The following is a 128,044-nucleotide window of genomic DNA, read 5'->3' as shown; positions in this document are numbered from 1 at the left end:
TTCATCCCCTCCTTCATATAGAAAAGGAGAAGACACACCCAGACTTGTGAACGTAATAAATGAACTTACCTGCATTTCACTTGTGTAGTATTTATCGGTGACAGTGTGGCCTAGAAGACGGAGCGGCCCCCAAGGTCTCACCCACAAGGCGGTCATTCTCATTCATTCAAGTATAAAACCCGGAGCTTAGGAGACCAGTTCCTTGGAGATAAATCCACTCCACTCTGTCATGTGGATGAGGGAATACAAACAGAGGCCCCGCAAATTTGCTAGTTGATTGACTTTGCGAAGGCAGTTTGTGGCAATTTGAGAGTGCAGCCCGTTCTCTCATAGTTTAATCATTTGCCAACATTAACGCTCAAAAGAACAACCACGAACACTATTGATCGGTTGCTATAATTAGCTTTGTTCCCCTTGGTAATTTGTTTAGTAATACATTTCTGAACGGCATTGCATGTAACAGACTCAATAGCAGGAGGTTATTAAAAAGTAAAGTTTTCCCCCAAAAAAATTGGATCACGTTCGGTTTCTCACTAGCTCTGCGAGTTCAGCTAGGGATCAAGATGTCAGCTGAAGACATATGCCAGTGGGGTGGCTTCCATGCATTGTTGGACTACAAATGGGATCCTCATAACAGAGGGTCCTGGTTGCACGCGGGAACCAAGAGCTCACCTGATAGGGTTAAAATGGAGGAGCAAGAAGTCCTGGCCATTCTCCTGGGATCACACTAGGCGATTTTAGCCAATAGCCAGTGGGTAGCGTGATCCCAGGGGCTTTAAAAATGGCAGTGTGACACAAGGAGGGGCACTTGCTTCACACTATTGAACACCCGCCCACCCTCCCTAGTTTAGGTAGAGTCGCTTGGCTTGGCTTTTGTTTGGGTCGCCTGTTTTGGAACAGGGGTTGGGTAGGAATTTTTCCATTTGGCAGATTGGCTTTAGCCATTTGGTTTTCGCCTACCCCTTAGCAAATCATCACAACTTGTAAGGTGGCAGTTAGGCATTGGCTCAGTTGGATTGTGGGGAGGGAAGGTGCGGCCAATCACCTGCCCCTCCAGGAACTGGGTATTCCATTAAAGGAATCTGGGGGTCCTGGATCTTGTCCGAAGTCCGCTTGAGGGGCTAGGGCCATGCCAGGACCCCAGGAACCCCAGGGTGAGCTTAGGTTGGTCCTCATCGACCTAGCTCCCTCGTTTGGTTTACCCCATTTGATGATCACTCTGAGATATGGAGCCAGTTATAGTGGGGAGTCAATGCCTAAGCCGATACCGCTCACATGATTGTATTTCAATAAAGTTGTGGCCAAAAATTTTGCCCCCAAACCTAAACTAATATAAGTGTCTGTGTGTATTTATTTTGGGGGTGGGTCTTGGGGCCTCGAGACACAACTCCCAGAAGCCCCAACCAGTATGGCCAATGACCAACCCTAGGATTAAGATTCTCACACACTCTACTAAAGAAGCTACTGAGCCTCAATATTCTGCCTGCTTCACAGCATAGAAACCAATCCCTTTTGTGTTCTGGTGGGTGGGGGGCTGTCTTCACAAGACAATATGATAAACTGCAAGCTGAAAATTACTCACTTGTGGCTCTTTTAACTGTCTGTTTCAGAGGAAGAATTAATGCTTGCAAAACCTCACGGTAGGAATCGCAGCATCAAAATCCGCATCGATTTACACTTCAGCAAAACAAGTTGCCTCTCAGCAGGCAGCAAATGCATAATTTCAATATGCACAATAACCAGTGATTTATGGTTGTTTTTGCCAGCTGTCACAATGCTGGCTCTGGGATTTTGAGGCCCTTGAGGAACCTCCAGGTGGTTCCCTTAAACTGGAGGGAGGTAGGATGTATGTATGCGCCAAGGACGATTTCATAAGCCCTGGTCAGATGCAACTGGAAACTACATGAATGAGCATCATAGAATCATAGAATCATAGAGTTGGAAGAGACTACAAGGGCCATTGAGTCCAACCCCCTGCCAAGCAGGAAACAGACTCATCCATTTCCCATTCTTCATGTTGTTGTTGTTGTTTAGTCATTTAGTCGTGTCCGACTCTTCGTGACCCCATGGACCAGAGCATGCCAGGCACTCCTGTCTTCCACTGCCTCCCGCAGTTTGTTCAAACTCAAGCTGGTAGCTTCGAGAACACTGTCCAACCATCTCGTCCTCTGTCATCCCCTTCTCCTTGTGCCCTCAATCTTTCCCAACATCAGGGTCTTTTCCAGGGAGTCTTCTCTTCTCATGAGGTGGCCAAAGTATTGGAGTCTCAGCTTCAGGATCTGTCTTTCCAGTGAGCACTCAGGGTTGATTTCCTTCAGAATGCATAGGTTTGATCTTCTTGCAGTCCATGGGACTCTCAAGAGTCTCCTCCAGCACCATAATTCAAAAGCATCAATTCTTCGGTGATCAGCCTTCTTTATGGTCCAGCTCTCACTTCCATACATCACTACTGGGAAACCATAGCTTTAACTATATGGACCTTTGTTGGCAAGGTGATGTCTCTGCTTTTTAAGATGCTGTCTAGCATCTTAAAAAGCATTCTTCATATTTTCCCATTAAGAGAAGACTGAATGCTCTCACTTTCTTCTTGCAAACCAACCACAGTTCCCTGTGACATTGGAACTCGGGGAACTGTGGCTTAAGCTGCCCTTCTTTACAGAGGGCAGTCTTCTATCTATGTGAAGGGCTGTCTGGTCCAACCCAGTTTTTAGATAAAGGATTGTAAGAAGGCAAGTGCCACACTGGAAGTTCATACCCCCAGCTCAGGGCTCAGAGCCAGTGTCTTGAGATGGAAGGCAGAGGTGTTCATGTGTCCTAATTTACAGAGGATAGTCCTCTGTTTGAAGGAGACCTCCCTTTGAAGACCCTAAGAATACAGAACAGGGTCCTTGATATTGCCCACCTGGACAGAAAACCATGCAACGAGACAAGCTACCTGGTCATGGTCTTCCCCACAGTAGTTAGATGTATTGCATTTCTATTTAAACGGCACCTTACTGTGATTTGTTTAAACCACAGCTGGTGAGAACAAGCCAGGATCTGAAACCCTTTCTTAACCTTCTACCTCTTCTTCCACAACCCCCCACCGGCTTCCCTGCCTCTCTAGCACCACAAAACTTTAACCAGTGACAGCCTGAGATCCTCCTGCTTGCTCTGCTCCTCTGTGACATCACAGCAGCTCAGCCAATCACTGCCAGAGGTTCTGCCACTATGGACCCCCACAGAATCCTTCACTTTGTTGCAAAATTCATGGGGCATTTGGTTTTTCCACACAAAACATTCTTCCCAGCCTCTTAAATAACTGGAAAAACAGAACAACATTGTGAGAGGCTAAAAGTGTTCCCCATTCCTCCCCCCTAATTGTTCCCAATGTCTGTTAGGCTGTTTTGTCATCAGGAAATGTGAGTGGCAGCAAGATGCTTCACATTGTCTCATTGGTGACAAAGGGATTTGACACAACAGATTGTTACATCTCCTTGCGGTGTATTTACCATCTCTTTCTTCTGTCCGGGCAGACATTTAGGCTCTTGCAAATGTAGGTTTTGGCATTCTGTGAGGTCCTATTTAGCTGATGGAACATAACGAAGCCCAAGGTGTCAGTACCCATCATGTACACAGTTGGCGGAGCAGCCTTGTTTTGCAGAAGATTTTTCAGTGGCTCCATGGCATTGGTTTCAAGTCATTTTCAAGCTTTTTCCCTTTAGCTTTGTATGATGTTTTAACAGAGCTGTTGTTCTTATCTTTTTCTTTTTCAGTTGTAAAGTGGTTTGCAGGAGAAATTGGAAGGATCTCAAAAGAGAAGATAGACAGGGATTGGAAGGTGTTTAAAGGATACTTGCAAAACCATATTGAAAAATCAGAACTCCTATTAGAATAAACAAGTTCTGTTTTAAATACTGAAATACTAAATAAGATGGATAACAATGTGTAATAGAAAAAGAAGCATGAAATTAGGTTAAAAGTGTGTGAAAGAAAGTAATAGAAGTGGAAAGAAATTGCAATTGAGTAGATTGGAAGTCTAACACAAAGGTGGAGTGAGGGGCGGTGGATGGTGATGGGAAAATGAATTATCTGTGGGACTGAATGTAGGTATGTTTGTATATATTTGAGGACTGTATGAAATGTATGTTTGTATGCTTGTATATTCGCAATATGTGTGTATTAATGCTGAATTATTTTAACAATAAAAACTTATTATTAAAAAAAAAAGTAAAGTGGTTTGCAGACCTTTGTCTGGAAAACCAGCATATAAACACCAAAATATAATGAATGAATAAAGGAATCCAAATCTGATACAGCAGACGACTAATAACAGAACTCATTGTTCTTTGTTTTGGTGAACATTCCATGGCTTCACAGCAGTTCGGCCAATCAGTAGCAGAGGCGGCGGCGTCACCAACATCACAAGTGCAATAGAGACCATGCAGAAAAATCCTTTGGCGATGCTGCTAGCAACTAAATGCACTATGTAATTGCCTATTCTTACCTGGCTAATAGCAGAAAGGGCTTCTGTTGAATCTGCTGCATGGTGCAAACATTTCCCTTGTGGGAAGAATAAATTGATTGCCGCATTCAAGTAAACCCATAACTGCTGTTGAAACTGTGCAGGGTGTATATAACTTAATTGTTCAGCATACGAGACAATAAAATCAGAAAGGGCTACAAGACAAAAGAAAAAAGCTGCAGAGGAAATAACAGGTAGGTAGGGAGGAATGAATTTCTAGGTCCTTAGAGACACAGCCAAATCAGCTCCATTCATTCATTCAATACATTTGTTCAGAACACGTTCAATACAATATGCAGAACGTTCATACAACAACAAGCATAGTTCAGAAGTGTCAGAAAGGGGTAGGGTATGACTAAAGTGGGAAGAAGCCAGTGAGGGAAATATGAGCAAAGAAGATTAGACAGGAGAGAACTAGAGTATGAAAGGCAATTACAGTGGTGCCCCACAAGACGAATGCCTCGCAAGACAGAAAACTCGCTAGACGAAAGAGTTTTCCGTTTTGGAGGTGCTTCGCAAAACGAATTTCCTATGGGCTTGCTTCGCAAGACGACAATGTCTTGTGAGTTCCTGCTGTTTTTTCCCCCTTCCCCCTCCTTTTTCTAAGCCGCTAAGCCGCTTATCAGCTGATCCGATCAGCAGATAAGCCGCTAAAAGCCGCTAATAGCGCTAATAGTGCTAATAGCTAATCCGCTAATCCGTCAATGGGCTTGCTTCGCAAGACGAAAAAACCGCTAGACGAAAAGAATCACAGAACGGATTCTTTTCGTCTTGCGAGGCACCACTGTATGTCAAAGCATCTGTAACAGAAACGTAGAATGTTGGTGTGTGTTTTAATCTGTGTTTAGTTTATCACTCATTTCAATTACTTTTTCAGTTCTTTAGAAGCATTTTTACAGATAATTTCATTCTTTCTCTAAACTGCTTCGGGGTTTTCTTTTAAACCATCAAGCAACATATAAATTCTATGGGATAAATTAATAAAGGAAGAAAATGATGGTTGTTTAGCACAGAATTGCAAGCTAACCGTGTTGAGAAAATCAAATTAGAAAAACTAGACTTTCAAGAGAAATGAACATGAATTCTTTGGGATCCTGATACTTGTCACATGCCATTTCATGACAGGGTGAGGGATCTCATTCTTCTGTGTGCAGGGTGTTATAGAGGACAAATGGACAAACAGACAGACAAGCAAACCCCTTTTCCAAAATATATAGTAGATTATCCTTCTAGAAACCCTCAAATCTCAATATCTGATGGCCCAAGTCTGCCCCAAAAGGAAGATAAAATGCCATTGGGACCACTGGTGATAATGCAAGAACAAGAACCACACTCTGTTTTCCCATGCCTGGAACATCACCAAAGTAAACTAATTTTGTACCCAATCAATTCTAACAGGCCTGTGATGCCCTTTCAAGGCTGTGGAAGGAATCTTGTAGCCAGGGATGAGTGAATCTGTATTTTTCTGGCCCATGTCATTCCAGACGTTTTTACACACCAAGTGATTCCATTCCGTTTCCACATTAACTGTGGGATTTCTGTACACAAATTATTTTTTTAGTGTGTTTTCTCTCTGAATTCAATTGAAATGTGAGTTTCCTTTCAAGATACATATTTGGTTTAATGTTTTCGATCAATCGAAACTGCCAAGAACTGGATCGTAACAAATGAAGCACAGGATCCAGGAGTCGGCTGCAGGATCAGACCATTTCACTGAGGGATTTTCAACAACCAGATCCTTCAAGCAGCCCAAATCTTAACATTAATGGTATGTGCTGCTTCTCTCAGCCCAAGGGAAGAGAATTATAGCAGTGCATCCCTCCCTCCTGTTCTCATTGCAAGAGAAAATAATTGGTCCTTGTTCTCCATACAGCAGTGGTTTGGAGTTTTGGAAAAAGCTAATGCTTGCCCCTGTTGCTCTTCAGGTCACAGGGAATGTGTTTTTCTACTCCCTCAATGGAACCCATATTGTATGGATTATGTTCTATTTGCTAATTATCTTCCCATTCTCTGTGCTCTCTCCCGCCTCCAAAAGAATCCAAGTTTACAGATTGAATGAAGCACTTAAACATTCCGGGTGATTCAGGACCAAGGATAGAAACCCACCATCTCCCTTGTTTTATTCATGATTTTCCAACCAATAACAACACAACCTCCAATCTGCATTTGTCTCCGTATGACATCCTTGCCTTGACATTCACGTTGCCATCTCCCCTCTTACGATCGGTTTCTAATATGCAGCTTCTTTTGTTCTCCAAGCAGCACACGGCAACATGTGTTTTCAAAGAGATGACAAAATTGCGGCAATTAAGAGTATCGGATCGATGTGTACGTGCAGCTGGTCTCATTTGCAATTCTCTGCCGGGTTTGCACGAAGGCTGCCTCAGGTGTGCAAATCGGAATGGTTGCATTTACATTGCTTTGCCCCAGCCCCATTAGGTGCCTGGCTCACACCCCTTTAACCACAGTGCCCCTTTTAAAAAAAGTTACCTCCCCAATGAGACTCTCCAAGCTATGGGAGGGCGCTGCAGGCCAGTGTCACATAATGCCACTACAAATAGTTCCAGTTTCAATCCTTGAGAGCCAGTGTGGTGTAGTGGTTAAGAGCAGTGGACTCGTAATCTGGGGAACTGGGTTCGCTTCCCCGCTCCTCCACATGCAGCTGCTGGGTGACCTTGGGCTAGTCACACTTCTTTGAAGTCTCTCAGCCCCACTCACCTCACAGAGTGTTTGTTGTGGGGGAAGAAGGGAAAGGAGAATGTTAGCCGCTTTGAGACTCCTTCAGGTAGTGATAAAGCGGGATATCAAATCTAAACTACTCTTCTTCTTCTTCTTCTTCTTCTTCTTCTTCTTCTTCTTTTGCATTTCCAGATAGCACTGGGCGTGGGAAGGAGGCAGTAACCCTGTCTAAAGCTCTGAAGAGCTGCTGCCAGCCTGAGCTCTACTGTGATGGCCTGGGACTTGGGCTCGGACTCGGAACCAGAGGAGTCTCAGTCTGCACCGGATCCTTCGCCTCAGGCATCACCTGAACCAAGTCTGGGGCCTGATCCTGAAGAGCCCCAGTCTGCACAGGTTCCCCTGCAACAAGCACCAACTGGGCCAAGTCAGGGGCCTGAGGCTGCCCTGGCTCCAGATGCAGGGATTAGCTCGTTGCCTTCAGCTGGGCCATCATTTACAGCTGCTCCACTACTGGTTTGGTCAGGGGAGGCTGAGGCGGCCCCCGGGTCTAGTAACCCACTGACGTCTCCCTAGCTGCAGAAACTAAGGTCTGAGAGAAGGAGAGACCTGAGTACTCGCAGGAGGAATGCTCATTTTCGGGTGAAACAGGGAGATGAGTTGCCGGGGGATCAGGACCGGCCGTTACCCTGACAAAAGGCTGTCTGACGCCGCCCCATGTTGCAGGAGCAACACTGCTGTATGCCAGATCCTGCCTGTGATCCTGTACCTGTCCTTGCCTTGTTTCCTGCCTCGTGTCTTGCCTTGACCCTGTCGGACTGACTCCTAGCAGAACCTTCAGATTCTGGACTGGACCTGGACTGCATTTCTCGGGTTACCCCCGGGCCCAGCACATCTACTCTACACAGGCTGGAAGCTACTCTTTGGGGGTTCAGGAACATTTTCTTCCTGTCTGAACAAGCCTTTGAGACAATGAGTTAAATGAAGACTTTCTTAATGCAACAGGCTTTGGGGAACTTGCTGCTTTTAATGAAAGGGCTGGTGCCATGCTGTTTTTCTTGTAATTATCTGTATGCTTTAATAGATCATTTATACAGAGAGTGTGTGTTGTTGGCATCCCCTTGTCTTGAGAGTTGATGAAGTGCGCCGCAAGCCTGGGCAGTGTATATGGAAGTCCTGGGCTGCCCAGATGACAAGAGCCCTCTCTTGGCTCCACTAATGTGGTCCAGAAAAAAAGCAGAGTGATACATTTAGCACCAGCTTGGCCGTGGGAGTTGCTGGCAGGAGGCATACAAGGTCTTAGGGATTTGTGTAGGGTCTACTCCTGAGCCTTTTCTTCTCTGTAAAGAAAGCAAAACAACATAAAGTACAGTCACAGTAAAGCAACTGACCTACTTCAGCAGAGGTCCTGCATAGCGCTGGTCCCTTCAGGGGGCAAGTATCCCAGATTTAGAAATGGATTTTGAAGGCAGTATCTGGGTCAAGCGATGATCTGAGAACTTTGTGGGAGCGAGAGCTTGACATTATAGTAGATCCAAAAGACTGGGATCTTTGATGGAACAAGCAACCCTTCAAAAACAGCTCCGCAAGTGATAGGGAGATTTCGCCTAAAGTTATTCTCAAAGGGTACCTTACTCCCAGAAAATGGTCATCTATATGTCCCAGGTTCCTCTCCCACATGTGTTGGTGGGGCCATTCAGGGCCACGAGCTTCTTCTTAGGACCTTCACTGGCCCTCCTTTGCACCTTGAGCACCTGGCTGGAATGTCCCTTCATTTCTGAAAATGCTTCCTGGTTACCTGGAAGGACAATGGAGAAGGGGTGAGGATTTGGGTGTATCTAAACTAGCCTGATGATCAGAAGGCTGATCACCGAAGAATTGATGCTTTTGAATTATGGTGCTGGAGGAGACTCTTGAGAGTCCCATGGACTGCAAGAAGATCAAACCTATCCATTCTGAAGGAAATCAGCCCTGAATGCTCACTGGAAGGACAGATCCTGAAGCTGAGGCTCCAGTACTTCAGCCACCTCATGAGAAGAGAAGACTCCCTGGAAAAGACCCTGATGTTGGGGAAGATGGAGGGCACAAGGAGAAGGGGACGACAGAGGACAAGATGGTTGGACAGTGTTCGCGAAGCTACCAGCATGAGTTTGACCAAACTGCGGGAGGCAGTGGAAGACAGGAGTGCCTGGCGTGCTCTGGTCCATGGGGTCACGAAGAGTCGAACACGACTAAATAACTAAACAACAACAAACTAGCCTACAGAATAACAGTGAAATTGAACCTCCACTACTCCGTCCACTTTTGCCTCTGTCATGCACACCACTGGCATGTGGGCCCCAGAAGACTCACCAGAAGCAAATGCGGCTTTTGAGGTTCCCAACTCCTGAGATTGCCAAGTAAACCAACGTTGCTCAACAAGAAGTTTGGGAACAGATTGTTTTCTGACTCCGCACCGCGCAATAGCAGCGTTGGTAGAGCGAGCGCCTTTCCGTTGCTCTAATCTGCTGTCACCATGGAAAGAAGATGACTGCAAAATTGTCTCCGCTAACACTTCTGCATTAAGATCACGCTTTCTGCATGACAGCTGGCAGTGGAGACCACCTGCCCTTGCGGAAAAAGGGCAGGAATGAGATCAAAGTGTTAACGCCCGCCACTTAAAAGTGAAAGAAACAGACGAGCCAGATGAGCCCATGGACTTTTTTTGAGATGTTTCTCATTGCTGTCAGAAAAGCAGCTCAGGAGAGGAGATGGAAAAATGAAGGAGGAGGACGGGGCATCCAATGACCTAAAACAGAGCGGGAGGTTTCTTCCTGCCTAAGTGTCCCTGTTGGAATTCATTTTGTTAGTTTTGGCCAAGTTCAAACGCAGCCCTCTGACTGGAAAAGATTACCCCACCAGCCAGAAACAAAATGTTGAAAATTATATGGCACATTTGTGTTTTAGAGGCGAGGATTGTGCTTTCCTGGTAGAGATGTGGGGCTCTATGTGGGGCTACCTTTGAAGGTGACCTGGAAACTACAACTAATCCAGAATGCGGCAGCTAGACTGGGAACTGGGAGCAGCCACCGAGATGATATAACACCGATCTTGAAAGACCTACACTGGTTCCCAGTACGTTTCCGAGCACAATTCAAAGGGTTGGTGCTGACCTTTAAAGCCCTAAATGGCCTCGGTCCAGTATACCTGAAGGTCCAGTGCCAATGGCCTTCTGACGGTTCCCTCACTGCGAGAAGCCAAGTTACAGGGAACCAGGCAGAGGGCCTTCTCGGTAGTGGCACCCACCCTGTGGAACGCCCTCCCATCAGATGTCAAAGAGAAAAATAACTACTAAACTTTTAGAAGACATCTGAAGGCAGCCCTGTTTAGGGAAGCTTTTAATGCTTAATAGGTCATTGTATTTTAGTGTTTTGTTGGAAGCTGCCCAGAGTGGCTGGGGAAACCCAGCCAGATGGGTCGGGTATAAATAAATAAATTATTGTTATTATTATTATTATTATTATTATTATTATTATTATTATTATTTTATTATCAGGTGCCTGAGTTGGGCTCTCAAAGAGCAACACGGGTGCTGGTTGGAGCAGGAAACAGATTTACTTAGCAACCATTTGTATTTCATGAGCATTCTGGAGAAATTGACAATGGAATGCAAGGAAAGGAACTTGCAGGCTCTGGAAGCAATTAATCGTAGAGACAGACTCGTTTTCTTTTTTAAAAAACAAAACAAAAGCATAGCTGGAATTACCATTAGAGAAACCCACGTGCTCTTAAAATCAAGACGTTACTCCCTTTTCACAACGAAGGAATTAGGGGCACTATCCATATAGCTCTGCTGTACTTTCACATTGAATTATCACAGATAATGCAGTATATTTCCCTTCAGGTTTTCTTTCAACTCTCCAAGAACCCAAAAGTTGCTTTTTCTTAAGCCGAACAATTTTGTTTCATTTATTTATTTTGCAAAATCCTGCTCACTCACTCATCCCTATGAATCCAAACCAAATGGTGTTCTGGGGGCTTTCCGAGGCAGAAAATGTGAGCTTGTAATCAAACGAGGAGAGGAGGATTGGAATTTCCAGTTCCGTTTCCAACTGGAAAACAGCAAGAGTCATTTCAATCTGTGTCACTCATTTCACAAGTAAACGCCTATGTCACTAATGTTCGGGCTGGCCAAAGCTATAGGAGCCTAAGAAGAGCCCTGCTAAATCAGGCCAGGGGCCCAAACAGTGAACAGCCATCTAGAGGCGGCACTGTGGTCTAAACCACTGAGCCCCTTGGGCTTGCCAATCAGAAGGTCAGTGGTTCGAATCCCCACAACGGGGTGAGCTCCCATTGCTCTGTCCCAGTTCCTGCCAGCCTAGCAGTTTGAAAGCATACCAACACAAGTAGATAAATAGGTACCGCTGTGGCGGGAAGGTAAACGGCATTTCCATGAGCTCTGGTTTCTGTCACATTCCATTGCACCAGAAGTGGTTTAATCCTGCTAGCCACATGACCCAGAAAGCTGTCTATTGACAAATGCCAGCTCTCTCAGCCTGAAAGCGAGATGAGCGCCACAACCCCAGAGTCACCTTTGACTGGACTTAGCTGTCCAGGGGTCCTATATCTTTACCTTTTTACCTTAGAGTAGGGACTCTTCCCTAGTTATGCCCCAGTTGTGAAACTTGCTCCTCCTACAGCAGGGATGGGGAACCTTCAAACCACAGGCCAGACTTAGCTGACCAGACCTTCCAATTTGGCCTGCAAGTCCATTTTGGGAAAGCCACACACCTGATGCAATATATGACATCGGGTGATGGTTGGCAAGGATGAGGATTCAAAAGAATGTATACTGTATGCAAGGAATGATTGCTGGGTAGTGGAAGTGTATGGGAATTGTTTCTTTTATGTATTTTCAGAAGCTGAAAAACAGAGTTAAACACACACACACACACACACACACACACACAAAACCATTCCTTTTCCTGGGGAATTCTGGGAATTGCAGCTATCTGAGGGGCTTGGGGGTTCCCCGACAACTCCTGACACCCTTTACAAATCACAGTTCCCAGGATTCTTTGAGGCTGGCCAAGTCTGTTGAAAATTGTATGATACTGCTATAAAATTTTATAGCACAAACGGGTCCCTAGAACCTGGTTGTGGGCTGCGAAGACCCTTGTCATTGCTCACTGGTTGGAGTATAATAATAATAATAATAATAATAATAATAATAATAATAATAATAATAAAACATTAAAAAAAAATTCCCCAAAAATTTTTTAAGGGGAGAAAAATCTTTTCTTAAAGCAGGGGGTGGGGAAACACCACAACAAGTTATTTTTATACCAGGAATGTGGAAGAAACTTTTGAGCCGAAGGAGATTCTTGATTAACATCATGTCTAAAAATAAATGTGGATTGATAAAGTTACCGCATTACCCCGAACAACCAGCCAGTTTGCTGACAAGTCTAATTTGCTTCCTCCCCAAGAGGCTACTGATCTGTTGCTTATCGGGAATTGCAGGGAGGGCGGAGGGCAAGGAATACAACCGCAATGTTTGACTTTCCTCCTCAAGTGTCATGTCATATTACCTCATGGGCCCATTAATATTTCAGGATGGCCATTTGGTACACCATAGAATGACCGGCTTTTGGCAGTTTTTACTCATAATCAGTTAGGTGAAGGTTACAAGTTTTAGTTCTAAAGGTTGGAGGTGAAACTTCACGGCTTCTGGAAGGCCAGGGTCCCCATATTTTTAACGGCAAGGCCCAAGCCTAACACATTCCTTAAAATTTCAGACATGTGGGCTATGACAGACTCTTCAAGTGTCTCTATTTTCCAGGGACAGTTTTGGATTTACAGAAGCCATCCCAGTTTCTGATTTGATTCCAGAATGTCCTGCTTTTCCTTAGGACGTCCCTATTTTCATTGCAGAAATGTTGGAGGGGATGGAGTTATGTGACTCTTGAGCCAAGCAAATACAACCTTTAGAAGACATCTGAAGGCAGCCCTGTATAGGGAAGGTTTAAAAATAAAAAAAAGTTTAACGTTTTATTGTCTTTATATATGTTGGAAACAGCCCAGAGTGGCTGGGGCAACCCTGTCAGATGGGTGGGGAATAATTAATAATACTGATGATGATGATGATGATGATGATGATGAATACGACGTCCCTATTTTCATCAGAGAAATGTGGGGGGGGGAGTATGCTGTGGTTTCTTACAGGTTTGTAAGAAAGGACCTGAAGGAGCATCTCCACCCCCATCGTTCTGCCTGGACACTGAGGTCCAGTGTTGAGGGCCTTCTGGCAGTTCCCTCGCTGCAAGAAGACAAGTTACAGGGAACCAGGCAGAGGGCCTTCTCGGTAGTGGCACCCACCCTGTGGAACGCCCTCCCTCCCACCAGATGTCAAATAGAAAAACAACTACCAGACTTTTAGAAGACATCTGAAGGCAGCCCTGTTTAGGGAAGCTTTTAATGTTTAATAGACTATTGTATTTTAATATTCTGTTGGAAGCCACCCAGAGTGGCTAGGGAAACCCAGCCAGATGGGCAGAGTATAAATAATAAATTATTATTATTATTATTATTATTATTATTATTATTATTATTATTCACTCGGCAGATGTTCAGAGGCAATGTCAGAGCCACAATTTTGTACTTTAAAGTTCAGAGCCACTGAGGTCCATTCCATGTCTTGGGAGGCCATGTGTCCAGGACAGACTGTGGTTTGAAGGAGTCCTCTAGTCTGGTATTTGGTGGGCTGTCCAGCCCAAGTCTCTTTTAAAGGTCAAGAACCTTAAGAATAAAGAACAAAAGGACCCCCTGGGAGAGTAGGAGTGGTCCAGAAGTCTCCCATCAACTGAACACCTGGACAGCAGACTGAGCAGCAGGGCTGGCCCACCCAGGAAGCAAGGTGAGACGGCTGCCTTAGGCAGCAGAATCCACTGGGGCAACAGATCACAATATCAATCTTACTTCTACCCTTGTTCCTGATGTAGATCTTCCCTTGTCCCTTCTTCCCTAGTGGCAAGAGGGGAGCCATTTTTTGGTCCACCTCAGGTGCCAAAATGACTTGGGCTGGCCCTGCTGTGCAGACTTTGGTGGCCTGATAGATTTCTATTTTAATTACTACTATTTCCAAACATGCATCCATACATATAAATGGCCATGTGCAAATTTTATTCAAATATGTGCCCTCTTTCTTGCGTAAGCGTCATCGCTCCGTTGACCATGCCAAGGGGCAGGATCTGAGAATTGTTGGTACCGTGCCTTGTCAATCTAGAGACTCCTCCCGGATCCTTTCTGCTTCTACGCTGAGCTAAGCCAAGAGGGCCAGTGTGGTGTAGTGGTTAAGAGCAGTGGACTCGTAATCTGGTGAACCGGGTTCGCGTCTCTGCTCCTCCACATGCAGCTGCTGGGTGACCTTGGGCTACTCACACCTCTCTGAAGTCTCTAAGCCACACAGAGTGTTTGTTGTGGGGGAAGAAGGGAAAGGAGATTGTTAGCTGCTTTGAGACTCCTTAGGGTAGTGATAAAGAAGGGTATCAAATCCAAACTACTCCCCTTCTTCTTCTTCTTCTTCTTCTTCTTCTTCTTCTTCTTCTTCTTCTTCTTCTTCGCCAAGGCATACCATATAAACCAGGACTTGCGGTTAAGCTCCATCTTCACTAACCACAAACTGAACAAACCTTGACTACAGCTTGTGGTTAAGCGAAGAGGGAGATAAAACCACGACACTTGGTTTGGACGGCACGCTAAGCCAAATCTTGGCTTAGCTCAGTGCAACAGCAAATAGGAACAGGAAGGAGCCTCTATACCAGTCATAGGCAAACTCGGCCCTCCAGATGTTTTAGGAGTACAACTCCCATCATCCCTGACCACTGGTCCTGTTAGCTAGGGATGATGGGAGTTGTAGTCCCAAAACATCTGGAGGGCCGAGTTTGCCTATGCCTGCTCTATATTTACAGTCTCACTGAGCCCTAATTTTGCTTAGCGAGATTTTGTGCGCACTTACCAAACAAGCCGCAGACATACCTCAGCATGCCGAAAGGGTAGCTGAGTCATGGTCTGATCCCATCAAGCATTCACATCAGTCAGACACATTGTGTCTGTAAAGTCTGCATGCATTATGGATGCAGCAAATGTTAAATGGGAGAAGAATGGAATCCTCAGAATTTCAGTGTGTCGTGAGGGTAGAACTGGTTGCCAGTTAATGAAAGAGCAAAAAATAACAGGCACTTACCTGGTTTATCTCAATGGTCTGGTCAACATCCCATGTGCTTAGATTGGGATCGAGAGGAATATTCTTTTATATTTAGTGGGCACATAATTAGAATGAACACACACACACACACACACACACACACACACTGTTTGTGTATATATGTCTAGATCATGGCTAACTGTTAAAAAGACAATTAAAAAAATTCCTTCCAGTAGCACCTTAGAACAAACTTAGTTGGTCTCTAAGGTGCTACTGGAAGGAATTTTTTTATTTTGTTTTGACTATGGCAGACCAACATGGCTACCTATCTGTGTTAAAAATACATCTATGAGATTCTTTTAATTACAGCGGTGCCTCGCAAGACGAAATTAATTCGTTCCGCAAGTTTTTTCTTATTGCAAGTTTTTCGTCTTGCGAAGCACGGTTTCCCATAGGAATGCATTGAAAATCAATCAATGCGTTCCTATGGAGACCGTCCGGGGACAGAGGGGAAGCGCCGCTCTGTCCCCTTTTGAAGCAAGGGGCGAAGAGGAGAAGATCGCTTCTCCCCCTTGCCGCCCCTTGGTTCAAAAGGGGTCCGGGGAGAGAGGGGAAGGCGCTGCGCCTTCCCCTCTGTCCCCGGAGCTTGCGGGGCTGGCAACGGGGAGAAGCGATCTTCTCCGCGCCGCCCCTTGCTTCAAAAGCGGTCCAGGGACAGCGGGGAAGACGCGCTGCGCCTTCCTCTCTGTCCCCGGAGCTTGCGGGGCTGGCAACAGGGAGAAGCGATCTTCTCCGCGCTGCCCCTTGCTTCAAAAGAGGTCCGGGGACAGCGGGAAGTGCAGCGCTTCTCCCCACCGCCCCTTGCTTCAAAAGAGGTCCGGGGACAGAGGGGAAGACGCGCTGCGCTTCCCGCTGTCCCGGGAGCTTGCGGGGCAAGCTTCGTTTTGCGAAGCAAGCCCATAGGGAAATTCGTCTTGCGAAGCAACTTGAAAACGAAAAAACCTTTCGTTTTGCGAGTTTTCCGTCTCGCGAGGCGTTCGTCTTGCGGGGCACCACTGTATATCCACATGTGCAATGGTTTTAACTCTTGTTATATAGGCATTTGTCTTGCGTGTTTTTATTCCAGTGTGGCTTCACAGGAAGCAATTTACAAATGACACAAATAAACAACAACTACTAAGAGCCTAATTTTTCTTTTCTTTGCTGGTCATTTTTTGTTCCTCGTCCAGCTACCCCCTAACTTTTGGTAACAACTTATGAAGAGCTCGGGAGAACTGCAAAGCTTGCCACATTTGGTGGAATCTTTTCAGTTGGCCCTGATCAAAATGTTAACTATGGGTAGGCTTCAGAGAGTGTTTTCCCCCTTACAGATACCTAGGATTGTGGAAAGATATCATGTTTATTTATTGCTGATTTATAGGGAGAGACAGAGAGAGAAAAAGAGAAGGAGAAGCAAACTTGGTGCTTCGTCCTCAAGTGAAAGATCCAATGCATTTTAAAAGGCAGCCAATTTGATTTTTACTATTACTATTACCCTTACTATTAATTCCTGGGTTTCATGCATTGATTAGTTTTCAAGCACTGCCTTTTAGTGAGAAAGCAAGACAAAAATATTGTGCCTGTTTGAGTGGAGAGGAAGCAAAAATATTTGCATGTCTCAGAATTCTCGCATAAAGAAAAACTGGAAGCAAAGATTCCTGACTCCTCCTCAAGTGAAAAATCTGTGGGAGTTCAAGGGCAGCCAAGCAGAGACTCTAGAAGAACAATGCGACATTTCCCCTGGGGTCACTGGCTGTCATAACTGTTTGCCTAAATTGGAACAGGAAGTAAATGGGGAAGTTTCTCCCACAGCAGAACCTCTGAAGAATTTTGAGGGAAGCCCAAAGTATGTGTGTGTGCAGATAAAATGCACATGTGTGCATTTTAAAGGAAACACTTCTGAATTCAGAAATTAGGAATTGGCTTTGTAAAAGGTCGTGTCCGACTCTTCGTGACCCCATGGACCAGAGCATGCCAGGCACTCCTGTCTTCCACTGCCTCCCGCAGCTTGGTCAAATTCATGCTGGTAGCTTCGAGAACACTGTCCAACCATTTCGTCCTCTGTCGTCCCCTTCTCCTTGTGCCCTCAATCTTTCCCAGCATCAGGGTCTTTTCCAGGGAGTCTTCTCTTCTCATGAGGTGGCCAAAGTATTGGAGCCTCACTTTCAGAATCTGTCCTTCCAGTGAGCACTCAGGGCTGATTTCCTTCAGAATGGAGAGGTTTGATCTTCTTGAAGTCCATGGGACTCTCAAGAGTCTCCTCCAGCACAATAATTCAAAAGCATCAATTCTTCTGTGATCAGCCTTCTTTATGGTCCAGCTCTCACTTCCATACATCACTACTGGGAAACTACCTTTTAAAAGGTAGAGAGAGAGAAAAGCAGGCAGATTAAGGAAAATGAAAGCCAAAAGGTAGAAGACAAGACGGTTCACCTTCTCCAATATGCCCTCTACTTGAATATTACCATATACTAAGGGCCTGAGGAAAAGGGATGGAAAGATCAGTCCATTTCAGTTACCTAAGTTCTTCATTATTCCAATCCTACATTCAGTTCTCTACATTTCTGCAGCAATTTGGAACTAAGTTGTTTCTGTTATGTACTGAAGTTCTCACCCGGGGGCAGCAGGGGGATACTGTAGATAGTTATGCAAATAAGGGGTTGAAAGTGACGTTCAGTGATTGGATAGTTTTAGAAAATTGTTACAGTTACGTTGTACTGGAACTCTATATAAGCTGACTGAACCCTTCAGTTCAGTTCTGGCCTGTGAATAAACAAGAGCTGTTTGAAGAATCGCTGTGTCGTCTGATATGTTCACCCACAACTTAACAGTTTCTTACCCAATTTGTGTGTTGCTTCAAACTATTTTGAATGTTGTGTTTCAGTTGTTGCAACCTGCCCTTGCACCACAGGTGAAGGTTGATAAATTAACAACAGGACATTACTGTGAATTTCCCCCAATTAACACATTTTTGTATGCCTTTTTGAGCAATGTACACATTTTTGCAAGCAGTTTGCCCTACAGAATGCTATTTTCTGTTATGTTATTTTCCAGGAACAGGTTCCTTTTTAGGCACATTTCCCCCAAATACATTGGTTGGAGAACGGCATTGCAAAATTCAGATAACTGCAAACTGTTTCCTTGTGCACATTTGATAGATTTATTTTTCGGGTGAACTGTATCAAATGTTCACCTATCTGCTTATATATCAGAGCTAACGGGAGATATAATCATTTCCTCACACTGGACACTTTTTAGGGTTTACAGAGAAATCCTAATGTTTACTACGAAACAGAATTTAATAGGACTCACACCCAGTCAGTTCACTCATCCTCACTTCCCCTTTTGTGAAATGGAACCAAGAAGAATTTGGACAGGCTTTGTGCAATAAAAAAGAACACTGTGTAAAAGAAGTATTATTTTATTAATAATGATACTCAATGGCCCCTGGCAGGCTCAAAGTTTTTTGTTCCAGAAATTTCTCCTAAGGGACAGTTGAGTGATAAATTCATATTGAACAAAGGTACATCCAGACAGAATGAAATCAACCAAGGAAGACTCTTACACCGACAACAAATTGGCTCAGCAAAAGACACTATTGTGTATCCTTCATTTAGATGGAATTTATCACTTAGAATGATAAGAGGTGGAAGGGCCATCTAAGTCCAGCCCCCTGCAATGCGACTTGCTTATAGAAAGGGACCTACAATCAATTCTGATATAATTTGTGTTTTACGCTCCCATGGTCTGTTCCAGCAATTCCCTGCAGGCGAGGAGCTCTGATGCCCATGCGGAGCTCTTCAACTTGCCAGGGTTCTCTCGATCATCTTTATGGGGGAGCTCCATGCACGCTAAGATACATGCATGCAAGCAGCGAAGATCCATGCGCACGATCTGCTAGCCCAGACACCGTTGTGGGCTCCCCTGAGTTGTTTCACCTGGATGCATGGAGCACCCTGTAGTTATGGGAGGGATCGACACAGATACGCAAAGCGTTGTCTCAACAAACCAGCTCCTCCATTAGACTGAGTGGGGACAGAAGAGTGCGTGTGGAGAGCCATAAAGACAGACGGCTCAATGGCATGGTGGGCATTAATACTCCTTACTTCGTCCCCCAATTTTTTTCCAAAATACACATGACTATCGAACCCCCTCTTGCCGTAGATCAAGAAATTATTGGCCACCAGAATGTTCATTGTGGGCTGATTCTAGCTTAGCATTGCCACTGGGGACAACACCCACAAAATGCTTAGAAGCTGGGCGCAAGTTATCAAAAGAACTAGTGGGAGGCACCTAAGTTTGGTCTATGCAGGCATGCTCAAGCGCTTTTGCGCATGCGGCGGGGGAGTGCAAATTCCCCACTCCCAGCAGCAGTCCCTCGTACCGCAGTGAACATTCAAGCGCTCTTAACTGTCAAGGGGAATGAAGGCTGCCTACCAGTTCAATCGCACCCCTTTCCCATTGTGCAGCACTTTTCCAAGCCAAGGGTCGCGTTGCTTTTCTGGCTAACCTTCCGAGAACATGACAGCGGCAGGCAGGGACAGAGGCACGGGTCACCAGGAGCAAATATCACCCTTGTACAGTAGGCTGCTTTCTACATCCATTCACACAAACAAGGAGCCCTCTCTGCGCTCCATCCAAGCAAGCAACAGGCATTGCCAAGAGCTCAAGGACAAATTCCAGCCAGGCCTAAAAAGCATGACGTGGTGAAGCAGAGACAGCGAGAAGTGTGTAGCCAGGACAGTGTCCCAAGGCTGAGAGATTCCTCCGCAAAAGCTTTCATTTATTAGTGTCCTGGGACTATTCTGTGCCTGTGTAAGAGTCAAAAAGAAAGCAGCCCTCTAGGCAACATGAACATCAGAGCAGCCACGGAACGGGGTTCCTTATATAATTTGTTGATTGCGAAGTGAAGGGCTAACATTATGTAAGCTGCCAACATTTCATTTCTACTTTATTTTTTACATTTCACTTGACTTGTAATTATTCATCCCCTCCCCCCCCTCAAAAAAGCAGCCCTTAAGGGCTGCTTTCTTTCTCTAATACAGTTTGGGCTGAGGATGATCAAAGAGAGAAAATCCAAGGATGGCAGTCTACAAAGATCGCAGTAAACGAAAGGGGGGTGATCCCAAGTGAGAGAGGAGAATAAAAATCTTATTGGCTTGGAACATCAAAAACAAGGGGGGGGAGCATTTGGTCACCAGTTAGCACACTACATCGTCTCTTGTGTTGCATCATGGCATTAGCTACATTCAACAACACAGTTATGTACAGCTCTGGAAAATCTGGCCCAGTTCTCTTCTGAAAACCCACCCAAGGGTGATCCTAAACCATTCTCAGCCTTTTGTGGCCTCATCCTGCTTTCATACACCAGCACCTCTCATTTGCAATTCCCTACTTCCGGACTCAACAAGATCATCCAATGGGATGGTGATCTGGGATCTTAGGGATGTGTGCAAATTATGGGCGAGATCCAAAGACTCCCTTCCTCTGGTGGAAGGAGGCTTCCTCCAACAGGAGCCCTTCTCCGAGAACATCTCACTTTTCGTGGACAGATGTGCTCCTTCTGCTGGAAGGAGGGGACCTTTAGATGCAACCTCCAAGCATGACCCATCCCCAACTGGTTGAAGCCTTTGCTTTCACGGTGTGTACGTAAAACAATAACTAGGGCCACACCTGCACAACACCTTTAAATTACTATGATGGCACTTTGTCACGGCTTCCTCCAAAGGATCTGGGAACTGTAGTGTGTTAAGGGTGCTCCCCTCAAAGAACTACCATTCCCAGAGTTGTTTAACAATAATCCTTCTTCCCAGTAAACTCTGGGAATTGTAGCTTTGTAAGGCAAATAAGGGGACGCGGGTGGCGTTGTGGTCTAAACCACTGAGCTTCTTGGGCTTGCCGATCAGAAGGTCAGCGGTTCGAATTCCCGCGACAGGATGAGCTCCCGTTGCTCGGTCCCTGCTCCTGCCAACCTAGCAGTTCGAAAGCACGTCAAAGTGCAAGTAGATAAATAGGTACTGCTCTGGCGGGAAGGTAAACGGCGTTTCCGTGCGCTGCTCTAGTTTCGCCAGAAGCGGCTTAGTCCTTCTGGCCACATGACCCTCAGCCAGTAAAGCGAGATGAGCGCCGCAACCCCAGAGTCATTTGAGACTGGACTTAACGGTCAGGGGTCCTTTACCTTTACGGGGAATAAGGGTCTCTTAACAACTCTCAGTACCCTTACTGTTTTATTTGACGTTTGGAGATACGTATGTTCCTACATGTGTACACCAGCCACGTTTTTTTGGTGTGCAAACCCAACTACAAAAACGTAAAAGAAAAGAAAGGCTCTCTACACTTCCAGGCTTAATTGGCACTTTACCAATTAGAGTTGCCCCCACCCCCCCAAAGCTCAGCCCTTCAGAGACTGTGCTACCTTAGAATGCAGACCAGAATGCAGAGCCAAACCATGGTTTAGTGTGGATGAGCAAATGTACAAGTTCCTGGAGCAAATGTCACTTTCAAATATTTTTAGATATATTTTTTGAAGAATCTCAAGTTCCCAGAGCAAAGATCATGAACACAGCAATTATCTGAGTTCTGGCTGTTGTTGTGCAGGCTTCCTCAAACTCGGCCCTCTGGACTACAATTCCCATCCTCCCTGACCACTGGTCCTGCTAGTTAGGGATCATGGGAGTTGTAAGCCAAAAACATCTGGAGGGCCGAGTTTGAGGAAGCCTGCTGTTGTGCTACCCAGTGCTTAGCACTGGATGGGCTGATCCAGTCTTGTGGATCGCCTCCCCCAGAAAAAAAGTTTTTTTTTGTAAACATGGGTTTTGTAAGCCTTGCTTACGACGAGTGTGTTGTCTGGAGCAAGACAAGCCACAAGCCAAGGTTTGGGCATAATGCTAAGCCACTGATAGCATTAGCAGAACCAGGGGCACTACCCGCCGGGTGCAATCTTTGGTTTGGCTAAGTGTTGTGTGTGGATAGTGTAGCATAACGCAGTTCCTCCCTCCACAAAGCTCCCTGTTCCTAGAAAGCTAGCAGACCAAGAGGTTCGAATACGTCCCTGATCTGCTGCTTTTAAATTTGCAGTGAGATTGGGGCAACTATTCCCCTGCATTCTGAAGCAGAACAATATGAGGAGGTTGTATCCTGTCCTTTCTCTTAAGCTTAGATTGGCACGGAGTATCTTCTCAAGCATGTACATGAACAGTACGTGAAATTTAGGAATAAGAAAGCTAGGTGTTGCCACTTCATTCAGATGCTGACCATTCCACCACAATATGTGTATAGTCAGGATCATTTCACACGTAACGGTAACAAACCCAGTCTTGCAACTTACTGCTCACTCAACAGGACCTGCATCCAAACCTAGGTCCCTAGCATGTGTGCCTATAGGATAGAGACTTTTTCAAACACCTATTTGTCCTCTAGACGTTTTGTGTCTTTAGGTATACGGTTAAAGGCAGAGGCGGGGACCTTAAAATGTTATTTATCCATTTCTTGCATTTATATACTGCTTCTTTGTGGCTTAGGGCCCTAGTGTTTACGGGACCGCCTCTCCTGGTATGCTCTGCAGAGGACATAAGGTCCATGAATAATCATAGTTTAGAGGTCCCAGGCCCTAAGGAAATCAGATTATCCTCCACCAGGGCCAGGGCCTTCTCAGTGATGGCTCCGAACTGGTGGAATGCTCTGTCCCAGGATACCAGGGCCCTGCAGGATTTAACTTCCTTCTGCAGGGCCTGTAAGACAGAGCTATTCTGCCTGGCTTTCAATCTGAACTTAGCCTGATCTTTTATTCCCCTTCCTTCCCTCCCCCTCCCTTTTTATGAAGATTACCTGCTCTGGGTTCCCACAGCTAATTCTCCCCTGGTCTCTTTGCTGGCCCAAATAGGACCAATTTAGCCAGCTAGCCCTGGTGATCATCTAATGTTTATTGGATGGATTTTTCCACAAATTGATTGTTGAATTCTGAATTTATTGTTATTCATGTTTTACACTGTATTTTATGCTGGTTTTGTTGCATCAAGTAAGTTTTAAATTTGTTGTTAGCCACCCTGAGCCCAGTTTTCTGAACCGGGAAGGGTGGGGTATAAATAAAAAGTTATCATTATTAACAATGCTGTCAAGGTGCTTTGAGTGAAAAGGTCCCCCAATGGCCTGCTCATTTTTTTACCCACCCCTCATTTAAAAAAAGAACTGTTTAGGTAAGTCAGCAAGCCATGGAATAGATTGGAGTGTAATACTGTACTGAAAATTCACCAGTGGACTTTTTTGCACACACACAAAAAAGGGGGGAGGTTCTGGGAACCAAAATTTCCCCACTCCTAAGTTAACCTTTTCACACCTGATCACTGATATTCAAAACGGCTCTTGGCTGTTGCTGCAGCGCTTACTCCTTTGGAATGAAATTCCAACCAATCAGGATTCACATTGAAATCAACATGTCATGTGGCAAACTGCATCACAAAGCCAATTGAGAGGAGGTGTGATCCTTCTTGTCCTCTCTCTGAAATGGCTTTGGGGTGGTGGCCACCCAGCCAATCAGATTCAGCTATGCGATGATGTGAAATAAGCCAGTTCCGAGGAAACTGCAGACAGCATCGCCCTCGCTGTTAGTAGGTGCTGGTGGGAAAGCCATGATCCAGACTCTTTTTGCAGCTTCCCTGAAAATCACTGAAAGGAGAGAGGCCTCCTTCATGGAGGGAAAATGCCCCTAAGATTTCCCCAATTTTGGCTCAGTATTATTCTGGTGTTCTCATATGAATAATTTCAGCGAGTAGTTATTGACCATGTAGCACTACAGATAAGCTCGTTATCACCAGATATGCGCGATATTGATTAACACAAAACCAAACACGTTGTTGCTTCTCACATTAGAAAATTACTCCAAAGTGGGAGCCACACTTGGGATGGGGGGACAGGTTTATCCTGTCATATGTTGGCCACTGCAACTAGTAATGTAATTAAAAAGCGATGTTCCTCAAACTGGAATGAATGTAAACATTTTGAACTCACAATTTCCCAATTTCTCTTTCAAATCCTGAACATAAAAATCTCACATCTGAAAACTGAATCCACATTCTGTATGTAGAAGTTTCTACCTCCACGTCTGAAACATGAGTGCTCCTCAAGTTTCAGTTTGGCAAGCAGAATCTTCTATGAAATCTCATATGCTGCCAAGCACTTAAAAGTGCCTGAAGCACTTAAGAAAACCCCACCAACCATTCTGAACATGTCAACTATCAAACTCCGAAAAATATCAAATGTTCAAACCAACTATCGTGGAAAGTCAAGTGCAGATATGCGTTAAGTGTCACAAGCTTTTAACTGAAGAACTGGTTAGGCTAAACTGATGTTGAACTGACTAAAAAGGCATCCCTGGTTAATTGGTCAACACTAATTTTTTTTTTAAAAAGTTATTTTTTTTTTATAACTACTTAGAAGATTCATGCCTCTGTCACTTGCACACAGAGGACCATGTACACTAGAAAGAGTGTACTCAGCCTTAAAGCTCACTGCGTGACCTTGGTCCAGTCACAGTCTTTCAGCTTAACTTACCTCACAGGGTTGTCACGAGGGTGAAAGTTGGGAAGAGTAGAACCACGTATGCCACCTCGAGCTCCTTGGCGGAATGTAGTAAGAAAATTAAAGAATAAAAACATCACTTCTAAGGTGGCACCTACTGTGGCATATGCCATCTTAAAATACACCCTTTCATCCAAAAGTAATGCTTTATGCATATGCAGATTTAGATCAAGTGAAACTAAGTAAATGGTTGTTTAATTCTGCACATGAATAAAGCTATTTTTTTTTATTGTGAGGGCGGGGAAGCATATGCTCTTTGTTTTTCTTTATCAGAGGCTGAATCCCTAATTAATATTCAGTGGAGATTCGGAAAATATGGGAGCATCCAGAGAATACTGGAAAGTATTCAACACCATAATTTGCAGGCGCAAAACTGGGAATTTTGGTGAGCAATTTTCTTGCCCTGCTTGGACCTGACTTACATGCATTTCTGGGAATAAGCCCTTAGCTTTGTCTAACCGTCTGCTTGCGCTCGGGGTCTTATTAGTCTGACGAACCCTAGACGTGGCTGTTTTCCAGTATGAAGAAATCACCAAAACGCTTCCCCCCTTTGCAAGCACTGCTGAAATGAATGGCAGGTATTCAAGGGCTGGAAATATGCAGGTGACATCATCATTGGCAGCTTGCGCCCATCTGACACTTAGGCAAAGTGTTGCAATGAGAAAACCATCAGTCTTGGCTTACGGCTCCTCACTGCAGCTACAAAGTTCACATATATAAACTGAATCAATCAGCTCCATCATTTTGCTGGGGGTGGCCAGGGAGAAGGAAATGAGATGGCTAATGTTTGGGTTAAGCACAAACCGTGGTCAAAATAAGACAGCATTGACATGAATCAAAGAAAGTTACAATTGCAAAGTGAAGTTTGCATTATACATGGCCAGGCCACCATTGTGGGTTTCACGCAAGAAGGTCCTTTCCTACTGCGACCTAGGACCCTCTGTTTTGGAGAGATTGATCCTGGGAGATTGAACCTGTGGTTCCTCCCCAAAGTCTGAACAGCAGTTCTGATTCTTAAGTACAATGCACCACCTTCTTGGTGGGCCTGGAATGCAAAGGAATGTAAGGATGAAGCCCATACTGGAAACCCAGCACGCAACTTTCAGGCATTGCAAAACTGGCTTCCAGTTAAGTGTCTACAAAAACAGGAACTGACTGCCCAGGGTCTATCAACCAGGCCAGATTCTTGCTTCTCAAATGTGCAGGTACTCGGCATTTTGACAATGCGAGGCCAGCTCAGAATTGTGCCCAGTTCTGCACCGTGGGATCAAATAGGTTTGGGTTTTATGACCAAGAGCAATCTGGACTGCTCGACAGCAACTATTACCTTACAGCAATAGGCCTGTGTGGAAAGACCGGGCAATTTGTTTCATCAAAAAATAAATATTTTGCTTAAAAAACATTCACATTTCTTTTAAAAAAAGGTTTCCCAGTTTATGCTACAAGGACTGGAGAATACTGCTATTGAAAGGAGTAACCTGTCATTTTCTTTAAAAACGAAACAAAACAAACAAAAAAAGGAAAGAAAAATTGGCACTGTCCTATGACTTGTTCAATACTCCCTGAAAGAAACAGGAATGGTTGACTCCAGGCACCTTTCAAAATCCAGCTTTGGAAACAAAAAAAAGGAAACCAAAAGGAAACCATATCCCCAATTGAATGGGTTGCCAGTCTTAAATCTGAGCAATATGAAATACTCAGCAAAAGCCCTTTGTTACCCCCTCCCCCTCTTCAAACTGCTTGATGCTCTTGAGTCGCAACGTTGGCAACACCCAGTCAAATCCCGCCGTTTTGCTGAGATAACCACCAATCACCTCACAAAACACTACCCGTGAGGACTCTGACTCCTCTGTCCATCTTCAAGTTATCAATGGAGCAACTGTTATTGTAGCATTCCATGCAAATCCCATTTTAAGGTTGGGTTTTGAGTCCCCGCAGCCTTTCCCCAGTTTGTTCGTTTGGCGAGACACACCAACTCCCTCAGACCCAGCTTCTCAGGCTTCACAATGTTCCAGCTGCATTCGCAACACGCCACTTTTGTGGAGAAACCACAGCTGTAGGAATTCCTCCGGCATAGCGTGAAACCACGAATCCGGCAAGATGTTGTCGTAGTAGTGGTGACTTATAAACTTCCCATGCAGGTCCATCGAAAAGGGCCAGAACCCATAAATCGTTACTTCTTCACACAAACCCAGGGCTGCACTGACCAGGAAGAGGCCCGTCGACAGCCGCTTTCCATGGATTCCTTTGTTCTTCCAGAACTTTCCGATGTTGCGCAAGAAGTTTGGGTTGGCGAAAATCACCTTTTGCCTGGCGCCAACATCTGCTAGGGTGTAGTAGACCCTGAGAGAGGGCTCTGTCCCCGCTTTCATGGAGAAGGCCGGCATATAGATGTAGCTCTGGTTGTAGACTTTAACACTGTCCACAAAGGCTTTTCGGGACCAAAGAAGGTTCTGGAACCTGTTCAAAAACAGCAAGGGCAGGGATGGGGGGGGAGATGAATAACAAGTCAATGCCTTAAAATCAATTCAAAACAGTTTGAAAAGGCCTTGAAGTACTGATGGAGAACGCTTTTTGAGACCAAAGAAGATTTTGGGGGGGGGGAAATATAACACTTCCAAAAAAGCAAATGGTTTACACCCTAGATTCAAATGCTGATTTGGAAAGAAATTGTACATACAGTGGTGCCCCGCAAGACGAATGCCTCGCAAGACGAAAAACCCACTAGACGAAAGGGTTTTCCATTTTTCGATGCGCTTCGCAAGACGAATTTCCCTATGGGCTTGCTTCGCAAAACGAAAAAGTCTTGCGAGTCTTGCGATTTTTTCCCCCTCCCCCCCCTTTTCTAAGTCACTAAGCCGCTAATAGCCTTTTAGCCGCTAAGCCTTTAAAAGCCGCTAAACCGCTAATAGCGCTAATCCGCTAGTAGGGTTGCTTCGCAAGACAAAAAAACCGCTAGACGAAGAGACTCGCGGAACGGATTTATTTCGTCTTGCGAGGCACCACTGTACTGATAGCTATGATTGAAATGTTTCTGCTCTATCAACCAGGTTGGTGTTTCTGTTTTCCTTTTTTAAAAAATATATTTTATTTTCAAATTTTATAATCACAGTATTTTATAAATTCAAAAAATAGAATGTAGACCTCCCCCCTCCCCTCCCCTCGTGTTTCTGTTTTCCCATTTCATCATGTTTACTAGGGCTGGGCGAGATGTATCAATATTTCATCTAAAACCAGATTGAAATCCATATTGTGATATCAGTTTCATAATTCTTGAGCTGGCAATATATCGTAAAGAATTTTTTGTACGTGTGTGTGTGTGCGCGCATGCACGTGCGTGTGCGAGCTATGCAAAAATCACAATGTGGGTAAAACCATGAAGCCAGCTAATGCCTATACAGTGGTACCTCGGGTTACATACGCTTCAGGTTACAGACTCCACTAACCCAGAAATAGTACCTTGGGTTAAGAACTTTGCTTCAGGATGAGAACAGAACTCGTGCTCCAGCGGCGCAGCAGCAGCGGGAGGCCCCATTAGCTAAAGTGGTGCTTCAGGTTAAGAACAGTTTCAGGTTAAGAACGGACCTCCGGAACAAATTAAGTTCTTAACCCAAAGTACCACTGTACATAGCTCCATTCTGATATATCAGTACACAGTGGTACCTTGGGTTACAGACACTTCAGGTTACAGACTCTGCTAACCCAGAAATAGTACCTCAGGTTAAGAACTTTACCTCAGGATGAAAACAGAAATTGCGCGGTGGCAGGCCCCATTAGCTAAAGTGGTACTTCAGGTTAAGAACAGTTTCAGATTAAGAACGGACCTCCAGAACAAATTAAGTTCTTAACCTGAGGTACCACTGTATTGCAATGTTTAGCCAGTGATATATGACGATGTTGAAAAGCAGACATTGCCCCAGTGGTGTAGCATGGGTTGTCAGCACCCGGGGCAAGGCAAGTAATTTGCACCCCCTAACCCGTGGATTTGCGCCCCCTAACCCGTGGATTTGCGCCCCCTAACCCTAACCCCCAGATGTTGCGCCTGGTGTGGCCGGCCCCCCCTGCACCCCCCACACTATGCCACTGCATTGCCCCACCCTAATGTTTACCCTTTGCAGAAATGGAGAATGTGAGCACACAAGCAGAGCCTTGCTGGTTCAGGCCAGCAGCCCAACAGGTCCAGGATCCCATTCTCACAGCGGCCAACCAGATCCCTGTGGGAAGTCTGCAAAGAGCGCTTTCACCTCTCCTCGAGTTTCCAGTACCTGATATTCAGACACATGCTGCTTCCAACAGTGAAGGCAGAACATCACTACTGTAGCCAGGAGCCACTGATAACGTAAGCCCCATGCATGCCTCTAATCTTCTTCTAAAGCCATCCCAGTTGGTGGCCATCACTGGCTCCCCAGGGAGCAAATTCTATAAGTTAACACAGGAAGCCGATCCCTTTGTTCTCTTTCTTTCCCTGGCATCGGGCTTTGCGTACTGACTTTCGGTGTGACGGGCTTTGTCATGAGCTGAATGCCCAGTGGATTACCATGAATTATTGTCCTCGCCTCTTCACATCATTTGCCATCCTGGCAGAGGAACTGCAGCAGATGCAACCAAGAGCAAAGCGTTTGGAAGTGCCAGCAGGCCAGCAAGGCCACACAGAAGGGGCGTTCGCAATTATCTTAGACAACAACGCTGGGAGCCAACTTTTCAACAGGCACAGGGCCCAGTTCGGCAGATGGGAAGAAATACGGGCAGCCAAGAGGCCCCAGGCCTATGGGCCATCAGAAACTAAAAAGCCATGCAGTCTGCTCTGGCCAAACAAGGAAATATTAGCAATCACTCGGTATTCTTGCTTTGTATTTTTCTGTTGTGAACTGCCCTGGGAACTTCAAATGAAGGGTATACTACTACTACTACTACTACTACTACTAATAATAATAATAATAATAAGCCTTTCCACTTCATCCCTCTGATATAAAAAAATCATGGCGTTAAATATGATAAAGAACTACTTTGTAATGCGGTAGGTATAGCAACAGTAGAGCATGCACAGCCATGGAATTCCTCAAAGAGTTCCTTAAGTCAGAATCAGTTCCTGTAGTTCCCCACCCCTGGATCAAGGAAACTTCATATAAGATGAGGGTGTTCTTGTTTTAACAACGCCTTACTAGGGAGAGACTCTTGAGAGTCCCATGGACTGCAAGAAGATCAAACCTCTCCATTCTGAAGGAAATCAGCCCTGAGTGCTCACTGGAAGGACAGATCCTGAAGCTGAGGCTCCAAGACTTTGGCCACCTCATGAGAAGAGAAGACTCCCTGGAAAAGACCCTGATGTTGGGGAAGATGGAGGGCACAAGGAGAAGGGGACGACAGAGGACGAGATGGTTGGACAGTGTTCGCGAAGCTACCAGCATGAGTTTGACCAAACTGCGGGAGGCAGTGGAAGACAGGAGAGCCTGGCATGCTCTGGTCCATGGGGTCACGAAGAGTCGGACACGACTAAACGACTAAACAACAACAACAACAACAACTAGGAAGAGAGGAGGAGGAGGAGACACAGTTTGACTTCTGCTCTTGCTGATAGCCCTGTCTTTCCAGTTTTGCTCTATGTTGTTACATGTAGACCAGCGGTTGTCTCCACAATTCACCCAGTAGAAGATTTAAATCCAAATAGAGAGGAAGATGGCAGTTGGGTTGGCAGTTTTGTCACAAAGTAATGTGGGGCAGCTCAATACTGTGGTACCTCTGGTTCCGAACTTAATTCGTTGTGGAGATCCATTCTTAACCTGAAACTGTTCTTAACCTGAGGTACCACTTTAGCTAATGAGGCCTCCCGGTGCCAGTGAGCGATTTCTGTTCTCATCCTGAGGTAAAGTTCTTAACCTGAGGTACTACTTCTGGGTTAGTGGAGTCTGTAACCCGAAGTGTTTGTAACCCGAGGTCTTTGTAACCTGAGGTACCACTGTACAAGCTTTGCAAGAGATAATAACTGGCAGCAAATCTATGGACCTGACATCTCCTCTGTGTAAGCCAGTGGTAGCCAATGCGGCAGCTTCCAGATATTGAACACCTACTTCCATCAGCTGCAGACAGCATGGTCAATAGTCAGGGATGATGGAAGTTGTAGTCTATTAACATCTGGAGGGCGTCCTGTAGGCTATCCCTGCTATAAGCAATAGAAAGTTGGGTGCTTTCCAAATATTCATTTAGGTTTCAACAAAACCAGCTGTGGCTTGCTTTGAGGCTGCTCATAGCTACCCTTTCCCTCCTACATCAACTCATCCTGTAATTAACTATATGAAATGCTGAAATAGCGACTTTGCGGGTCATGGGTGCCATCAGAGTCTGGTGAGGCATCATAAGCCCTGACATAAACATTATGCGAGGAAGATAAAAGAGAAGCTAAGCTTAATAAGAAAACATTGCTACTATTATCCCAAAAAAGCGAGCCAGAATTAGAAGCACATCTGGCTCGGGAGAGTGCATTTCTTGCTTCTATTTAAATGCAAATGTCATATTCTCGGAATAGCTGGGTTTAACACATATGATGTGGGATTGGACTAATGGTAAATCCTTTTTTTTTGCCAATTAATTTTTATTCATTTTTCAAATTTATAACACGACAACTCCAATTAAAACTAATTTAATACACACACACCCAAAAAATAAACCTGGCTTCCCACTCTCTCAGGTATTTCCATTTCTTCCCATTTTACATGCTGCTTATATTACAGATTTATCTCTAATTAGCATTTTTTGGGGGGGGGGACTAATGGTAAATCCAATCTAGTGTAGTATCTGGCTAGATACCCGTGGGTTCACAAATCAAACCTGATAGAGATTGGCACCCTCAATGGACACCTTCTGGATTGTGGAGGCTGTGCTAAGTTGCCATGGCTAATAGCCACTGGTGGACCCTTCACCAAACCCAGTTTCTGGCACGCTCCAGTAGGTATCCAATCTTTTGGATCCCATACAAGCAAGTACAGTGGTACCTCAAGTTACATACACTTCAGGTTACATACGCTTCAGGTTACAGACTCCGCTAACCCAGATATAGTACCTCAGGTTAAGAACTTTGCTTCAGGGTGAGAACAGAAATCGTACTCCGGCGGCATGGCAGCAGAAGGAGGCCCCATTAGCTAAAGTGGTGCTTCAGGTTAAGAACAGTTTCAGGTTAAGAACGGAGCTCCGGAATGAATTAAGTACCTAACCCCAGGTACCACTGTAATGTGTGTGCATGCCTTATTTCTCCCCTTCCATGGGTTTAATTGCAATGCCTACGGCTTTCAAAATCAAGAAATGGTGTCTGCGATGGGCACACGTGTCATTCAGTTTGGGATGTGAGATTGGGCCAATATCAACAGGCATTTCGTATCTCACCTCAAATGCAGCACATTTCAGGGAGGTCTGTTTATTTAGTTCTCCTGACTTCCAGTGCTATATACGCATGTGGGGCTGAGGTTGTTGTAATACTCAGGGTATAGACCAGAGCCAGTCAATGGGGCGTCCTCCAGATCTCTTGGACTGGTTCCCCACATTTCTTCACTGCAATTTCAATTCATTGGTTGCTGCTTTTCTTTTAATATGGGTGGAAAGGAAGGTGGAACACCATTATATCGTAGCACATGTCTCCTTTGCCAGGCATCCACTGGAGGAGACTCAGGTTGCTCTTCACAGTACACTCACAGAAGCAACCCATTTGGGCCTCCTCTGTAGGCTGTGTTCAGACATCACACTAAACCATAGTTTAGCATGATGAGGATGAGCCACAGCAAACCACTGGCCCTTGCCCTCCTCTTTTGCAGCCACAAAGATTGAAAACATCTGCTTCTGAGTAACCAGTTTAGCACGCTGTCATCTCCAAACTCTAAATTGTGGTTAGTATTAACCAGGCATCCCCAAACTCGGCCCTCCAGATGTTTTGGGACTACAATTCCCATCATCCTTGACCACTGGTCCTGTTAGCTAGGGATGATGGGAGTTGTAGTCCCAAGAACTGGGCAAAAACAAACAAAATGAATTTTAACAGGGAGAAATGTAAAGTATTGCACTTGGGCAAAAAAAAATGAGAGGCTTGAGAGCAGTACATGTGAAAATGATCTAGGAGTCTTGGTTGACCACAAACTTGACATGAGCCAACAGTGTGACGCGGCAGCTAAAAAAGCCAATGCAATTCTGGGCTGCATCAATAGGAGTATAGCATCTAGATCAAGGGAAGTAATAGTGCCACTGTATTCTGCTCTGGTCAGACCTCACCTGGAGTACTGTGTCCAGTTCTGGGCACCACAATTCAAGAAGGACATTGACAAACTGGAATGTGTCCAGAGGAGGGCAACCAAAATGGTCAAAGTCCTGGAAACGATGCCTTATGAGGAACGGCTAAGGGAGCTGGGCATGTTTAGCCTGGAGAAGAGGAGGTTAAGGGGTGATATGATAGCCATGTTCAAATATATAAAAGGATGTCACATAGAGGAGGGAGAAAGGTTGTTTTCTGCTGCTCCAGAGAAGCGGGCACGGAGCAATGGATCCAAACTACAAGAAAGAAGATTCCACCTAAACATTAGGAAGAACTTCCTGACAGTAAGAGCTGTTCGACAGTGGAATTTGCTGCCAAGGAGTGTCGTGGAGTCTCCTACTTTGGAGGTCTTTAAGCAGAGGCTTGACAACCATATGTCAGGAGTGCTCTGATGGTGTTTCCTGCTTGGCAGGGGGTTGGACTCGATGGCCCTTGTGGTCTCTTCCAACTCTATGATTCTATGATTCTATGAAATCATCTGGAGGGCCGAGTTTGGGGATGCCTGGTATTAACTATGTTTTCCTTAGACAAGGCAGGCTAATAGGCCAAGGTTTGAATTTAAATTTCCAAATAAGCTCCATAATTAACATTAGCCAGTTGGCTGGGTTTGGATGACACGACCAGCTACAGTTAATCTAAACTGGAAATTAATGGTGCCATATTCCTCCCTGAAGCTGTGCTGGAGGAGGATGGAGGGTGTGCGAGCCCAAGGCTCATGGTGGGCTGTTCAGGACATGCTAAACAATGGTTGACCATGGTGTTCAAACCAGGCCATCAAATATAGACCTTGCAGGCTGTGTTTGACCCTTGCCATCTGTAAGAAAGAAAGATACCAATCTGCTAGGCTGGCACAGAAACCTAGGATGCTGCCTTAATCTGAGGGAGACTGTTGGACCATATACCTCACTACCTGACACTAGCTGGCAGCAGCTTGCCAGACTTCGCACAGAGTTCCCTGACAGCCGCCCTACCTGGAGATGCTGGGGATTGAACCTGGTACCTTCTGCATGCAAAGCAGATGCTCTACCCCTGAGCTACAGGGCTTTCCTCATCAAATCCGCAATGGCCTCTGCTTGACAGCCACCAACTGTGTTGGCCTAGGTGGGCCAATGGTCTAATGTAGTATAAGGCAACCTCTTTCCTTGGAAAATGTTCACGGTGCATTCAGTCTTCCCCACGCAGTTCATCGTTATGATCCTCTCTCTTTTCCTCACTGTAAACTAATTTATCCAAGTAAGCACAAACAGTAGTTTATCCACCCACATCTAGGCTCCTGCCTCTCCCAGTTGCTCTGTCTCAGGCTATTATCCCAGAGCACTTATTTACTACAAAAAAACGGATAACGCTGCGGTTATGTGGGTTCAGTTTCTACTTGTTTTGTCTGAGAGGAGGAACTCTTCCACCAGAACCACCTCCTCACTGTTCTAGCCTGCCTCTGTTCCTTTGGGCATCGTTAAGCTCAGCAAAAAAACACACTCCAGAGTTTCTTTCTACGCACCTAGTGCCCTTCGCAAGACAGGAACCCAGCTCAGCTTTGCAGTTCCTTGGTGGAATGATGCTCTCTGGGGTGAGATGCATTTCATTTTCAATCAAAGTGTACCGAGTCCAGCGGCAGAACAAGAATACAGTTAAAATAAATAAATAAAAGCATCCAGGGAAACGGCATGATAAATGCATACAGCAAGCGGGATAAGCAAAAAAAATAAAATAAAATATTGTTGCAGTGTGCCAATCGGGGTGTGCCATTTTAAGGAATGAAACTTGTTTGGATTTATTTTTTTGCCAATTTCTTCAGCGAGGGGTTTGTTTCTGGGTGTGAGGAACCCAAATCTGTTATTATTTCCATGGCTGGACAACATTTCGCTTGCTAAGTCTACAGTACATCTGATGAAGAAGCACATAAACTGCTTTAGGAAAACCGAAGAATTTTAATTTTACCGTCTGAAAACGTCAGGTAATGCTAAATAATAAAAACAGCCAATAATGATAATGATACACATATATAACTGAAAGTACTTGGCAATCATGTTTAATGATCTCTTTTGCAATTTTACACACGTTTCACTTGCCTAGCAAAACCAAATGGTATTAATTTAGCCCAAACATCTTTTGAATTCCCAAGTCATGTTACAACTTTCTGGCACCCCTCATTTTGGGAATTTGAAAATTGCATTCCTGCATTCCTTCTCTGGGATACGGCCATTCCATCCTCTGTGGCTTTCCACTCTCCCTCCCCTCCAAAAGCCAGTATTCCATGGTCCCTAAGGATCCTCGGTCTTCATTTGATCCCCACCTTTTATGACTCCCCTCTCCAAATACGTTTTCAAATAACAGATAGGTAGCCGTGTTGGTCTGCCATAGTCAAAATAAAAAAATTCCTTCCAGTAGCACCTTAAAGACCAACTAAGTTAGTTCTTGGTATGAGCTTTCGTATGCATGCACACTTCTTCAGGTATAATGAGATAAGAATCCAATGTCTTTGTTCAGACCTGGTCTCTCCGTGGTTTTAAGTTTGGTAATGAGTTGCAATTCAGCAGCTTCTCTTTCCAGTCTATTTCTGAAATTCCTTTGTAGTAAAACAGCTACTTTGAGATCTTGTATAGAATGTCCTGGGAGATTGAAGTGTTCTCCTACTGGTTTCTCTGTTTTGTGATTCTTGATGTCAGATTTATGTCCGTGACTAAGCCATTTTTCACCTTCTCACCCCTTGCCTTTTCCTGTAAGACCTATTGCAGTCGTTAAGAGTCGTCAACAGGCTCATCTCAGCTATCTGCCAATCTCCCATTCCCACCACCCTTCTGAGTAATACCCCTCCCCACCTTCTCACTATATAGAAGGATCTGGCAACTTCTGTTTCTGAAGAAGTGTGCATGCACACGAAAGCTCATACCAAGAACTAACTTAGTTGGTCTTTCAGGTGCTACTGGAAGGAATTTGTTTGTTTTCAGATAACTTAGGGTTTCCTCAAGCTTGCCGATACCTTCCTCTTGTCTGTCTGTGTCGGTGGTGCTGTTTGGCTATGCAAGTGCACTGCGAGAACGAAGAACATTATTGCCATTTATCGGGGAAGGCAACTTGGTGCTTTCAAGGCGTCATGGGACTCCAATGTCAAACAACCCCAGCCAATATGGCCAATGGTAGGGGATGATGGGAACTGTAGTCTAACACCATTTCGTTGGCAGCCCCAACAATGATGGTGTTGATTTTATTGTCTGTAGCGGCAATCAAAAGGCTGGGCTGGATGAATCCCTAGCTGGAATTAAGATTGCCAGAAGAAATATCAACAACCTCAGATATGCAGATGACACAACATTGATGGCAGAAAGTGAGGAGGAATTAAAGAACCTTTTAATGAGGGTGAAAGAGGAGAGCGCAAAATATAGTTTGAAGCTCAACATCAAAAAAACGAAGATTGTGGCCACTGGGCCCATCACCTCCTGGCAAATAGAAGGGGAAGAAATGGAGGCAGTGAGAGATTTTACTTTCTTGGGCTCCATGATCACTGCAGATGATGACAGCAGCCACGAAATTAAAAGACGCCTGATTCTTGGGAGAAAAGCAATGACAAACCTAGACAGCATCTTAAAAAGCAGAGACATCACCTTGCCGACAAAGGTCCGTATAGTTAAAGCTATGCTTTTCCCAGTAGTGATGTATGGAAGTGAGAGCTGGACCATAAAGAAGGCTGATCGCCGAAGAATTGATGCTTTTGAATTATGGTGCTGGAGGCGACTCTTCAGAGTCCCATGGACTGCAAGAAGATCAAACCTATCCATTCTTAAGGAAATCAACCCTGAGTGCTCACTGGAAGGATAGATTGTGAAGCTGAGGCTCCAATACTTTGGCCACCTCATGAGAAGAAAAGACTCCCTGGAAAAGACCCTGATGTTGGGAAAGATGGAGGGCACAAGGAGAAGGGGATGACAGAGGACGAGATGGTTGGACAGTGTTCTCGAAGCTACCAGCATGAGTTTGACCAAACTGCGGGAGGCAGTGGAAGACAGGAGTGCCTGGCGTGCTCTGGTCCATGGGGTCATGGAGAGTCGGACACGACTAAACAACAACAACAGCAGCACTCAGGTGTAAGAGACATGCCTTTCCAGGGCAACAGCGAAGGTGAAGAGGAAGGGGGGAGGAAGGAGGAGAATAGCCTCCTTTCCATGCCAACAGAGATGGAAGCCCAATGGGGCCCCCTCCTCAAGGAGAAGAGGCTGTAAATAATCAGGACAGAGCAGATCACGCTGACACAAGCCAGGCACCATAACTTTATGACCACTGCTCCATAGCAATTGTGTTATACAATTCCATTCACCATATAGATGGTTTTATGAAGCATTTCTGTATCCTTCTGCTGTGCTAAAGAAGAATTTCACGAAACAGTGGGTATATCCAGAACCGCTGTTCACTATGTCTGTTTGCAGACCACTTTGGCAGCATTGGACGTCATAAAGATTTATGGCTTGTTTTTACCAGATAAGAATCTGACCCATTGCTTCTTTCAGAGACTTGCATAGTCTAGAAAGACTTTCAGAGACTTATTTATGTTTATTTGGTTCTATGTTTTCAAGAGAATCCATCAAGAGTGCATATTTTGTGATTTTCAGAGATTTGTAAGATTCCCGTTTATTTGGTTTTGCAGAGAGTGCATATTTCAAATATTTCATACTGTTCAATGTTTTGCATAGATTATATAAAGAGTTTATATTGACACCGTATTGTTGTACTGGGTCATCGTGTTACCTTGGATATTACTAATAATCAGGACAGAGCAGATCATGCTGACACAAACCAGGCTCTAGAGAGTTTGCAGCCTCCAGCCTTAGCACTGCGGAGGGGGGAGAGTGTTTCAGAAGAAGACAGGGAATAATAATAATAATAATAATAATAATAATAATAATAATAATAATAATTTATTTATACCCCACCCATCTGACTGGGCTTCCCCAGCCACTCTGGGCGGCTTCCAAAAAATATTAAAATACTGTAATACATCAAACATTAAAAGCTTCCCTAAACAGGGCTGCCTTCAGATGTCTTCTAAAAGACTGGTAGTTGTTGTTCTCTTTGACATCTGGTGGGAGGGCGTTCCACAGGGAGGGCGCCACTACCGAGAAGGCCCTCTGCCTGGTTCCCTGTAACTTGGCTTCTTGCAGTGAGGGAACCGCCAGAAGGCCCTCGGCGCTGGACTCAGTGTCCGGGTAGAACGATGGGGGTGGAGACGCTCCTTCAGGTATACTGGGCCGAGGCCGTTTAGGGCTTTAAACGTCAGCACCAACACTTTGAATCGTGCTCAGAAACGTATTGGGAGCCAATGTAGGTCTTTCAAGACCCATGCTATATGGTCTCTGGATTAGTTGTAGTTTCCGAGTCACCTTCAAAGGTAACCCCACATAAAACGCATTGCAGTAGTCCAAGCGGGAGATAACTAGAGCATGCACCACTCTGGCGAGACAGTCTGCGGGCAGGGAGGGTCTCAGCCTGCGTACCAGATGGAGCTGGTAAGCAGCTGCCCTGGCCACAGAATTGACCTGTGCCTCCATGGACAGCTGTGAGTCCAAAATGACTCTCAGGCAGCGCACCTGGTCCTTCAGGGGCACAGTTGCCCCATTCAGGACCAGGGAATCCCCCACACCTGCCCGCCTCCTGTCCCCCCAAAACAGTACTTCTGTCTTGTCAGGATTCAACCTCAGTCTGTTAGCCGCCATCCATCCTCCTACCGCCTCCAGACACTCAATTAGCTCCCGTGTCTCCCAAAACACACCAAAGGAGCAGAGTCCAAGCTTGGCGTCAGGCCAAGAAGAGGCAGGCCGAACGGTGCCGGATTTCCTGCTGGGGGGAAAAGCCCACCCTTCAGTCGTTTCAAGACCTTCCTCAGATGAGCAGGGCTCCGTGAGAGCTCTCAATGGGACTACTGTGTAAACTAATAAATCTAAGTACAATTAAACCGTCAGCTTGCTGCATTCGTGTCCGGGACCTGAGGCCAGAGAAGAAATGGCCGCTGGGAGGAGCACAGAGAGAAGCAATGCCATGGGGCATCTGAAGAAGCACAACCGGACGCTTTCCTCTGCCCCAGCTGCAACATCGACAGACCACTTTACTGTCCCAAATATCTTGAACTGGTTTACCTCCACAAGAAATGCAATAAAGCCATCTCAACTAGTCTACACAATGAAACACATTTTCTAAAGTTCTTTGCGAGGGGTTTCTGCTTCGATGGAAAATGAAAGCAGCTCTCTGGTGGGTTTGCTTCTCCTCCCTCCCTACAGAAGGTCTGGGGGAAGTTGTGACCCTCCAGATGTTGTTGAACTCTAACTCCCAACAGCCACGGCCAACATGGCCAATGCAGCAACACCCGGAGGGCCACAGGTTCACCACCCCTTGCTATAAATCAGGGATATCCAACAGGTTGATCGCGGCTGACTGGTAGATCCCCGGGAGTTTTTGGTAGATCAAGGTTGATTGTTGGGTCCTTTACCCCGCCCTCCAGAACAGAAGATAGGTCTATTGTCTGTTGGTCAGTCTACAATCTGCTGGTGAGTGTCTGTTTCCCTTTTTCTTTTTCTCTTAAAAACGGGCAACAGCTTGGACTTGAACTCCCCAAAAAGAGGGCTTTCCTTCTCCCTAAAAAAAAGCTCAACAACTTTGCCCTGAACCTCCCAGATCACTGCCATTTTATTATCCCAAACACATATCATCCTTGTTCCCCCCCACACACATTTTCCCTCCCTCCCCCCCCAAAAAAACCCACCCACCCTCACCCCCCGACTTCCCTCAGTTCCAGTCTTTGGTTTCTCTGAGACTGCTGTTTTCTGCATGTTACAAAGTTGTTACAAAGTTGTATAGATCCTCAAACTATTTAGCTGATTATTATCAATAAAAAGTTTGTGAATGTTTATTCAAAACGCGCCAAGGAGTCCAGTTCGCTTTGTTGCGTCTTCAGATACTTTGTAAAGGGTTCCCATTCATCCTTAAAGTCACAGTTAGCCTTGTCCCGTAGTTTAGATGTCAGTTTTGCCAGCTCTGCATAGTCCATCAATTTTTCTTGCCATGATTCTTTAATCCAGTTTTTAATTTTGTGAGTAGATCGCAGTCTCTTGGGAGTTGGCCACCCCTGCTATAAATGAACATGCTAAACAAAACACGGATTGCCCCACTGATGTGGGAATTGGGTGGGTTCCTCTCAATTTCTGCTTTTGTTTCTCTTTCTAGGGACCATAGAGACACTCAGATCTTTTTGGAATTTCCTGCCAAAAGGTCCTAACTCTATTTGTTTGTTTGATTTCCTCCCTAAATCGGTATTCTTTGGCCTCACCTCTTTTGCTCATATGTTTATAAGGTCCATTGTTATCTTGGACAATTGCTGATAGCTATTTCCTCTTCTTCATCACTCACTTGACAGCTCTGCCTTCCATTTTTCCATCTGGGACGCTGCTACTCTTAATGACATTGCTTCCTTCCCCTTTTCACTTTTTTAATGGTCCCTTTTTATTAGAATAATAACAACAACAAATAATAAATAATGCATGGAGTAAAGAAATATGTGTGTAGATATATAGCATAATCAAAGTACTATTATATTACAAGAAATTATATTGATATACATTGTCCTGCACATTATTCATTGCAAAATGTAATTTAAAAAAATTCCACAGGAATTGCTAGGGGAACTGATTAAAAACGAGAAAAAACTTGTCAAAAAGAAGAAGAAGAAGAAGAAGAAGAAGAAGAAGAAGAAGAAGAAGAGTTTGGATTTGATATCCCGCTTTATCACTACCCGAAGGAGTCTCAAAGCGGCTAACATTCTCTTTTCCCTTCCTCCCCCATAACAAACACTCTGTGAGGTGAGTGGGGCTGAGAGACTAGCCCAAGGTCACCCAGCAGCTGCATGTGGAGGAGCAGGGAATCAAACCTGGTTCACCAGATTACGAATCTACCGCTCTTAACCACTACACCACACTGGCTCCCCCCGGGAAGGAATCGATAAAGTATAATATTAAACTGATTCAAACCCAACTTTCGATGATAATGAATCAAGAAACAGAATGGAAGATTAAAACAAATTCAAGACAATTTTTTTTGAGTTTGCTAAGAAACCTGGAAGATTGTTGGCATGGCAGTTAAAGAAGAAGCAAGAAGAGAGCAGCATAAATAAATTAAATGTTAATGGTAAAATTATGGATTATCCAAAAGAGATAAGAAACCAATTTGTAAGCTATTATACAGAGCTATATCGAAGAAAGCAAGGTGATGTTACAATGATGGAAGAATATTTAAAGGACAGCAAGTTACCTAAAATATCTTCCAGATCCTTTTAAATTGATTTAAAATTGATGGTACTGTATTGAGTTTTTCTACAAAGCTTTAGCAATTATTATTGTTGTTGCTGTCACTAAATTTTAAACCACTTCCAAACCTAGCTCTGGAACTATTCATTGGAAACAATTCAGTGATAATATAATTGTATCATTTGGCAACAGATATCCCATCATTTGCAAAACAAAATTTTGAACAGCAGACCAGTGCATTTGCCCCAGCAAACAGCTCCAAAATACATGCAGGCAACTTGACTATTGCGTCATCAACATTAATCCCTTTCACCTTTAATTACCCTCTGAAAAATGCTGCATCCACAATATGGGCAAAACGACTTCTGACATGATCCACATCTTTAGCCTTGCCTTTAAAAACATCAACAAGCAGAGGGGGCACAGAGGGTGCCTGGATCCGTACCATGCCAATGGAGGAGGAAGGTTTTGATGCCACAGCAATCTCTGTTGGTTTCATGGGACTGGCTGCACGCACAGGAATGGTGGGTGGCACTATCTAGGGAACCCCCAAGGGGGAAAGGCTCATAGCTCGGGGAGAGGTGGTGGAATGACAATGGATGGTCAGAGGGAGAAGACTGGCAGGGAGGGGAGCTTGTTGCAGCAGGAGGGGGAGACCCCCTGGCTTCTTCACCATCGCTGCCTCTTGGCCCCCTCCTCTCCTGCTTCCGCTTCTGATAGGTGGTTATGCTCAATGAGTGCTTAAAGTAATGCAGGTTAATAAAATGTTGATTAATGTATCATTATCTATTTTATAATTGTAATATCATTAAATAATGTAGTTTAAAAAAATAAGAAAGCATGCCGTTGTTGATCACTTCCAAGTTACAATAACTCACTTTTCCTTTTTAATGCAAGATTGTGTATATTTGTTTTGTTTGCTATTGTCATTATTGCTTTCATTCTGTTTTTAAATGAAAGCATTCCGAATAGTGTTCTAATGCGCTGACATCATCTAGACCTTGTCCTAGTCTTCTCCTTCTGACCACTCATCATTGTCCCACCACCACTCCCTGGGCTCTGAGCCTTCGTCCCATGGGGGTTCCTCAGTTGGTGCCTATCACTACTCCTCTAGAATTCTACGACCCTATATGAATTTAGTAAAATAAGTAATAAAATGGGGGGGGGGGGCTGTTGCCAACAACCTGCTTGCAATATCAACAACACATTTGCAGGGGGGAAAGAGGTAAACGTTCCTGTTTGCAGGCATTCCCCCTGTCTGTTTCAATGTCACGGTGCAACGCCTAGGATCCTGTGTGGTATTCAATACATCTAAAGTCTCCCCTTTTGCATTTAGAAAAAACAAAATTCCTGGAAATCCTTCCTTTTGAATGGAAACCCTGCTATGACTCCGTCGTTAATCATTTGGATCAGTTTGCTGGTGATAGGAGTCATTACATAAACTCTGCATCTCTTGTGAGCGATGGCGGGATTTGTCGTGATGAGCTAAGCTGTGTTTGATTACTGTTATTATGTGGAAGAAGAGAGGAGGAGAGAGCAGCTCCTGGAAGCTTATAATAAGCATTGCATCAGCCGGCTCTTTACCACTCTCTGAATTTCAGAACCCAACAGGGTCAACTCAGGGACAGGTTTAAAGCCACACAAGCTTTGTGGCTCAGTGCTAGGGCACCTGCCTTGCCTGCAGAAGGTCCCCGGTTTGATCCCTGGCATCTCCAAGAAGGGATGGGAGAGACCTCTGCCTGACATTCTGGCGGGCCACTGCCAGGAGGCAGTACTGAGCTAGGTGGATCAATGATCTGAGTCAATATAAGGCAGCTGTCATGGACTGGTTGGAAGCAGGGGGATGGTGGAAGGAATCAGCTGGGGAAACTCCAAGGGAAGAGGTCTCAGAGCCAGGGGACTGGTGGTGGGATGACAAAGCGTGTTCTCCTTCATGGAGAACACGTGTTGCGGTGGGGGCCGCCAGGACACTCCAAAGTTGGGGGCGGGCTAGTTGATCGTTGGCCACTGATGCAACTGGGGCTTCCCTTGTTGTTGGGAAGAAGTTAATGTTGCCATTTGTTGATTGACAGCCAGAAATGCTAAAACTCCTTGCACGAGGCTAGGGCTTCCTCTTTTCGCCCGTGCATCAGATTGCCCGTCCCCCCCCCCTCCCTAGAATTAGGGTTGTTTGCTTTGACCTTGCTATGCCTGTCATGGGGTCCTCTGCTCTTGAGGCAGGGGCCCGGTAGGAATTTTGTCCATCTGGCTGGCTGGCTGGGGCCATTTGGTTTTTGCCTACTGCATAGCAAATCATCACAACTTGTAAGGTTGCGGTTAGGCATTGGTTTATGGTTTGGTTGGTTGAGGGGCATGGATTGGCTGCGCCTGCCCCTCTAATGCTGCTGCTGCAAGGGATTCCGTTAAAGGAATTGGGGGCTAACTATTGCTTGTCCACTCTGTCAAGGGGGCTCAGGCCATAGCAATGAGCTCCTGGTTGCATTTGGGGTGAGGGCAGGTTCCCTGCTCCGCGTACCCCCAAGTGTATTCCCCTATTCTGACTTTCACATCGTGCGGAACGTCAGTCCGTCCCCCATGGTGGGGGCAGATAGTCGCAACCAATGCCTAAGCAACCACTCACAAATTTGTATTTTAATAAAGTTGTGGCCAAATTATGCCAAAAATCTTAAACAAAAAATTCTGTGTGATGTGTGAGTTCTTGGGGTGGCCCTGGGGACCTTGACATGCAAACAGTGGGCAGAGGGAGAAGAGGGAGAGGACGGGGAAGAGGAGGTGTCAGAAGCTGAAGAGGTAGCAAAACGTAGTGAGCTACAAGAGTCTGTGGCAGAGAGAAATCCAGAATCAGAATCAGAGGCAGAAGCTGAAGCGGGAGAGTGGGATGTGGGAGCCCAAGAGGAAGAGATAAGACAGGCAGATGAAGAGTCACAGGTGTTGTCCCCTCCTGCTGCAACAAGCTCCCCTCCCCGCTCCCAGAACAAGAAGAGGCATGAAAGGGACAGAGTAGAGGTTGGCTGCGCACAGGCACAGTCTCTGATTGCTTGGGGAAAGCCCTGGTGGGGAGGCTGGGACTTTCAGCCCCAACAAATGGTTTTCATGGAGGAAGACCGCTGGGAATGAGTTGCCCTGCTCATTAGGCCTGACACTCAACCAATTCTGAGGAGCTCATGTTTTTGCTAATAAAGAGTTAACTCCATCTTTGAGCTGTGTGATTACTGACTGAAGTCTGCTTTGCTTCTACGTGGTAATTTCACTTGAACAAACCTTGGGTTACCTCAGCACAATTCGTGTCTACAAGTTAAGCCCTGAGTAGTGAAGATGGGGGAAGAAATCTATTTTGGGTCACACCTTAAGGCAAACCTTCCTAATTTCTGCTTCCAAAAACAAGACGTGAGCTGAAATGCCGCTGCCTTTCAAAAATTTGCACTTCTCAGAATTTTGTGATGCAGCTCCCAAACCAAAACCTGCGCCTGGGGTGGGGATGGCTGGCATGGTTAACGCATCGGACTAGGACCTAGGAGACCAGGGTTCAAGTCTTCCACTCGGCCATGAAGCTCACTAGGGTGACCTTGAGTCAGTCACTGCCTCTCAGCCTAGAATACATCACAGGGCTGTTGTGAGGATAAAATGGGGTGCAAGAGGTCACCTTGAGCTCCTTTGAGAAAATGTGGGATGTAACTGCAATCGATAAATAAAATATATGAAGAGTGTGAAAGCAGGGTCCCATGCTGCCAAATTCAGGGTCCCTTTCTTAAGCATTCTCCCCCATTCAGTGCAGTCCAGAGGTGAATGCTGGTGGTCTGTTGCCTAATCCACTTAGGCACGAGAGCCAGTGTGGTGTAGAGGTTAAGAGCGGTAGTCTCGTAATCTGGTGAACCGGGTTCGCTTCCCTTCTCCTCCACATGCAGCTGCTGGGTGACCTTGGGCCAGTCATGCTTCTCTGAAGTCTCTCCGTCTCACTCACCTCACAGAGTGTTTGTTGTGGGGGAGGAAGGGAAAAGGAGATTGTTAGCCGCTTTGAGACTCCTTCGGGTAGGGATAAAGCGGGATATCAAATCCAAACTCCTCTTCTTCTTCCACTTCTGGGCAACAAAGGTCAAAATCAGCCTTCCTAAACTCACTGGCGGAGGAAGGCGGGTGCGGTGCGGACCGGGTGTCAGCCGTGAGGGCAGGTGACATCCCTGTACCACCCCCACCCACACTCGCTGACTGGGCAGCGCCCTCGGACGCTCACTGCGCAGGTGGCAGGCGGCTAGGGGCAATGCTGCGGCAGGCGGCTAGTGGCACCCCCCAACTCTCGTTGCATGTGCAGCTAGCAGCGCCCCTCCTGACGCTCTGTGGGCAGGCGGCAGGCAGCTAGGGACACTCACCGTGTGGGAGGCTAGCAGTGCCACCCCCCACGCTCACCATGCGGGCGGCTAGCGGCGCACCCCCCCCCCACGGTTGCTGTGCGGGCAGCTAGCCCCGCCCCTGCGACACCATGGGTGCTGGGGCAGGTAGCTCCGCCCCTGCCTAAACTCTCCTATTTCTGCTTCCATGAAACCTGCCGAGCAGCAGAATCCAATGAAAGGAGAGCTCAGTTGGTAAGCATGAGATTTAGGAATCCCTTTAGGACCTTGGATTGCCCTCCACTGATCTCAAGAATCAGCCCCTTCTCTCACAAGGAGTCATGATCTCAGGAAGGGCCTTTCCTGCAAGATGTGGACAAAAAGGTTTATTCATCAACAGCCCTGCGCTGCCCTTTCGAAAAAGCCACCCATGTATCCAGCAGATTACAAAGCGCTCAATTTATGCAGGTGGGCTGGCATGTTTTCAGATGGAACAAACTGTACGTGTTTCATCACCGCTATTGATTTGAAATGCAGCTCCTGCTGAGATGCATAATTTTATTCATAGGGAAGGCTTGTCGGCACCAGTGGAAACAGTAATTATCGTGCACGCAAAATAACAATCTATCACAGCGCTGCAGTGGAGGCGCCAAATTGGAAATTCCGAAATGAACACATTTCCCTGAATAATTTTAAAGAAAGAGGAGCTATTGGAAATTGGGTAGTGGGGTGGTGGGATAGACCAAGTGGCAGAACGCGAACCCTTTTGCTTGCACCAAGCCTCTGGTCTTTGGTCTCCTGAATCTCCAGTTGGAACAAAATCTTAGGGGGGCAGTGGCCTCCTTCATGAGTTCCAGGCAGTGGCAAACCACAGTGGAGAATACTGGGCTAGATGGATGGACCAATGGTCTGATTCAATATAAGGCATGGGTTCAAATGCTATGGTCATCCTTGCACACAAAAAACTAGGAACAGGGGTCATAGCTTAGTGGTAGTGCACTTGCATTTGTACATATAAAGTCCCAATCTTAAGCATCTCCTAACAGGGCTGGGGAAGGTGGTTATCTGAAACAGCAGCTGTGCCTCTTGAAATTCTCCAGCCTGTTCAATAATAATAATAATAATAATAATAATAATAATAATAATAATTGTACCCTGCCCATCTGACTGGGTTGCCCCAGCAACTCTGGGCAGCTTCCAACAGATATAGAAACATAATAAAACATCAAACGTTAAAACTTCCCTAAACAGGGCTGCCTTCAGATGTCTTCTAGAGGTCAGGTAGCTGCTTATTTCCTTGACATCTGATGGGAGGGCGTTCCACAAGGCAGGCGCCACTACCGAGAAGGCCCTCTGCCTGGTTCCCTGCAACTTGGCCTCTCGCAGTGAGGGAACCGCCAGAAGGCCCTCGGCGCTGGACCTCAGTGTCCGGGCAGAATGATGGGGGTGGAGATGCTCCTTCAGGTATACTGGACCAAGGCTGTTTAGGGCTTTAGGTCAGCACCAACACTCTGAATTGTGCTTGGAAATGTACTCAGTTTGTGGATGGAGAACTTGGAGGAACCCTTCTGCTGGATTCCACCAGTGACATTTTCTCAAGAGGGGGGGGGAAACAACCTGCGAAATTTTGACTCAGCTCTGTTTGGAGCCACTTCCAGTCAGAGTAGTAGACAACACTGGCCATGGTTTAGTGGTTTGGCTTAGTATAAGGCAAGTTCACATGTATCCCAGAGTCCACACTACACGTTTCCTTCTCAGGGATGTAAGGCATGTTTGCATCTGCTCCAAGGCCTCCAGAACTATCAAGGAACCCACGTGTCACTATGACAGAGTCTCTAAGTATATGTAGCAAGGCCTAGAGAAGTCCCCACACTATAATCAGCCTTGACTTCTGTGCTATTTTCAGAGCAGATAGGACTGCAGTGGGTCGGCCAGGGCTTGGTTTAGAATCATTCCACCCCATTTGTTTCCAGACCAAATCCCAGCCATAGCAGATTTCCATACTTCTTCCTAGACAGGGACCTAACTCAAAACTTCCAGACACGCACGGGAACATACAGAAGGACCAAGATTCAATCTCTGACATCACCAGTGAAAACAATCTCTGACCAATACTTGCTCCAACAACCTCACCACACCGTTATCTTGATTCAGGCCTAAACCAACATAATAGAATTTCAGTTCTAATTCAGCCATTTTGCACTAAAGTGATCCTGTCCCATCTAGCTCAGTATTATTATTATTATTTTAATATTATTTTTATTAAATATTTTTCTTAGTTTACAAAAGTACGTGCATTGTCTGTTTTTCAGGCTGTAGAGTTTTTTTCTATAGATCCGTTACATTTGATGTGTTTGCGTGTTCAGACCATTAAACCTCCCCCTTAAATAAATTCAAACAAGACTCAAATTTTGGTTTGGTTTTTGGCAGAATTTAGGCCACAACTTTATTGATTACAGCAAGTAAGTGGTTGCATAGGCTCTGGTTCGACTAGCTCCCTGAACCGCTGCAGGTAGCGTTGACCCAGGGCACCAGCATAGGTCAGCCAAGGGTGAACACCTGGATGAGCGGAAAGCTGAGAACAGGCTATGTCCACCACCCAGATGTCCCTCTGGACTCAGACACGGGCACCCCCCCCTCACAGGGTTGACCAAACCATCGAGTCCCTGGATTCCTTTAACAGAATACCCTTCACATAGGGATGGCGAGAGCGTTCTCCCATCCCTATCACCTGAACCAGAGTCTATCCTCAACCTTACAAGTTGTGACGATTTGCTACGCGGCAGGCGAAACCCAAATGGCACCTGCCAATCAGCCGAGTGGAGAAAATTCCTGCCGTGCCCCTGTCCCAACGACAGACGACACACGACGGCATAGCAAGGTCAAGCGCAGCAAGCCCTAAAAATAGGGAGAGGTGGGCGGGTATTCCGATGCACGCACTGAAAGAGTAAGGTCTGGGTCACGTGCATGGGCATAAATAGGTCCTTTGATCTGTTTAGCCTGCATCCCATTGGCCTGATTGAACCCTGCATCAAGGGACCTACCAATCGGGTGTTGTGGCTATCCAATCAAACCCACCCACAACACAGGGTTTGGTTGCCAGGTCTCACCGCAAAACGTGCCCTCTTTAAGGGAGGACCTGATATACAAAATAAAACTGGGGAAGAAGAAAAAGGGGAGATGAGTGGTAAAACTTATATTCTTTTACTTAGTGTATATGTGAGGTCCATTTTGCTTAGTATTGTCTACTCTGACTGGCAGTAGCTATCCAGGGTCCTTTCACCCCACCTGCTACCTGACTCTTCTTTGAACTGGAGATGCAAACCACGTGTTCCATATCTGAGCTATGAAGCAGTTGTGTTCTTTTTTGGACCCGGCAATGTGTCAAGCGGCCCATTGATTCCCCAAGGATGTGAGAACCAAAATGCGCAGACTTCCCTTAATCAGCATTCTTTCCCACACTCCTTTTAATCTATGAATTGAAGAATGGATCGTGTGCTCAGCCCCGTCATTATTCAAATGGCCTCGCAAAACAGTGCGGTTAAGCTAATTAAGGCTGATTCTTCAGAGAGAGAATATCTCACTTTGCATTTGCTAGCAAACATTGGAGAATAATTAGCAGTACCCTTTGCTTCCCCAGTGAGGGAAATAGACATCTAAAAGGTGAAGCTTCTGGCTGGAGTTGCGGAGGACGGGGCCTTGCGTTTTCAGAACAGGATACGACCAAGAACGCTGATCTTTATTGCAAACAAATCTCGATCCAATAAATCACTGTGTCTCAATTAACCTTTTCAAGGTTAATAAAATAAAACAACGCTAGAATACAGTATCTCAGGGATAAATCTGTTTCCAAAAAGCATATATTAGCCCAAAGGTGTTTATTAAGAGAAATTCACACTAGAATGCTGGTGCATTTTCAAGAATTGCCAACTGCTGCAGAAAAGTGGAAAACTGAATGTGAGACGGGGAAAATGACAAACTGAGAAGACCAAAATTTACAGTTTCATCCAACTCTCTTCCAGTTGCTGGAATCTGAATTACATTGACTACTGAGGGGGCTGTCATCAACACCTCCCCACATCCCTGATTATATTGCCTTTTGGAAAGCCTCCTTGAGAGCCAACCTTGGCTGAAAAACTGAACAAAAGCACATCTTTGTTTGGGTTGTATGACCATAATGCAGTTTTATTTCTGCATTGACCAGGGGATGAGCACTAGAAACAAACCCCTAATTTTCTGTCTACTGTTCCAAAAGATTCGTTCCCAACAGACGACGAGAATAAAGATGATGTGGCCCTTGGAAGTTTCTGCCTCAAAACCAATTTTTCCTGCCTGTCTACTCAATGCCTCACACTCAAGGGGATCATTAAATGAGAATAATAATAATAATAATAATAATAATAATAATAATAATTTATTTATACCCTACCCATCTGGCTGGACTTCCCCAGCCACTCTGGGCAGCTTCCAACAAAATACAAAAATACAGTACTCCATTAAACATTAAAAGCTTCCCTAAACAGGGCTGCCGTCAGATGTCTTCTAAAAGTCTGGTAGTTGTTCTTCTCTTTGACATCTGGTGGGAGGGTGTTCCACAAGGCGGGTGCCACTACCAAGAAGGCCCTCTGCCTGGTTCCCTGCAACTTGGCTTCTCGCAGTGAGGGAACCACCAGAAGGCCCTCGGCACTGGACTTCAGCATCCAGGTAGAACGATGGGGGTGAAGATGCTCCTTCAAATATACTGGATAACCCAGGCATGTCCAACTCCCAAGTGACTGCGATCTACTCCCAGTATTTAAAAAATGGCAGTGATCTACCTATTGTTATTGCCAATAGTTGTCAAGCTTTTTGGGGAGACAGTGTCCAAAGTTGAGCTTTTTTAGGAGGGAGTGACAACAGTTGTTTTTTGTTTGTTGGGGGGGGGCATCTTCCTGCGAATGGCTAGTGGCATACCCGCAAAGGACCAGTTGGCTATGCCTGACATAACCTCTCAGACTGATGGGCCTGGCTATTTCAAAGCTTAGATCTCTTAGCATCTTGAGGGAATTTAAACATGGGGATGGGGAAACTGAATAGCGTTGTCATTTGTCCTACGTTACAAATCCTCTATTTGAAGGATGGAAGAATGAGGAAATCCCAGCGAAAGAACAGTGGCAAGAAAAATGGGTGAGCTATGCAGAGTTGGCTAAATTGACATACAAACTGTGGGACAAGGACAACTGTGACTTTAAGGAAGAATGGGAACTTTTTACAAATTATCTAAAAAGACAACAAAATGAACTGGACTCCTTGGCAGGTTTTGAATAAACATAGACAAATTTATTGGTTGATAACATGATAGATAGATAAGGCAAGGATATGTATAATTTTATAACACGCAGAGAATAATATGTGCAGAGAAATCAGAGAGAGGAGCTGAGGGAAGTCCCTGGTTGGGGGGGGGAGGGATGGAAGGCAGGAAAGGTGAAAATAATGTATGTGATTATATGGTTTGTTAAGTTGTTATGTTGAAATTGCTTAATAATTCCCCCCCCAAAAAAAAAAGAATTGCCCATCAACAGTTAGCACTGGGGCAGGTGACCGAGAAGGCACACAGGTTATCTTGTCACAGTATTAATTTTGGACACAGCACTTGCAAAATTTCGTAAAAGTGACATGTTAAAGGACATACACAGAGAGAAAGAAACAACAGCTAACCCAAAGCTTGGTTTCCACATTGGCACCAGTTTCTGAGTCAAACAGGGGACTGAGGAGGCTGCATGGAGTTAGGACCCCAGTGCTTATACCTTAGCAAGATAAAAGATTTGAAATGTTTTTGTAGTGCTACCTTGAACAGGGCAGACAGATGGGATCAAATCCTGTGCTCAAAATTCGACCACCAGCTGAAAATCACAGCAAGCAACTAGCCCTCCGAGCAGTCAAAAGTACAGGCAGTCTAAAATTATCCCCTGCTAATTAAATAAAACAGGGACAAATGCACTAACGTGTTTTCTATGTCTTGCACTCTGGTAGCTTAACTCGACGGAGCAGCTGGCTTGCGTCTTAGTCATCCAGAATACGTGTGGAGACTTTACAAATAAGATGGCCATCCCCGGGAGGATCTACGAAACGGAGGGTGAGGCACCAAAAATTATTTATAATGGGGGAGCCAACATGTCGTCCTTCAAATGTTGTGGACGGCAACTTCCTACAGCCCCAGGAAGCATGGCCCCTGGTCAGGAATTATAAGAGCAAAGGCCCACAACTTGGCTCCCTCTGCTTTAGGAGAGCTGCCACATGACTGGATGCTAGGTTAACTGAATAAAAAAATATATATTGGACATGAAATTATTTCGAAGGTCCAAACTATATGGGTCACAGTGTTAGATATATAAGCTAATCGCCAAATGGCACCTTAATCCTGGGTTAGGGTTGCCACAACAGAATGCCTAAGTGCCATTTCGCTCCAATGTGGTGGCTCCCAATTAGCTAATTACTGAGGACCCCCTATTTTTCAAAAGCCAAGCCACAGACTCCCTACTTTTGAAAACGTTGATTTCTCTATGGTAGTTACCTCTGCAAAGCGTTTTTTAAATCAAAATTTGGGGTGGCCTCTAATAAGCAAAGGATTTTAGGTATACTAAAAAAAATCCCAGACTAGGGCCGAGCGATATCTGCCTTTCAACATCGCGATATATCAGCAATTAAACATCACAAACAGGCATGTCCAAAGTCACTTTCGGGGGCCTAATCCGACCCATCGGTCAGTTTAATCCGGCCCCTGTGGCAATTTATTTCAATCCTAAAAAAAGGTCAATGGTTTGCCCTCACGGCCCTTCCCTTCATAAAATCTGGCCCTCTTTGAAAAAAGTCGGGACACCACTGCTAGTCCAATATATCACAATGTCCGAAATTGGAAATCAGGTGTGGGGTTGTGGGAAGGAGCAGTCATGGAGGAGATCAGGAGGGTGGGGGTGTTGCCTTGAAATTGGCTGCCCCGCTCTCCCTCGCGTGAGGAGCGATATATTGCCACGTATTGCCAAGTCAAATTGTTATTGCGGTGTGATTTGGATCGATAAATTGAAAAACAGCACAGCGCTAGAACAGTCCCTGAAATTTGTGGTGCAAAAATGACAAACATTTGGTTGGGGAGAGGCAAGGGATGGGGCCACGGACCCCCCAGGTGCATTCCTATGTTCCCTAGGGGTCCCCGGACCCCTAATTGGGAACTACTGTTCCAATGGATTCAGCCATAGTTTCGCCTTCTCCCAAGGCTTTATGGTCCCTTCGGGCAAGCAGTCCCCTTTATTGGATGCTGGGAAATGTTATTTACGTGCTGATGTGCCTTATCTGCCTTCAGCTCCAGCACATGGTAACTGCAGTACAGATGAATCATCACCAGATGGGAAAATATACTAGGGGGTCAGGGGGTCAGGTGACAAGTAGATTTAGCTGCTGCTAAATATAAGAAGGAAGAAGAAAAAATATGTTGGGAAGTAAATAAATCTCCAGCTTGCTGTGAGTTATTCCGTTTTCATCTCTTTCTCTTTCTCTTCCCGTTTGCAATCTGAAATTTGGAAACGAAAAATGCAAGGGGGGAGAGAAGAGGAAGGAAGTGCGTTTTAGTTGGGAGGCTGTTTTCTCAGCTCCCGGCTGTCAAAGAAGGGAAATGTGGGAGACGAATAGGAGGGGGAACCTGGAAACAAGCCCATCTCTTCCTTTAAATTTATGAATTAACAGACCAGGGTTGCGTCAAACTACCTAGTTTTAGTCAACTAATTTCTACTCAGATTCGTTGGAACTAAAAGTATGGTTAACCGAGGACCATTAATTGTAATGGGTTGAATACAACCCACAGCTTAGACACCACTTTGTGTTTCAAAATGAAATCCTAAGCACAAATAAATAAAATGGCAACAAAATATCTCAAGAATATCATCCCCTTTGGCCAAAGGCAGAGGCCAGGACAATGGCAGATGATCCATTAGGACCAATGGGGCACTGTCTCACCACCCTCAATGCTATGGACTGGCTGCATGTAGAGGAGTGGCAGGAGGCAGCCCCAGGGGAAGAAGGTTCAGAGCCAGGGGATTGGTGGTAGGGTGATGATGAGCGGTCAGAGGGAGCCCTGGATACAGAATTGACCTGCACCTCCATGGACAGCTGTGAGTCCAAAATGACTCCCTGGCATCATACCTGGTCCTTCAGGGGCACAGTTACCCCATTCAGGACCAGGAAGTCCTCCACACCAGCCTGCCCCCTGTCCCCCAAGAACAGTACTTCTGTCTTGTCAGGATTCAACCTCAATCCATTAGCCGCCATCCATCCTTCAACTGCCTCCAGGCACTCACACAGGACCTTCACCGCCTTCACTGGTTCTGATTTGAAAGAGAGGCAGAGCTGGGTATCATCTGCATATTGATGGACACCCAGTCCAAACCCCCTGATGATCTCTCCTAGCGGCTTCATGTAGATATACTCAAATGAGTATAATCTCAAGCCTTGAAATGAACAGCACAAGGAAAAATAATGTCTGATGGAACCACAATCCCTTGTTCGAAGTCTAGCATCAACATCAAGGGTCAAGGATATAATATTTGTTTATTAATTGAGAACACCCACCAACTGCTTAATTAAACTATCGTTTGAAGATGAGCCTGAGAGATACGGCACGGAGATTAACTGGAACCAAATACTGCAAAAGAGATTAAATTGAGCCAAGCTATTGAGTGTTTCAAAAAGGCAAATAACAGACAATGTTTTTTCCTCCGGATCTGATTCAGCAAAGTATTATTAATTGCTGTTAAACGACACACAGTTATACCAAAGAGGAAATAAGATCTTATCCAAACTTAGTTGAAAGAAATACGTTTTTCATGGGTTTATGGACATTCAGCAAAGAGGAGGCTTAAAGACACACGGTTATTCTTAATGTAAGTAGCTGGAAGATCTTTCTTAATGCCTGAAATAATCTGTCTTCTTCCTGCTCTATGGTCATCTGTTCCTTCTCAACATTACTAAGTATTTATTTAAGGAGCAGAGTGGAGAATCCATTTCATGCCTTCTTCCAGACAAGGGCTGTGCTTCTTTAATGTCACAGAATTTAAAGCTGTGCTGAATCGCCCGCTACGTTCTCACCAGGTAATTATTATTATTCTTCCTAATAAGAAATAAGGAATAATTCGTTCTGGCTTGGGAGGAGCACGGATCTCTGCAGAGAACTGAGCTCTAACCCAAATTCATGGACAACTTATTAAGCCACCCTACGACTTATGAAATTTCAATTTGCCGCCAAACATGTATTTGTAGCCATAAGGTCTAGAAACCTGTTTGAAAATAATATTTTTTAAAAAGCTGAGACGAGGGCTGGGCAATATATTGATACAGTGGTACCTCGGGTTAAGAACTTAATTTGTTCTGGAGGTCCGTTCTTAACCTGAAACTGTTCTTAACCTGAAGCACCACTTTAGCTAATGCCGCCGGAGCACGATTTCTGTTCTCATCCTGAAGCAAAGTTCTTAACCCGAGGTACTATTTCTGGGTTAGCAGAGTCTGTAACCTGAAGTGTATGTAACCCGAGGTACCACTGTATATTGTCCAAAACCGGTTTGAAGTCCGTTTCATAATTTCTAACCTGGCAATATATTGTGACTCATGATGCATGTTTCCGTGTGTGTGCAATGCAGAAATCACAATGTGGGGAAAACCGTGAATCCAGCTAATGCTTCTCTCGATTCCTGCAGTCCCTGTTAACTCTGCCAACTCAGCTCTCCCCTGCCCCCAGCAGAGGGAAATGGATTAGAACAGGCACTGGCAAAAATCCCAAGGCAAGAAAAACCATGAAGCCAGCCATCTAACATAGCTCCATCCTTATTTCAGATATCGTGATCTATCGGTATATCACAATGTTTGGATGGTGATATATCATGATGTTGAAAACCACATACCACCCAACCCTAGCTGAGATTCTAGGGGAATTAAGATACGGGTACTCATTTGTCTTGCACCTGATGCACCCTTGATATCCAGCAATGTATATGCTACCCTAACCATTCTGTCCTTGTGCCATAAACATGCCTGCCTACTTTTTGAGACACTTTGCTGCAAAGCAATTTAATGTTTGCTGGAGTGTGGCACAGCCGCGCTAAGATTTATTAACTCATCAGATGAGAAATGGCTCTCGCCTTCAGTCTGCCGAGCCCTTCCAGAGCTGCTTGCAGAGGAATACAATTATTCTACTGCCAACACCGTGACCGTAAACGCCAACTCTCTCCCCCACCAGCACCCTTTGCTCGGCGTGCCAGTTCCTTTCAGAAGAAACAAACAATCTGTTTCCTACCTTTTCTTAATTATGCTGGGATTTGCAGTTACCAGCTGAGTTTTGGACCCAACGTCCTTGCTGTATTCACTGGTGAGAGGTGGAAGATTGCATCTGAAAGAAACAGAAACACACCATGTATTTTAACTTCTCTGCTGTTTTTCCCTTTCTTTCTTTCTTTCTTTCTTTCTTTCTTTCTTTCTTTCTTTCCTTCTTTCTTTCCACCGTTTGAAAAGAAAAACCCCATCAAGCACCAAAGACTGGCACAGCCAAGCAGTGGCTGGAGTCCAGTGTCACAGCAAATACCGTATTTTTTGCTCTATAAGACTCACTTTTTCCCTCCTAAAAAGTAAGGGGAAATGTGTGTGCGTCTTATGGAGCGAATGCAGGCTGCGCAGCTATCCCAGAAGCCAGAACAGCAAGAGGGATTGCTGCTTTCACTGCGCAGCGATCCCTCTTGCTTTTCTGGCTTTTGAGATTCAGAATATTTTTTTTCTTGTTTTCCTCCTCCAAAAACTAGGTGCGTCTTGTGGTCTGGTGCAACTTATAGAGTGAAAAATACGGTACACTGCATGCAGAATCACTGCATTGTAGAGTTGGAATAGACACACGATGGTCATCTATTCCCAGGTGCAATTCTTAGCATCTCTAGTTAAAGGGCAACTACATGGGCAAGACTGCAGGGCCTTTCCTCAAAGGCCAGCAGAATTTGGCACCTTTGAAATATTTCCACCCCAAGCGGTCATTACAAGAACTCTGGAACTAAGAAAGAGTCTCAGCATGTCATAGAATCATAGAATCATAGAATTGTAGAGTTGGAAGGGACCACTAGGATCATCTAGTCCAACTCCCTGCAATGCAGGAATACGCAGCTGTCCCATATGGGGATCAAACCTGCTACCTTGGTGTTATCAGCACCATGCTCTAACCAACTGAGCCATCTGGGCCTGAGCTTCCTCTCTTCCTCCTCCCTCCCAGTCCCCTTTCCTCTTATGCCTTTTGGATTGTCAAGCTGAGGATACGGACTGCCTTCTCGGTGACATTTCAGAGTCAGCACTCCTGTCTTTGCTCTTAACCTGCTCTGGGAGCTTATGGCTCCAGAGCAGGGTAAAATGCTTTAAATAAATAACGTATAATAAATAAAGTGTCCCTACCTGGCTGCAAAGAGTGAGGGGTATACAGGGTACTCCAGCCCCCTGAGATACCATCCCAAGGATTACTGGATTGCACCAATGAAAGCTTGTCATTGTTTCAGTTATTTAATGCACATGTATCTCTGCCTGATCAGAAGGTCGGCGGTTCGAATCCCCGTGATGGGGTGAGCTCCCGTCGCTCAGTCCCTGCTCCTGTCAACCTAGCAGTTTGAAAGCACGTCAAAGTGCAAGTAGATAAATACGAACCGTTCCGGCGGGAAGGTAAACAGCATTTCTGTGCGCTGCTCTGGTTCGCCAGAAGCGGCTTAGTCATGTTGGCCACATGACCCGGAAGCTGTATGCTGGCTCCCTCGGCCAATAAAGCGAGATGAGCACCGCAACCCCAGAGTCGGCCACAACTGGACCTAATGGTCGGGGTCCCTTTACCTTTAATCTCTGCCTTTGTTAAAAAAACTTGGTGTCGCTAGTTCTCCTGTGATCTCCTGTGAAGACGGTGGCACCATAAAGTCACTAGGTGGCAGTAGACTTTGTTGCATCTGTGTGGAGTCTAGAGTGGCCCTATCTGTTTCTGTTCGTTTTGCAGAGAGGCAATCAAGTTTTTGTTTAGATTCTTGGCAGGTGCCTCATCTAAGCCTCCCATGTTTTCTCCCTTCCCAGCAATATATAACAAGGTCTTGACATCATCAGTAGAAGTGCATCATCTGTCTTCTCTGACCGTTCTCTGACTCATTGTTCCAATGACTGTCCTTCCCCTTTATTTTATTATTTGATTGATGGATTAAATTTATATACTGCCCTCCATCTGAAGATCACAGGGTGGCTTGCAGTATAAAAACACAAACATACATAACATAATAACAAACAAAACACGCACCCCTCTACAGCGTAGTAAGCCATAGGTTGTAATCAGCCAAAGGCCGGGGAGAAGAGGGATGTAATGGTATCTGGCGAGCTTCCCTGGGGAGAGCATTCCACAAATGGGGAGCCACCACAGAAAAGGCTGTTTTTGTCTTGCCACCCTCTGCCCCTCATGACGAAGGGCCTCGAATGATGATTACAGGGTCTGGGGTTGGTTCATATGGGAAAATAATAATAATAATAATAATAATAATAATAATAATAATAATAATAATAATTTATTATTTGTACCCCGCCCATCTAGCTGGGTTTCCCCAGCCACTCTGGGTGGCTTCCAACAAAGATGAAAAATACACTAAAATGTCACATATTAAAAACTTCCCTGAACAGGGCTGCCTTCAGATGTCTTCTGAATGTCAGGTAGTTGTTTATCGCTTTGACATCTGGTGGGAGGGCATTCCACAGGGCGGGTGCCACTACCGAGAAGGCCCTCTGCCTGGTTCCCTGTAGCTTTGCTTCTCGCAGTGAGGGAACCACCAGAAGGCCCTCGGAGCTGGACCTCAGTGTCCGGGCAGAACGATGGGGGTGGAGACGCTCCTTCAGAGGTGGTCCTTGAGATATTGTGATCCTGAGCCATTTCAGGCTTTATAGGTCAAAACCAGCACTTTGAATTGGGACCAGAAACAAATTGGCATCCAGTGCAGTTGGGCCACCAGGACTGGTGATGTACGCTCAAACCATCTTGCCCCAATGAGCAACCTGGCCGCTGAATCTTGACCAGCTGAAGTTTCCGAACCATCATCAAGAGGCAGCCCAGTGTATAACACACTGCAGTAATCTAGCCTAGAGGTTACCAGAGCAAAGACAATAGAAGTTAAGCTATCCCTGATAGGGGCGAAGCTGGACCACCAGCCAAAGCTGATGGAAGGTATTCTGCTCCACTGAGGTCACCTGAGCTTCATGCAACAACAATGGACCCATAAGAACCTCCTTCAGAGGGAATGCAACCCTATCAAGAACAGGCAACCTCCCATCCATCCGGTCTAGGGGACCACCCACTAACAGAGTCTCACTCTTATCTGGATTGAGCATCAGTTTGTTGGCCCTCATGCGGCCCATTACCAAGGCAAGATAGCAGTCCAACATATCCACTGCCTCACCTGCAGATGTAAAGGAGAAGTAGAGCTGTGTGTTGTCAGCATATTGCTGACAACGTACTTCAAACCTCCAGATAACCCCACCCAGCGCTTACATGTAGATGTAAAACAGCATGGGGGATAAAATTGAACCCTGAAGAACTCCACGTTGAAGGCTCCACAGGGTCAAAGACCACTCCCCAAGCATCACCCTCTGGAAACGACCACCCAAGTAGGACTGGAATGACCACTGCAGAAGGATACCATGGTTAATGGTATCAACAGCTATTGAGAAGTAAAGAGAAATAAACAGGGACACATTACCCCTGTCTCTCCTGACAAAGGGCGACCAAAGCAGATTCTGTGCCAAAACTGGGCCTAAATTCTGATTTAAATGGATCTAGAGGATATAAAAGGATGTCACATAGAGGAGGGAGAAAGGTTGTTTTCTGCTGCTCCAGAGAAGCGGACACGGAGCAATGGATCCAAACTACAAGAAAGAAGATTCCACCTAAACATTAGGAAGAACTTCCAGACAGTAAGAGCTGTTCGACAGTGGAATTTGCTGCCAAGGAGTGTGGTGGAGTCTCCTACTTTGGAGGTCTTTAAGCAGAGGCTTGACAACCATATGTCAGGAGTGCTCTGATGGTGTTTCCTGCTTGGCAGGGGGTTGGACTCGATGGCCCTTGTGGTCTATTCCAACTCTATGATTCTATGGTTTCCTCCAAGAGTACTGAGATCTGATCCACGGCCACCCGCTCAAGAACCTTGTCCAAGAACAGGAGATTGGCAACTGGCCGGTAATTTCACAGATTTGATATAATTACTTTATCTCAATACCAATCAGCCAAAAGATTCAAAGTATGTTCAAATCAGTCATGGATACTGTTCCTTTGGGAATTCAAGTTTACTCCATCCCAGTAGGAGCTGTGTTTTGTTTTTCTCACCAGGATAGCTTCATCAGACAATATTGCAAAAAACGAAGGATGTGGCTGAGTAGCCAGATGGAAACTCAGCAAGAACCCAGCTATTCAGACCAAACCCTGTGGCTTCTAGACAATGGAACAGGGGAAATATGCTGATTGGCTGCATGCATTTTAATGACACCAAACCCACCAAAAAAACAGCCGGAGACCCAAGTTTGGGAAACCCTGCATTAGACAATCTACTCTTCAAGAAGCACACAGGAATGTTCTGCAGGGTTCAAGGGAAGGATAAGACACCAGATCAGTCTTTCCGAAACCTGGTGGGAAAGTTGTAGTCCAAGTTGGTGGCCATCTTGTGGTTGCAAATTATGCCGGACTACATAGGCTTTTGGCCTGACCCAACAGAGCCTCTCTTACGTTCTTATGCTCAATTCCATAGTTTAAATGTGTGCCAAATGAAGGAGATTTTCCTTTTGTCTGTTATCAATCTTCCAACATCCAACTTCACCAAAATGACCGCCATATTTTGAGAGGAAGCGTCTCCCCACCCGCTTTCTCTACCTGACTGTGTTTGACTAACATAGATAAAACGGGCCTGTAAAACGCATTTCTTTTCAGAAAGATCCCCCCTCCCGTCCCTCAGATCTCCTCCCGCTAAGACGTGCCGTGAAATTTCACATTTCACTTCACCTTGATCTGTGGAACCCACAACTTGTCAGCTTGCTTGTACCCTCCTTTACACACATCACATCAATATCCTTTCCAGTGCGGGGAACTGACAGAGAAGCCAAATGCAAGTCCCGGCTCTGCCGCCTTTGAAACCCTTTCAAAGCCTCAAAGTGACATTAGCGGTGCGAGGGCTAGGGGCCGAGTGAGCGCCAGTTTCTTCCTATCTGTGAGGGCTATTAAACTCTTCCATTTATGCCTAAGTGAGCAATAGTCCTCTGTGGCTCTAATATATCATGCTGGCAGGAATTACAGGGCCAGAAACTGTACTGAATACTCCAGGATAAAACAGCCAGTGTTCTAGGGATAAGGAGCCTTTTGTCAACATCCACGGTCAGCAACTAGCTTTCTTGGGAAGCCATTTTGAAAACAAGGCCGAGGCAGGAACTCCCAAGACCCCAGACGGCATCCACCAAAGGCCTGTTCACAATTTCTTATGCCACGGATTTCGCCGTTCATTTTGCCCCTGGCAAACTGGGAGGTCAGGCTACATAAGCAATGGCCTCATGGCCTTCAGACCACTGGTCCATTCGACTCATTGTTGTCTACACTGACTGGTAGCAGCGCTCTGGGGTTTCTGACAGGGGTGTCTCCCAGCCCTATTTGGAGATGCCATCATAGAGTGAACCCGAGGCCTGCTACATGGGAAGGAGATGCTATGCCCCTTAGCTTCAGTCTTTTCCATTTAATTTTTCTTATCTTTATCAGATTTTATCCAAGGAGTGTATTTCAAAAAAGCAATAGTAAAAGCCTTGGGACACCAGGAACTTATGCCAAGTCTGACTACTGATTCATCTAATGCGGCATTGTATACAACAGGGTTTCCTGAACGTGGGTCTCCAGCTGTTGCTGGACTACAACTCCCATCATCCCTAGCTAGCAGGACCACTTGGTAGAGCATGAGACTCTTAATCTCAGGGATGTGGGTTTGAGCCTCACGTTGGGGAAAAGATCCCTTGCTGGACTAGATGGGCCCAACTCTACAATTCTAACTTCACAGAGCTGTAGCTCTGTGAAGGGAATAGGGGTCGCCAAAGCACTCTCAGCGATGGGACGCGGGTGGCACTGTAGGTTAAACCACAGAGCCTAGGGCTTGCCGATCAGAAGGTCAGCGGTTCATAGTCCTGCGACGGGGTGAGCTCCCGTTGTTCGGTCCCTGCTCCTGCCAACCTAGCAGTGCAAAAGCACGTCAAAGTGCAAGTAGATAAATAGATACCGCTCCGGCGGGAAGGTAAACGGCGTTTCCGTGCGCTGCTCTGGTTCGCCAGAAGCGGCTTAGTCATGCTGGCCACATGTCCTGGAAGCTGTACGCCGGCTCCCTCGGCCAATAAAGCGAGATGAGCGCCGCAACCCCTGAGTTGGCCACGACTGGACCTAATGGTCAGGGGGCCTTTACCTTTAAGCACTCTCAGAAGCCTGTACAAGCTACAGTTCCCAGGATCCATGGGGTGTGCGCAAGTGTTTCAAGTGGTATCATAGCGCTTTAAATGCATGGTGCAAACGGAGCCTTAAGACTCTTCTTCTTCTGAGAAAACAGGATACAAAGTTCTTCCATGCAAGGAAGCCAGAAAGGACCTGAGGCTCTTCCATCTCTCTTAGTTTTCCATTTGATTCACTCAGCTACCTTCCCCTGATGCCTCTGTAGAGTGACAGGCGCCTGCATTCTTAAGGGAGGGGAAAGCCCTCTCTGCCAGGGGCTCTTTCCCACCCCTATAAATCACTCCGAGGGAGAAAGAGAGACCTTCTACGGTTAATTAAACACAAACAAAAAGGAAAAATCCATGCCGTTGGGTGGTTGTGGGTGCGAAACGAGGGGGATGGAGGGAACAGGGATGCCATGCCACAGCGGGGCCACTGTCTTACCGCATGACAAAGTCCGCTTGGTCTATCTGTCTGCCGCAGCCGCTGTTCTTCAGAATCCCACCATTTCCTACCACAGAGCATTTCTTCAATGGCAGCTGGAATGGCGTTGCCTGGCAACAGAAAACAAGGCCCGTTTTTATGGACTACTTCACACAGGAGCTTCAGGTGGAGACCAGCTAAGCGGGAAGGGGTTTTAGGGAGAGGTTAGGCCAAGGCTAGGAGCCAAAAGCGGGGTCCTCCAGATGTTGTAGGACTACAACTCCCATCGGGCCCTCTCCATGATCCACGTTGGCCAGGGCGGAGGAGAGTTTGGAGGGTAACAACATCTGGAGGGACACGAATTTCCTGCCACGGCAGTTTTGTTATCCGTCATAGAAGGGAAGGTTTCCAACTTTTCATGGCGGAAAAAACACATCACATATAATCAGAGGAACAAACGGGACAAAAGCTAACCATCATAGCAGATCTAAGAGATTTTACATTTGAATACATTGCCACCTCTTCGGTATTGGGCTTATTAGACCTCTCAAGGAGAAATACTCGGAGGATTGACCAGGGAACTGCCTCACAAAGTCATAAATTATGGTATCTCTGCTTATTTAATTGTGGTTTTGACTGCAGTCCATAGAATCATAGAATGACAGAGTTGGAAGGGACCTTGAGGGTCTAGCCTTCTGCAATGCAGGAATCTTGACTAGAACATACATGACAGACGGCTGTCCGTCCAACTTCTGCTTAAGAACCTCCAAGGAAGGAGAGTCCACTACATCTTGTGGGAATCTGTTCCACTGTCAAACACCTCCTACCACCAGAAAGTTCTTCCTGATTATTAGTCGGAATCTGCAGAAGAATTTGAAGAGGGAACAGAGAGTGCGAGAAGGAGCGTTTGTGACTCTTACGGTGAGAGCCGAAGATTCCTCAGTTCAAGCTCATACCTATTACGCGGCAGCAATTCTCCGTTGTTAATTATGCCAATTTCCCACAGAGACCGACAATATTGAATGAAAAATATAAACAATATTTATACTATTATAATCAAGGCTGAACAAAATTTGAAGCGCTTCGGTGCCTCGGGCAGTTGGATATTAATCCTGGCGCCCAGGAATGTAAATATCTCCTGGGTTCTTTAGCAAGCTGCTTTCTAAGAAACATCATGCAGGGGCCTGAGCATACAAATCATCCTTTCTAGCCTGGCAAATGATCAGCATGATATAATTATGTCTGCACTGTAATTGTTATACGGTGCCTTAATAAAAATAGAATGTTATTGTTAGCAGAGTTATAGGAGTGCGGGCACAAATCTAGGGAACTGTCTTCTGCTAAACCAGACCATGAGTCTATTTAGCAGGGGTGGGCAATCCCAGGTCTGGGAGTTGCTTGTGGCCCTCCAGACCCCACTATCTGGCCCTCATTATCCTCCTAAGACCACACCACTTCTTCCCAAGATATACTCCTAGTTGGCTGTTCTGTATACCCTCAAAGTGCTTTTGAATGGCTGAAACTGGATAGCTCAGTCGGTAGAGCATGAGACGCTTAGTATCAGGGTCTTGCGTTCGAGTCCCACTTTGGACAAAATATTCCTATATTGCAGGGGTTGGACTAGATGACCCTCATGGGCCCTTCCAGCTCCGCAATTCTATGAAACATCCCATTTAACTTAGATATTGCCTCTTGGTTACTTGAATGGAAGGTAGAGGGGTGTTTGTTTGTTTGTTTGTTTGTTTGTTTGTTTGTGTGTGCATTCAGAAACCACCGACTTCTGTCTAGCTGGAATGCAGCCTGCTGGACAAAAGATAAAAGTCTGAATCTGGACTCAATCGCCACTGGTCCCTGGCCCTCGAAAAGGTCACCATAAGAGAATGGGACCTGGGGCTGAAAACATTTCCCATCCCTGCCATATTATCTACAAGGTCTTATCCCACCCCAGAACCTATAAACCCTGGGATTTTCCGCATACAAAACTCTGCCCCTAAACTAGCTCAGTCGGTACAGCATGAGACTCATAATCTCAGGGTCATGGGCTTCAAGCCCCACGTTGGGCAAAAGATTCTTGCATTGCAGGGGCTAGACAAGATCACCCTCGTGCTTCCTTCCAACTCTACAAATTCTATGATTCTGTGGTTGCTCCAAAAAGCCATTGTCTTGATCATGGGTAGGCAAACTAAGGCCCAGGGGCCGGATCCGGCCCAATCGCCTTCTAAATCCGGCCCGCAGACGATCCGGGAATCGGCTTGTTTTTACATGAGTAGAATGTGTCCTTTTATTTAAAATGCATCTCTGGGTTATTTGTGGGGCATAGGAATTTGTTCATTTTTTTTTTTCAAAATACAGTGGTACCTCGGGTTACAGACGCTTCAGGTTACAGACTCCACTAACCCAGAAATAGTACCTCGGGTTAAGAACTTTGCTTCAGGATGAGAACAGAAATCGTGTGGCGATGGTGCAGCAGGCCCCATTAGCTTAAAATGGTGCTTCAGGTTAAGAACAGTTTCAGGTTAAGAACGGACTTCTGGAACAAATTAAGTACGTAACCAGAGGTACCACTGGACAGTCCTGCCATAGCTGTCAACTTTTCCCTTTTCTTAAGGGAAATTCCCTTATTCCGAATAGGATTCCTTGCAAGAAAAGGGAAAAGTTGACAGGTATGAGTCTGGCCCCCCACAAGGTCTGAGGGACAGTGGACCGGCCCCCTGCTGAAAAAGTTTGCTGACCCCTGTCTTGATTCAGGCCTGAATAAAGGGGATCAAATTTCTCAGTAAGTCCTCATTCAGCAATGCTGGACTCCAAGATGCCTTATAGTAGGTCAGCTCACCTCAGTGTTGTCTACTTTGACTGTGGTTCTTTGGGGTCTCAGGCAAAGGAGGTTCTTTTGCATCACTTGCTCTTTTAAACAGTTGACATCAGGTAGGGATCTGTAGTTGACATCAGCGTGTGATTTACCCCTGATATTTCACCTGGGACTCAAAATCCGAGAAAGAGGGAGCTTCTCCTTTTTAAACCTTCACGTATTTTTCATCTTTATTAAAAGCACGCTAGATAAATCAGTAACTATCAGATCAGGATCTCCCTTTGGAGAATTTCCTTGGATGAGGTTAGTGACTCCAAAGCCTTCCTCTTTGCCCACATAAAAGATGGTCTCAGGGGAATTCAATTGTTGGGTTTTTGCTAGAAGCCTTAATCATGTCTCCCCAGCATAGCACACTTCATCCCATTGGACAGTGATAAAAAACGATGCATGCAGTTGTGCTTTAGATGTGCAAGCAGGCAGCCATGACTTCTTAATATCTCAATACCCTGGACCGCCGAACAGTTAAAGCTTTAAAGGTCAGCACCAGCAGTTTGCATTGGTCTAAGTAAACCAACTGGTCCCAGTAAACCGAGATTGTGCTGCTATACAGTTGGTACCTTGGTTCGCAAACGTCGAAAACCTGGAAGTAAGTGTTCTGGTTTTCGAACATTTTTTGGAAGCCAAACGTCCGATGCAGCTGTTGGGTATTGTTTCCGGGGTGCCTGCACCAATCAGAAGCTGCAACTTGGCTTTCCAACATTTTAGTCAAATAGACTTCCAGAATGGATTAAGTTTGGTGCTTTTGTTTTTGCTATTTATTTTGCATTTTTGTTTTTGAGGCTTTTTCGGTTAATTTGTTTTTGTGACTGTATGGAACCCAGTTCAGCTACTGATTGATTGATTGATTGACTTATTGATTGTGTGACTGCGGAAATGGATAAAAGCCCTCCATCAAAACAACAACTATCAGTGTAGGTAAGAAAAAAATTTAATTTAAATTTTTATCATCTACAATACTGTCTTATTTATTTTATAGTACAGTACATTGATTACTGCTTTCATTTTATGGATCAATGGTCTTGTTAGATAGTAAAATTCATGTTAAATGGCTGTTTTAGGGGTTGTTTTTAAAAATCTAGAACAGATTAATCCATTTTGCATTACTTTCTACAGGAAAGTACACCTTGGTTTTGGAACGCTTTGGTTCTGGAACAGACTTCTGGAACGGATTAAGTTTGAGAACCAAGGCACCTCTGCATGTTCAATCTGCCTCTTAAAATACCTTATTTTTCGCTCTATAAGGCGCACCAGACCACAAGATGCACCTAGTTTTTGGAGGAGGAAAAGAAGAAGAAAAATATTCTGAATCTCAGAAGCCAGAACAGCAAGAGGAAGCGCTGCACAGTGAAAGCAGCAATCCCTCTTGCTCTTCTCGCTACAACGATAGCTGTGTAGCCTGCATTCGCTCCATAAGACACACACACATTTCCCCTTACTTTTTAGGAGGGAAAAGGTGAGTCTTATAGAGCAAAAAATACGGTAACCTGTGCATCATAATGACAGCCTTTTAGCTAGTGGAACACAAATGAAGCGTTGGCCGTGTATAATGCAACAGAAGGCGTCGGATCTAGAGATGGCCTTGGAAATATGATGAGCTTTGATGAAGTGGTCTGCCTCACTTACTTTAACATGTCAGGCCACAGCACCAGAATAATATGGAAAGTGTCAAACCTTAAACAGGAAGCTCGCTTGGATAGTAGTGATACAAAAAGAGGTTTTCTATCTGCACTCATAAAACCATTTGTTAAACCTCAAGATCTTAGGTACTCTTCCACAGTTTATTGTTGTGTGATTCACAAAAAGACGTAGCCTTAAATCAGAAGGGTGCTTTGGAAAAGGCGCTTTGTATTAAAGACGTGTCTGGTGTTGGCCATAAAACCTTACAGGCTCTGACTAATCGAAAAGATCTTGGAGTGATGCTTTACAATAGCAAGAGGAGAATAATGAATGCACACGAAAGCTTATACCAGAACAAACTTAGTTTGTCTATAAGGTGCTACTGGACAATTTTTTATTTTTTAAAAATGAGCTTTCGGGCCTGAAATGTGCTGCCGCTAAATGCCCCAAAGGGCTCTTTCTGGCATGTATAGTTTCTCCAATGTTTATCCTGAAACTGCTCGAGGGAGTGGAATTTTTCTTCTTATTTTTTCGCATGAGTAACACATCTTAGGAAGTGGGGACTAAGGTGAGGGCTTCTTGACACAACGAGAGCAAAGCGGAAGATAACTTGGAAACAGCCACAAATCTGCAGATGCTCCATGCGCAAGTTATGACTAGCTATTTATCATGCAGTTGGGACTTGCAATGGAATGTCACGGTGTAGGGTGGCTCCTGCTAAGGGTTCAAGGTGGCCATTTCCAGGATACTCCATTCCACACCCCTTCCCACCAGTTCTCCATTCTGTCACCAACTCAGAACTCCTTACCCACCGAGCAACCTTCAGTCCTCTTTGGGCTATTCTGGTTCGGTTCAGTTTCCCTCCTTAAAGCTTTTTGCACTTCCACAACCTTAAGGCTCCTCCTTTTGTATGTACAGTGGTACCTCTAGATGCGAACGGGATCCGTTCCGGAGCCCCGTTCGCATCTAGAAGCAGACGTAACCAGCGATGGCACGTCTGCGCACGTGCGTGCCGCTTTTCGTCGCTTCTGCGCATGCGCATGACATCATTTTTGAGCATCTGCGCATGCGCAAGCAGCAAAACCGCGGAGCGCAACTTGAACACGCTCATCCCGAAGCACATTCAACCCAAGGTATGACTGCAGATGTTGACTTTTTGCCTATGCAACGATCTGCACTCAGCCTCGGACTGGACATTGCTAACAGAGGGAATGAGAGTCAGAGCCCAATGTTCTCTCTGCACTTTTAGGGCACAGCTAGTCATTCATGTCCTGAATAGCTCCGTTGCTTACTTAAAATTTACAGATTGTTCCCTATTGAAAGAGAATTACATGAAGATGATGTACAGATGGTACACAACACCAATGCAGTTAGGGAAAATGTACAAAACTAGTTGAAATATATGTTGGAAGTGTAAGGAAAAGGAGGGGACATTTTATCATATGTGATGGGATTGTAAGGTAATTAAAAAAATTTGGGAAATGATATACAACGAATTGAAGAAAATGTTCCATTTAACATTTGTTTAAAAACCCGAGGCATTTTTGTTGGGGATTGTAGGGAAAGACGTGCCCAAAAAGTTGAAAAACATCTTCATGTATGCGACAACGGCTGCGAGAGGTCTGGTAGCACAAGGATGGAAGACTGAAGAAACCCCAACTAAAGAATCATGGCAAGAAAAATTGGTGGACTATGCAGAACTGGCAAAATTGACATACAAGCTACGGGACAAGGATAACTGTGACTTTAAGGATGAATGGGAACCCTTTACAAAGTATCTGAAGATGCAACAAAGCGAACTGGACTCCTTGGCAGATTTTGAATAAACATTCACAAACTTTTTATTGATAATAATCAGCTAAATAGTTTGAGGATCTATACAACTTTGTAACATGCAGAAAACAGCATTCTTGGAGAAACCAAAGACTGGAGCTGAGGGAAGTCGGGGTGGGGGTGGGTGGGTTTTGTGGGAGGGGGAGAGGGAGGAAAAATGGGGGGGGAGACAAGGATGATATGTTTTTGGATAATATGTCTTGTTATAATTTTGAATTTAAAAAAAAAGATCCGTTGCTTACAGCATGGTGCTGATAACGCCAAGGTTTCAGGTTCGATCCCCATTATGGGACAGCTTAAAAATCCACTGCAAATGCAATGATCCTTGTGGTCCCCTCCAACTCTAAATTCTACAATTCTGTGATGGAGGCTGATCTTTGACCAGAACTCTGGTGGGTTCTTTCTAAAGGAGGGGCAAAGAAAAGGGGGCTCCCTGTGAGCTACCAGGCACTATTCAAAGTATTAGTTCCATTCCTGAACCCCGTGTATTTTGGCAGAGCACATAAAAGCACTTTCCACCCCACCCCCACTCCGCCCCAATTTTACCTGTTTCACCCTGTTCCAGATCCCGCATGTCAGTGATCACGTGTCAATTGGACATGCTTAGGGAAGCTTTTAATGTTTAATAGGTTATTGTATTTTAGTGTTTTGTTGGAAGCCACCCAGGGTGGCTGGGCAAACCAAGCCAGATGGACGGGGTATAAATAAATTATTATTATTATTATTATTATTATTATTATTGGTAAAGGTACCCCTGACCGTAAGGTCCAGTTGCGGGCGGCTCTGGGGTTGCAGCGCTCATCTCACTCTATAGGCCGAGGGAGCTGGCGTTTGTCCGCGGACAGGTTCCGGGTCATGTGGCCAGCATGACTAAGCAATAGCTGTCAACGTTTCCCTTTTTTTAAAGGAAATTCCCTTATTCCAAATAGGATTCCTTGCAAGAAGAGGGAAAAGTTGACAGCTATGGATTAAGCCGCTTCTGGCGTACCAGAACAGCGCACGGAAACGTTGTTTACCTTCCCGCCAGAGCGGTACCTATTTATCTACTTGCATTGGTGTGCTTTCGAACTGCTAGGTGGGCAGGAGCTGGGACAGAGCAACACCTCGTCGCGGGGATTCGAACCACTGACCTTCTGATCAGCAAGCCCAAGGCTCTGTGGTTTAGACCACAGCGCCACCCGTCCCCTTCCTGTACAGCATAAAAGGCCCTAAATGTCTTGGGGTCCAATTACCTGAAAGATGGAGCAGATCAGCAGGGGAGCTCCCCAGCTCAACAAACAAAGAACGGAGGTGGGGGGCAGAAGCCCAGAGGGGACTAAGAATGCTCAATAGCTATGGGATGTGAAATGACAGCTGGACAAGAAAAATGGGAAACTGGGAAGCAGGGTGGGATCTTCTGCAAGAGGGCTTGGCTGGCTGGCTGCAGCCCTAAACAGGAGCACTTGTTATTACGAGGATGAGACTCTACTGCAACACATGGTTGCAGTTCCCCCTGTAATTATTAAAAGACTGATCTTTCACTCGGCAGCGCTCCACCTTGGGCAGATCCACAAAGCAAGGACGCCAGAGGAGAAGGGAGGCGGGGACAAGGTCTGGGGGTTTAGTACTGTGAAGGCTGACTTCATTATGTGAATAAACAAGCGACTGGATGAGGCTACATGAGATCACTGCAAGCTGTAAAGACCCCTGGATACACTCATTGTTTCCTGGCGCCAATTAATACAGCGACACATTTTTCAGCGGCATCCAGGGATACATCTGATTAAATGTTATCTCTTCTGTGTGACTGCAGCCCCGGGGGAAAAAACAACCAGATCTTTCAGGGTTTGCTCAACCTCTGAGTCAGACCAGACACACAGTTTGCAACCTTTATAAACGGTGTTTTCTTTCTTTCTAGATCAGTGGTACAAAGGGACAACATTCAACTTTGAAGCATTTTAAAATTAAAATGTTCCATACATTGGCATGAAGTATCATTCACCATATACAGGACTCCTCAGCTATCATCCTTCTTATGCCATGTTAAATCTAGCAAAGCGTTTGGGAGGAAAGTGGTTGTAAGGCGCAGACACAAGAGTCTCTAAAGACTGGCGAAATAAAAAAATTCCTTCCAGTAGCACATTAAAGACCAACTAAGTTAGTTCTTGGTATGAGCTTTCGTGTGCATGCACACTTCTTCAGATACACTGAAAGAGAAGTTGCCAGATCCTTCTATATAGTGAGAAGGTGGGGAGGGGTATTACTCAGAAGGGTGGTGGGAATGGGAGATTGGCAGATAGCTGAGATGAGCCTGTTGACGACTCTTAACGATTGTAATAGACTGATGGAATAACTACCTTGAAAGCACAATGCTCATGCTTTGGAAGCCAGCGATATGTGCTAGCAAAATGGAGAGTGTTTTGAACACACAGAGAGAGTTTTGGAAATAGTTTTGAATTAGAGGAGGTCAATAGCCATCTAGTCTCAAAGTTTGGAAAAGAGGATTAGACAAATTCATGGAAGATGGAGCAAGCTTGCTTTCTCCTGCTCTGGAGGATAGGACTCGATCCAATGGATTCAAGTTACAAGGAAGGAGATTCCAACTAAACATCAGGAAGAACTTTCTGGCAGTAAGAATAGAATAGAATAGAATAGAATAGAATAGAATAGAATTTATTATTTATACCTCGCCCATCTGGCTCGGTTTCCCCAGCCACTCTGGGCGGCTTCCAACAGAGTATTAAAATACAGTGGTCTGTTAAACATTAAATGCTTCCCTAAACAGGGCTGCCTTCAGATGTCTTCTAAAAGTCTGGTAGTTGTTGTTCTCTTTGACATCTGGTGGGAGGGCGTTCCACAGGGCGGGTGCCACTACTGAGAAGGCCCTCTGCCTGCATGCAATCAAAAACTCCCAGCAGCCAATTATACTAATAAATAGTATTGGTGGCAAGAAGATCAAACCTCTCCATGCTGAAGGAAATCAGCCCTGAGTGCTCACTGGAAGGACAGATCCTGAAGCTGAGGCTCCAATACTTTGGCCACCTCATGAGAAAAGAAGACTCCCTGGAAAAGACCCTGATGTTGGGAAAGATGGAGGGCACAAGAAGAAGGGGATGACAGAGGATGAGATGGTTGGACAGTGTTCTTGAAGCTACCAACTTGAGTTTGACCAAACTGCAGGAGGCAGTGGAAGACAGGAGTGCCTGGCATGCTCTGGTCACAAAGAGTCGGACACGACTAAACAACAACAATTGGTAGCAGCAGCAGCAGCAGCAGCAGCAGCAGCAGGGGAGTGGCATAATTTGGAACAGGGAAGGGCTTATCTCTTTCCCAAACCAAAGGTTCTCTGCTATAGTTCCTGGTGCCCAAACGAAGTACCCCAATCTTCCACACCATGGTGTTCCAAACACATGAATGCAAGATGCTGGATTATTATTTTTTAATGTTAATTTTGTTATTGGGGTGGGGAGAGCATTGAAACATGCCACCCACCCCACAGGCCAAAGTGGTTCTGTCTAGGACAGGCATAGGCAAACACCGGCCCTCCAGATGTTTGGGACTACAATTCCCATCATCCCTAACCAACAGGACTTGCCTATGCCTAGTCTAGGATCATTTTCACCACATCAGGGACATAGGAATCTGCCTTACCCTGAGGCAGGCCATTGTTCCATCCATCTGAATACTGTCCACACTGGCTGGCAGCAGGTCTTCAGGGTTCCAGGCATTTGGAGATTGGATTTATGACTTTCTACAAGCAATGCAGATGCTCTATCACTGAGCTGCTGTGCATAAATTCAGGTTTGATGCTTCTGCGCATTCGAGACAAAAGGGGCAACTTTTTGCTGGTTTCATTTATCCACTACAATGAATCCCTCGAAAGCATCAAAGAGTTTCATATAAAGGCGATGAAAGTCGTGATTTCTTCTTCCCAGGTACAGCGGTTCCTCGGTTTTCAAACGCAATCCATTCTGGAAGACCATTCGACTCCCAAAACGGTCTAAAACCAAAGCATTTACTTCCAGAAGACTCAAAACGGAAGCCACGTTTCCTGTTCAACTTCTGAGGCGCGTTTGAAAACCAAAGCAGTTCCTTCCAGGTTTTCAGTGTTCGGAAACCGAAATGTTCGACTTCTGAGACATTTGAAAACCAAGGTACCACTGTACCAATATTTCAGCCTCTCTCTCACACGCACACACACACACAAATGCACACACTTGGGAGAGCAGGAGCATCGCGTCACAGCAGTGAAGCAACCTGAAAGCTGGATTTAGGCCCCCTGAGCCGAAAATTACACGGTTTATAGACCTCACTGCTAATCACTTTGCCACTTGCTGCTGCTAGGTCAAAGCGGATGTCTGTTGCAAATCAATGATGGAAAGAAGCAGAGACAGAACAGTCTTCCCCAGGAGCGAGACAATGTGAAATCCATCTCACACCTCGGAAACCATACTCGACAGGAGCGGGGGGTGGACAGAATGGAAAGAGGCATGCTGGGAGGAAAGCAGAGAACAAACCCCAAATGTAGAGAACATGGAACTAACTGATGGTGTGCAGCCATATCTTCAAAAGCAATTTCCTATGGAGGTGCAGTCAAATTACCATCACTCTCAATTTATTTTTCGCTCTATAAGACCATAAGACGCACCTAGTTTTTGGAGGAGGAAAACAAGGGGGAAAATATTCTGAATCTCAGAAGCCAGAACAACAAGAGGGATCGCTGTGCAGCAAAAGCAGAGATCCCTCTTGCTGTTCTGGCTTCTGGGATAGCTGCGCAGCCTGCATTCGCTCCATAAGATGCACACACATTTCCCCTTACTTTTTAGGAGAGAAAAAGTGAGTCTTATAGAGCAAAAAATACAGTACATAGTACAGTGGACCCTCTGGATACATAACTTTCAAGTCACGAACACGGCAAACCTGGAAGTGTATTGTCAGGGAACTGCCATCAGCTCAGAGACAAGAGGTGGAAGGGCACTTGAGTCACAGGGAGCCTCCAGAGATCGTGAGAAGCAGCACTTCCTCTGTGGAGGAGGGAAGCCACGCCTCTAGTGGGGAAGGGATGCGAGGCTCGGAGGATGCAAGGGAGAGCCACAGCACCGAGCATGGACAAAGCAGGGGGGAGGCAGGTTCCCCTTTGCCCACGCCCTCTCTGCGCAGTCGGTTTACGCGCAGAGAGGGGAGGCGTCGGCTGGGGGTCAAGAAAATACTCTGCTGGGGAAAGTTTAAGGACCACCCACTCCCAGATTCTGTTAGTGACTGAGCAAGACATGGAATTGAGACGTTCTGCACTGTGAATGTTTTTGTACCGATAATAAAGCCTTGAAAAGACCAGTGGGGGTCTTGCCTGTTTGCTCTCGAGCAACCACGCCGGCACATATAACATGTGTTATTCCGGGTTTCGCCGTGCGTGCGTGCACAGAAGTGCTCTATCGTGTTCCACGCATGCGCAAAAGTGGTGCCTCTGGTTACAGATTTTTTGGGGTACACATGGACCCCCGGAACGAATTAAATCCATAACCACTGTACGTATCCACTTTTCTTTTCTTCCAGGATAAAGCTAGGACATGAAAATTAATTTTGGTTAGACAAGCCTATCCAGATACATAACTCTGCCACGAGTGTTATTTTAGAATGCTTTTCTTTTTTAAAAAATAATTCCACTTGTTTTGAATATCTGCTTTTATTGTTATTTTTTATGCCTATATTTATCACGTAAACTGCTTGCTTAGAGGTTTTGATTAAGCGGTATATCAATCCAGTTACTTAATCAATCAAATAAACAAACATTCAGTGATGGATCATACGGCAAAAGATGGGGGGGGGAGTCCTTTTGAAAAATCCCATAAGATCGTAATTAAATCATATTTAATTCAACCGCTTCACTTTAGTTGTTGTCAAAGGACTCAGTTTTCAAGGAGGTTGAAAAGACTTTTTAAAAATATATATATATTCAGCCAGCGGGAATCTTGCAAGTGCTTTTTAATTAGCCCTGGAGATTTGCAAGGAGAGGTTTGTAACAGCATCCAAAATTGGATTTTGATCATGCTGAAGATCCTGGTGGTATTAGCAACAGCAGCACGAATGCTGCAACCGATGAGGTTATTTATCTTTTTCATTTTTTTGTGATCCTTCCCAAGGCTGGTTACCAAATCCCCTGAAATGAGGCCCATGAGAAGAAGAAAAAAAGAGTTCTGTTGGATTTTCCAGTGGCATCCTAGATTTTTATCTATCCCTGAACTGTGAGAAAATGTTGGGATAGTTGCTAGATTAACAGCCATTTTACCTGTGTCTCCTGGGACCACATCACACACTCTATTTTTACACGCACACCTAAACCCAAAGTGTGAATGCAAGAACAAAACTGAGTGCAAATAAAATACATCATGCAGATGGCATTCCTTGAGAAGCTGGGATTTGCTGCAAGCTCTTTGCTTTGTACACCTATTTATGTTTTTATTTTCCAGCCCTGTTTTTCAGTAAGATTTTTTTCCCCAAGAACCCTTTCAGGAAGCCCCTAAATATTTGTAACTGATTTGTCCTACTTTGCTCACAGAAAGATTATGCATAGGTTAGACTGTGCCCAGTCTTCATTGAGCATTCGTCTTGATTTGCTCCAGATGTTGGAGGACATCAGGTTGGCCAAGGCTGTTCTACTTGCTCATGGTTTTGGGGAACCTCGGGGTGGAGGAACCTGTGGTCCTCCAGATGTGGTTGGACTACAACTCCCATCATCCTTGAGCAGTGACCAGGCTGGCTGCAGCTGACGGGAGTTGGGATGCTAGCCTGGTGCTCTATATAGCATTAGTGGGGGTATCCAAGGAAGCAGAAGATTCAGGATTCTACCTGAATCACGTGCCCTATCACTTGTCTTTTCTCTAAACTAACACACACCCCCAATAACTATTTCCCATAGGAGTCGTTACGAATTGCAATTACAGTCATACCTAGGAAGTCGAACGGAATCTGTCCCAGAAGTCTGTCCAACTTCCGCGAAGTTCGGAAACCAAAGTGTGGCTCCTGCAGCCAATCAGAAGCCGCGGAAGCTCCATCGGACATTTGGCTTCCAAAAGAAGATTCGAAAACTGGAACACTCACTTCCGGTTTTCGATCGTTCGAGAGCCAGAACATTCTGACTCCCAAGGCATTTGGGAGCCAAGGTACGACAGTACAGTGGTACCTCAGGTTAAGAACTTAATTCGTTCTGGAGGTCCGTTCTTAACCTGAAACCATTCTTAGCCTGAGGTACCACTTTAGCTAATGGGGCCTCTCACCCTGCCACCGCCGCGCGGTTTCTTTTCTCATCCTGAAGCAAAGTTCTTAACCCGAGGTACTATTTCTGGGTTAGCTGAGTCTGTAACCTGAAGCATCTGTAACCTGAAGCGTCTGTAACCCGAGGTACCACTGTAATTCCTTTTTGTTCATCTTGAACATGAACTAAGGTAAAGGGACCCCTGACCATTAGGTCCAGTCGTGACCGACTCTGGGGTTGTAGCGCTCATCTCGCTTTATTGGCCAAGGGAGCCGGCGTACAGCTTCCGGGTCATGTAGCTAGCAGGACTAAGCAGCTTCTGGCAAACCAGAGCAGCGCACAGAAATGCCGTTTACCTTCCCGCCAGAGCGGTACCTATTTATCTACTTGCACCTCATGCTTTCGAACTGCTAGGTTGGCAGGAGCTGGGACCGAGCAACGGAAGCTCACCTCGTCGTGGGGATTTGAACCGCTGACCTTCTGATCGGCAAGTCCTAGGCTCAGTGGTATCCCCACAGCGCCACCAGCGTCTGAACATGAACTAGTTACTCCTTACAATGAACTTTCCGAAGCCGAAGAGCCGCTAAGGGCAGCCCCACGTGCAGCATTAGCAGTAGTCTAGTCTCAAGGCGACAACAGCATGAGTGACACCCATCACTCAGAGCGGAACCTGACATCAATAAACCCCTTTGGTCCTGCTGCATTCAAGGACATGCGCTGACAAACTTCCCCTGCAACCATGCTCTTGCAAAGTGGCATTTATTTCTGTTAGGCAAACACTTAAAACAGACAGCTGACCTTTCCAAATGCCACCAAAGGGTGACGAGGCTTCAACCGAGAAAGGGGAGGAGGCAGGAATCTGCCTGGAAAGGGCCAGCTTTGCTCAAGGGGGTCAAACGGCTTCCTTCATCTGCTCTTCTGACAGAAGAAAACTGTCTTTTAACAGTGGAAGCATTGATGGGTAAGAACACAGGAAGAGCTGGCTGGATCAGGTCAACAGCCCAACTATTCTGTTTTCCCAGGGACCAGGAAACCAGGAAGCAGGATCCAACCACAAGAGCATTCTGCCTTCCCGCAGTTCCCAGAAAAGAGGAGCACTGTTGCCTTCCACTGCAGGCAGAGAACAGCCATCATAGCTAGTAGAAATTGATTGCCTTCTGCTCCCTGAATCTGTCTAATCCTTAAAAAAAACAAAAACCATCCAGATTCTATAGTTTAACTAGGTGAATAAGCACTCTCTCTCATCTGCCCTGAATCTTCCAGTGGTCAGTTTGACCGGAAGGCCTCCCTCTTTTTAGATAAAGGCTGCAATGGGCAACACTTTAGAACAAGCAGCATCTTGCCAGCTCCAAGACGTGAGTAACAGCTGGAGTGTTTTCTTGTTGGCTATGGGATTGATTGGGCATCTATTTTCTAGGGGAAAGCATTATAGTCTCTTGTTCCCCTTCTTTAAATCCTCTGTTCCCATTACAGTGGTACCTCGGGTTAAGAACTTAATTCATTCTGGAGGTCCGTTCTTAATTTGAAACTGTTCTTAACCTGAGGTACCACCTTAGCTAATGGGGCCTCCTGCTGCCACCACCGCACGATTTCTGTTCTCATCCTGAAGCAAAGTTCTTAACCCGAGGTACCACTGTACAGTATTTCCCAGGACACAGTTCGCCTCTTGGGATTATGTCGCATGTGACTCCCCCCCCCAAATCTGGGGAGTAATGTTCAGAAAGGAAGCAATGATAGGACAGACAAAAAAAGACTTCTCCCCCAGAGTGTAGTTCAACTATGGAACTCACTTCCACAAGAGGAATTGATGGATGGCCACCAACTCGGATGGCTTTAAAAGAAAATTAGACAAATTCATGGAAGATGGGGCTATCAATGGCTACTAGCCAGGATGACTATACAGTGGTACCTTGGGTTACAGACGCTTCAGATTACATACGCTTCAGGTTACAGACTCAGCTAGAAATATTACCTCAGAAATACTACCTTGGGTTAAGAACTTTGCTTCAGGATGAGAACAGAAATTGTGTGGCTGCAGTGGGAGGCCCCATTAGCTAAAGTAGTGCTTCAGGTTAAGAACAGTTTCAGGTTAAGAACAGACCTCCAGAATGAATTAAGTACTTAACCTGAGGTACCACTGTATGTTCAAGAGGAAGCAAGCTTGTTTTCTCTTGCTCCGGAGGGCAGGACTCGAACCAGTGGCTTCAAGCTGCAAGAAAGGCAATCCCGACTAAACATCAGGAAGAACTATTGAAGATGCCGGACTTTGCATACCAACAAAAGAAGAGTGGCAGATGAAGATGATGGACTTTGCAGAACTGGCGAAGCTGACAGGAAAAACCCGAAACCAGCACGATCAAGTATTCCAAAAGGACTGGAGTGATATCTGAAAGTTCATTGTGAGCAATTAACATCACTAGCAGGGTTGTCTGATGACTTACTATGTTTATTTAAATTTTGAGTCATTCTGTAATGAGTGCAATTAGAATCAGAAAACGTATAAAGGTTAATTTTGAAAGACATGAGACGGGAGGGAAGGCTTGGAATATTGTTTTTTGAATACAGTGGTGCCTCGCAAGACGAAATTAATTCATTCCGCGAGTTTTGTCGTCTTGCAATTTTTTTCGTCTTGCGAAGCACGTTGTCGGAAAAGTTTTGGAAAATCTTCAAAAATCACCAAAGTCTTCAAAAACCTCAAAAAAGGCTACCACACCGCGTGCTATGAGTTGCTCCTCGAAGTCAAGTCGCAACTGTATTAACGGTTTTAAGAAAAAGGAAACAAACTTGCAAGACGTTTCCGTCTTGCAAAGCAAGCCCATAGGGAAAATCGTCTTGCGAAGCAACTCAAAAAACCAAAAACCCTTTCGTCTAGCGAGTTTTCCGTCTTGTGAGGCATTCGTCTTGCGAGGTACCACTGTAATGATTTTGGAAAACTGCTACATTCAGTTACAAGGAAATTCAGATGGAAGAGATTAGAGGAAGTCAAGTAATATGTTTATGAAGTTGGAAGTTTAACTAATTAATTAATTTTTATTGTATATGTAGTTGTGGTTGTATCTTTGGTTATTGTTTGTTGTACCTGTTTTATTTTCTTTTTTTTCTTTTTCTTACTTTTGTTTTATTGATTTTATAGTATGTATTGTGTTTATATGAAATCCAATAAATATTATTGGGGGTGGGGAGAGAGAGAGAGACAGGAGGGAAGGAAGGAAGTTGATAGGCTCTAAGAGCCAGGGCGGTATAGTGGATGATGATGATGTGAATATATAATATTAAATGGAAAATTTACACACACACATACACACACGAGATTCCTGCATTGCAAGGGGTTGGACTAGATGACCCTTGAGGTCCTTTCCAACTCTACAATTCTGTGATTCCTCCATTATGTGAGGCATTATGCTTCTAAGTCAGTGGCGTAGCGTGGGGGGTGCAGGGGGGCCGGCCGCACCAGGCGCAACATCTGGGGGTTAGGGTTAGGGGGCGTAAATCCACGGGTTAGGGGGCACAAATTACTTGCCTTGCCCCGGGTGCTGACAACCCACGCTACGCCACTGTTCTAAGTACCAGTTGCTGGAAACCGCGAGAGGAGAGATTGGGGTTTTCCACAGGCATCTGGTAGGCCATTGTGAGAACAGGTTTCTGGACTAGATGGGCCACTGGCTAGCAATTCTTACTGCATCATTTTCCTTTTTTGCAGCAAAGTTAGCTGTTTAAACTTCTGAACAGCTGCTCATCTGGGACAATAAAACATCCCCTCCAACCACACAGAACGCATTTTCTATATTACAGCAGCAACAGCAAAACTGTTGTTTGTCCACAAATGGAAAATTTTAGTACTGGGAATATGGAAGATAAATACATTTTTTTGCTAAAGAGCGAAAAGAACAGGAGAGTGATAGATTCAGAAAAAAATATAGTTCCCTATTACCCAATTTCCCCCAAAGGAGTTTTTGCCTTCCAAATGCTCAATAAGGCTTTGATATATTTTAAGCAAAATGGGCATATTTATTGTACGCTTTCAGAATGCCATTATTTACCTTCATCAATCTGCTTATTCAGTGTTACTACAATCACTAGGGACAATTACTACAATTACTAGGGACGCAGGTGGCGCTGTGGGTTAAACCACAGAGCCTAGGACTTGCCGATCAGAAGGTTGGCGGTTCGAATCCCCGCGACGGGGTGAGCTCCCGTTGTTCGGTCCCTGCTCCTGCCAACCTAGAAGTTCGAAAGCACGTCAAAGTGCAAGTAGATAAATAGGTACCGCTCCGGCTGGAAGGTAAACGGCGTTTCCGTGTGCTGCGGACAAACGCCGGCTCCCTCGGCCAATAAAGCGAGATGAGCGCCACAACCCCAGAGTCGGTCACGACTGGACCTAATGGTCAGGGGTCCCTTTACCTTTATCTTTTACAATCACAGAAATGGTGTGTGTGTGTGTGTGTGTGTGTGTGTGTGTGTGTATCTATCTACCTACCATGAAGTAATCTCAAGATACTATTTTAATTCTAGATACATTTAGATGCTATTTTGAATCAAGATGGTGGACTGAATCTTCTTCTCTTTCTTTCTTTCCTTCTTTCTCAGAATTCCCAAGCAACCTTGGATACAAGGCTGCTAGTTAGGTATAAATCAGTTCTTTAAAAGTAGGAGAATAGCAAACTCGGAATGTATCAATGCCTCGAACTGGTGGTGAAGAAAAATTATTTATTTGCTGAAGAAATACTGCTCTGATTAAATCAGGAGAGCAACAGCCCCTTCTGCAGCCTCGCCACATCCTCTGAGCATTTCAAAGCAGGACTTGTTTTTAGAAGAAGTTGCAAAGCTTTTGAAGACTTGCTGAAAGGAGTGTTTAGCTTCCCCCAAATTCTCAGCTTGTTGCTGGGAAGGTGGCAGTAATAGGTGCCATTCTTCAGAGTCCTTAATCCACATTATTCTATGTTTTGAAAAATGAAGAGGGAGCTACAGAAAACTTAATAATTCAAGTTACGAATTCAGAGCCAACAAAGTTTCCAAGGCCTTTCGGATCAAGGGTGGTTTCATCCGATAAAAACGTTAGGGCATTCCTCTTTGGCAAAACACAGAGGCAGGAAAAGATCTTGGAATAGTTCTGAGGTCAGTCCCCCCCCCCCGCCATCTTGCCCCTTCTCTGTGAGGCAAAATATCTGAATTTTGCAGAATACTCGTACTGCATATACCGTATATACTCGAGTATAAGCCGGCCCGAATATAAGCCAAGGCACCTAATTTTAGCACAAAAAACTGGGAAACTTACAGACTCGAGTATAAGCTGGTTCACCACACCACAAACCTGGTGGTGGCATCAGAGGCGGAGGAAGAACAAGCAGCCCGACCGCCTAATTCGAGTATAAACCGAGGGGGGCTTTTCCAGCATAAAAAAAATTGGTATCAATATTTTTATTCATCTATTTTTTGCTGAATTTATACCCCAGCTTCTTTTTCTCCAAGGTGGCTCAAGATGGCATACATGGTTCCTTCAATCCCCACAACAACCTTGTGGGCAGGGACTGGCCCAAGGTCACCCAGCAAAGGGGCCAAATGAGGATTTGAACCCTGATCTCTCCAAAGTCCTAGTCCGACACTCTGACCCGTATACCACGCTGGCTCTCTATCCATCTCAATAGCACTACTTTATGTGTGCCTTGATAAAAGCTGTCTTTGTCTGCAGGTGCTAGCCAGCAGGCTTTGGGGGGGGGGGAGAATCAAAATACAGTCCTGGCGATGATTGTTTGGGTTTTGACACGTCTCTTCTCCCTTAGGCATCTGCAACACTGCAAGCTTCATTCATTAAACCGAAGGCAGATGTAACAATGGCGGCGGCTGGATGTGGGATGTCACGAAACGAGAATGACAAAGGCCATGACTAAGCCTCAGGGCCGGACTCCTACGTGCAATTTATTTGAGAGCCAGCCTCGCTCTCATACTCAGGGCTTAATTCAGAATAAAAAGCGTGTGGTTTGCCTGCATGTCCCCATTGTTTTCCCGTGCTTTGCCCCAACTGAAGAACAAACGGAAATTAAAAGAGCTTCCCTTTGTTAAGGCAATTTTAATCAGTTTTTAGTATTTTGACTTTTGTATGTTTTAAAGCAAATTTTGATTTTGATTGCCTCGCCTTTTTGTCAACCGCTTTGAGGTTTTCTACAACCAAGTGGCGTATAAGTTTTATTGATGCCGCTGCTTGAAGAAAATTAAATTTATTTATTTAGATTTTTATGTTTTTACCAACAACCAAACACCAACAGCGAAACCCCCCAGGCAGCTGATACATTGGGTATACATAATCAATAATAACATATTCAAATCAACCATATGTACAATTTTATACACGTTAGCACTCCTCCATCCACAAGGTTTATTTAACTTTTAACATTTTAATTGCCCCAAATTGTTCAAACCTACCCAAATAATTCAATATCTCCTCAGACCAATCCTCCGCTTTCTCACTGACCTTAAACCCTTTCATTCTGTGTATCTTCGCAGTTAGATATTATAACATTATAATATTATTCAGTTTTTTTCCTCCATTGGGAAGAACATTAAATAGAACCTGACGGATCAGGCCAACAGCCCATCCAGACTCACAGACTGCAGAGCTAGAAGAAGAAGAAGAAGAGTTTTGGATTTGATATCCCGCCTTTCACTCCCTTTAAGGAGTCTCAAAGCGGCTAACATTCTCCTTTCCCTTCCTCCCCCACAACAAACACTCTGTGGGGTGAGTGGGGCTGAGAGACTTCAGAGAAGTGTGACTGGCCCAAGGTCACCCAGCAGCTGCATGTGGAGGAGCGGAGACGCGAACCCGGCTCCCCAGATTATGAGACTACCGCTCTTAACCACTACACCACACTGGCTCTCTAGAAGGGAACCAAGGGTCATCTAGTCCAACCCCGGGCAATGCAAGAATCTCAGCTACAGCATCCAAGACAGATAGCCACCCAACCTCTGCTAACAGCCTTCAAGGAGAGTCCATCAATTTCTGAGGGAGACCGCTCCACTGTTGAGCAGCTCTTGCTGTCAAAAAGGTCTTCCTGAATCTCACGTGGCCAACCAGGGTGCCCGTGGGAAACCAGCAAGCGAGATTCCAGCAACTGATGTTCAGAAACAAGGCTGCGTCCAACTGTGTCACCTCAGCATAGTCACCGATAGCCCTCTTTCCCACAAATTGGTCTAACCCTCCTTTTTTAAAAGATTTTTTTAAAATTCAATTTTACAATTTAATCAGCATAATCCATTAACACAAATCACATAAGAAAATAAGCATGCAGTCACACCTCAGGTTACAGACGCCTCAGGTTGCTTTTTTTGGGTTACGGACCGCCGAAACTTGGAAGTACTGGAATGGCTTACTTCCGGGTTTCGGCGACCGCTCATGCGCAGAAGCGCTAAATCGCGCTTTGCACATGCTCAGAAGCGCCGAATCACAACCCACGCATGCGAAGACGCGGATTGCAAACGCTGCGGGTTGCGAACGTGCATCCTGCACGGATCTTCTTTGCAACCCAAGCCTCCACTAGACATCCCATTTCCACCCACCCATAGACTTCCCTCAACTTCCCCTTCCAGTTCTTTCTAATATTTTCTCATTCTGCATATTCTAATCTAATCATTCCTCTTTACCTAAAAACTCTTATTTTCTTCCCCAAAAAAATTATATCAAACCATTCAAATCCCATATTCTACTTGTTTGTTTCCACATCATTTTTCAACATCTACCACATTAGATATCTAACCCTCTTTTGAAGCCATTCAAGTCTGCAGCCGACATTCAAGTCTGCAACAGTGAGTTCCACAGGTTAACTGTGCACGGCATGAAGGAGGACCTTTTTTCTGTCCTTATCTGCCTATTCTTATCTGACACATACACAGTGGTACCTTGGGTTAGATACGCTTCAGGTTAGATACGCTTCAGGTTACAGACTTCAGGATGAGAACAGAAATTGTGCAGCGGCGGCATGGCAGCAGCGAGAGGCCCCATTAGCTTAACTCAGGTTAAGAACAGTTTCAGGTTAAGAATGGACCTTCGGAACGAATTAAGTACGTAACCTGAGGTACCACTGTAGAGGCAAAGGATGTGGAGCAGGGAAGGGGCCACTCAATGTCAGCACAAGGAAAGTTCTAGAACTATTGCTGTTAAATGGAGAAAACAACAGCAGCAGCAAAAGTCCCCCAATTTTTTCGACCCAAAGGAGCTTTTAGTGATATTATTCAACACGCCACATCTGCTGTGTGTGGATGGTCACTGTGCCTGCAAACTGAACTGATGGTAGTCTAATGCTATTATTATTATTATTAGTGTGCTTGAGTGTATTTATTCTTTAATTTTCTTTTTTCATTTCCTTGTTAAAAAGAATAACTAAAAAGCAACATGCTACATCTGCACCATATATTTAAAGCATATTAATTTGTTTTATTGTATTAATATCCCACCTTTCCAATGGGTCAGTGCATACGGCTGTTAACCAGAAGGTTGGTGGTTGGTTGAAGCCTATTCAGGGGCAACAGTGCAGGGGGTTGGACTAAATAGAGTTGGCATATTTTGAAAAGCAAAAAAGAGGACACATTTGCCAACTCCTACTTTTAACTACGGTTCGCTAGGAAGACTCTCATTTCAAATGCCCCTACTATACGTAGGCTATAGAAGCTGTGACATATTGCTAGTAGCAATGTTCCTAACTTTCAACATCATCATCATCATCATCATCATCATCATACAACATATTGCTCCCTCACTTGCCACATGTAAGTATTTGGACTCATGTTCACATCTTTGCGAACATAAGTGTGCACAGAACAATTTATTAAACTGTTTTTAACATGCACATAGGGACATGGGTGGCGCTGTGGGTTAAACCACAGAGCCTAGGGCTTGCTGATCAGAAGGTTGGCGGTTCAAATCCCCGCGACAGGGTGAGCTCCCGTTGCTCGGTCCCTGCTCCTGCCAGCCTAGCAGTTCGAAAGCACACCAGTGCAAGTAGATAAATAGGTACCGCTCTGGCGGGAAGGTAAACGGCATTTCTGTGCACTGCTCTGGTTCGCCAGAAGCAGCTTAGTCATGCTGGCCACATGACCCGGAAGCTGTACGCCGGCTCCCTCGGTCAATAAAGCGAGATGAGCGCCGCAACCCCAGAGTCGGTCACGACTGGACCTAATGGTCAGGGGTCCCTTTACCTTTACCTAACATGTACATAATGGGCTCTCCTTAAGGACAGGGGGGATGTTAACTCTTGCCCTCCCAGACCTCCAAACTCTTGTAGCTGAGCCAGTGTCCTTTTAGTTCAGCCACAAGAGAAGGGATTTATACAGTATGTAGCTAGTTTAAGATGCTGCTCTGATTCTCTGCTGCAGACTAGCTTAGCCAAGTATCTTAGATCCGAGTCTAATGCACTAAAAAAAATTTCTTGGGTTATTGGAAACAAAAAAACCCAGAAATTTAAAAAATCTACCTTGATAGAAGTTTTAATCCTGGAAAAGTGGACGTGTCCTGGAAAAAGAGGACATATGGCGACCCTGTGTGGCCCTCAGGGTCCCTTCCAACTCTACAATTCTATGGTTCTCCAAGCAGCTCAAGGTGGTGTATGTGGCTCTAGCCCCCTCATTTAATTCCCACAAGGAGCCCTGCAAGGGGGGTTAGGCTGAAAGGCGATGCCTGGCCCAAGGCCACCCAGTGAGCTTCAAGGCCGAGTGGTGATTCGAACCCTGCTCTCCCAGGCCTTAGTCTGACACTCTAACCACTGCACCACACTGTCTGTTGCTGTTTGTGGCGCTGCTACACCTGCAGAATCCCGGGGATTGTAGTTTGTTCAGCATCTGGGTCTTTTCGTATCAGCAAAGGTGTTCCAGAAGAAATGAATAAATGCAAACAACAGACAGAAATAAACAAGAGGGTCACTGACCTTTGGGAAAAGGGAGAAGGTTTCGTTGTCGATGGTGAAGGAGTACAGAAATTCCCCGTCATACCACAGGTTCTTCCCCACCGGAGAGTTCTCTTTAGTCATGGCAAAGAAGCGCCCAGGGTCACAGCAGTCTTTCAGTAGTTTCCTAACGGAGAAAGTTGAGTAGAGAAAAAGAAAACAAGACAACTGAACGAGACCAATTGATGAGAGCCCAACCGAGATATGCTAGGATTTGAACCCAGGGCCTGCAAAGCCAGTGCTCTAAACGCGGCAGCTAAAAAAGCCAATGCAATTCTGGGCTGCATCAATAGGAGTACAGCATCTAGATCAATGGAAGTAATAGTGCCACTGTATTCTGCTCTGGTCAGACCTCACCTGGAGTACTGTGTCCAGTTCTGGGCACCACAGTTCAAGAAGGACACTGACAAACTGGAACATGTCCAGAGGAGGGCAACCAAAATGGTCAAAGGCCTGGAAACGATGCCTTATGAGGAACGGCTAAGGGAGCTGGGCATGTTTAGCCTGGAGAAGAGGAGGTTAAGGGGTGATATGATAGCCATGTTCAAATATATAAAAGGATGTCACATAGAGGAGGGAGAAAGGTTGTTTTCTGCTGCTCCAGAGAAGTGGACACGGAGCAATGGATCCAAACTACAAGAAAGAAGATTCCACCTAAACATTAGGAAGAACTTCCTGACAGTAAGAGCTGTTCGACAGTGGAATTTGCTGCCAAGGAGTGTGGTGGAGTCTCCTCCTTTGGAGGTCTTTAAGCAGAGGCTTGACAAACATATGTCACGAGTGCTCTGTTGGTGTTTCCTGCTTGGCAGGGGGTTGGACTTGATGGCCCTTGTGGTCTATTCCATCTATGATTCTATGACTACAGGCCTTCGGCGGGCAGTCAGCGTGGCCAAAGGGCAAAAAGGACGGGTGTTTTGGTTCAACAGCAAATAGAGGACCGTGGGATCTATACAAAAATAAATCAGTACAATCTACTAACATGTTCCAAATGCCTGCCAACTCTACTCATAATAAGACTGCCACAAGACTGTCATTACAGTTCCTCTGAAGGAGCAGGTATGCAGTTTGGGGACACTTCTGGATCCCTCCGCAAAAGTGGATCTACTCCCCCCCAAAAAACCCTTTTGGTGAAAAGCAGGTGTACAGAACCTCTGCCCTGCCAGGCCCTGCTGAACTACAACTCCCATCATCCCTGGCCATTGGCCCTGCTTGCTGAAGCTGGTGGGAGTTGTAGCTCAGCAACACCCGGAGGACCAAAGATTCCCAACACCTGGGGAAGAGAGAGAAAATATCCTGCTCATCAGCTGCGACAGGGAGAAGAGAGCATTCTGAGAATCCGGGCGCCTGGTATATAATCGACAGTGTTCTATATGGCAGGAATTGCTTGCATCCACTTACAAAACTCAAGAGGATATTTCCGCTTGATTCTATTCTAAAACCTGCCCTGATGGTAACCTGCCGGTAACCCCAAAGCCAGCTTGCAGAGATGCCCGCTGGCTGCTGAACTTTCCCAGTTCCTGCCATCTGCTGCTACAGCCACACAAGCCCTTTGTCCTGCCCTCTTCCCTGCAGTTCTTCCCATGCGTCTCTTTGTCACAAAGCCTGCCCTTTGAAACAGCCCTCCTGCAGATAATGGAATTACTTCTTCATCATGCAACAAATAATTTCCCCCACCCCACTTTCTATTCTTGGTTCTCAGCTTCCTAGTACTGAGACAGAAAAAATATAGATAAATGGATCTCTTTTAAAGCACCTGGAGATTTTAACCCCCCCCCACACACACACACAAAACCCTGCCGGTTACACAGCAGTGGTGATTTGTGCCATGCTGCTAAATTGAAAACGAAGGCATCAGTACAAAATTATACTAACCTGTACCTTCGGCCAAAATAGTTATTGTTGAGCAGTATGCAATGGAGAATAAAAGCCCTTATATATATCTGGATACTGTGATCTATTGAGCTGTTTCTCATAAAATGGTAATCCAAAGCATGGCTAAGCGTGAATGAGAGAAAAGGAATGTATGGAGTGAAAATCAAATCTATTTCACTCTTCCCCTGGTCATCGTCCTCCTGCTGCACTAGACAGAGCTAAGCCATGGACTAGCTTAGTGTTCTGCCCAAACTCAAGCTGACGGGTTGTCTCACTTCAAACAAACCATGGGTTGTAACCAAGGTTTGTTCTTACCCTACCATTTGTTTGTTTGTTGTTGCAAGCCCTTGAACCACTGAGCCTCTTGGGCTTGCTGATCAGAAGGTCAGCGGTTCAAATCCCCGCGACAGGGTGAGCTCCTGTTGCTCTGTCCCAGCTCCTGCCAACCTAGCAGTTCAAAAGCACGCCAGTGCAAGTAGGTAAATAGGTACCACTCCGGCGGGAAGGTAAATGGCGTTTCCGTGCACTCTGGTTTCCGTCATGGTGTTCTGTTGTGCCAGAAGTGGTTTAGTCATGCTGGCCACATGACCTGGAAAGCTATCTGTGGACAAACACCGGCTCCCTCGGCCAGAAAGTGAGATGAGCGCCACAACCCCATAGTCACCTTTGACTGGACTTAACCGTCCTTTTTTTACCTTTACTAGTTAAGTATTGGTACTAAGTTAAGTTTACTTTTTGCAAATACTTTAATAAAATCCCAACTCTTAGCTATGCATATAAATTTATTGTAAACAAACTGAATAAAACCCAAACCCCAATGTTTAGCTGTCTATGTAAACATATTATAAATAAATTGAGTAAAACCAAAACTCAATGCTTAGCTATGCATCTAATGCAGGGAGGAAGAACTTGGAACCCTTCAGATATTTGCAGGACTACCATCGTTCCTGACCACTGGTCATAGTGGTTGAGGCTGATGGGAGCTGGAGTCCTGCAACATCTTGAGGGCACTGGGTTGCCTACCCCTAACCACGTGTGTCTCGTCTCAGACAGAACCACACACCGAATTCCAAGCGCAGTGACACCATAGGACTTGAGGTGAGCCTTCTTGATGCAGTATAGCTGCTCCTGCCACCAAGCTATGGCTTTGGGGAAATGTTGCGAGCTCTGCAATCACAGCTGAGCACCTACATGTGACTGGTTATGACAGATTTACGATTTTCTGAAGGGGAGCAGACAGCAGCATCTATCGGAGAGCGAACTGCAGCTCTATAAGTGCGAATCAGCAAGTCATAATTAATGAGATGTTTCTCCTTGCCATTCTTTGGCCGCTCTGACTTTTAATTTTCATGAAGCTAGGATTTTGCTGATAGCACAATGCATTCCCCACTTAAGTGATTGGGTGTTTAGGGGTCACTTCATTAATTCCTTGCAGGACGCAGATTCAGGATCACTTGATGACGATGAGCTATTCCTTAATGGTTTCCAGTCACCTTGACCAGCAGCGGCACTTATGCGCCTGGAAGCATGTGCAAGAGCTCAGTGCGGAAACTAACAGGGTTCCCAAGTCATACGGAGTGTATGTCTAAAGTGGTGGGTGTTATAACAATTTACAAGTTGCCTTGGCAGATTCGCAGGGTTAAAATGCAGGAGAACCACTCCAATTGTCAACACCATCGTTTTCTCTTTGCACCTGACATTTCCCCATCTGGGGCCAATAAAGCGAGATGAGCACCGCAACCCCAGAGTCGGTCACGACTGGACCTAATGGTCAGGGGTCCCTTTACTTTTATGATATGTTTGGATGGGGACAGCACCGATCTAACAAGTTGGGAACTGTATGCCCCCTCCCACAAGCACAATGCAGATGACCAAGTGGATGAACCACACCCTGTGCATGGGCATTCGCTCACACAATGACTCACACAATGCAGCTGCTAAGACTGATCACCCGTAAGCCAACTCTTCTTGGCGACTCTCCTCACGATCAGGTGCGCATGTCCCCACTTCACCTCCTGGGATGCAGTGAGAAGGCAGGAAAACCCAGTTTTTGAAATGCAGACCGCCAGCAACTCACACGAAATATCAGAGGCGGTGTGAATAAGACACCATAAAGGCAGCGCAAAATAATCTGTAAAATGTTTAAACAGCTGCGCAGGACTGCAGGGGTAAAAACGTCTTCAAGATACGCCTGATAGCCAATAGCGAGAAAGCCTGCCAAACCTCTGATGGGAGAGCAATGCACAGCGTTGGACTGATGGCACTCAAGTTTTGTAAGCGCTGTGCATTTAAAGCACACTCCCTCCTCCCCCAAAGAATCCTGGGAGCTGCGGTTTGTTGTGGGTGCTGGGAACTGCAGCGCCATTCGCAGTAAATGGCAGTTTCCAGGGTTCTCAGTGTTGGTGGGAATGTGCTTTAAACGTATGGTTAGGTAGGCAGACTGGAGCCAGAGATTCTTAACAGCAAGATTTGCTCGAAACCTCTGCATCTACGGTAAGTTGTGCCAGAAGAGCGAGTCCACACAGAGGCTTTTGCAAACGAAAACCCTGGGTGCGACTCTTGATTAAGAAACAGTCTGCTGCAGAATATTATTATCATCAATACTTCAAGCAGAATGCAAACTGCTCATCTAAACACATGGGCACGCAGTTTTAGGTGGAGAAACCTTGGGAGCAGGGCAAAAAAAAAGAGGCTTGTGTTAGAATCAGAGAATCATGGCCTCTGTTTTGAAATACATTCCTCGGGGGGGGGGGGGAGATCCAGAAATCTACACCAGCTTCAGGGTTCTCAAGAAGTAAAAGAAGACAGGAACGCAATGCGAGTCCACCAAAGGATGCTGGAAGCCAGCATCCTGATTTCTGGACCGTGATAGTTGGTCCATGAGGATGAATGGGGCAGCTGCTCCACCAACCTCAGTTAAGCCCTCAACCAGCCTCCACCTGCCTGCCTTTCTTACAACCAGTCTGGGGGTGGGACTTCCTGTCAGCTTCCTCGTCTTCTTCCTCCATCCCAGTGCTGTCCTAGAATCACAGAATTATAGAGCTGGAAGGGACCACGAGGGTCATCTAGTCCAACCCCCTGCGATGCAGGAATTTTTTTTGCCCAACACGGGGCTCAAACCCACAACCCTCAGATTAAGAGTCTTACGCTCTAAGGAGGATGGGGCAAAACCAGAATTAGGCCACCTCCACACATTACATTTAAAGCACTATGATACCACATTAACAGTCAAGCCCTCCCCCAAAGAATCCTGGGAACTGTAATTTGTTGAGAGTGCTTTATTTCTTCTTTATTACAGTGGTGCCCCGCAAGACGAATGCCTCGCAAGACGGAAAACTCGCTAGACGAAAGAGTTTTCCATTTTGGAGGTGCTTCGCAAAACGAATCTCCTATGGGCTTGCTTCGCAATCAGAAGGTCGGCGGTTCAAATACCCACGACGGGGTGAGCTCCCATTGCTCGGTCCCTGCTCCTGCCAACCTAGCAGTTCGAAAGCATGTCAAAGTGCAAGTAGATAAATAGGTACCGCTCCGGTAGGAAGGTAAACGGCGTTTCCGTGCGCTGCTCTGGTTCGCCAGAAGCGGCTTAGTCACACTGGTCACATGACCCGGAAGCTGTACGCCGGCTCCCTCGGCCAATAAAGCGAGATGAGCACCGCAACCCCAGAATCGGTCACGACTGGACCAAATGGTCAGGGGTCCCTTTACCTTTACTACTCCTGCGTCCAACACTCTAACCACTACAATTTTCACCACGCTGAAATAGGAGGCCGCTGTTTTCCTCCCAGAGCAACAACTCCCAGAGTGGTTTAACAACCAGTCTCTCTTTCTGGTGAACTCTGGGAATACTGTTTACTATTTCACAAAATTTGCACGCTGCTTGATTGTAAGAACCCCAAAGCGGTTTCCCAAAAGAATAAAACAATACAACTATCAGTAAAACAGCTAAAAACAAAAGTTGTGAAGATTCAAAGCATTAAGATCAGCAATAAACTAAACACAGATTAAGACACACAGCAATATTTAAGATATCTGGGCAGGTTTGCCTAAGTAATGATGTATTTAGGAGACTCCAAAAAGGGGACAGTGAAGGTTCCTGCCTGATATCAAATCAGCAGGATATCTTAGATTAGGGGTAGGCAACCTAAGACCCAGGGGCCGGATCCGGCCCAATCGCCTTCTCAGTCCGGCCCACAGATGGTCCGGGAATCAACATGTTTTTACATGAGTAGAATGTGTCCTTTTATTTAAAATGCATCTCTGGGTAATTTGTGGGGCCTGCCTGGTGTTTTTACATGAGTAGAATGGGTGCTTTTATTTAAAATGCATCTCTGGGTTATTTGTGGGGCATAGGAATTCATTCATATATATTTTTCAAAATATAGTCTGGCCCCCCACAAGGTCTGAGGGAAGGTGGACGGGCCCACGGCTGGAAAAGGTTGCTGACCCCTGGATTAGATCTTTGAAGGGAACGGGCAATAAAAAGCATTGAGGTTAATTCCTTGAACTAATCTTATATATGTTCTGCAGTTTGGCTTTTAGAAACATTTTGTTTGCTCAAATATCTTCCCTCAAAACTACTGGTCTAGAGGAGCAGGAGGAAACAACCCCAAAAAAGACAGTCCTTGGGGAATCAAAACAGCACCGGCTCTGAGCTGGCCAAGTGATCTGCAGTGCGGCCGCAAGTTTACCTTGAAATGCATTGCAGGAAAGGTCTCTGTTATGTAACTGTCAGCGACTGCATCAGTCCAAAGTGAAACTTAAGGATGGGAATGCAGAAAAACCTCTCTCTCTCTCTCTCTACGAGACACTCGCCACTGACATTGTTACAGCAAGTTCTGGAAGAGGATGTCTGCTGGATGCTCTATGTTTAGCAAAGCCTGCAGTCAAAATCCGCTTGCATAACACTCGTGTGTGTGTGTGAGGGAGAGAGACAGAAAGGGAAGAAGGCTTAATATTCTGTAGGGAGAACTGCTTTAAAAATGCACTGGCTTCCAAAGGAAGTCAAACTGTGGAGGGTGGACTGATGCCAACATCCTGGGCCAGAACTTGCGTTTGGTTTGCAAGCACACGGAAATATACAACGGGGCTAAGATCTTCAGCAAGGGACTACCAAACATCACGATATACTGATATACAGTGGTACCTCGGGTTATAGACGCTTCAGCTTACAGATGCTTCAGATTACAGACTCCACCAACCTAGAAATAGTACTCGGGTTAAGAACTTTGCTTCAGTGGGGAGGGGGGAAATGGGGGGGATGAGGATGATGTATATTTGATAAACTGTTATTTTGAAATAAAGGAAAGGTACCCCTGCCCGTACGGGCCAGTCTTGTCAGACTCTAGGGTTGTGCGCCCATCTCACTTAAGAGGCCGGGGGCCAGCGCTGTCCGGAGACACTTCCGGGTCACGTGGCCAGCATGACAAAGCTGCATCTGGCGAGCCAGCGCAGCACACGGAACGCCGTTTACCTTCCCGCTATAAAGCGGTCCCTATTTATCTACTTGCACCCGAGGGTGCTTTCGAACTGCTAGGCTGGCAGGCGCTGGGACCGAGCAACGGGAGTGCACCCCGCCACGGGGATTCGAACCGCCAACCTTTCGATCGGCAAGCCCTAGGCGCTGAGGCTTTTACCCACAGCAACACCCGCGTCCCTTATTTTGAAATAATAATTCCTAATAAAAATATATATATTTATTTATTTATTAAAAAAAGAACTTTGCTTCAGGATGAGAACAGAAGTCACGCAGCGGGAGGCCCCATTAGCAGGTTAAGAACAGTTTCAAGTTAAGAACGGACCTCCAGAACGAATTAAGTTCTTAACCCGAGGTACCACTGTATCACCATGTCTGAAATAAGGATGGAGCTATCTTAAGAGGCATTGGCTGGCTTCACAGTTTTGCCCCACACTGTGTGATGTTTACATAGTACACACACATGTATCATGATGTGCAATATATTGGCAGGTCAAAAATTATGAAACCAGTATCACGATATGGACTTTTAGAAGATATATCAATATACTGCCCAGCCTTACCTGGGAACGAGGCAAGAGAAGCTTTGTGTGCGCTTGTCAGGGCTTGCCTACTAAATGATCTACTCAATGGCAGAAACAAGTACAGTGGTACCTCGGATTGCAGATGCTTCAGGTTACAGACTCCGCTAACCCAGAAATATTGCCTCAGGTTAAGAACTTTGCTTCAGGATGAGAACGGAAATCATGCTCCGGTGGCGCAGGCGCCATTAGCTAAAGTGGTACCTCAGGTTAAGAACAATTTCAGCTTAAGAACGAACCTCCAGAACGAATTAAGCTCTTAACCTGAGGTACCACTGTAGTTTGATTTCTCATGTAAATTTAGCACCACTTTGCTGCACAACAAACTCTTTCTTTCTTATTTTTCTGTTCCCGAGAGATATTCACTACGCTTAGTTCTAGGTCAGGCTTCATCAACCTCGGCCCTCCAGATGTTTTTGGCCTACAACTCCCATGATCCCTAGCTAGCAGGACCAGTGGTCAGGGAGGATGGGAATTGTGGTCCCAGAACATCTGGAGGGCCGAGGTCGAGGAAGTTTGTTCTAGGTGCTGCTCTTGGCGCATTTAAGCAGAGGTTAGACGGCTATCTGCCAGGGAGGCTGTGCTGGATTTTCCCGTGTATACCATGCCTCCTATTTTGGGAGACTAGAATTTAAGGAAATGGGGGGAGGTGGCCCAGAGTTGCTGAGATTTTTTTAGGGGGGAATGCCCAGAGTTACTGAGGTATTTTTTTTTTTTTTTGGAGTGGGGGGGAGGATGCCAAAAATCACTCACCCGACTAACAAACGCTACAAATCGAACACGTCAAAGAAGCAACCCAACGTCTGCCAGCAAGCCGCCATTCGCCTGCCCAATGGCCACTGCAGCAGCCAATCCACAACAACCCTTGCAGCAAACACCATTCTCCCTACCAATCGCCGCCGACAAGTGCATAGTTCCCCATATCCACTACCCCCCTCCTTTCGAACATTCTTTTCGAGTAGAAAAACCTAGTCTTAGGCACGGAAAAGCATGGTAGTTGCATCCTGCATTGTGCAGAATTCAGGGGAGCTAGGTGACCTCAGAAGGAATTCTATGACATCAAAGCTGTGAAATGGGTGCAATTGCAACCAACAAGAATAAGGTATTCAAAGCCTAAACAGACAGACAAGGGGGTAGCGTGCCAGTGACAACACTCAGGTCAGGGTCAGGGTTGATCTAAGGCCAGCCCTCAGCATGCTCTACAACATGGGCAGGCAAACTAAGACCCAGGGGCCACATCCAGACGAATCACCTTCTAAATCCGGGCCACAGACGGTCCAGGAATCAGCATGTTTTTACATAAGTAGAATGTGTCCTTTTATTTCAAATGCACTCTTAGGTTATTTGTGGGGCCTGCCTGGTGTTTTTACATAAAGTAGAATGTGTGCTTTTATTTAAAATGCATCTCTGAGTTATTTGTGGGGCACAGGAATTCGTTCATTTCCCCCCTCAAAATGCAGTCTGGCCCCCCACAAGGTCTGCAGGACAGTGGACTGGCCCCCTGCTGAAAAAATTTGCTGAGCCCGGCTCTACGAGAACAGAGATGAGATGGCGAAGTTGACGTGTTTAACTAGAGAAAAACCACTGCCAATATTTACTAAAGATTGGAAACCACTTATGGAGTTTTTGCATGAAAAAGAAAATGAACTTGTGATCATCTGGGTTTGAGAAAATATTGGAAGTTTTGGGTGTTATGCTGGAGTGGACACTTTTAATAATTTTCTATATATAGCTGAAAAAATCAGATTTTACTTAGCTTGTTCCTTTTTCTTTCCTTCTTTTTCATCATCATAATCATCATTTTTTTATTTGTATACCGCCTTTCTATCTTACAATACCTGAGGCAGTTTACAAGCTGAAGAAACAAAAAATGTACGTCTTATAACAATCTAATGCAATACAAAAACGTGATAACAAAACAAACTTTAAAATAAGCAACCTACGTCAAACAAAGTAACATTCAACAATTATTAGAATAGTACAAAATAATAATAGCAACATATAAAAGTTAAAGAGAAATCCACCCAACAGTTACAATGAATGATTTCTAAACTATAATCAATAAAACAACGGCAAGCCACAGTACATAAAATAATGCAATACAAATTGAGAAGCAGAGACTAGAGGGTGGAGCAAGGCAAGTGCCTTGGTTTGTGTTTTGACTTAGATTAGTTTCCTTTATCTTTGGTATTATAAAAAGATATTGGGTATTTGAGATCAACTTTGGTATATATTTCCCCCCAAAACTTTAATATAATTTATTGGGGGGGGGGGAGAGAAAGAGAACAAAGATTCTTCTTAGCCTAGCATACTTCTCCCCCCACCCAACAGTGAACAGCCGAAGTCTTCCAGAAAGTCATTTTATTTTTGATTTGATTTTACTTAGCTAGATTATTTTTGTGGCTCAATGCCTTGAGTACATTTGTTTTGTTCTAATGGATTTTTATCGCATGCATTGCAAATCCCTTCTGTGTGAAGGGATACGTAAATCGAAAGAATTGGGAGAAATAGTGAATAACGTGAATAGTCAAGTTTAGCCTCTCACATACCGATTAGATTAAAAACAACATCGCAATTGCTGACCAATTTAACTGCATTCGTAGTATTTTTCAGCAAAACGCGGCTGTGCTTTGGACAGACGCCCTGTTCCGTCTGGGGAGGCTGATAAGTTTTGGCCACGGGAACCCTACCCCAGTGAGAAACAGCACAAACTATTGCAAAATCCATTTTCTAAACACAATTTAAAACTTCTGATTCCTGGTACAGACCACGTGCACTGACAACTCTTCACCCATATGTATCTCCTTGAAACAGCTGCATTACGGAACTGGGACAGACGTTCTCATGCACATTTAAAACTTCCATTGTGCATTATGCTCTCACGTGGGAGCTGTATGACTGGTGACGCACTGGGTGTTAGAGGGAAGACGCTTTGATTAGTGCTTGCTGATATTTCAACATATTTCTGCTGTTCATTGGGCCAAAAGATCGAGGCAGGGAGTAGACGAGATGATTAGTTGTTTGAGTGCATTTATGAGCCGCCTCTCTGCTTTGCAGGAACGGCCAAGTTGAGGGGAAGGAACCCAAAGCAATACAAGATTAAAAAACCACTGGGGTTACATATATTTAGACTTGGTTTTTGTTCGCAGGAGCTGCTTTCCATCCACATCTCAGGCTGACAGACAGCTTAAATAGATGCCCTCACCCCCTCTCCTCAGGCAATGAGGTTATTTGATCTCTCTAGCAGTCTCAGGACAAGACAGCTCTTCTTCAGCAGCCTGATGAAAGCCTTGGAGAGGGAGAAGGAGCTACCTTAGGAACAAAGCCAAGCCCAAAGTTCTCCATAGTCAATATTTAGCTCAAAGATCCGAGCCTTGGATCAATATTATTACTTATTTCATATACATCCTGCCTTTACTCCAACAGACCTTCCAAACGTCCTTATTTTCCAGGGACATTCCTGGATTTACAGAAGCTGCCCTGGTTTCTGATTTGATCCCAGAATGTCCGCTTTTCCTTGTTTTCATCGGAGAAATGTTGGAGGGTATGGAGTTATGGGACCCCCAGAGCTAAAGAGATAAGTAACTATGCAACCTTTTGAAGACATCCGAAGACATCCCCTGTATGGGGAAGTTTTTAATGTTTAACATTTTCTTATGTTTTTATACATGTTGGAAGCCAGAGTGGCTGGCGCAACCCAGTCAGATAGGCGGGGTATATTATTATTATTATTATTATTATTATTATTATTATTATTATTATTATTGAATAGGATGTCCCTATTTTCATCGGAGAAATGCTTTAAGGATGCTTTAAGGAGCTCAAGGTGGTGTACAAGATTCCCCCCTCCTCGTTTAATCCCCCACAACAATCTGTGAGGTAGGTTAGGCTGAGAGGCAGTGAGTGGCCCAAGGTCACCCACTGAGCCCCATGGCGGGGATTTGAACCCTGGTCTCCTAGGCCCTAGTCCGAAACTCTAACCACTACACCACACTAGCTCAACGTTCTCGTTGCATGGGAAAGCACCAGGCTTGTGATTTTAAAAAAAACAAACCAATTGTGCCAACTGTTACGTATTAAGATTAGCTGCAGTTCTCACAGGGCCACCAGTATGCAAATGAAGGATTGAGAACTGTCGCTCACTGATTGGTTAGATGGTTGGGAGTTGTTACTGTTACAAGTTGGGACGCGGGTGGCGCTGTGGGTTAAACCAGAGCCTAGGACTTGCCGATCAGAAGGCTGGCGGTTTGAATCCCTGCGACAGGGTGAGCTCCCATTGCTTGGTCCCTGCTCCTGCCAACCTGGCAGTTCGAAAGTATGTCAAAGTGCAAGTAGATAAATAGGTACCACTCCGGCGAGAAGGTAAACGGCGTTTTCGTGCGCTGCTCTGGTTCACCAGAAGCGGCTTAGGCATATGGCCACATGACCCGGAAGCTGTACGCCAGCTCCCTCAGCCAATAAAGCGAGATGAGCGCCGCAACCCCAGAGTCGGCCACGATTGGACCTAATGGTCAGGGGTCCCTTACTGTTACAAGTTACTTAGTATTCTATAAAGCAGCCAGCTAGGCTGCAGTTTGTCTGACTCCAGGAGCAGTTCTAACCGCTGTAATAAAGAGCTGTGGATCTAACAGAGCTGTGTCATTCGTCCACCAATTACCAATGCCAGCTTTCATTTGATGGTGGTTTTGCGGGAGACTCTATGTAAAGTAATGCAAATTCCAGAGGATCTGTTTTAATTCTGCTGCACCAAACAGAAAAGCAAAGTGTGTTTGTGTGTGTGTGTGTGTGTGTGTGTACACTCTCTTTCTTTCAGTCTACTGAAAGGGGATGGAAGCCCACAGCAGTCTCCGAATTCTAGACGTGCCCATAGCTCCCCAAAGGAGACAAGTAAGTTTTAAAATTTAAGACCCCCTTAAACTGCACCTTGGGAAGGGAGGGAGGGAGGGGGGAAGGGAGGGAGGGAGGGAGGAATAGAGGCAGAAACACAGACAGACGAAGGCTTTCCACTCCAAGAATCTGGATAGCTTCTGGTCAGCTCTCCACAAAATGGCAATTAATTGGTTGGGTTCTCCAGCATCCATACAAAGGCCTTTTTATTTTAGCCTGCTTCTTCATAATATAGATATTATATGCCTGGCTCTCGTTTCACATGCCACTCTCCCACGAGAATTAGGCATTATGAGAAAAGGCCAGTGTATAATTTCTTTCGGAGCTGAATTGCCCCTTTCCTTGCAAAGCCTTGCCTTTAATAAACAGAGAGGTAGTTCTGGAGTGGGGAGGCAGAAGGCGAGACTTGCTTCTCGAAGACCGTTTGTGAAGGAGATGTGGCTGGAGCAAAGCTGGAGCTGGGCACTCAAACGTCTAGCCATTACGCTGCAGAGGATGCATGAGAGAGAGACATCAGTATGACTACTGCAGGCATGTGGGTTCCCTCACATGCGCCTCCCTTTTGCTGGAGATGCGCTAAGGCACAGCTTGACCAGGTCAGAACAGCCACAGCTAGCAATGGACCGATCTGCTCACAGTGGTACCTCGGGTTAAGAACTTAATTCGTTCCAGAGGTCCGTTCTTAACCTAAAACTGTTCTTAACCTGAGGTATCACATTAAGCTAATGGGGCAGCCTCCTGCTGCTGCTGCCGCGCGATTTCTGTTCTCATCCTGAAGCAATGTTCTTAACCCAAGGTACTATTTCTGGGTTAGCGGAGTCTGTAACCTGAAGCGTCTGTAACCTGAGGTACCACTGTATTTCTGTTTCTCATTTTTCCAAGCTTATGTTCAGTTCTCCATATTTGCACATCTGTTTGTGATATAGCTCACAAAAGAGCGGGAAAACCTCTAGCAATCCCAGCAGCCTTTGCAACTGCAATCCCATGACCCTTTCAGTTCCCATTATCCCTGGACCAATGGGATGATGAGAGTTGTAGTCCAACAACTTGGAGACCCAAGTTTGGGAAACACTGGACTTCCTCTGGGGTCCCTTCCAACTCTACAATTCTAGGCTTCTATGGATCATTACAGTTAGTTTCTGTGGTGTTCACAGAAAGGGGGAAGATGTTAGTTTCTGTTTGTGCCACTGTGCAGCTGCTTAGAGTCACAGGACTCTGTTTACATTCCAGAGACCTTCCAGGCTGTTGGAAGTCTCACTGGAGACGGATGTGACGTTAGTGGTTTCCTGTTCCTTTGTTCCTTTGTTCAGTTGCCTCTGCTTTCATAGAGAGAGGATGTATATTTCTTTGCTGTCTGCGTAGTAAGAAATAAAGCATAGCAATGTAGCCATAAATCTCATCACTTCCCTGTGCTGGAAACTCTGCTGAACGGGAATGTGCCTGAGGCTCAGGGTGTCAATTATCATTGGGGGCGATTACGGAGGAAGATGAGCGTTATCAGCTCGGTCAAACGCAGATCCCGATAATTACTGCACCCCCAGAGCCCAGGATCAGCAAGCTCTGCTGCAAGAGGTTTGAAGAGCCCTCTGCTCCCCTTCCCAAACTTGCCAGGGGCAGCATTCAGAGCAGGGCACGGCTGCTGCCATTCCTAGATGTGGTCCCTGGCACTTTTGGCCTCACTCTTGTGATAGGAATTTTATGGTCTTAGATATATGGTAATGTTCATAACCGCACGTACATACTGTATTTTTCACTCTATAACACGCACCTGACCATAACACGCACATCGTTTTTAGAGGAGGAAAAAACATTCTGAATGAAACAGTGGATGTATCATTTTTGTGCTTCATGCTGTGGCCACAGACATGTGATCTGATGGTGAATTTGGGGTGACCCAATGCAAAAATCCTGAGAATTCCTGTGGATCCATGCTTTGTAACCACGTTTTTGCACCGTTGCAGCCCCAGGCAACAGTGGGTGCATGATTTTTCTGGTGCAGGCTGTAGCCATGGACATGCTATGTGATCTGATGGTGAATTTGGGGTGACCCAATGTAAAGATCCTGAGAATCCCTGTGGATCCATGCTTTGTAACCACATTTTTGCACCATTGCAGCCCCAGGCAACAGTGGGTGCGTGATTTTTTTGGTGCAGGCTGTAGCCATGGACATGCAATGTGATCTGATGGTGAATTTGGGGTGACCCAATGCAAAGATCCTGAGAATCCCTGTGGATCCATGCTTTGTAACCACATTTTTGCACCACTGCAGCCCCAGGCAACAGTGGGTGCGTGTTTTTTTGGTGCAGGCTGTAGCCATGGACATGCTATGTGATCTGATGGTGAATTTGGGGTGACCCAATGCAAAGATCCTGAGGATCCATATGGATCTATGCTTTGTAACCACATTTTAAGTGGGGAGCAAAGGAAAAACAAAGAAGGGACATGAGAGGGGTGTGCAGAGAAGCAGCTGGCTAAGAATGCAGGAGAGGGATTTAACGGGAGGGAGGAAAGAAAGGCAAAAGTTTCTCCCCGCCCAAGCCAGCCATATCTCTCTCTCTCTCTCTCTCTCCCCCCCCCCTCTCTCTCCCTCCCGCCCCTCTCTCTCTCTCTCCCTCCCCCTCTCTCTCTCCCTCTCCCCCAGCAGCACCGGAGCACAGAGAGGAACTCTGCTTTCCCCTCTGCTTGCCTGGAGGGGAGGGGGTTTCCCTGCTCTTTGTTCCGTTTCAGCAAACACAGCAACGAAACAGAAAAGGGTGGGCAGTAAGACCCTGAGGCAGAATGCAGGAAAGCAGCCACTTCCTCTTTTCAGGTTTCCCTTCTCCGTGAAGCGGGATTTGATTTTTGCCTGATTTTTTGGCTCCAGGGACCACACATTCGCTCAATAACACGCACAGACATTTCCCCTTCCTTTTTAGGAGAAAAAATCTGTGTGTTATAGAGGGGAAAATACGGTAGATCAGCACAGGAAGACCGACCTGGAACCATTTTGATTCCTAAACTGACCAAATGATTTCTCTGAAAGGTCAAAATGGAAAAGCCTCCCCATTGTCTTTTCCTTCATAAATCCTGTCTTAAGGGTATGTCTGTGTTTGAATAGGGTGTGAGCCTGTGACATGGCCCAGGAACTAAGTATTTATCATTACAAAAGACTGGCCAGGCTCCCCAGGCAATCCAATCAAGTAACCTGCCAGACAGGAGATAAACAAGGACAGGAGAAAAACAATATTCAAATTTCTGTTTTAGACTGCCTTTTCTGTGATGTAGGTGTGATGTCTCTGAGGGATGGTCTTAGGTTACACCCCTTCTGTGATGTATGTATGATGTTTCTGGGGGTGGTCTTGATCTACAGGGTGGTCTTTATAAGGCCTTGCGTGCCATTTTTTTGGGTTCCTCTTCCTCTCCTGCAGGTGAGGGGAACACCCTGTTGCAACAGATCAATAAAGATCAAGCTTACTAGCTGCTTTGCTTCTCAATATTCTCTGGTTGGGCTCTGACCATATTCTCTCCTACCAATAGGGAACCTATGTAAGGACTCTATATGGGCTCTTGGATACCCCATAAGGGAAAAGGGCAATTTTTGTTTACAACACTCTGATGCTCCACCACAATGTTTCCTGTGACCTTACTGCCACATCTTGGCATGGGGCGCAGCAACGATGGCTCCCACACATCTGCTTTCACAGATTTAAGTCTGTCTTTCACTGGCTAAGACTATGGGATGAGCTGTCGGTGCCGCATGCTTTGCTTTAAAAATCCCCAAATAAAGCAATCTTTCACAGGCTCCGAGGAAGGAAATCAGAACGGGTGCAATTTTGCAGGCACCCTGAGCAAAGCAGATTGGAAAAATAAGCTTTTCATTATGGTTTGCAGGCCCAGTTGCAACGGCTGAGGCACTCAGAGCTGGAAAACATTATCAGGAAGCTTCCCTTACTTATCTTGGTCAGGCATATTTTTTCTTAAATTTTCAAGCACAGGAATCGAAGTGTAGAAGGTCTCTTTTAACAGCAGGTTAACTGGAGCCTGCCTTTTAACTTTCACACCACATCAGAGGCTGGCAATTTTGTTATAATAAGTAATAATAATAATAATAATAATAATAATAATAATAATTTATTTATACCCACCCATCTGGCTGGGCTTCCCCAGCCACTCTGGGCGGCCTCCAAAAGAATATTAGAATGCTATAATACATCAAACATTAAAAGCTTCCCGAAACAGGGCTGCCTTCAGATGTCTTCTAAAAGCCTGGTAGTTGTTGTTCTCTTTGACATCTGGTGGGAGGGCGTTCCACAGGGCGGGTGCCACTACCGAGAAGGCCCTCTGCCTGGTTCCCTGTAACTTGGCTTCTCGCAGTGAGGGAACCGCCAGAAGGCCCTCGGTGCTGGACCTCAGTGTCCGGGTAGAACGATGGGGGTGGAGACGCTCCTTCAGATATACTGGACCAAGGCCGTTTGTTCCTTGCTCGGGAGCAGAGGTTTGCTTCTTATTCAACTGATGCAGCTCATGGGCCAATCTAGATATTGAATCTTTGCCTTAAATGTGCAAGTATTATTATTTTTTAATGCTGCCTCAAGGGGCCTGAAAAAATGCGGAAGGTGTGGAAGGGGGTGAGCCAGGGAAAAGCAGAGAAGGATTTAACTCTTTACTTTCCCGCTGTGTTCTTCACAAAGATCCTGTTCTCTGAAGCTGGCATCTGCTTTGGGAAGAAATTCCCGCACTGGTGCCCATGGGGATTTCTTCTCATGCAAACACCAGGCTTCAAAGGAATTTCCCCCAGGAGCACAACCGGGGAAGGAATGGGTTAAAATCCACACACACAAACACCCTGAGTCTGAACGTTTGGCCTTGCATCTCCTCCTTATTATAAAACATCACTTTGATAAGACAGGTTTGAAGGCTTCCTGTCGAAAACTATTTTTCACAAGGGCTGCCAATTTTCTTTTCTGCTAAGTCTCCTTGAAGAGGTGGGGGACTCTGGATGCCTCCAGATTGGAGTTTCCTGGCAGGTGTCATCTTCGGCATGTCACCAATGCAGTAATACTGCGTTAGCGGTGGGTTTGTACTGAACCGTCCACCCGTCATTCTGCTTTAATAGCTTCTCAGGGATGCTTCTCCAATGTTATTGCATTACAGTGGTACCTCGGGTTGCGAACGGGATCCATTTCGGAGCCCCGTTTGCAACATGAGCAGAACGCAACCCACGTCTGCACATGCACGGGTCGTGATTCGCTGCTTCTGCACATACATGAGCGGCGAAACCCAGAAGTAACCCTTTCTGGTACTTCCGGGTCACTGTGGGACACAACCTGAAAAGATATAACCCGAAGCAAACGTAACAAGAGGTATGACTGTATTGCCATTTGGAAAGGCAAGTTTTTGCTGTTGTTGTTATTCAGCAATTGGACAGTGGCAAATCAGCCATACATCTCTCCTGCCAACCCCGCTGCACAGCAAGCACCAGTGCCCGTTGGGTGCTCAGTAACTGCAAAATGCTAGCAGTCACGGCACGGTTGCTACCTCTTTGGCAGTTTGGGTGACACCAGTTTCTGGGCACAGAGATCCATGTTATCAGCTGGTCTTTGCAGCTGAAGCTGCGGTTAAGACACAGGAATCATGTGGCACAGCTGTCACATGGAAGGTGGATCAAGCTTGCTTTCTCCAGCTCCGGAGGGTAGGACTCAAACCAATGGCTTCAAGTTACAAGGAAGGAGATTCCGAGGCAACATCAGGAAGAACTTTCTGACAGTTCGGGTTATTTGACAGTGGAAGGGTCTCCCTTGGGAGGTAGTAGACTCTCCTTCCTTGGAGGTTTTTAAGCAGAGGTTGGGTGGCCATATGTCAAGGATGCTGTAGCTGAGATTCCTGCTGTGATGGCCTGGGACTTGGGCTCGGACTCGGAACCAGAGGAGTCTCAGTCCACACTGGATCCCTTGCCTCAGGCATCATCTGAACCAAGTCTGGGGCCTGATCCTGAAGAGTCCCAGTCTGCACAGGTTCCCCTGCAACAAGCACCAGCTGGGCTGAGTCAGGGGGCTGAGCCTGCCCTGGCTCCAGATGTGGGGATGACCTTGTTGCCTTCAGCTGGGCCATCGCTTACAGCTGCTCTACTACCAGTTGGGTCAGGAGAGGCTGAGGCGGCCTCTGGGTCTAGTAACTTACTGACATCTCCTGAGCTGCAGAAACTGAGGTCTGAGAGAAGGAGAGACCTGAGTACTTGCAGAAGGAGTGCTCGCCTTTGGGCGAGACAGGGAGGTGAGTCACCGGGGGATCAGGACCGGCCGTTACCCCAACAGAGATAAAAGGCTGTCAGACCCCGTCCCAGGTTGCGGGAGCAACATTGCTGTTTGCTAGAACCCGCGTGAGACCCTGTGCCTGACCTAGCCTTGTGTCCTGCCTTGGCCCTGTCGGACTGACTCCTCATGGAATCCTTGGACTCGGGACCAGACCTGGACCGCGTTGATCAGGTTAACCCCCGGGGCCCAGCACACCTGCCTAGATGACCCTCAGGGTCCCTTCCAACTCTTCAATTCTATGGTTTGACTTCACCCCCAGAGGCATACTCCACTGTCTCTCGAGACAGACAGATGCCAACAAGTAAGGGATGACGGTCATTCTTTAGGGATGCAGGGTGTGGAAACTCCAGGTGTTGCTAGACTACAATGCCCATCAACCCTGACCATTGGCCATGCTTCCTGGGGCTAGTGGGAGTTGTAGCCCCAGAATCTGGAGGGCCACAAGTTCCCCCAGCCCCATGCATTGTCTCCCCAAAAGAAAACTTTAGCATAGCCAATGAGAGGAGATCAGAAAGAACCAACAACAACAACAACAAACACATTCAGAATAGGGTGAGCTTGAACTTAATTTTCACCATTCAGCCAGCCTTCCATCCTCCAGCCAGTGAGGGACTGTGCAAGCTTAAAGCACGGTGTCAGGGGTTCAGGAGCAGAGGCGAGGGCAAGGGAGGAAACAGAGAGCGAGGGGGAGGAGGCAGAAGAAAGGATGAGTGATGACGACGACCCGAGATCTCCGAGTCTTTCCAGTGAATCAGAAGATTCACAAAAAGGAGCACCAGTGGCCAGGGCAAGGGGGGAGACTAGGGGGACACCCCAGGAAGAAAGAGCCAGAGGGGACTCAGAGGGGAGCAGTTGGAGATCGGGACCAACGTCACCGCCAGAGAGTAGGAAAGAGGAAGAGCGCCAGGGAGCAAGCGCTGGCAGCTCGCAACAGGAGGGAGGGCACGAGTCAGGAGTGGCCACACCTTCATCGGGGAGCGAAGTGACGGTTAGACGGAAAGTGGAAGGTTGGGCGCGCGCGCCAAGTTCAAATGCACAGGAAGGTGGCGCAGTAGGCAGCCCGGAAAGGGAGCCAGGTCCTAAAGCCCGGCGCAAGGAGACAGGAGAGTCAGGGGGGTCAGCGTCAGAAGAATCCCGGAAGGAAGAGACCCAGGGGGGCAGAGGGACCCAGAGGAGAACTGTCAGGCGGAAAAGGTGGAGCGGGGCTAGGATATTAAGTTGGTGCGCAAGGGGCGGAGACTCAGACGGAGCTTCGCCGATCTAAGCATAAGACGTAGGGTTGCACGCAGCAGCTCGAGAATGGAGACTGTAACTCAATAAAGACTTTTATTTAACGATCGCTGACTAGCGTGATCCTCTGTGAGCTAGGATCTGGAAGTAACCCTGACAGTAAGCTCCGTCTCCTCAAATTGTGGGCATCCACGGCCTCGCGGAGAGGAGGGAAAGCGGGTGCCTACAAGAGAGCTCACGAACGGCAGACAATATGACGGCCGAACAGCAAATAACGGAACTCAGAGAAGCAGTTTCACGACTGAATGCCGAGGCGCTGGCGTCCAAGAAGAGAGAGGAGGAAGCAGCTGCCGCCTACAGGGATCTCCAGGTCAGGTTGGACGTGCTTACGAAGCAAGGGCAACAGACACCCAAATCAGAGGGGATTGGGTTGGGGAGACGCACAGGCGGTCTAGTCTCGCACTTCGATGGGAATTTGCAACAGTACCCCAACTTTAGAGCAGACGTAATGTGTGCACTGCAACTACTGCACAAAGACTTTAGAGATGAACAAGAGAAAGTGGGGTTCATCATGTCCCATTTGCATGGAGACGCAAAAGCATGGCTGCGCAATTTGTGGAGAGATAAGGATCCTGCGCTCCAAAATGCGGACGCCTTTATTAAAGCGATGGATGGCTGTTTTTTATCAAGCATTGACGTGGATCTTGCCCGAAAGGAGGTGCATGGACTAAGGCAAGGGAGGGCCAGCGTAAGGCAGTATCATGCCCGCTTTTTCGCTTTGGTCAGTGCCCTGGAATGGGACAGAGATTCGGCTCCTGTCAGAGACCTTTTTTGGGAGGGCTTGCACAACTCGGTTAAAGATGAGATTGCGAGGGGGGAGAGACCCCGGACCACGCAGGAGATCGTTCAGAGGGCGCTGGCGGTGGGGGTGCGGCTGGAAGAACGTCCGTGGAGCAGGGACGAAGGGCGCAGCGGACGCGAACCAGCCAGGGGCTCCTCCTTCCTTCCCAGAGAAGCAGCGCGTGCGCAATCCACGCCTCCAACAGGGGGAGGGGTGGAACCGATGGAGGTTGGGAGTGCAAGGGCTCAGTCAGCAGCCAGAGCCCTAGCACCGGCAGCAGTGAAAGCGAAGCCTCCTAGAGGGAACAGGAAGTGTTATATCTGCGAGGATCCAGGGCATATGGCGAAAGAGTGTCCCCGGAGGCTCCACAAGCACACTGCAGCCTCAGCAATGGTGACTGCAGCAACGCAGCACGGAGAACCACAGCAGGGAAACGACGATGTCTGGCTGGAGGAAGAGGCACTGGGGCCCAGCCAGACGTGTCAGTGAAGCAGTCCCCAGAGATTTTACCGCCCATGGACCCCCTCCCGCCCAAGCCAGTAGTGAGGCTCACCGCATCGCTCCAGCTACCCAATGGAATCACCATGGACGTGCCAATCACCGTCGACTCGGGAAGCAATGCAGACTTCATAGGGCAGGACTTTGTCGACCGGCACGCTATACAGTTGCTGCCTGCCACGCTGCCCCTGCAGGTTGTCACGGTGGATGGCAGGGAGCTGTTAGGGGGGCAAGTGGTGAAGCAGACGCCACCTATGGTGCTGCGGCTTGGAAATCACAGGGAAATCATCAGCTTCAACGTCACTCAACTCTCGGACACGCCAATTGTATTGGGCATGAGTTGGCTGGACAAGCACAGCCCGACGCTGGCTTGGTACCAGAGGCAGCTGACCTTCGGCTCTTCCTTTTGTGCTGAACACTGCATCATGCCCCAGCAGGAAGGGGAGCAAGAGGAGTCACAGCTGCTGCTAGGCACGCTGCAAGCGATTCCCCACAAGTACGCAGAATTTTTGGAGGTTTTCTGCGAGAAGGAGGCAGACAAGCTACCCCCCCACAGACCATATGACTGCAAAATTGACCTGCTGCCGGGGGCGGTGCTGCCCAAAGGGAAGCTGTATTCCATGTCTGAAGACGAACTGCAGGAACTCAAAGAGTTCATAGATCATAATTTGAAGCGCGGTTTCATCCGAGAGTCCCAGGCAGCGGGGGGCAGTCCTGTATTCTTTGTGAAGAAGCGAGACACGCCCCAAAAAAGACTCGTAGTGGACTACCGCATTTTGAACAGTGTCACCAAGCCGTCGGACTTCCCCATGCCCCGAATCGACGACCTCCTCGCAAAAGTACGCAAGGGCAGCGTGTTCACCAAGTTGGACCTGCGAGGGGCGTACAACCTCATTCGCATGCGGGAAGGAGATGAGTGGAAGACAGCCATGTTCACGCCCCTGGGCACCTACGAATATAGAGTTATGCCTTTTGGATTGCAAAATGGCTCCCACGTTTTTCAAGCTTTCATGCATCACGTGTTGGCGGGGCTCCTCTACAAGACGTGCGTCTGTTTCTTGGATGACATCCTGATCTTTTCGGAATCGCAGCAGGAGCATGACAGACACGTCAGTGAAGTGCTGAGCAGGCTCCAGCAACATAGGCTTTACGCCAAGCTGGAGAAGTGCCAATTCGACGTGACGGAGGTGGATTTCCTGGGCTACAAGTTGTCTGACAAGGGGCTCGCCATGGACAGCGCCAAGGTTCGAGCGGTGTTGGATTGGAAAAGCCCACGCAACCGGAAGGAGGTCCAACGGTTTGTCGGCTTCGCGAACTTCTATCGCAAGTTCATCAAAGGCTTCGCTATGCAGACAGCGGCCATCACGGACACGCTCAGTTCCAAGACAAAGAAGTTCATCTGGACAGCGCAGGCGGAGCAGTCCTTTCAGGCACTCAAGCGTCTTTTCGCGTCGGAGGAACAGCTGCTTCATGTCGACCCCAGCAGGCCGATGAGAGTTGAAACAGACGCCTCGGACAGGGCCGTCGGAGCAGTCCTGCTGCAGAAGGACCCGCAGGGGGTTTGGAGGCCCGGAGCGTTTTACTCCAGGAAGCTCAGCAAGTCCGAACAGAACTACACCATCTGGGACAGGGAGTTGCTGGCTAATCCGCTAATAGGGCTAATCCGCTAAGCCGCTAATAGGGTTGCTTCACAAGACGGAAAAAAACGCTAGACGAAGAGACTCGCGGAACGGATTATTTTCGTCTTGCGAGGCACCACCGTATATAAGTTGGCGCCAAATGGCACCTTAATCATAGGTTACGGTCCCAACAATGGAATGTCTATTTGCCAGGGGGGTTGGGGTCCTTTTCCAACCCTACAATTCTATGATCTCAACTACATTGCTTGACTATAGCTTGCTCTTACAACAATTCTCTCGTCCCAGTATGCAAGAAGGAGAAACACACACAAAGGAATTGGACATGCTATTAACTATGGACTAAGGCAGAGGTTTGTAAACTGTGGTTGCCAAGCTGGCGCCCAGAAATCTCCACGTAATCGCAATTGGAGCTTTACCAGTAGCAAAACACGCCTGGCTAGTTTTGAACACTGGCGAATGTGAGATGTGAGCAACTTCCATAAAGTGTGCAGTTGGCAGAGGCTGGTTTGAAAGGGTTCAGAGGGATCTGGCTGAGGGAATTTAGAAACAAAAGTACAGGGCGCCATAGAAAACACACCAACACAGGCCGTGTGTCGCACCGTGCATTTAAAGCACTTTTGTGATACTTTGTGTGATACAATGTGTTTTTATGGTATCACAGCCCTTTTAAGTATATGGTGTGATTATGGCCATAACATATCATCATAACATCTTACGCATTATAGCAAGTTGTGACTTGAATGTTTGGAAGCCAAGATTATATATAAATACATTGTTTCTTGGATGAAACCCTTAACGTTTTCTAAAAGTAGAGTTTCAAAAAGATGAATTATGGAGGTTATCCTTTCTCTCTCTCTTTTAAAGGAGGAGTGTGAAGAAAAGGCAGTTGAGGAGAGGTGAAAAAGAAAAGAAATAAAGAAGAAAAAGAAATAAAGGTGAAAAAGAAAAGAAATAAAGAAGAAAAGAAAGAGATAAAGAGAATTCTCAGAACTGTAGTTTGCAATGGGTACAGGGAACTGTAGCTTTGTGGAGGGTGAACTATGGTATTATGTATTGTATTGCATTATTATTTTTTACTATAAGTCGCTTGGAGACCTTCGGGTGACAAGCAACGAATAAGTTTAATAGATCATCATCCTTTGTGACAGACTCAACCTGCATATAAGAGGTCCATCATGTGTTCTTGCAAGCACGCAGGACATGCATAAGTTCCTACAAGAAACGGGTACCCACATCCAAGATGCGTTCAGTGCAAACAGCCCTTAGGAATCTCGCCTTTCTGCATGTGTACGAATGACAAATTGTGCAGTGGAGTAGAAAACAATGCAATAATTAAAACATGCCAAAGATCAAGTGCCATAGATTTAAATCACTTGTCATCTAGTTCAGTACTGTCTACTTCGGTGGTTTTAACCAGTGTGTGGTGGCAGCCTTGGGGGCCTTGAATGATGGTCAGGGGTGATGTGGGTGACCCTGGTCTCTGTCCCTCTTTCCTTCCCTCCCTCCTCTGATGCCCTCTTGTGTCTCTACCTCCCAGAGGCTTGCACAGCTGTTTGTTGAAGCAGCCCTTGCTATAAGGTCCTCAGGTGAATGGTGCCTCTGGGGCTGGCAGGGGGTGCTTCCCAGGTCCCTGTGGGCACCTCTCTTTGGGGCGGGGGGGCAATTCAGAGACCGGGGGGCAGCAGCAGCTGCCTGGAGGAGACCCAATGAGAAGGAAGAGGGGAGGAGGCTGTGGGAACACTCTACAAGGGAAGGGTATTCGAAAAAGGGTGAGGGGCTGCCGGCTATGCAGGCAAGGGGTGTCATAACTGAGCTCCTGAGCCCCACAGGGATGCTGTGGAAAGAATGTAGTTGGGTAAGGGAGCTGTGGACCCAAAAAGGTTGAAAACCTCTGATCTTGGATAAAATGACAGGAAGGATTCGAAAGCTGTGGGACCAGAGATTTACAGAAGATTGGAAGAAATATACGAACTATTTGAAGAGCAACTGTAATCAACAAATTACTAGTAGGACTACAAGAAGTTTGTAAGGAGGAATATATGAAATATTGCAAAGAAGAGAGACATTAGTTATGATATTTAAATGTAATAGCGAAAGTAAGAAATGTAAACAAAGTGAAAAGATTGGAAAATTTTCAGATTTGTATAAGATATAAAAGTATGTTTAATAATTGTTGAAAATGATATTATATGTGTGTGTGTGTGTGTATAAAGGGACCCCTGACCATTAGGTCCAGTCGTGACCGACTCTGGGGTTGCGGCACTCATCTCGCTCTGTAGGCCGAGGGAGCCGGCGTACAGTTTCCGGGTCATGTGGCCAGCATGACTAAGCTGCTTCTGGCCAACCAGAGCAGCGCAAGGAAACGCCGTTTACCTTCCCGCCAGAGTGGTACCTATTTATCTACTTGCACTTTGACGTGCTTTCGAACTGCTAGGTTGGCAGGAGCAGGTACTGAGCAACGGGAGCTCACCTTGTTGCAGAGATTCAAACTGCTGACCTTCTGATTGGCAAGTCCTAGGTTCTGTGGTTTAACCCACAGCGCCACCCATCTCTCTCTCTCTCTCTCTCTCTCTCTCTATATATATATATACACACACACACCTCTGATCTACTCCGACTGTCAACGACTCTCTGGGGTCTCAGATAGTTTTCCCCAACCCTACCTGGAGACACCTGGGGCCTTCTGCATACAGGGCAGAAGTTCTTCCATTGAGCTGTTTTTCTCTCCTTAACAGAAAATGCCTGTCCAAATAGAAATGGCCGCGGTTCTGGAAAACCTCCAGGTTTTTCCATAAATTGGATGTGACAGGTGAGGAATGCGTCATCATGGAGAGAATGCAGAAGGTGGGAGGCCTCTCTCCCTCACATAAAACTACAGCTTAGGGACAATCCAATAAACCTGAGTTGCAAAAAGTTTCAGGAAGAAAACATAAAGACCCCCAAAAAACTCCCAAGGTACCAATTTATCATTTGTGGGCTGGAACATCTGGCTAGCCACTGTGAGAAAAGGATGATGGGCGAGATGGGAGTCTGCTTTGATCCAGCAGGTCTCTTTGAACGCTCTTGAGATACAGAATTCACTACTACAAGACACTGCAAGGTTAATCTGAGCTGTGATTCTGGTCTGAGAAGTCTCGTCTTAACAGGCCACTTATCCCCATTGTTTTAAACCAGAAGATATCAATGTTCCAACAGAAAGCGGGCGAAAAACCAGTGCAGTCCCTTTTGCGAATAACAGTGTAAAACCGATTGCCGGCAGGCCCTCAGTAAAGACCCTGAGTCTATTTAACACAGTGCCAGATTTATATAGGCGAAACTTCTGTGCCACATATAGATGGAAGCTTGAGTTTGTCCAAGTCAGTAGGATCTTAGTGCTGTTACTTAAGTGGATTCTCCCATTTACGGTACATTTAAGGTGTAAATTTGGTACCAATATTGCAAAAGAAGATACCAAGAGCTGTGCTGAATCAGGCCCAAGTCCCAATTAGTCCAACTGTTGCCTATGGAAAGCTTTGCAGCAGCATCACATACCCTCCAACGAGTGGGCTTGCGATAAGACGGAGTGCAAGTATGCAATGAAAAATTAAAAGATTTTATTAATTCCTTTTTAAAAGATTCATGTTTACTAGCCTGGAGTATGAGTGTGTAATAAAAAAAAATTAAAAGGTTTTATTAATTCTTTTTAAAGGATCCTAGTTAACTTGCTTGGAGTATAAGTACACAATAAAAAAATTAAAAGATTTTATTAATTATTTTTAAAAAGATTCTAGTTTACTAGCTTGGAGTACATAATAAAAAAAAGATTATTTTTTTAAAGACTCTAGTTTACTGGCTCAGAGTATGAATGCATGATAATAAATGGAAAGATTTTATTAATTCTTTACAGAAGATTCTAGTTTACTAGCTTTTTAAAAAAGACTGAAGACATTCACAGGGGGTCTCGATGGTTTTTAGCCGTGATAGCTAAATGGACCCTCCATAGCCACAAGCAGTCTATCTCATAGGAAATTATATAGAGTCAAGCCATTAGTCCATCTAGCACAGTACTGTCTACCCAGGCTGGCAGCAGCCCTCCAGAGAGTCTTTCCCAGCCCTGCCAGGAGATGATGGGAGTTGAACCGGGCCCATTTTGCGTAAAAACCTTCTGCTACATGGGGGGTGTCAACCCTCTCGCCTTCGTAGTCAGGCAGGAGTGTAAATACCACCAGCAACGACCAGCTCCACGGTCAACGTATCTTGGTACTGGATCCATTCCTCAGCCGTGATTTGACCACGAAAACCCTTCGGACTCCAAGTGTGTCCGAGCCGAGAGAGGCGATAAAGCCCCAGCACTAGGATCTGCGCTTATCTCCAATGGTGATCCCTTGCCCTCCAATATTAACAATATCGTGCATGTGAGAAACCTGGACTTTGGGGCAGTTTGTGCCCATTTGAGCACAGCTCTCTGACCCTTAGATGGAAGATTTTGAGGTGGGTGAGGGTTCACCTATCCCATCGTCCCATCTCTGTGGGATTGGCTGGTGGCCCAGGAGGGAGTGAGGGAACCTTGGCTCGGCTCCAAGCAACAGAGTAAACGGCAAAAGGCAGGCCACGCAATGCAGACTGCATAGACATTCATCCAAGCCAAGGCTTCCGTGGAGCAGGGAGACAGGTGCCACCGTGGAGCAGGGAGACAGGTGTCACCTGTTGGGTGACACCTGGCTTGAGAGCAGTACATGTGAAAAGGATCTAGGAGTCTTGGTTGACCACAAACTTGACATGAGCCAACAGTGTGACGCGGCAGCTAAAAAAGCCAATGCAATTCTGGGCTGCATCAATAGGAGTATACCATCAAGATCAAGGGAAGTAATAGTGCCACTGTATTCTGCTCTGGTCAGACCTCACCTGGAGTACTGTGTCCAGTTCTGGGCACCACAGTTCAAGAAGGACACTGACAAACTGGAACGTGTCCAGAGGAGGGCAACCAAAATGGTCAAAGGCCTGGAAACGATGCCTTATGAGGAACGGCTAAGGGAGCTGGGCATGTTTAGCCTGGAGAAGAGGAGGTTAAGGGGTGATATGATAGCCATGTTCAAATATATAAAAGGATGTCACATGGAGGAGGGAGAAAGGTTGTTTTCTGCTGCTCCAGAGAAGCGGACACGGAGCAATGGATCCAAACGACAAGAAAGAAGATTCCACCTAAACATTAGGAAGAACTTCCTGACAGTAAGAGCTGTTCGACAGTGGAATTTGCTGCCAAGGAGTGTGGTGGAGTCTCCTTCTTTGGAGGTCTTTAAGCAGAGGCTTGACAAACATATGTCAGGAGTGCTCTGATGGTGTTTCCTGCTTGGCAGGGGGTTGGACTCGATGGCCCTTGTGGTCTCTTCCAACTCTATGATTCTATGATTCTGTTATTCTAGGTGCCGGCCATGCTCCAAGAGCACACTGATCAGTGTGTCAAGCAGGGAACATGTTTTTCCCAGTCCTCCCCTCCGGCCTTTCCCCATGGCTGACATTAAGCATCTCCCCATCGCTCCAGGAGTTTTTCTTAATAAAAAAGGGGAAAGGCAAGCCTTGAACTGATCAGGAGCTCATGGCTTTGCTCAGCCAATTCCAAGGGCCTTGGGGAAAAAAGAGTTCGATATCTGTTCTTTGGGCCTGTTTTGCTCAGCCCTAAATTGTTGATTTTCTTCCCAGTGACTCTGACAAAGATACTGCCAGAGCCAATGTAGTCATTCTTATTCACATGGAGAGGGTTCAGCTTTCCCAGCTGTCTAATTCTGCAACCTCTGGCAAGACACGTTTTTATGCCGGCCTCAGTTTCTCATCTGTAAAATGGTAATGTTTGGGGGCCTGCCTTGTGGATGGACTACAGGGTGTGAACATGGAATGTTCTTGTAAAACACTGCTTGCAAAGCACTTCATTGCTTTGTTGTTGTTTTAAAATGGGCCCACCCCATAAGAATCCTATGATGTTCTCTATTGCTCCCATTTTACAGGTAAGGGAACTGAGGGTGAGAGTGGGAATGAGAATGTGACTCGCCTCAGGCCGCAGAATGACTCTGTGGCAAAGATGGGTCAGGAATCCTGGTGCCTCTATTCAATGGATCAAGACAGCTTTCACTTTAATTGAAAACACATGGGGCGATGGTCCGTTCCTAATTAATGCAACGTACTTGCTTTATAGGAATGCGGGTGGCGTTGTGGGTTAAACCACAGAGCCTAGGACTTGCCGATCAGAAGGTCGGTGGTTCGAATCCCTGCAGCGGGGTGAGCTCCCGTTGCTCGGTCCCTGCTCCTGCCAACCTAGCAGTTCGAAAGCATGTCAAAGTGCAAGTAGATCAATAGGTACCGCTCCAGTGGGAAAGTAAACGGCGTTTCCGTGCGCTCCTCTGGTTCGCCAGAAGCGGCTTAGTCATGCTGGCCACATGACCTGAAAGCTGTACACCAGCTCCCTTGGCCAATAAAGCGAGATGAGCGCCGCAACCCCAGAGTCGGCCACGACTGGACCTAATGGTCAGGGGTCCCTTTACCTTTACCTTTTTGCCTGCTTTATAAGTTGAGCACATTTGCTTTATAGTTTGCACTGCTGTTCTTGTGCCCTTTTTACAGAGTGATCCTGCACGGCCAAAGGCTGAATAGGAAGAATCTGTGGCAAAGGTGAGGACTGGACACAGGAGATTAAAAATCATAAATCTGATGTATTGAGGTTGGGTTGGAGGCATGTGGAGCAGGGGAGAGAGATCTTCCAGAAACATCTGGAGGAGGGCAATTGCAGAGGAAACAGAAATGAAAGGAAAACAAAATAGACTTGAATCAACTCAGGACTGTTATTTCCTCGGGGGTGTGGGGAGAGAAAGACTACTCTCTGGGGAGGAGGGAGTGAATAATGTGGAGAGAAGCAGGAGTCAAGGGAAATGCTAACAGAGACATTGAACGCACTTTTATTACTTATGGAAAATCTTTCAATTAAAAAAAATATCAAAAAAGATATAGGGATAAATGAATTAGAAATGGGATGATAAATGCAGATATGTATTTAGATATAGGGATAAATGTAAAAAGGTAAAGGTAAAGACCCCTGGATGGTTAAGCCCAGTCAAAGGTGACTATGGGCTTGAAGCGCTCATCTCGCTTTCAGGCCAAGGGAGCCGGTGTTTGTCCACAGACAGCTTTTCGGGTCATGTGGCCAACATGACCAAACCGCTTCTGGCGCAACGGGACACCGAAACCAGAGCAGCGCACGGAAACACCATTTACCCTGCTGCCACAGCGGTACCTATTGATCTACTAGTACTGGCGTGCTTTCAAACTGCTAGGTTGGCAGGAGCTGAGACAGAGCAATGGAAGCTCACTCTGGTGCAGAGATTCGAACCGCCGACCTTCCAATTAGCAAGCCCAAGAGGCTCAGTGGTTTAGACCACAGCGCCACCCTATACATTTATAGGGATAAATGTATTTCGATATAGACAATGTGCTATTGTTTATACGGACCATGAGTTGTGGGGGTGGCTGGGAGATAAATCCAACAACGTATATTTTATGAATTACTGAAAAAGGTGAAGGAGGGCAGCATTGTGAAACTCCAAAACCCCATCTGTCCCCTGGCCAAACCCTCTGCCCAAAACACAAGCAAGACCATTACACTTCAACCTCCCCCTTCCCCAGCAATTCTCTGCCACTTTCACACAACCGGGGCAGCAGACAGGGACGTAATCCCTGCAGTTTTGCCAATACTGAATGCGGCAAACTTCAGAGGTGGGTCCCAAGTAAGAAAATGTACATGTAGAGACAGTAACACAGACAAGAAAGGAGGGGGGAGAGAGAGAACAAAAGAAGGGAGGTGTATTGAAGAAGGCGTATCCAAGCTCCAGTGCGGTATAACCGTTATCGAGTGTTGCACCACGACCCGGGAGTCCAGGGTCCGTGCATTCAATAAATATGAACCAGAGGTCAGGGTAATAAAGGCGGGGGCAGAAATAATCTTTGCATCTAGCTTGCGAAGGCAGCACGTGGCGGGCGGAAACCGGCCACACAATTGTAGGCCAGACAGAATAGATCGGAAATTCTTGCAACCAGCTTTCCCTTCCTCTTGCGCCCACCCACGCACCCCCCCAGCAAAAAACAAAATCTCCAATAGTACTCTTTGTATCTCCGTTATTCAGACTTGGCACAAGGGCAATACAGGAAGGTGACAGCAGCAAAGAGAGGGATTGCAGTCTCAAAGGCAAAACATTCTGGCCTGTCTTCTCCAGCTGCTCTGATGTGTAATCAAAGGGTGCTGTGCCGCCAAGGTGGCTTTCCTGGCACCCTTGCGGCACCCTTTGATTGACAGCATGGCAGCACATTCTGCTCTTTGTGGCTTTAATATCTTTGCTTTGTAAATAACAGCATTCTAGCAGCCAACGGCATCCTGCCACAAGGCTTCCGGAGCAAACTTGTCCGGCATGTCCTTTTCAACGCTTTGAAAACTACCTCTCCCGCACAGGATTGCAGCCTGCAGAGTATTTAGAAAAGGTCACATGCTTTATCTCTCGCTCTGATACAGATAAGGCCATCATTTCCATCCGCTCAGGCTGCCATCCTGCGGGAGTTCGCTCTGCAAAGCTGCAGTGTCACAACTTGACTTCGCTTCTTATGCCGACGAATTAGCTCGGGGTTACTGTTTTGGGGGGAAGAGGGTCTCCAATAATGGCGATGTAAAAATAAAAGCCACCCTATCCAAAAATTGACGCACCCTTGCCCGTTTGGAAATCAGGATCTACTGAAGCCAGGAGGGAAGCTGGAAGGGAAGCTCTGCAGGGGGAAATGTCCTACGCTCCATCAAGTTTTTAATTTCTTCTTATCAATAAAGAAAGAGGAGGCAGGATTCATCCCGAGGGCTAGCCCCGGCCTCCTGCGAAGGAGAGGCAAGCGGCGCCCTTCCCTCCCTGATCCTGGGTGTCCCCGTGTGCCCTTGGGCTGCCCAGCTGCGCAGCCCGCCTCGGGTGCCCGGCTGGCACTCACTCACCTGAATCCGGCCACGGCGCTGCGGTTCCTCCGCCAGGCTCTGCCTTGCTGCAGCAGGACTCCCTGCACGACCTCCTTCTCGTCCGGCAGCCGGTAGACGGGGAAGATGTACAGCCAGCAGAGGACAAAGAAGCCCAGGGCGCTGGCGCCCACCGGCAGCCGGGTGCGGGGGCCTTTGCACGCCAGGAGACCCGCCGCCATCCTCCGATGCCGTTTCCCCGCCTTCCAGTCGCTCATCGGGAGCCAGCGGGCAGCTCCCGGCGCCGCAGGAGCCGCAGTCCCAACCACCACCTCATCCTCCGGGGGCGAAGGAGCGCCCCATGGCCAGGGCGCCGCCGCCGAAAACAGCAGCAGCAGCAGCGCGTTCCTCTTCCTCGCCGATGCGCCCAGGCGCGCCGTTCCTTCTCCTCCTCCTCCTTCTGCCGCTGCTGCTTAAAGACGCCGAGGAAAGGGGTGGGGGCTGCAAGGAGGAGGGAGGGCGGGCAAGCCCACGGGGCCCCCCATGGCTCGTCCGGCCTTGCAAAGCCTCCGCCGCCTCCCCCCGCGATTTCTAAAGAGGGAGGGAGATCCGAGAGAGAGGAAGAGAAAGCAGAGCGCAGCTCGCATGTGCTGCCCGGCTCGCTTCTGCAAAAAGCTGTGCAAAGCGCAGCGGCGCCCCGACGGAGCGGCAACCCGCCTGGGTCCTCTCCTTGTCGGCTGCGAGTCTGGGGAGGGGAGGGAGGGGAGGGGTTGGGATCCTCGAGGCTGAAAAGCAGCGTAAGGAAAAGGGGGAGGGGGACAGAAGGGGGTGTGGCGGCGGCGGCGTCTGGCTACGACGCGCGGAGGCTCTGCCGGGTTCCTGCGCGCCCCAAGCGCGCCCTAGCCAAAATAAGAATGATCTCTTTCCCCCGTGCGCATTCACCCACAAATCACACCCACCCGCCCACATGGAAAGGGAACAGGAGAGGGGTGAGCTTGGCCACTTCGTCTCTCCGCTTTTCTCTTTCTTTTGTTGCTCTTGAGCTTTCTGCCGCAGGCAAAAAATTTAAAAATGAAAGATTTGGAGCAGCCAGCAGAGGAAAAAGAAAAGAGGCGAAGCGATGGGTATTATTCCTAAAGAAAGAAACCGGGGATGTCTAAGGGGGTGGGGGTGACGAAATCAAAAGCTTCTATTGTTTTCCAAAGATAAAGCGATCGGGGGGCGGGGAGGCCGAGCTGATGTCTAACAATAAAGAAACGTCGAGGAGGGGGGCGGGGGGCGAGAAGATCTCGCCTTCTTGAGGATTTGGGGGTTGAGAGGAGAAACGGGGCAGCTGGAAATCTTGGCCGAGGTGAAAGCGCTGCTGGGGAACACAGATGCCTGCTCCGTCTACAAAGGGGGGGGGGGTTGCTGGTGGCGCTTCAGAGCGAGGGCCACATTCCCGTCTCTGCGACCTTCCGCGGGCTGCACGCCAGGGCTGGGCGGCGTGAATGTATGTGGTGGAAGTGTTACCTTGGTGCAGTAGGCTAGTTTCTACACACACACACACACCCTCTATTCTCCAGAAAACACCAGGTAAATTCAAGGACACTGTCCAGCCTGGAAAAAGCACTCAAGGAAGGTATAGGGTAGGGTTGCTTAGGGGGTGTGGCTCGGGAAGCATCATTTGGCCCCAGCCTGGGATTTCCCCACCTGTGGTCTGCCTTGACTGACAGTAGCTCTCCAGGATACCATCCAGGGGGTAATCCTAGCCCTACCTGAAGACACCGGGGATTGGATTTTCTGTTTACCTCTGTTTACAGCCAGGTGTGCTGCAGACCTTGCATAGGCGCCGACTCCATGGGGCTTGAGGGGGCTTGAGCCCCCTCAAAAATTTTTTTGGGGGGGCTCAGCCCCCCCAATAATCTCGGGCGCCCTTGCTGCCGTCCCCCGCCTCCTCCCCACCTGCTCCCTCCCCAGCCAGCCAGCCAGCCGCGCGCCCTAGCTGGAGAGCCCCGGCCGTCCCCCGCGAGAACAGGGGAATCCCCGGGGGCGGGGGCTTCTGCCTCTAGCCCCAGGTTTCCCGCATATCAGCTGTTCCGGAGCTGATTAATAGGCAGCAGCACGCTCTCCCCTATTCGCTCACGAGGGGGCGGCGCCACTTTATTTGCATATTCATGAGCTTATTTGCATATTCATGAGCTTATTTACATTTCACGAGCTTTCCCGGCCCCCCCAATATTTTTTATAAGTCCGCGTCCCTGAGACCTTGTACCAATGCAAGGCAGTCTGTGGGTTCCAGCAGTCTTTGGGGTTCCAGCCCCACATGGGGGGGGGAGATTCCTGCATTGCAGGGGGTTGGGCTAGATGACCCTCATGGTCCCTTCCAACTCTATGCTTCTATGCACCTGCAACCCACATAGCCCCCTAACAGACCCCAATTTAGTTAATTGTCTTCTACCTCCCTCCACACTCCATGTTGAGACTCTGGGTAGTAGTCAACTCAGTGGTACCCAAAATAGAGCCATTGAAATTAATTCACAGAAGGCCTATTAATTTAAACAGACTTACTCCTGAGTAAAACATAGCAGAATACCACCCTGGGTCATTCCACGCCAAATCACCTGATTTTAATACTCGACCGTGCTCTCACGGCTCAGATTTTCTTCCCAAAAATTTTATGTGGTTATTTTATAACCACAAAAAACACCCTCCTTATTTTTAAAACATAACAAGTACATAGTTAGCCCATTCTACAAAAAAAGTATGATACATGTTTTAGTTGTGGTTCGCGCCCTACGGCTTATCGAACCTACTGGGAATAAAATGACAAAAATTCACTTTGAATGGTCAGTGACCCTTTTCTGTGGCACTTAATACCATTTTTATACCTTATTTTGAAAGAGACCACAATTAGCTTTATTTTGATACCCAAATAAGCCCAATTGGTTGAAAAATAAGCGAAACAGGGTTTTTTAAAAAAAAAAACTGACACAGAAATTGCATTAGTCTAAATCATGCGAAAACTGAAAATTTTAAAACATTCTCCTGTGCCCAATTTTGGACCAAAAAAAAATCTTTAAAAAATAATTTGAGGTTATCTCATAGGTATCTACACATAATTTTTTTTTGAAGAAAATCTTTGTCATGAGAGCACATGGCCCCAGTTGATTTGGCATGGAATGACCCCCCTGGGACTCAATGACATAAGTCAGACTTTCCCCTGGCACACAAACATATATGATTTGTTTTAACCATTAATCTGATGAGCTATACAGTACCTGGAAGCTTGACAATTACTCTGTGATATTTTGGTTAGCCTAATAACAGCATTGCTGTACTGTGGATTTAGAATATTTTCTTAAAGGTCAGTAGCTTGGCTTCTGTTTTCTCTTCACCAGGTTTACAGTCTTCAAGACAACAGGAAAGAAGTGGAGAGGCAGGAAGTGAGCATGACTTTGTGGAACACCCAGGCAGGAAGATGGGACCCTACCTTTCATTATTTATTATTATTATTATTATTATTTAAATGTATACACTGCCCTATACCCGGAGGTCTCAGGGCGGTTATGTCACAAGCTATCAGGCTTTACCCCTACCCCTTCAGAACAAGCCGGCATCTCACTTGAATCCTGCCTCCTTCCTGCCCTTTTCCTCCGTTTTCTCTGGTCATGAGGACCAGCGACTTGCAGAGCCCACTCCAACACAGGAAGATACTAAGCCTTCAAAGCCACTGTTATAAGGGCAGGTGAAGATTTTATTCTGTCGGTGAGACTGAATCCAATAGTCCATTCACACACACAAGGCAACAAAGAACCCAGTGTTAACCGGTCCTGGTATAGTGCGGGGAATGTTGGCACATGATAAAAAATATCCTTTATTGACGCTGTTGCTTCCCATAAGCCCAGCAGCCTAACAAGCTTTTCTGTTTCAAGGCTGAAAAACCAGATTGCCCACTTGATCACAACACTGAGCCATCTTTCACCTTCCAAGATTTTGTTTTACTTTGTTTTGTCCCAACAGGACTTCATGGATAAACAGCTGCAGCCAGCTGAAAATCATTTCCCTCTTGGCAAACACAGCTTATGATAAATTAGATAGGTGTGGATTTCAGCTTCAGTTGAATAATGGTATTTTAGAGAACTATGTGGTAAATAAAGACAAAAAGAGGGGCTTCTCATATATATGCAGCGTTTTGCCATTCTGCTTTTATCTCCTCCAACCTCCCCCCCAAAAAAGTTCAGCTTCCACGACACACAAAAATGTGGCTCTTGCCGGTTGCCAACATTTCAAACAGGACTCTGCAGCTGTGCCTGCCTAACCAGCAGGAATTGGTTTTAAAGGGTGCGAATTGTACAATAAAACGAGTAGCTGCTAGTTGCTGCAGCTAGCAAAGCCTACTAGATAGGCGTGTGACCCTGTGGCTTATTCCCATGAAGGAATACTGTTTTGCTTACGCTCATCTAAGCATAACCTCCAGATGAACTCCCAGGACCTCGTTCAACCTTTTCTTGATTCATCCTTCACTTCCCAAGAAGAGCATTTATTGTACAGGTGCATCCTGCTCTGTGGGACAGGCTCAGCACTCTACTTGCTCCCAGATATATGTCTAGACATCCACATACGTCATGGGCCAGTGTTGCTGATCTATCCCCCTGGGGCTGCAGAGTTTCCAGACGCAGATCGATAAAAGCCAAGCTGATCAGAAAGGAAAAGGGTGCGTGTGTTGTGCTAATCTTGCTACATCAGCACGGCATCAAACCAGGGTAAGGAGAACAGGGGCACATCTTGGATGTACAGATTTCAATGCAAAATCATCATCAAGCACAAGGCAAATGAGGGCCCATCTGTCTCCATGCTAGCTCTCTGGCGCACACTTGTGGCTAAGACATCTCAGTTCCCATCAAGGAGATGTGTGGTACCTCTGTTAGGATTTGCAGGAGATGCTTTCAAGGCAGATGGGCTTTAGCAGCAGGGGAGAATTGCAGGAAGTCAGCTAGTGGCAAAGACTTGCAGGGAAATGCATGTGTCTTTTTCATTCCCTTTCAACACCAGTACATGTGAAAAGGATCTAGGAGTCTTGGTTGACCACAAACTTGACATGAGCCAACAGTGTGACGCGGCAGCTAAAAAAAGCCAATGCAATTCTGGGCTGCATCAATAGGACTATAGCATCTAGATCAAGGGAAGTAATCGTGCCACTGTATTCTGCTCTGGTCAGACCTCACCTGGAGTACTGTGTCCAGTTCTGGGCACCACAATTCAAGAAGGACACTGACAAACTGGAACGTGTCCAGAGGAGGGCAACCAAAATGGTCAAAGGCCTGGAAACGATGCCTTATGAGGAACGGCTAAGGGAGCTGGGCATGTTTAGCCTGGAGAAGAGGAGGTTAAGGGGTGATATGATAGCCATGTTCAAATATATAAAAGGGTGTCATATAGAGGAGGGAGAAAGGTTGTTTTCTGCTGCTCCAGAGAAGCGGACACGGAGCAATGGATCCAAACTACAAGAAAGAAGATTCCACCTAAACATTAGGAAGAACTTCCTGACAGTAAGAGCTGTTCGACAGTGGAATTTGCTGCCAAGGAGTGTGGTGGAGTCTCCTACTTTGGAGGTCTTTAAGCAGAGGCTTGACAAACATATGTCAGGAGTGCTCTGATGGTGTTTCCTGCTTGGCAGGGGGTTGGACTCGATGGCCCTTGTGGTCTCTTCCAACTCTATGATTCTATGACCAGCAGAATTCATGCTGCAATTTGGGCATAGCACCTTTAAAGCCCACTCACATGACATTTCTTGGCTTCAACAATATTGATTTCCCTCCCCCACTTTTTTGGCAGCTTGATTTTAATTAACACAGAGATCAAATGTCTGCTACATTCCATCCCAGAGAACTAAATGGCTCTGATTGTCACATGGAAAGCATCTGATGATGAGTTGTGTCTTATTGTGACCCCATCATAGATAGGTATGTTTTTCATGCATCCACATTACTGGCTGTCTCGGGTCATGGCAGACCCATTCCTGTGATCAGCTGCTTCCTGTCCTATCCCTTTTCCTTAACCATCTCCCCATTCAGTTTGTCTTCGTCTTTCCCGGCTGTCCAGAACCGGTGCCGCTGCCTTCTTCCCGTTAACAGCACACAGCTCTTCCTCCTCCTTGGTCCTTCCTGCTGCCGACTTAAAACTTTTCCTTGCCCTCACAGAAGCTGTATCTTGTCAGCATTCTGTTCATGGAACCTTCACCCTGAGAAGTCTGAATGTTCATTAGCATTCCGTGTCCTCCTGCCAGAGCAGCAACCAATAGCCTAAGAGGTGGGCCACCGGAACAAAATGAACCTGTGTGCATTCATTATACATATATCATACATGCTGAAGAGTCACAAATTATGGTCTATGAGCTGTCTTTGGAGGCTGCTGGGAGCCTCTGATCTTTTCCTTTGATATTCATTTTCCTCTTCTTCTAGAATCAGCCTTGCTGGGATTAAAGAATACCACCCATTGCCTTCCTCTCTGCCTCCAGGGTGGCATGACTGCTAATTTCCTCTCGCATATGGCAGAGCTGAACCATCGATTGTGATGGTCTGCATCACGATGCCAGACTGGCTAAAAGAGAGAGAAGTGGCAAGACAGCACCAGGATAGCAGCAAGCTCAGTTTGTGCACACAGAAATATCACTCAGGCCACAGGGACCCAACTTGCCTTCTCAATAAAGCCACCTGTGTGAGCAAGGATCAAACACGCGAGAAACAGACCACAAGTGTTAACAAGGTGCGGTAAAAAGGCAAGCTTCGGGACTGCAATTTAACACCCACCTATCACCTATCACCATCAGAGCCAGAGCAGCGATGTCACGCTGGCCACGTGACCCGGAAGTGTCTCCGGACAGCGCTGGCCCCCGGCCTCTTGAGTGAGATGGGCGCACAGCCCTAGAGTCTGTCAAGACTGGCCCGTACGGGCAGGGGTACCTTTACCTTTACCTTTATCACCATCATAACCTTTAATAGAAAACTCAGGTGGAACGAGCTTGTTTTCTCCAGCTCTGGAGGGCAGGATTCGAACCAATGACTTCCAAGTTATAAGAAAGGAGATTCTGACGAAACATCAGGAAGAACTTTGACAGTGAGTGGAACAGATTCCCTTGGGAGGTGATGGACTCTCCTCTTCCTTGGATGTTTTTAAGCAGAGGTTGGATTGCCATCTGTTCAGATGAACAGTTCAGTTCAGTTGAGATTGCTGCATTGCAGGGGACTGGACTAGATGTCCCTTGTGGTCCCATCCAACTCTATGGTATGTGAAAATAGAAATGGAGCCAAAATAGGATGGCTCAGAAACACTGGGGTTCCCAGAGGTACAAAAACATCTACAGTGGTACCTCGGGTTAAGAATTTAATTCGTTCCGGAGGTCCGTTCTTAACACGAAACTGTTCTTAACCTGAGACATCACTTTAGCTAATGGGGCCTCCCGCTGCCGCCGCGCCACCGCCACACTGTTTCTATTCCCATCCTGAAGCAAAGTTCTTAACCCGAGGTACTATTTTTGGGTTAGTGGAGTCTGTAACCTGAAGCATCAGTAACCTGAAGCGTCCGTAACCCGAGGTACCACTGTACATAGTTTAGCAGCAGAGCATCACATGCAGAAGGTCCCAGGTTCAATCTCAACGTGGAATTGGGCAAGATCCTGAAACCCTGGTGAGCAATTGCCAGTCGTGGTGCAGCACAAGGTAGGTTCCTGTATTCCTACCTCAGCATGCTCAGTAGTCAGATGGGCGCCAGATGAAAAGGTAAACTGAGGAACTGGGCTAGGGAGAATCCTGAACAGAAATGGCTGAACGGGAACACTGAGGAACATGAGAATTCATTGCAACTTTATGCTGAAGGTCCCGCTTGCTCCATCTAATAGCCAACTCGGGGTTTGAGGGCCTATCATTTTGGAAGTGAGCAGGTCTCTCTGTGTGTGGCATGTGTCCTGGCCTGCCCAAAGTGGCTGTCACATCTAAGTATGGCGGTATCTCCAGGAGACCTCCCATGCTCCGGGGATACATCATTCACTTGGGTAGCTGCTGTCAACTGCCTGCTGTCCATTGGTGTGGTGGAGAACACTACCAGTGTCAGGGTGGGGTTTGGGGATCCAAAGGGTGCATAATTATAATCCATCTTTGTTCTTTTTATTCTGTTTTATTACTAGTATGAAAAGTGGGGAATTCGTGGAAGGGAATTTGGGTCGACTTTAGAAAAAGGATTTAAGATTTAAGAATGAACATTGATGCATAAATTTTGATGTTGTAAAAATGGTCTTTTAAATTCAACTAAATATAAAAAGGTTAAAATTGGGGATAAGAACTTGTTGAATTAACAATTTGAATTGGAATATAAGAAGGGGAGGTGTGGGGAAGTCAGAGAAATATGTTATAGAAAAAGGATTCTAAAGTGTATATGTTTTCTTTTTTGTTTTTTCTTCTTGGTTGTTTTTTTTGAAATGGAAAATTCTTAATAAATATTTATTTTTTTAAAAAAGAGAACACTACCAGTGTCTAAGTGAGATTCAGCTGCTAGCTGGATCAGTTCTTGGTACATGGAATGGGAGGCGCCATCTTGTCCTTTACCTCAGGAAGCAAAATGTGCTTCATCCTTATGGTTCATACTTCGTAGATGTTCTGTTTTATTTCATGTGGGCTCCTATTGATTCAACCCTAGAGGGAAGTGAAGGGCAAGATGGGGCTCATCAACCTGGGAAGGTAGCCTCTGTAGGAGAAGGAAAACTCTGATCCTAAACCTCCGCTGCCTTGCAGGATATATCTTCCGGAGAAGAAAAGGCTCAGGAGTAAGCCCTACGCAAATCCAGAGTGGAGTGGAGTCCCTAAGACGGCTGGATGGAACCTTGTACGCCTCCTTCCGGCAACTCCTGCAGCCAAGCCAGTGCCAAACGTCTTGCTCTGCTTTCCTTTGGACCACATCAGTGAGGTCAAGAGAGAGGTCTTGTCGACTGGGCAGCCCAGGACCTACATATACACTGCCCAGGCTTGCACCCCGGGGAGGTCACTTCAGTGCTGCTAATACAGTGTTTTGACCTCACCGCTGAAGGCAAACGCTATTGTCTCTCAAGACAGATGGATGCCAACAACAGATAATGTGAAGGGAGTCATAACCCAGAGACAGAGCACGTGGTTTGCATTGCAGAAGGCCTCAGGTTCAATCCCCACCATCTCCAGAAAGGATGAAGAGATTCAGGAGAGCTGCTGCCAGTCAATGTAGACAGTGGACCAATGGCATGACTGTTATAAGGCTTACTATGTTCCTACAACAAGGAGTGGTCTAGAATGGGCTACACCTGGGATGGGGAACCTGTGGCCTTCCAGATGTTGTTGGACTACTGCTCGCCCCAACATCCAAATGGCGAGCTGCTGTTCAGACGAGCGCTTTGATCACCAGGAGATGAGACTCTACCTTGTCTCACTTCAAGCGCGACGACAAATGTTTTGCAACATGGTAGTGCTCATGT

At 46.2% G+C, this 128,044-nt stretch overlaps 1 protein-coding gene across 1 annotated transcript; it reads right to left on the bottom strand.

Annotated features, from left to right (window-relative positions):
• Window positions 1-26,444: 26,444 nt before the first annotated feature.
• On the bottom strand, window positions 26,445-119,324 carry ST8SIA1 (ST8 alpha-N-acetyl-neuraminide alpha-2,8-sialyltransferase 1). The gene is made up of 5 exons (XM_082239219.1): window positions 118,609-119,324; window positions 86,284-86,428; window positions 62,844-62,953; window positions 56,202-56,294; window positions 26,445-27,440 (listed from the first exon to the last, which is right to left on the bottom strand). Exons 1-5 carry the CDS (start codon window positions 118,842-118,844, stop codon window positions 26,975-26,977), a joined length of 1,050 nt encoding a protein of 349 aa, XP_082095345.1. The 5' UTR covers window positions 118,845-119,324; the 3' UTR covers window positions 26,445-26,974.
• Between the last annotated feature and the right edge of the window lie 8,720 nt (window positions 119,325-128,044).

This window comes from Podarcis vaucheri (genome assembly GCF_965113315.1).
Source record: "Podarcis vaucheri genome assembly, chromosome: 10".
NCBI classification, from domain to species: Eukaryota; Metazoa; Chordata; class Lepidosauria; order Squamata; family Lacertidae; genus Podarcis; species Podarcis vaucheri.
This window is presented reverse-complemented; position numbering and strand designations above follow the sequence as displayed.

Coding starts and splice junctions, on each gene's coding strand:
- ST8SIA1 (XM_082239219.1), bottom strand. CDS start 118,844: ATGAGCGACTGGAAGGCGGGGAAACGGCATCGGAGGATGGCGGCGGGT. Junction 86,429..118,608: donor AGCGCCGTGGCCGGATTCAG/GTGAGTGAGTGC, acceptor TTTCTCCGTTAG/GAAACTACTGAAAGACTGCT. Junction 62,954..86,283: donor CCTTCTCCCTTTTCCCAAAG/GTCAGTGACCCT, acceptor TTCTGTTGCCAG/GCAACGCCATTCCAGCTGCC.